A 122,991-nucleotide genomic window follows, 5' to 3' on the forward strand; every position below is an offset into this window, starting at 1 on the left:
GTGGCTAATTGGTGATGTGGCAATAAGCCATGTGGCCAATTGGCAACGTGGCCAATAAAACACGTGACTAAAATTTTAAATCTTAAAAAAAAAAAAAATTGAAAAAATTTCAATTCCTGAAAAAATTATAAAAAATATGAATATTTTAGCCACGAGGAATAATTACACGCGGCCATATGGCCACGTGTACAAATTACACGTGGCCAAATACTTACCTCGGCTTTTCTCCTACATATAGCAACGTGTTTTAGAAGACACGTTGCTATATGGCCACGTGGCTATAGTAACTGCTACTGTAGTAAAGTGGCGAATCCCCCTTTTTTTTTTGTAGTGATTGTATAAATTTCTTGATTGTAAAAGTCTACATTATAAAATTTATATAACCATGAATATGATGTTTGACAAGGTAATAAGTAAATATTGTTTAAGAATGACGGGAAGACACGTCTCACCAAGATGTTGATATAGTAATTTTATTCCATATTATAATCAACTTGTAACAATATTATCACTAATCATGTGAAAATTAGTCAAAATAAAGAAAAATAAAGAAATATAATGCTCAAGTCTTTACAATCGGTCATTATTTATTAAGATATTTATGATCGACAATGTAGTCCTATCGGCGGTGGGGTCCAACCACTCCTGAAAACACTACATAGATTGTCATATAGCTTTGATAAACGTCATATGAACTGTCACATAAAATATTTATCAGTAACTTAATTGTAATAAAAATTATAGTACTTCAAACATTTTCCCGGCCGCTATAACTTAATTAACAATTAGTCTCTTTCTATATACTTACTTTCAAAAAAAAAAAAAAAAGAGAACAGCTCATATTAGACAAAAGAAGCTACATTTTGTAGTTTCAAACTACATATGGTGTACGTGTTACAACGTATGCATGACATCATCCATGACATTAGTGGGCTTGTTTGTAACTAAGCTAATCTTATCCCGTATGCATATAGCTTTAAGAACGGCTTCGTAAATTCAAGGGAAAACTAACTTACAAGTATTTTCAACTTAGGAGAACCCTCAGCAAACATAATATATATGATTTATTTTCTTGCAAAAGTTGTATATATGTAATGAATAACGACCTTTGAATGATACAGTGAACCACACCATCGAGCCCAAGTCGAGGGGTCTGCAAAAAAGATGAAAAATAAGCGGGAATGTTTGTCGGGTGTGCCGGCAGAAGATGCCTCCGATCCCATGCCTAAGTTAACAAAGGATATTAAGATGGGAGTAATCTTAGAGCAGATACAGTGTAGAAGAATGGCGGCAATGGGTTATATATACCTAAAGAATTGTTGTTCTTGCCTTACAATTTACCATCTTGCCAGGACCCTATTTTGATGTAACTCTTGATTGATGTCTATGGCAAGATAGTAGCTCCATGTCCCTACCTTCCGCGCTCGTTATTAGATGTCAAGTAGTGCTACGTACTCCTTGACACCACGGTGGGCCGGTGGCCATTACCTTATTTCCTACTGGGGAGAATATAGGGACAATACCATAAGGTGGTAGATGTGAAGATGATCCTCTACTACGCTCTCTTTTGTTCATTTCGGCTTAGGGGTGGGCCAAGCCATCGGGCTAGGTAGGTCTTTTTTTTCTTTTTTTTTTTTGAACAATTACAAACAAAAGAAAAGAGTTATATAGGAGGATCATTCCCACTATTGATCTTAATGGGCTAGGTAGGTATGAATATTAATACATCGAACAAGCGTATAGTTATCCGCTACTATATCTTTGATAAATGCTTGTGTATACTAGCTAATTAAACTTATTTTAATTTGTAGTTTCGGTCACCAAGAGTCATGTCATACCAAATATCAAAAACCCCACTCAATTTGTCAGTCGGCCCAAAATTTCTAATTGTTCCTTACACTCCATTATGGATTTAATAATTAACAAAATAAAAAAGTCATTTTTTAAGCTATCTCTTTGTTGTTTTATGATCAAGTCATAAACATTGAGTAGGCGTCGTGTTTTCTTTCAAATTTTCTTCTTCCAAGTTGAGAAATAGGACATTGTAGATAGAATCTATCTGTATATATAAGACAATCTTAGAAGTATATTTAATGAAGGAATGATTATATAGTCTTCAGCAGTCAATCATTTTGATAATTAAATTATAAAATTCATGTCTCTTGCCTGATTGTTTAATTCTTTTGGAATTATGCATGTAACCTAGACCGAGATATATATATATATATGAGAGAGAGAGAGAGAGAGAGAGAGAGAGAGAGAGAGAGAATTTATGGTTGGCAAATTGGGTTAACGTGTCAAGTTCGGTTTGACATACCAACCCATTTAGGCCAACCCAAACTCGGCCAATACGATTAATTAAACGAGTTGAGGCAAAATTCGAACACGACACGTTTATAAGTTAGGTAACACATAGGCAAACGGCATGAGTTTTTGAGTTAAAAATGCCTACAATAAATTTGGGTCCTTCAATATTTTTTCAGCAAATATGTTGTAGTGAAGCCAAATTCGATCGGGCTAGACATTTCTTCACATACTCTAATATGAGTTTAGAGGGTTTCGACTGTATTAGGCCCTAATTCCCCTCCCCCCTCCCCTCTTTGCTCTTGGGTTGCCCCATTCTCCTCTAATTCTACACCTATACAACTAGAGTTCCAAAGTGTATCGAACGACCTATAGTATTGGAATGTAAAAAGTGCATGCAAATTAGCTCAATTACCCATCCGGCGTTGGAGTCATGGAGAGGAGAGTCCAGTCTGGACTGTCGACGGCGCCTGGAGCTGGAGTGAAAGAAAAGTGAGAAATGTGACAAAGTGAAAGTGAGCGGCTAGGGTTTCCGGTTTCTTCAATTTTGTTTTGTTTTGTGTTTTGTGTTTTGTGTTTTGTGTTCTGTGTTTTTTTTTTTTTTTTTCTAATAAATAAATAAACGGGTTGACCCATTTGACCCGTTTATAAACATGTCATAAATGGGTTAACCTTTTTAACCTAAACTTAAACTTTATAGCTTCGTATTGTATTCATGTCGAATTCGCGAATCGATTCAAAAATTGACAACCCTAATATATGTGTGTATGCGCAAGCATTCAAATTAATGCCTTTTGACCATCGATGAAAATGAATTCATGAATAAAGTGCGATCCAGAACAAAATTCAATAAAATGCTTCTGCCCAAAAAAAAAATTGAAATGCTTGAAAAGTTCTTATTTCGAAGTAGTGTAAAAAAAAATGAAAGCAGAAAATTTTGGTGAGTGATATGTATACCGTTAAATCGATACTATGAAATCTAATCTGGATCATCAATAATTCATTAGAGAGTATCCGGTTCCTCCCCACTAGCTTTCCTCCCTACTCGATCATGAAATGAACCCCAATAACTTTTCCTCATTAAAGGTGTGAAGAGTTATGACATAGCTACTATACATAGGCTTATGATAAGACAATTTTTGTTAATTCAAACTTATCATGTATATTAAGTCTTTTAAATTCTAACTATATTGCTTTCAAATTAAATGGTTAGATATCGAACTCTGCCATGTCAAAATTTACCGCTTTTAAAATGTAGTAAAACATGGTAAACACTCATGAATTGATCATAGAAGTAAGAAATGTTAATGTGACAAAATGTCAACCGGCCATTTAATTTGAAAATAATAGTTAAGATTTAAATAATTCTACCTGATAAAATGCCCTAAAAATTCTAAAGTATTCTGATCAGAATTATATATGTCCATTATCTCTATTTTAGCACAAGTTGGAACCTTCATTTCCTGAACTAGCTGTACACGGTCTGCAGGTTAATTTAATTCTGCACTTTATTTAATTATGTGGAATTGGACACGATCAGACATTGGCAATGGCACGTGAAGATCGAGAGTATTTGATACTTTTTTTCATGGCGTAGGAGATAATATTTAAGAATACATCAATGTTGTGGTGGGGCGTTTGCATGATCCAAGTGATTTTAGAAATGACAGAAATTTCTTACAAACCGATTTATAAGAAATTTCATACAAATTATATCTAAGATTGACATGTGTCCCTTCGCATATGAGAATCACAAATTGTTTTAATAGCATGTGCTTCTCACGTGTTTTTTTAATAGCATTAATAAAAAAATATGTTATACTTACATGCATGCTTAAAGAACATGTACATATCACTATTAAATGTAGATTGTAGAAAATTTTCTACATATCGGTTTGTAAAAAATTTCTGTCATTTTAGAAATTATTTTATATAGGTGGAAGGACAATTGGTTAAAAAAAACCTATGTCCAATTATTGTCTCTCTCTCTCTCTCTCTCTCTCTCTCTCTCTCTCTCTCTCTCTCTCTATATATATATATATATATATATATATATATATATATATATATATATATATATATATATATATATATATACACACACACACACTACACTATATCAAAAATGAAATAAACCCGAAAGAATATTTGATCGTGATAAAACAAAAATAAAGATAATTAATTCTTGAGAGAGAGAATGTGTTAAATACGTTATTTGACTTGTTAGGTACTAGACGTGATTTGGAAGGAAAATCCCAAAGATTCTGAGCACGACACATCCAGTAGTTTTGAAACGACCAAATCAAGGTTAAGCCCATCATGCATGCAACATGTTGTTTAATTATTTGTTTATTTTTTATTATTCAGGGGATATAATGATTAGAATCTTTGCAGTGAATTAAACGTACACCAATGGCACTTGAGAAAATTAGAGATTCGGGAAACGACAATCACCTAAACGAATTGTTATTACCGTAGCATTAGCTTATGCTACTCATGAGTCATGTAGTCTCAATCTTCAAAGATGCTTCTCTTTAATTTCTAATATAATTTTCAGGATAGTCTTCGTTCCCATTTATAAAAGCAAATTGCTTGGAATAATGCATTTTTTACTACAATTATTGTACAAGTTCATGTTAAGCAATAAAATTTGACAGATAAATTTAATTGTTTAATTAATGGCTGACATGATAAATACCACATAAATTGTCATGTTAATTTGTAAGAGAGTTATAATAAAAACTGCAGTCTTTCTAATAATACTATCTATAAAAAGAGAAATGTTATATATATACTACATTTTTATCCCAAAATAACTTATCGATGTGGCAATTAATCACAATCAATCGTTGAATATTTATATATTTTTTTAACAATGACTAATCTATTGGTTGGTGAATAATGCTATAAACCACATTTTTATCTCACAATACTAACATATATAGCCGTTTGAATCAATCCTTACATCATTCATTGCTAAAAAAAAAAAAAAAAAGAGTTTGTTAGAATTGACACATCAGCATTATGGGATAATTAATTGCGATATATATATATATATACACACACAGCATTACTTAATAGTTGGTTGAGAGACTGACACATCATAACTATGAAATAAAAATGTAGTTTCGATAAATTCTAACATTAATCTTATAAAATTGCCTATTGTGAGTTTAAAACAAAGTAGCTTTCAGCGTTGTCTTCTTGAGATAAAGAATTTGACAAAGTAGCTCTCTGTGTTATATATGCCTTCATGAAATAAAGAAATTATTTTAATAGCCTCCATGCACATGTGGTCCTCTTGTTGTTTTCATTATTGTCCTTTTTTTGGGAAGGGGTGGGGGCCGTGGGGGGTTTGAACAGGGAAGATAATCGAATTGATGGTTTTTATATGTTATTAGGAATTTAGGGTATAGTAGCATTAATGAATTGAAGCTTTCCACCATCCTAATCTTCGTGGGAGCTTCACAATTATTGTCACAAATATCATATCCTAATTATATGTTATCTCAAATCAATGACCGTTAGTCCTTTCACCCATGTGGATCAATCAAATGCATGACAGTTGCTTAAAGTAGGACCCCTGTACGTAGTAACAACGACTGTGTAGCAAACCTGCTAAAAACCAACAGAGTAGTTTCAGTGGAAGAGCCAAGGGAAAGCAAACCCAAAAATGCAAAGATAGTAACCAGACCTTTTCTCTTCCCCATAGATTCTCCAGTTACTTTCATGCATTCAATACATATAAACCTTATAATATCTCTCACCCTCGGAGAGAATTAAAACCCTATTCCCTTTCTTTTCTTTTCATTTTTTTTTTATATATATATATATGTCTTGGCTTAATTAATTCTTGGCTGGTGGAAGAAGAATGATGGAGGAAGCTCCGTATTGGATGTGGATGAAGAGGAAACAAGTCTTACAGTCGCATTCTTCAGTACCATCAAACAACTCATGGGAAGAGAAGGCGTTTGCGGAAGACGCGGCTGGGGATCTTGGGGGATGCGTATGGCCTCCAAGATCTTATTCTTGTAATTTTTGTAATAGAGAATTCAGGTCTGCCCAAGCCTTAGGTGGTCACATGAACGTCCATAGAAGGGATAGAGCGAGGCTCAAACAATCTCTAAGCCCCATCAATGAAGCCCTCGATCATCACAATCACTCTAGCCCTACTATTGTTGCATCAGGTACTCTACCACTTAATTCTAGGGTTTCAGGCTTATCCATTCCAGAAAATTTAAGTGAAAATGATACTACTTTTGCCTCTGCTTATTCATCTTCTTGTTCCGAGACTGTGGGGGTTAGACTTATGAGAATCTCAGAATCAAAAGTACCTCAAGGGGAAAAGACTCCTAGGGGAGATCATCACTCTATATCATGTCTAGGTTATAATGATGATTATGTTGAAACTGAGTTGTCTGTGGGCATGAATTCCTTTGTTAGCCAAAATCGACCAACTGGGTCTTGTAGCAAAAGACCTAAGACTGCTGTTTCTTCACTGTCGATTTTTCTGAAGGCATGTTCAGATGATACATACAATCTTCATGAGTCGCCGGAGGTAATTGGAATACTTAAGCCTAACAGTATCATGGAGGAGTTGGATCTTGAGCTCAGGCTTGGTGATCGATCCACCTAAAGTGAAGTAATTAAGGTGCAATCTTGTGGGCCTGATCGATCGAACAAGCTAGTAATTAATTACGTTTTGTTTGCTGTATGGAAGAGAGAATCGTTGATGTTAATTTGTTTCTCTCTTTCCTTTCCTACCTCTTATTGATCTTATAGCTAGCTAACAGGCAGAGGTTACTTCTGCTCTTATTAAATCTTGAATGAAATGATCAAAGGCTTGTTTTTCAACGATGTTGACTTAATTATCTCCAATGCATCTAATTTCCTTTCTACCTCTTCTGGAGCTAGCTGTCTAGTTTGATAATGATGATCAGTTGGCATGGGTTTGCACTATCCGCCCACTTCCTTGCTGTGATCATAAAATGACAAGGTGATCAAGGTGGTTGATTAAATTGATACACATGATGATTGATGAAGAATGAATAGCTTATATATATCAAACATGTTGTGCAATGATATTTTCCTTCCAATTATTCGTGTTCTAATGCATCCTTTCCCATTAATTCAATTGAAAACTGAAGTAATTTCTGAATTAATTACTTCGTGGATCGAGCATACTACTCATGTCACTTTAACAACAAGGTTTTTGACTTAGGAAAAAAAAAAAAAAGGTTTTAGAGATGTGATCCAGCTGTTAGTCCTTTTATCACTGTGTTACAGGCGGCTAGGTTTTTTCTGAAGTTGGCAATTGATCAGTCGTTTTTCTTTGGCACGGTTAACTTTTAATTGCAAGTTTGAACATGAGAGAGAGAGAGAGAGTCAGAGAGAGAGAGATGAATAATTTGACAGTGGGCTTTGTAAGGGGTGAAAAACTGGGAGTAACTGACACTTGAGAGTCACTTCAGCTACAATATCCCAAAGGACTAAAGTAAACTAAGAGACATACACACACAACATGAATTCCCTCCTTACCTGTATGATTACCAACAGCAAGAGAGATCTATTACCACCCACGTTTGATCCTCCCGATAAATTCCAAACGCTTGTGTTTTGTTCCACACTTTCTTTCCTCTATCTGTAGACCCTCCAAATAGTCCACCAACTCCATGGAATCAAATTGAATAAACAACAAATTTCAAAACCATTATTTTATACAGCCAGCGAGAGAAGATCACATCATTGGCACTATTTACGCTTTTTTTTGTTTTTACTTTTGGCACTACGCTATAGCTACTATTACAACCGAAGACCAACCCTAGCACCCTAGAACTATCCAAAATTTTCAATGTCAAAGAACCCTACACCCTGTCTGGTTATAGTAACATGGTACAGGGTATAGCCACCTTTTGACACCGACGGTTCCTCCATAATACACGGCGAGGTATCAGTGTTTGCTTTTCAACGTTTCTTAACAAGGAAATTTGATGAAACATCACTTTTGACTTAAGAATGGGTTATTCGGAGTGCCATGTGTAGTAGAGTAGAGGGAATATATGTTGCCCATTGCCCAACAAAAAATTTTCTTCCATTAAAGGAAAGCCTGTACAGTTGTACGTGATTCTAGAGGGGTGGGTCGATCTGGTGTTGAAGGGGGAAATTGAGGCTGGTTTCTTCGGTTACCATGAAGTGCCTGTTTTGTGTAAGAGAGATGTTTATTTTGTCTGGCTTGTGAGTTGAGTTGTGTGTTATATAAAGAGAACAGTTTGCGAGGTCTGAGTTTGGCTGTGCGTGGCTGAGTATTAACGTGCACAGGAAGGGCCAGAGGGCGCACATGGGCATGATGTGTATGATGTGTCTCCATCTGTTTCTTTCAAGGATTCATATGCAGTAATCCAATAGGAATGAGGACATATATATTCTCAGCTTTACGTAGGTTTCTTTTTTTGTGATGCTGCCTCACTGCTTTGGAAAATTGGACAGTGTCATCTTTAGTTTTCTTTTTCTTTTTTTTTTTTTCTTTTTTTTTCTTTTTTAACTTACCCTTTATTTATTTTCTATAATACCTTTGAAATTTTAAAATTGTTAATGTCAAGTTGTCATCTTTTAAAAGTTTGCAATATCACTCCTACCATCAGGATTTAGGGTTAAATCATTTGTCAAATTAACAAAATACGAACTACCCTTAATTAAAAATTAAAAAATAAAAATAAAAGAGGGGGAAAAAAAGAAAGAACAAGAAAAGGGAAGCATATTAAAAATTGGGCATTTTTGAAATTTTGACATTTTGTGTTATTATTTAACATAAAATCCTAACAGATAGGTGACATTGCAAACTTTTAAAAGATGGCGACCCGACAGCCACTTAAAACAAGGCATATCAAACAGTGTAACATAAGTTTGATAAATGGATTAAAAAAGTAGTATAACTTGATGAATGTAGCTAAATTCAAACTCTAGCTAGCTCCCTCGATAGAATAGTGTTACTCTTTACATCCATTTTATACCAGCTAATTGATATTGTGTGTTTTAAGTAGCTTCTCATATTAGTCGCTTAAAAAAAATGAAAGCCATTTAAAACAAGTCACATCAATCGGTGTACGTAAAAATAAGTTTAAAGAGTAACATTACTCATATATATTGTTGAGTCAGATTCAAATTATTTAAGACTTACATATTCTAGTACCATGTTAAATCATCTTAAACCTATAAGAAATAATCAATTTTAATAATCGAAAAAAAAAAAAAAAATCATTTTCCTCGGTAGGCCGGCTTTGGTGTTTTAGATTAGTTCTGAATCTTGTTGACTACTCGAGGCTAATGGATGACAATTTTCACTTTTCAGTGTACTGAATTAGTAGGGTAAAATTAAAGAATAATGGCTTGCCTAGGGATACATTTTCCTATCATTATTCAATGAATACTGAAACATAATTTAATACGTACCGCGTACCCTCCCCCTTCGACCCCTTTTTTCACATTCTCCCTGAGTTTTTACCCATTTTCTGGCACATCCCATGACCATCAAAAGAACTGAGATCTACCATAACCATATAAGGAACCCAAATGGCTTCCCATGTTTAATTTGTAATAATGTTTTTCTCATCATATGAGGAAGTACTGTTTAGTATAACGTTTAAGTCTAATCCTTTTGAATAAGCTTGCCTGTAAGTGTATGAACAGCAAAACTTCAAATCCAAAGTACTTTTTTAAATTGGGTTGGAAAAAATTTTAGTCCATTAAACTAATATATATTATTAAAATATGTGAAAAATAATTAAAAATACACTTGAGAATCCATGTCAGGGTAATAAACTTAACTAAAAACCAACAAAAAAATAGAAAAAAATTATCAAAACTTGGAATAGCTTCGCCATAAAGTTGTATCCCTCTTCGGCCCTTATTAAGGAACTAGATCCTCTCCTATTCAAATGAACCGGAGAGGAACCAATTCTTTATATTTGAGGGGTATTTTTATTATTTTACTTTTTGTAGACAAAAATGACCCTCAAGTATAAAGAATTAGCTCGTCTCCGATTTATCCGAACTTTATTAGTGGTGGCCATGGCCAAGTATAGAAGTATAAGTATTTTTGTGCAATTGCTTTTCTAGGCCAAAACAAATCATTCATTAAGCCCTAACTTGGACCGTTTATGGAATGAAAGTCCGTATGTTTGGGCCAACTTCGAGCATTTACAATGAACTCTTTTAAAAATTTCTAAATTCAACTCTGAAAAACTACTTTTTGTGATTTAACTAGTCACTTTTTAAAGCTATTAAATAACAAACTTTCTAAATGTTTCTCTACTTTAAATAAATACTATTTTTATTGATAAAGTTAATTACTAAAAGTATTCAGTACATTAAATTTAAGTCAAGCCAAACCTTTTAATACATTCAATGTAAAAAATAATCTTAAAAAAAATTAACATTCACTTTTTGGCTCTTTAAATTTAAATAGAGATTTCTAAATTTAACTTTTGATAAGAGAATTTGTTAAATGATAATTTTTGTGTATTTTTGTTAAAATTTTAGAAAAAATTCAAATTTAAAGCATCAACTGTGAGTGCTCTCAGGTTGAAAGTGACCTATTCACTTTTTCCCATGACACGACTTTGTGAGACTCCTATTCACACGCACACTAATTGATCCTTTTCACGGTTTATATTAAATTGGAAAAGTACATATATTTATCTCAAATTAATAATTAATTTAAAAAATACACTTCACGGCTCAACATTTTAAAAATTTGCTCTTATTATTTATTTATTTTATTTAAAATATTATTTCTTTATCTATTTTCACTATTTTAAAAGAGGAAAGAGAATTAGATTAATTGATTTTTTTTGTTAATTGAATTTATGCATTTATTGAGCTACAATTTATAGCAACTAGTCAAATCTTTAGCTAAGGTGACTAGGCCGATAATTTTCTTTTTTTTTAAAAAAAATAATTACACAAAGCTGACCAAAATAACATTTTAACTATTTCATAATGTGAGTTTTAGTTCGGCTAGTAAAAATAAAAGTAGACGGCTGAACGAATCCAAATAAGAAAGACTTGTATAGCATAAAATAAAATAATAATAAAAAGAATCCAAATAAGAAAAGGTATAGGGTTGGTCTATTCAGGTCGACACCATAGATTTTGAGATTTAAAACGACAAATTTAGATGTGACCTTTAATTTCTATAGTTAAATTTTTAATTTTTAATTATTCATCTTCCTTTTTTCCTTTGATTTTTTTCCAAACGATATGCGGAATTCATATCTGCCACTAGACATTTAATTTCAAGATGACATGTTGATTTTAAGTTCATGTGAAATTATGAGTTTAGTTACTGATTTAGGGATGCCATTAATGCCACTTTTTGTTTTTTTCTTTATTTTCCTCTAAAATCTTAATATCTTGAGATTCAGGTCTTTATAATTATTTTTATTATAATTTGTGATTTAATCAAATACGATAGACTAATTTTTTTTTTGGTCATAATTGGACTTTTAATAGTTTTTGAAAAAAAGGCTACATACTCCACTCAAACTACCACTCAATTGATAATGTCCTCTTAAACTATTAAAAAATTGTCAATGTCCTTAAGGCCAGCAAAAAAATAAAAATAATATTAAATTTTTTTCAATAAAACTAAAATACCCCTATAAATTTGAGCTTATTCGTCAAGAGTTGCAAACAAACCTCTCCTAATCTAACGTTAAGCTTAACGTTATGATTATTCTGTTTTTGTTAATTTTGTATTTTTCCTGTTAACAAACTGCTTATTACGTGGTAAGTTGTAAGCCATAGATCTTTTTTCAAAAGATCCCAGCCATGAAATGGCCTCTCTATTGAAATGCAGAGATCCTGTTCCATTCCTTGAATAGAGACGGACCCAAACAAGGAGAGAGAGAGAGAGAGAGAGAGAGAGTTGGAGATATTGATGGAGTGTAGTGGTAAAGGCCCGAGATGGTCCCTCAAGGGAATGACCGCTCTTGTCACCGGCGGTACCCGTGGCATTGGGTCTCTTCCTCTCACTCCCACTCTGTTTGGTTCCAAAGAAAATATCTACTTTCTTATTCCCAATTGGCATGTTTGTTCAATTCAGATAAACTCGTATCCGTTGCTTTTAATGTGTTTTTTGCTTTGTGGGTAGGCATGCCGTGGTGGAGGAGCTAGCTGGGTTTGGTGCGTCCGTGCACACGTGTTCCAGGAACGAAGCGGAGCTCAATAAGTGCTTGAAGGATTGGGAGGCAAAGGGCTTTGTGGTCTCTGGTTCGGTGTGCGACGCGTCGTCACGTGCCCACAGAGAGAGGCTCGTGGAGGAGGTGGCTTCTGTTTTCGGTGGCAGGCTCAACATTCTGGTGAGTAGGCCTCTCCTATGGCTATAATGAGCCCAATATTGAGCGTTCAAACTCTTGTTCGTGTAATTTTTTCTTCGCACAATAGTCAGTTAAATAATATGTTCTGTTTTGTTGATGCAATTTTTGGTCCCGTGACGTGGCATCATCAGGGACGTCTCTTCATCTGTGTCTTGGCCTGCAAAACAAGAAAGACCCGTCGGGGTTAACCAGCGAAGCCTCCTCCGACGATCAAATCAATCAAGTGTTTGTATGAAGATGAGAGAAAGAGAAAAAGAGAGAGAGAGAGAGCTCGAGAGAATAATCGATTTTTTCAAATAATCCTGACACTCCATTTTATACTCCTGCATGTTATATGTCTATTTTGTCCCTGTCAAGCACAAGGCTCAACGTAGACGTCTGATATTTTTTCTGACTTGATTTGACTGGTCTCATGAATACTGAAGGCCGCTAATGACCAAGGCTCAAGGTCTGGGAACTCATCTGGAGTCCGGAGTCCAAAATCCCACTTGAGGGGCAAACCTGGCCCCACTCCAAAGAGGGGACAAATATTTCCCTAACATATTTATTTATTTTTGGAACGAAGTCGAGCATGTTTATAAACTACTCAATTAATTTAGATGTCATGATTGTTTAATGTTTTTTGAAAAAAATTAATACTAATTATTAGTTATTTAATTATGGTTAAGATATATTCTTCAAATAATTAGAAAAATTAACTCAAATCTTAAATAGTTTAATCTCAATTTTATATATTTGTATTCACCAACAGAAAGCATCAATTTCAGAAGTTTTCTTATTCCATTGAATTCTGAGGCTTACTCTCTGTGATCGTCTGGGTCTAGATAAACAATGTCGGGACAAACATCAGGAAGCCAACCATTGACTACACTCCTGAAGATTTTTCTACCCTCATGACGACCAACTTTGAATCTACATTCCATCTCTGCCAACTTGCACATCCTCTTCTAAAAGCATCTGGAATGGGAAGCATTGTGTTCATTTCCTCTGTTGCAGGTGCGGTCAGTGTAGGTTCTGGATCCATCTATGCAGCAAGTAAAGGTGAGTTGCTCTCATGATATGATGTACTTTTGCTTAAGCATGATTGTTAAACTTGCTGCGTGTGAAAAAGCAAAAGAATTGTGTCTCCTGTCTGCTATACCCAGCGGCGATTAATCAGCTTACGAAAAATCTGGCTTGTGAATGGGCAGAAGACAATATCAGGACCAATTGTGTTGCACCCTGGTATACCAGAACCTCGCTTGTAGAGCAGGTAAGAGTCTCCTTTCCTTATGATTGTTTCAGATACGTTAATTTTTGTTTTATGGTTACTTATAATGGGAAATCTTCTTCCATATATTACTTCCAAAAAGTACATCAACGATTGTTTTTGAGCAAACATGCTGTACATATATTAATGTTTGATACACGAACCAATATCATGTTTGCTATTTTACCATCAGCACCATAATGACTCAGTCCTCATCCAACAGCATTAATGTATATCTTCCTGATGCAGTTTGTTAAGCTATTTTGTTGACCCCTTGTAGAATGATTATGAATCAAATAGTGGACTATTATGTAAGTCGGCTTCTGCATTTTTTGATAAAAGAATAAATAGTCATGACATGCGCAAATTTTTATGTTTTTATGTTATGGCGCGACTTTGTGCAATCTGAAATCAACTAGATTGTAAAGACCATTACCAATGTGTGGTTGAATCATGGGATGTACAAAATCCTTTCTTTGAAAATTGAAATCTTTCAAAAAGAACGCAGCCTAAACAAATTGTACAGACCCAGAATGTAGGTGACAGAACTGAAAGCGTTCAGATCTAGTTCAATTTTTTTTTGTTAAAAACTCTATCTGATACATTACTGGATAGACTTTTAAATTGCAGAAACTTCTCACTGCTTAACTGTTTCCCTTCCTTAAAGGTGATTGCTAACAAGAAGTATGTGGAAGAGGTAGCCTGTAAAACTCCTCTTGAGCGTGTTGCAGAACCAGAGGAAGTCTCATCCTTGGTGGCATTCCTTTGCCAAGGAAGTCTCATCCTTGGACAGACCATTTCTGTTGATGGAGGAATGACCGTGAATGCTTTTCAAGCCATTGCGATGCTAGATTGAGCAAATTTGCCATTTTTCCCTCCCCCAATTCACACAGCATGGAACCTACTAAACTGTTCATCATATAAAAATCATGTTCATTGCAGTTATGGACCCCAGTTGCCTGCGCAATTACTTGCTGATATCCTTTTCTTTTCTTTTTTCTTTCTTCTTTTTTTTTTTTTTTTTTTCTTTGTTCACTGATTTCCTTATGTTAATAAGCTACAATTATGCATCTAATGTGTTATTTGTTGTTGGCTGCTTCTATGATTATGGCTCTAAATCGTCCATAGACTATTGGCATATTGTTGGACAGTGTCATCTTTAGTTTTCTTTTTCCTTTTTTACTTGCCCTTTATTTTTTTTACAATCATACCTTCAAAATTTTACAATTGCTAATGTCAAGTGACCATCTTTCAAAAGTTTGCAATATCACTCTTATGGTTAGAGTTTAAGATTAAATCAAATGTCAAACGGTGAAATGTCTCTTTTTATACACTTGTAAAATTAATAAAAATACAGAACTACTCTTAATTAAAAATTGAAAAACAAAAACAAAATATGAAGAGAGAGAGAGAGAGAGAGAAGCATTTTAAAAAAAAATGGGTATTTTTGAAATTTTGACATCTTGCGTTATTATTTAACAGAAAATCTTAACGGATAGGTGACATTGCAAATTTTTGAAAGATGGTGACTCGACAACCACTTAAAATACGACATATCAGATAGTGTAGCATAAGTGTGATAAATGGATTTGAAAAGTAGTATTACTTGATGAATGTAGGTTCAAACTCTCCCTCGATAGAATAGTGTTACTCTTCACACCCATTTTATACCAACTGACGTTGTATGTTTTAAATAGCTTCCTATATCAGCCACTTAAAAATAAAAAAAAAAAATTAAAAATCATTTAAAACAAGTCACATTAGTCGGTGTAAAAATAAGTTTAAAGAGTAACATTACTCATAAGAATATATATATATATATATATATATATATATATATATATATATATATATAAAAGTTGGGTTCGAATAACTTAAGACCTATATTCTAGTATTTATGTTAAATCAACTAAAGTGGATAAGAAATAATCAATTTTAACCATTTACTCGATACTTTAATTAAAAAAAAAAAAATCATTTTTCCTTTGTAGGCTTTGGTGTTTTAGATTGGTTCTGGATCTTGTTGACTACTCAAGGCTAATGGATGACAATTTTCACTTTTCAGTGTACTGAATTAGTAGGGTAAAATTAAAGAATTGCCTAGGGATGCATTTTCCCATCATTATTCAATGAATACTGAAACATAATTTAATACGTACCCTCCCCCTTCGAGCCCTTTTTTCACATTCTCCTTGAGTTTTTACCCATTTTCTGGCACATCCATGACCATCAAAAGAACTGAGATCTACCATAACCATATAAGGAACCCAAATGGCTTCCCATGTATGTGATAATGTTTTTCTCTTCATATGAGGAAGTGCATAGGATAACGTTTAAGTCTAATCCTTTTGAGTTTTGAACCGGCTTGTAAGTGTATGAACAGAAAAACTTCAAATCCAAAGTACTTTTTTAAAATTGGGTTGGAGAAAATTTTAATCTATTAAACTAATATATATTATTAAAATATGTGAAAACTAAAAATACACTTGAGAATCCATGTCAGCGTAATAAACTTAAACTAAATGATTGAAAACCAAAAAAAAAAAAAAAAATTATCAAAACTTGGAATAGCTTCGCCAAAAAGTTGTATCCCTCTTCAGCCCTTATTAAGGAATCAGATCCGCTCCCGTTCAAATGAACTGGAGAGGAGCCAATTCCTTATATATATTTGAGGAGTATTTTTATCATTTTGCTTTTTGTTACACAAAAATAACCCTCAAGTATAAAGAACCGACTCATCTTCGTTTTATACGAATTTTATTAGTGGCAGCCAAGCATAGAAGTATAAGTATTTTTGTGCAATTGCTTTTCTAGGCCAAAACAAATCATTCATTAAGCCCTAACTTGGCTCGTTTGTGAAATGAAAGTACGTATGTTTGGACTAACTTCGAGCATTCACAATGAACTCTTTAAAAATTTTCTAAATTCAACTCTAATTTTTTTTTTTTTTTTTTTTTTGATTTAGCTAGTTACTTTTTAAAGCTATTAAATAACAAATTTTATAAATGTTTCTCTTCTTTAAATAAATACTATTTTTATCGATAAAGTTAGATACTACAAGTAGTTAATGCGTTAAATTTAAGTCAAGTCAAACCTAGCTTTTGAATCATTCAATGCAAAAAATAATCTTAAAAAAAAAAAATTAACACACTTTTTGCCTCTTTATATTTAAAGAGAGATTCTAACACATCGATATTAAATTTAACTTTTGATAAAGAGTTTATTAAATAGTAGTTTTTGTATGTTTTGTTAAAAATTTAGAGAAAAACCAGATTTAAAGTATTAATTACGAGTGCTCTCCGGTCACTACTAAAAAAACCACAATTGGCCGCATGTCTACAGTACAAGTCACTGTAGACACGCGTCCAACTAGCCACGTGTTATTATGACAACCTGGCTAGTAGTATACACGTCCCAATTGACCGCGTGTATTAACTACGCGCGGCCAATTGGACACGTGTATTAAATACACGCGTCTAGATGGACGCGTGTATTTAATACACGTGTCCATATGGACTCGTTTATTATTACACGTGTCTATATAGACGCGTGTATTAATCCACGCGTCCAATTGGACGCGTGTAAAAATACACGCGTCTAATTGGACACGTGTATTTCATACACGCATCAGGATTGACACATGTAATAATACACGTGTCCAATTGGATGCGTGTATTTTACACGTGTCCATATAGACGCGATTATGAAATACACGTGTCCATATTTTGCCAGGTGTATAAAGAACACGTGGCCAAATGTTTTTTTTTTCCCCCCAAATATTTATTAAATAAAAAAAAAAATTTGTTTTGTGTTCATTCTTTTTATTTTTTATTTTTAAAAAAAACTCCTTATTTTATTAAGTATATATCATAAGTACGTAAACCCTAACCTAATTTACATATTGTACTATATGCATAATTAAACCAAATAGTTCAAATTATGGTTTAGTTTTGTACACCATCAACGTTTAGAAAAAAAAAAAAAAAAATTCAAACATAACAAAGTTAAAAAACCTATAATTAATACTATATATATAGATATGCATGCATTTAAATGGTTTAGAAACTATATACATTTATAATGACTTGTATATATATACCCTAACCTTGCTATCTATGGCTTTATATAGTAAATGCAATTATTTTGAGGGTTACGTGCTACATAACAAATTAAATACTTATGGTTTAGTCTCTTATATAGTACATACACTTAGGGTTATGGCTATATATAGTGTATACACTTAGGGTTATGGTTTATAGCTATATATAGTATATATACTTAGGGCTAGGGTTTATAGCTATATATAGTATATATACTTAGGGTTAGTGTTTATCAATATATATATATAATATATATACACTTAGGATTAAGGTTTATAGCTATATATAGTATTTACACTATGGTTTATAGCTATATATATAGCTATATACACTTATGTCAATGGCTATATATAGTACATACACTTAGGGTTAGGGTTTATGGCTATATATAGTATATATACTTATGGTTAGGATTTATAACTATATATAGTATATATACTTAGGGTTAGGGTTTATTGATATATATAGTATTTACACTTAGGGTTAGAATTTATAGCTATATATAGTATATATACTTAAGGTTAGGGTTTATCGCTATATAGTATATACCCTTAGAATTAGGGGTTTTAGGGTTTATATGTATATATAATATATACACTTAGGGTTATGGGTTATAACCTATTTAATTTTACATTTTATGAATAATAATGTCAATATTTTTTCACGTGTCATTATTCTACACTTTTAAATATAACTTTAAATCCTAGATTTATTATAATTAGATTGTTCCGATATTATAGAAATTCGAATGAATTTGGCTTATATGCTGTTACAAAAAAGTACAGTATATTTACTCTAATTTTGTATTAGAAAGATTGTGATATTAAATCTAAACAGTTGAAAAATTGAAAAAAACTATAGCGTATATCTTATAGTTTTTTTACGGCATTTTAGTCGAAATTTTATTCAATCAAGTTAAAGAGAGAATCTCCTCAAACAATAAAAAAATTAAAAATTAAAAAGCTAAATATTGATTTTTCTCATTCTTTAAAGATAAATGTTTATGGCTATATATATATATATACTTATATTATATATAGTATATACACTTAGGGTTAGGGTTTATGGCTACATATAGTATATACGGTTAGGGTTTACAGATATATATAGTATATACATTTAGGGTTAGGGTTTATAGCTATATATCATATATACAGTTAGGTTTTATAGATATATATATTATATACATTTAGGGTTAGGGTTTATAGCTATATATAGTATATAGGGTTAGGGTTTATAGATATATATAGTATATACATTTATGGGTGTCGTTTATATGTATATATAGTACATACACTCAAGATATCCGTTAAGGTTATGGTTTATGGCTATATATAGTATATACACGATGAGATTAAGGGTTTTCGGGTTTAATTTTTTTGTTAGGGTTTAGTTTTAATTTAGGGTTTAGTATAGTATATATATATATATATATATATATATATATATATATATATATATATATATATACTTAGTATTAGGGTTTAAATTTATGGTTAGGATTTAGTTTTATTTATAGTTTACGGTTTAATTTTAGGGCTTAGGGTTTAGCAATGTATATATTACATACACTTAGGGTTGCATGGTTTTTTTTTTTTTTTTTTGATGAATAGGGTTGCATGGACTTGTATTTGTAGCACGTGAATAACTTATATATACATTTATATAAATAATAATTTATATATAATTATAATATATTTTACTTATTAAAAAACTAATACAATTGGGGACGTGTATTTTAAATACACGTCTCCAATTGAAGACGTGTTATAATAACAAGTCTTCGATTGGACACGTGTACGAATCGTTTGGCCAAGCACACTGCGCGGGAGTTCTCCTACGCGCCACCTGGCCATCCGTGCACTCGCTTTTTAAATTTATATTAATATAATATTTTATATATATATAATAGAAATGGGTAGCTTCCTCTAGAAGCTACCCATTTCTTACGAATTCTCTCTCTCTCTCTCTCCGTCGAGCTCAGCCCGTCCCAGTGCCTCCGGCCTTGTCTCCACCGTGGTGACCGTCCACCACCGATCACCTCTCTCTCTCACCGGCTGTTTCTCTCTCTCTCTCTCTCTCTCTCTCTCTCTCTCTAGCTCTCTCTCTCTACTAGGACTACTCTCCGGCAGTTGGGCACGGCCGTGCGTCGATTTGCTCCGGTAATGGTCATTTTGCTCTAGTTATCTGTCTACCGGTTTCTACATATATATTTTTCTCACTTTTTTTACTTCTTTTTCCTCCATATATGTAGGTATATATATATATAAGCAACCCTAAATCCATAAAACCTTGAAATTTATTGTGAGTATTTTGTGTCTCATTGTTTGTATTTATTTTTTCCTTCTACATGTATATCGGGCTGTGTTCATTTCCTTGTGATATATATATTATTGAGGATTGTATTTTTGTTGATTTGGAGTACTGGCCAGATAAATGCTAAGGTTGTAATATTTTTTTTATTATTCCCATTTTTTTTGCTCCAATGTTACTGACTTGTTGAAAGTTGTATACATATAATTTGGGTTTTTTTTTTTTGTTTTTATGGACCAGGTATTTCGGTCCATAAGTATTAATTTGATTATTTTATTTTATTTTATTTTTTTTAACAATGCTGCATGTATTGGTTATTACACATTTGATGAAATTCTTGTTGTACACCTTCGTATATATTTTTGTGTCATTTAGGGTTTTATTTTTTATTTTTTTTTAAGCCACAAATTTTTTCACTATGTTGTTGTGTTTTTAGTGTTTATAATTTGTTTTTTGTAATGGTTGATTTGAGAGGTTTATATACATATTCTAATGTGTTATTATGAATTCAGGAGTTTTTTTGTTAGTGGAAAAAATCAAACAATATCCGCCATTAGTTTCCCGTTATAAACCAACGATGACAGTTTTGAAAATGATAAATTAAAAAAAAAAAAAAAAAAAAACTTTTTTTTGAATAAGAATTAAAGAAAAAAAAAATTCGTCTACGTGTTAAGAAATAGCTAAACTCTAACCCTAAACTTTAAATACTTAAAGTTTAGAGTTAGAGTTTAATCCTAAAATCATAACTGTAAAACTGACACAAACCTTTCGGAAAAAAAAAAAAAAAAAAAAAAAACACCAATAAAAACCCTTAAAAAAATTCAAAAACTCTAAACCGTAAATCCACAACCCTAAACCCTTCAAAACAAACAAAAACCCTAACCATAAACCCTACACCATTAAAAAAAAACTAAAACCCTAACCCTAAACCCTACATCCTTAAAGGAAAAAAAACTAACATCCTAACCATAAACCTTAAACCCTTAAAAAAAAATAAAATAAAATAAAATAAAATAAAACCCTAACCCTTTTTTTTAAAAAAAAGAAGTAAAACCCGAACCCTAAACCCTAAACCCTTAAAAAAAAAAAGAACTAAAACCCTAACCCTTAACCCGAAATTCTTAAAGGAAAAAAACTAAAACCCTAACCCTTAACCCTTAAAAAAAAAAAAAAAAAAAAGAACTAAAACCCTAACCCTAAACCCTAAACCCTTAAAAAATAAATAAATAAATAAATAAATAAAAACCTAAAACCCTAACCCTTTTAAAAAAGAAAGAAGTAAAACCCGAACCCTAAACCCTTAAAAAAAAAAAAAAAAAAAAAAAAAAATTAAAACCCTAACCCTTAACCCGAAATTCTTAAAGGAAAAAAACTAAAACCCTAACCCTAAACCCTAAACCCTATTAAAGAAAAAAAAAAAAAAAAAAAAAAAAAAAAAGAACTAAAACCCTCAACCCTTAACACCATCGCCTATTACACCGTCCCTTACGCAGTAATCGCCGGGTGGCCAGTATACTCCTGCGACGGTACCGCAGAGACGCCCTTCCGAGTCGTAGATATTTTATGTAATTATTTTTGGTTTGTGAAGATATGTGTAGTTAACAAATACGTTATTAATTATTGATATGTGTAATTTCATTTTGTTCTATTTTGGGGTAAAATAGATTTCGCGATATTTTAGGCCGGCAATAACAAAATTACTGCAAAAAAAGAAATTACAAAATAAATTTCAAAAATAATTAGCCTAAATAAAAATACAATTAGGTACTTAAAAAATAATACAATTAAAAATTAAATGAAATAAAAATACAATTAAAAATTAAATGAAATAAAAATACAATTAGAAATTAAATAAAACAAAAATACAATTAAAAATTAAATAAAACAAAAATACAATTAAAAATTAAATAAAATAAATATACAATTAAAATTTGAAAAAGGAATAAAAATAAAAATTTAATTAATTCAAAAATTATATTAAATAATTATATTTAATATATGAAATAATTTTATTTAAATAAAAAATATAATTAAAAAAAGGCAAGCATTCTGGCCAAATATATTATGATACACGTGACTAGATTGCCACGAATATTTTAGCTGTCTGCCACGTGTATTAGTATTATAATACACGTGGCAGTCTGGCCACGTGTATCATAATACACGTGGCAGACAGCTTGCCACGAGTATTTTAATACTCGTGGCAGTCTGGCCACGTGTATTATAATACACGCGGTCAAATGTGTATTTAGCTACACCCGAATTTAATACGCGCAGAACATGTGGCCAATGACACGTGGTCATTTGTTAGCCACGTGTATAATATTTGTACACGTGGCTAACTAAACATGGCTAATTCCTTATTTTTTTTTTGTAGTGAGTTGAAAGTGCCCTTGTTTACTTTTTCCCATGGAATGACTTTGCGAGACTCCTATTCACACGCTAATTGATCCTTTAGTTTATATTAAATTGGAAAAGTACGTATATTTATCTCAAATTAATAATTAGTTTGAAAAATACACTCACGGCCGGATCAACATTTTAACTATTTGCCCTTATATATATATATATATATATATATATATATTATCTATTTTCAGTATTTTAAAAAAAGAAAGAGAATTAGATTAATTCATTTTTTTTATTAATTGAATTTATGCATTATTGAGCTACAATCTATAGCAACTAATCAAATCTTTAGCGAAGGTGACTAGCTAGTACTCCGATAAAATTATTTGTTTTTTAAAAGAAAAAAAATTGTACAAAGCTGACCAAAATAACATTTTAACTATTTCACAACGTGAGTTTTAGTTCGGCTAGTAAAAAGAAAGGTGGACAGCTGAACGAATCCAAATAAGAAAGACTTGTATAGACTAAAATAAAATAATAATAATAAAAAGAATCCAAATAAGAAAAGTTGTAGTGTTGGTCCTCATTTACTGGCTAAGGTTGATTAGATAGATTTTGAAGTTTAAAGTGAAAAGTTTATATGTGACTTTTAATTTTTAATTAGATGATTTTAATTTTAAATTATTCATCTTGCTTTTTTCTTTGATTTTTTCCACATGATGTGCAAAATTCATATATGCCACTAAACATTTAATTTCAACAATTAACATGATGATTTTAAGTTCATGCGAAATTATGAGTTTAGTTCCTCATTTAGGAATGCCATTAATGTCACTTTTTGTTTTTCTCTTTATTTTCCTCTAAAGTCTCAATATCTTGGTATTCAATTATTTATAATTATTTTTATTATAATTGGTGATTTAATCAAATACCATGGACTATTTTTTTTTTTTTTTTGTCATAAATTGGACTTAAAGTTTTTGAAAAAAGTCCACATACCCCACTAAAACTATCACTCAATTGAGTCATTGACGATGTCACCCCAAAACTACAAAAAAATTGTCATTGCCTTCAAGGCTAGCAAAAAGATTAAAACGGCCTAAAATTTTTTTTCAATAAAACAAAAATACTCGTATAAATTTTTAAAAAAAATTAAAAACAAAAAAAACAAAAATTTTTATTTTATAAAAAACGAAAACTTTAAATTTTTAAATTTGGCCACCCTTCGATTTTATATATTTGTTTTTTTATTTTATTTTTTAGTTTTAGTTTTTTTCTTTCTTCAATTTTTTTAGTTTTTTTTTAATTTTTATATTTTACTAAGGATATTTTTGTCATTGGAGGAACATTGACAATTTTTATTGTTTGGAACTTTGAAGAGAAAAACGTCCAAATTAAAAATTTAGAGGCGACATTGTCAATTAATTAATAGTTTAAAAGGATACGTGGACTTCACACAATATTTTTTTTTATAAAAAGAAACTTGAGAGCCCCTTCTATAAGGATGGGCTGTAAAAGTGATGTTTTACAGCTTCCAATAAGGAGTAAACATATCATCTAAGAAGAATAAATACAATCGATATAAAAGTACCTAATCTTATGAAAAAGAAAAAAAAAAAAAAGAGTAGTAGATGCAATACCCCCTCTAGTTCAGAATCAACCCACAATTCCTAAACCTGTGAATCACTACGAGAAAGAGATATAAAGAAAGCCTCATGCAGTACCAGCCATGTCCTTTGCTCCCACTCCCATTTCTTCTCTTTCTTCATGGATTGAAATTTCTGAATGTGATTAGTTGATTTTCACTTGCAGATTTGATGTTTATTTCTTGTTTTCTTTGTTATGTTGTTGTGGGTTTTATTGTTTTTCTTGATCTATGATTTTTTTGGGTCAAAATGACAGTTTTGAAAGATCTCTACGTTGTGGGTTTTCGATTTTAAGATCGAGATTGTGGATTTCCTTTGTGGCGTTGTGAGTAGATTGGTTGGTTTGTTGGGTTAGAATGTGAAAGTGTTCTTGAATTGGTAGTCTTCCATTTTCCTTTCATTGGTGTCTCAGTGCATGTGGATTTTGAAACTCAATGTGTGCATAAGCGTAGGGATTGAATACAACGATGTTTTTTCTAATAATTTGGGTTGGACATGCTTGGTGGCTCGATGAATTCATTCTGGCGGTTGATTTTCATTCGCTCTAGTTTTGGACCCATGTGTTTTAATTTATTGGTGATGCCATCCGATCCTCCCTCCGGATTCGGATGGTAGCTCCATGGATTTTGGCGTCAGCTTTGGCCAGCCTTGCTGGTTTTTTGGGCAAGGGTCCAGCGGAGGTTCCATGAGAGATTAGAGAAGAATATAGATGAGTAGGAAAAAAATCGGGTGTTTTCATGCTTATTTTATTTTTTAGTTTATTATGAATTGTCTCCTTATAATTAGATGCTATAAAATAGGGGTTTTACAGCTCATCCTTATTGAAGGTAAACTCAAGAAACTTAATTACACTATTAATATTTAAAGACTTATTTTATTAAGGCCTTATGTAGTAGACTAGTGGGTAGCCGCCCCGATTGACTGACTTGTCAAATAAAAGTAAGTAGCCGCCTTCAAATTATTACTTTTGTTCAGGAAGTCCATGTTACTAACGGCGACCAATGACTCTTGAGCTTATCCGTCAAGAGTTGCAAACAAACCTCTCCTAATCTAACGTTAAGCTTAACGTATGATTATTCTGTTTTTGTTAATTTTGTTTTTTTCCCGTTGACAAACTACTTTTTACGTGGCAAGTTGTAAGCCTTAGATCATTTTTCAAAAGATCCCGGCCATGAAATGGCTTCTCTACTGAAATGCAGAGATCCTTCTCCATTCCTTGAATAGAGACGGACCCAAACAAGGAGAGAGAGAGTTGGAGATATTGATGGAGTGTAGTGGTAAAGGCCCAAGATGGTCCCTCAAGGGAATGACCGCTCTTGTCACCGGCGGTACCCGTGGCATTGGGTCTCTTCCTCTCACTCCCACTCTGTTTGTTTCCCAAGAAAATATCTACTTTCTTGCTCCCAATTGACATGTTTGTTCAATTCAGAAAAACTCGTATCGGTTGCTTTTAATGTGTTTTTTGCTTTGTGGGTAGGCATGCCGTGGTGGAGGAGCTAGCTGGGTTTGGTGCGTCCGTGCACACGTGTTCCAGGAACGAAGCGGAGCTCAGTAAGTGCTTGAAGGATTGGGAGGCAAAGGGCTTTGTGGTCTCTGGTTCGGTGTGCGACGCGTCGTCACGTGCCCACAGAGAGAGGCTCGTGGAGGAGGTGGCTTCTGTTTTCGGTGGCAAGCTCAACATACTTGTGAGTACGCCTCTCCTATGGCTATAATAAGCCCAATATTGAATGTTTTGTTCGTTTAATTTTTTTCCCCCAGCTTATCACCTAGTTAGATAGATAATTCTCTCCCCCTCTCCTTTCCCCATTTTCTCCTACGTCCCACCTATCTGAGTCTCCTTCCCCAGGCATTTGGCAGGCGTGAACTTTTGGCAGGCCTATTGTTTCTGCTGTTTCTTTCCATTTTACCCTTACCATGAAAAGTGCACAGTTTTCTAAGTTGTGAAAAACAGGAGTAAAATAAGAATTTTTGCCAACATGAAATCCTTCTCCAACGTATTTGTGGCAGGCGGCGGTCTGCTATGCGGTATTATGCGGTACAAAAACTGATTGGGGAGGGAAGGAAATTACTAAACAGGCCAACTGTAAATTTATTTTTAAAATGAACTTGAAAATGTCCTCGAGTAGTGTTAGAATATATTATATTATATTATTTTATGTTTATTGTCTTTCCTATTAGGTTTCCTATTAGGTTTATTCCCTAAGACAACTGCTACAGGTACAAAGGCAAGCTTACAAAAAAGGCTTACAAACTGACATGGTATATGATGTGACATATTTTTAATTGAAAAACTTAATAAGCCTATTTGTAAACTTGACGTCAGAAAAAGAGAGATCCGGCGAGTTCACAAGGTGGTCAGCAACGTGGTGATCCGGCGCTCCCGACCTTGACCATCGACGAAAGAGAGAGATCCGGTGAAGGCAAGAGAGACCCGGCACTCCCGACCCAGTCCCCGACCACCGGCTACCGAGAGAGATCCGGCGCTCCCGACCCTGACCCAGACACCACCGGCGACAGAGAGAGATCCGGCCGGTGTGCGTGAGTTTCTAGTCGGATCTCTCTTCCTCTCTCTCTTTCTTTGTCGCCGAATTTTTTTTGTCACCGGTTTCCTATGGTTGCCAAATCTCTGTGATGTGGCTGGAGCAGTGCGGTTGAAGAAGATTTAATAAGTTTTTTAATTAATAAAATGTCACCTCATATTTCATGTCAGTTTATAAACTTCTCTTTGTAGAAGTTTGTAAAGTACCTCTAACTTTATTCATTCCCTAACTTATGTAGTCTTAGGTTTCTTACTCACTACTTATTTTCTCATTATAAATAGAGACCTATATAATATTGGAGTAGTGATAAGCAGGGGCAACACAGCCGGCCCCTGCCCGTCACTTTTCATTTAAAAAAATTATTTTTTTATTATAAAAGTCTGCTGGGGGACGGTAAAACGTCCCCCATTTATCAATGCTCATAATATTGTTATTATGAACACTACTTCAATACAATGTAGTCTATTATTCTCTTCCGCTCCTCTCTCTTCAATATATTTCACATAGTATCAAAGCTATTTAACATGGTATCAGAGTCACTTTCTTGTGGCCTTCAATAATCATCATTGACTTTTCTAGGTATCCTTCATGTGTTCTACGACTGTCTCATAATTCCAGTCGTCCACATGCTGTCTCTCGCTTTTAAAATTGCTATCAGTCTCTTCCATGCCTTCATCGCAGCCACATCTGGAAAAACAATCCTAGAATCAGGTCTGCAAGGTCCAGATCTTATGATCTAAGGAAGATCTGCTGCTGGCGATAGCTACATGTGCCTCCACGTGCCCCTCAAGCACATTGCCCGTGCTATCACGTGCCTCCATACTCAGCCAATGGCCTCAATGACAGCACCAATCGACATATTAGGAGACGCACATTCCAGAGCCGCCGAGATCACCATCATCAGACTTCTGACGCGCCGAGCACAACTTCAAGCCTTATGGCCCACGCGCCGCTATGTCTCAACCAATCACATCTGTGGCCCTGCCAATCGGTAGATCCAACGCCGCAGATTCCAGATCAGCCTCGATCTCTGCCATCGAACCTTCCACGCGCCTCAACCCAATGTACGAATTCTCTGGATCTTTGTTTCACCCGTCCATGCCCCCCCTCTTATCGCGAGTGTCTGCCACGCGCCTATTGTGATTTTGTGCCACGTTAGCCCTAGCCACGTCAGCGCTTCCGACTCGGTCCAAATTCGTCAACCCGGCCAACTGGGTTAGAATCAGGTCTCTTCATCCCAGATCGCCAAAGCAACTGGCCCACGTTTGTCAACTCGAACCAACGGGTTAGACCCAATTCCTCCACATTTTTCTAACCGGCCCACATTTGTCAACCCGAACCAGTGAGTTAGACCCGGTTCACTTAATTACGGGTCAAACCATATTCAATGGTCCATGGGTTTTGGCCTATTTTGGCCCAATTAAACCGGCCCAATTTAGCCTATTTTATAAGCTTCCAGTCTCAGGCCCAATTCAAGGCCAAAATAATTCACTGCCACCAGCAGCTACCTTCCTCCGCCTCTGGCCGCCACTTTCCAGCCAAACTCTGGCGACTTTTCCGGCAAAAAAAAATTCCCTTTCTTTTTCCCAAACACAAGGTTATACCTTGAGTTTGAGAGGGATGTTAGAACATGTTATATTATATTATTATATGTTTATTGTCTTTCCTATTAGGGTTTATTCCCTACCTTATGTAGTTTTAGGTTTCTTGCTCATTACTCATAGTCTCTCTATAAATAGAGACCTATGTAATATTGTTATTATGAACACTACTTCAATACATTGTATTATTCTCTTCTGCTCCTTCTCTCTTCCATATGTTTCTCCAATATATTTTATATATATTTAACAAGTAGCCTATATAAAGTAAATGTCGTAATTGTTTAATGTTTTTTTAAAAAATTAATACTAATTATTAGTTATTTAATTTTGATTAAGATTTATTGTTCAAGTAATTAAAAAAATTAACTCAAATCTTAAATAATCTAATCTCAACTTTATATATTTGTATTCACCAACTGAAAGCATCAATTTCAGAAGTTTTCTTATTCCATTGAATTCTGAGGCTTACTCTCTGTGATCGTCTGGGTCTAGATAAACAATGTCGGGACAAACTTCCGGAAGCCAACCATTGACTACACTCCTGAAGATTTTTCTACCCTCATGACGACCAACTTTGAATCTACCTTCCATCTCTGCCAACTTGCACATCCTCTTCTAAAAGCATCTGGAATGGGAAGCATTGTGTTCATTTCCTCTGTTGCAGGTGTGGTGAGTATAGGTTCTGGATCCATCTATGCAGCAAGTAAAGGTGAGTTGCTCTCATGATATGATGTACTTTTGCTTAAGCATGATTGTTAAACTTGCTGCGTGTGAAAAAGCAAAAGAATTGTGTCTCCTGTCTGCTATACCCAGCGGCGATGAATCAGCTTACGAAGAATCTGGCTTGTGAATGGGCAAAAGACAAAATCAGGACCAATTGTGTTGCACCCTGGTATACCAGAACCTCGCTTGTAGAGCATGTAAGAGTCTCCTTTCCTTGTGATTGTTTCAGATACGTTAACTTTTGTTTTAAGATTACTTATAATGGGAAATCTTCTTCCATATATTACTTCCAAAAAGTACATCAACTATTGTTTTTGAGCAAACATGCTGTACATTGTGCTATTCTCCTCATTTCCTGTTGGAAATGGGTTGGATGATACACGAACCAATATCATGTATTAATTACTTCAATGACAACATAATGTTTGCTATTTTGCCATCAGCACCATAATGACTCAGTCCTCATCCTCCAACACCATTAATGTATATATATCTTCCTGATGCAGTTTGTTAAGCTATTTTGTTGGCCCCTTGTAGAATGATTATGAATCAAATGGTGGACTATTATGTAAATCGGCTTCTGCATTTTGCGATAGTAAAAAAAAAAAGTCATGGCATGCACAAATTTTTATGTTTTTATGTTATGGCGCGACTTTGTGCAATCTGAAATCGACTAGATTGTAAAGACCACTACCAATGTGTGGTTGAATCATGGGATGTACAAAATGCTTTCCTTGAAAATTGAAATCATTCAAAAAGAACGCAGCCTAAACAAATTGTACAGATCCAGAATGCAGGTAACAGAACTGAATGCGTTCAGATCTAGTTCAATTTTTTTGTTCAAAACTCTATCTGATACATTACTGGATTAGTCTGGATAGACTTCTAAATTGCAGAAACTTCTCACTGCTTAACTGTTTTCCTTCCTTACAGCTGATTGCTAACAAGAAGTTTATGGAAGAGGCAGCCTGTAAAACTCCTCTTGAGCGTATTGGGGAACCAGAGGAAGTCTCATCCTTGGTGGCATTCCTTTGCCTACCTGCTGCTTCTTACATAACCGGACAGACCATTTCTGTTGATGGAGGAATGACCGTGAATGCTTTTCAGGCAATGGCGACACTAGATTGAGCAAATTTGCCATTTTTCCCTCCCCCAATTCACACAGCATGGAACCTGCTAAACTGTTCCTCAAATAAAAATCATGTTCATTGCAGTTATTTACCCCAGTTGACTACGCAATTATTTGCTGATTTCCATATGTTAATAAGCTACAATTATGCATCTAATGTGTTATTTGTTGTTGGCTGCTTCTATGATCATGGCTCTAAATCGTCTTCTGGCATATTGTTAGCACTTCGTGTTCTTGGATACAACGCTTAATGGTTGGTTTCTTGGATACTCACGTCACGTTGGACTTTATTGAGCCTACTTCAGGTAGGGGGGCCCGTTATATAGGGGGATTATTTTCTGGTACACCACAAATTTTCAAATTAATTTTTTTTTATTTTTTTTATTTTTTTTATTTTATTTTTTATTTTTATAAGTAAAGAAAATTTCATTAAAAAAGCGTAAGGCTCCCCAAATTAAATTGATATGGTACATTACAACATTTGCATCGCATCACAATATGCAGGGTTTAATTACTATTAAATTACCACTTATTTCAAAATGTTAATGATAAGAAATGGTAAATTTAATCACCTCAACACATGGATATTTAACTAAAATGTGGAATAACAGACAAAGTTTAAACTCGTGATTTTTGCTTAAATATCATGTTAAATTATCACTTATCTAAAAAATTCAAGCATATCTAAAAGAATAAATTTAATTATTCAATTAATATTCAACCGTTAATTCTTCGCTTTTTATGAAATGTTATTCTTATTTTGAAGTTAAGTTTCTATTTTGTTCTGAAAAAAATTCACAAATCACATACCCAAAACTGACCAGGCAAATAGAGTAGCAGCAGTTCCTACAATCTTTTGATTGTAATACATTTCCAACTTGAATTTTTTGGCTTTAAAACTTGCACATTTGTATTTATTTACATGTGCATGAAAGTAGAATGCTGATAAGAAATTTCAAATATCATGTCAAAGCTCTCAGATTACTTGTGAAATCAACTAAAAATTCTTAGATTGATTAATACTGAACAAGAAATCTAATGCCATTTTTGTTTTCATGTAAAGAGCGATAAGACTCATTACTCATAAGAGATCTTTTTTTCGTTTTTTTTTTTCTTCGTTAAACAAGAAATCTATTAATCTAATGTAAGCTTTCACCTTTTTTTTTTTTTTTTTTTTTTTATTTTTTTTATTTTTATTGATTCATGTAAGCTTTCACCTTAAGATTGTTTCATTGTGATGGAGAGGGCCGAGGGGCAATAATAACATTCTCCAAATCTCCTAGACACGGAGCCCGATATAGAAAGATCTGATTAGCCCAAACATTATTGCAAGTGAGGCCCAATAGGCCAAGCTGACGAAACCGAAATCAGCTTTTCGTCACCAAAATCAGCTTCGTGCAACAGAGCGTTGGCTTCTCGGGAAGAGTTCGTGGCAGCTAAAGGTCAAGCAACAAGCTCCAATCCCCTTACGAAGCAAGGAAATACTCGGTGGAGAAAGCCTCCAACGGAATTCATGAAATTCAATTGGGATGCTTCCGTGGATCATTCGGGTAAACGGATGGGAGTGGGGGTTAAAGGGGAGTTTTGTGCAGCTGTGGTTTCTTCCATGCCCTTCATTTGTGACCCGGAGGTAGCGGAGGCAATGGCAGCTTGGCGAGCTTTTGCGCTATGTGAAGAGATTGGTGTACACAGAGCAGTTTTGGAAGGGGATTCCCTTAATGTGGTGAAGGCTATCAATTCCTCTGAAGCTTGCTGGAGGCCTTGTGGAATGATGGTAGAAGCAATGCAGGATAGGCTAGCTCAGCATTCAGAGTGGTCAGTAAGCCATACTCGGAGGGAAGCTAACAAAGTGGCACATAGTTTAGCTAAGCATGCTTTGATGGTTCATCATGAAGTGGTCTGGAAGGAGGTGTGTCCACCATTCCTACAGACTTTCGTTCGTGAAGATACTATGTAATCTCTTTTGGCTTTATAACATGATCATACATGATCACCTTTTCCAAAAAAAAAAAAAAAAATGCACGACCGATCGAAGAGACAAGACACGAGCTATCACCCATGTAGCCCCATCCGCGCATCTTCTATCTTGTAACCAAAGCCCCATGGAAAGCAAGCCAAAGCACAAAGGAGCGCTTAGGGATGGCAGCAGGAAACCAAACGACCCTGTGCCAAGCAACAGTCGGGTATTTCTTCCTATTCCTTTCTCATGTCTCAGAACTACTAAAATTACCTCCTTTTGAGTCCCAGACCACTTGATCAATCTCCCCTAAGCGGCTCTGGATCTCCACCAGCGCCTCAGATATGGCACAAGGCTAGTACCAATTCCCTTGTCTAATTATAGAAGACAGTTTAGGTCCTATCGCAGAACCTGCGTCATAAACCGTCTATACCCATAATTCCTCGCACTCTTTCTAACATTTTCCAGTTGGATAATGGCCCAAAAAAAGTGTTTATTAGCAGCTATACCACAAACATATCTGCGGTCCTGCGGACCCAACCCAACCTCTAAAATAAATAAATAATAATAAATTCAGTAAAAGACTAAAATATTCTGTTTACCCATGAAAAAAAAAATTGCACAATGATTAATGCGGGAAATTAAGGTATTAAACTATGCCACGAAGTCCCTGAAAACCTAAAGTTTCGGACTTTCAAGCCTCTATGTGTCAATTGTAAAAGCATTAATATAAGAGTGTTAGAAAATATATTTTTATTTTATTATTATTATTTATTAATGTTAATTAATTTTTTTTATTAAGAATTAATTGACACCACCACATGAGTAAAATGAAATAATAATAAAAAATATAAAAATATATTTTCTAAAATTATCTAACATAATATTGCCACGTACCCATCTAGACTTCAACCTAGTAAAACAAAAAAGAGGTAATTTAGGTTTCAATGGACAAAATATCTCTTAGATTAGGTTGAAGAAATTTTTTCTATTTTAATTTATTATATTGATATTTGTTTTTGAATTGTGTAAATTTTAGATATATTTTAAATTTGGAAGAGAAATTTTATCTGTTTTTATAGTCAGATTTATAATCCTAAGAATTAATCACAATTAAAACGTTTTTATAATGATTTATTTAATTTAATTCAACCCAATAAAATTTTAAGATAAGGCCCAGTAATCAATATACATGTATGTGAATTGCATGAATGCATGCGTTATCACTACTTTCAAAAAAAGAGTATGCGTTATCACAAAAGCAATACTCCTACTTTGTGAAAATAACCAGACCATGGTCGTGACAAAAGTAAAAGTAACTCTGGTCAGGTTAGGGTTAGTTAGGTCAGGGACTGACTGGCTGACTCAGCCTCTGGTTTTTACGTCACCTCATCTAGGGAGTCTATTGCCTGACAGCCCAGACATACTACGTGGCAGATGAACAATGGCAAGGCATCGTTTGATATTTTATTGCTCGGTATTGAGGGTGGTATGCTAGAGTGACCCACGTGTCGAGATTGGTTGGTTTTGGTAGGTACTAACCTTAGAATATGGCTTTTATTTCAAGTGTTTTACTTTTACATAAGAGCTGTCATAGATTATTTTATATATATAATTTATTTATTTAAAAAATATAACATAAAAATAAAAAATGGGAGAATAGAAAAGTTTTGGAATGTTTTGAAATGTTTACCTAAATTTGAAATGTTCTCTGTTTTGAATTATTTGTTAATGTATTTTTTTTAAAAAAAAAAGTGAGCGAATAGAAAAGTTTATCACTTCAATCATTCAACAATTAAATTTATTATTTAATTTTTTTAACCATTAAATATTATCACATAAACTTATAACAAAATATGTATATATTATTTAGTAGACTGCCGCACAACTAATTAAGTTATGTAACGGTCAAAATCAATACTTGTAAAAAAAAAAATAATTAATTTTCATTACTATGTTATTTTATCTATTTAATAATATTATAGCAGTATATTAAATGACTTTTTCGTAAACAAAATTATAATAAAAAGTTGGTCCTCAAGCATTTTCCTTGGAACAAAGTAAAGCTGAAGACTTAAATTGGAAATTTGGACAATATTTAGAATTTGTAGATTTTGAGCCACGTAAACTGTTTCTTGCAGGAAGGCAACGGCATTTCTTTGCATTTGCATGTTGAGTCCATTCGATCGTTAATGGACGGTGGGACACTTGTAATTGACTAATGCTAAATTTTGCAAAACATACTGCCAAGGAAGAGCAAAGTTTCAGACTAGTTTTTTTTTTTTTTAAAAAAAATAATAATAATAAAATTAAGGGGACCCATTAGAACTATGAAAAATGTTTATACAATGACAGGCTGCATATCAAATGTCCGATAGAAGAATTCTATAAGGAAAACAAGAGTGATCAGGTAGGCTCACACGAACATACAAACGGAGCCACTTCTGATATTTAATTTAGTAATAGGACGAGAGGAAGAAACTGAAGAAAACTTATGCAAAATGACTAAGAAATGCGAGTGTACCTTAAGAGTGACTCATAAGATAAAAGTTTTAATTAAGGAAAAGACATAATGGTGTTGTTGCCCATTTTTGGTTACAACTCCCTCTTGAGAATATTGGAGTAGTTACTCGGAATGGTCCCAGTCGTTTTTATGAAGTGACACAGGGTAATTTGGTACGACACAAACTGTTAATATTTTATTTTTTTATTTAATGAAGAAAATGGAGAAGAGGAGGAGGCCCATGATGTTTTGGCGATGAGGCTTTTTAGAGAAGGGAGGAGAAAGAACCGAGCTGCATGTATTGAAAAAAAAAAATTAATATTATTTACTAATTTAAACACCAAATGCTCTTCGGATCTCCTAAGTTGGCAAATTTTGATGACTTCCTCTGCTCTATATGAACGCTATCACGGTATCACCAATCCAGCAGTCCCAAATGATGCATCAACAATTTCCAGCATTACCAAACTAAATTGACACATATCTAGATTTGCTTTTTCGAAGTTGGTAATCTCTCTTCTTGTTCCACGATATTACTTTCAATTTCTCAAACCTGAGGGGTGGAGTTTGCAATTTCCTACTTTTTCGATTGCTGTCGAGGACGGCAAAATTATGTTTATTGTCCAAGAAAGAATGCTAGAGCATTTTCTAGTATTCTTTTAATATTCTCCTAAAATAACATAAATATAATTTTTTAATTATATCTATATCATTTTAAGAAAACACTAAAAAATATTTTAACATTTCTCATTACGAGTGGGTAGTGCTCTGTTTCCGCGAGCAACAAGGCGCGAGCAACGAGGGGCGCGCCTTCAGCTCCACGTCAGTTATAGCCACGTGTCGTGCAAGCACAATTCAGATATTCCGCAAGCGTCAATCGACTTTGACATGTGGCCCCACACGTGTCCCAATCTGGCTCGTTACGTAGCCCCTTTCATTTTTTTTTTTTTTTTTTTTAAGAGCCCCTTTCATTTCACAACTGGAGCAAGCAGAATAAAGCGAGGACTCCGGTATGTCCATCCCACACACCACCACAGCACGTTAACCTCACGCTCTACAAAGTAGCACACGCGGGCGTTTTTTACTCGCGGTCATGGTTGTGGTGGAGGGGAATCTCAAACGTGAATCCCGCATTCCACGATCGCGCCACGTGGTGATATCCTCCGATACGATGTTTTTCAAAACAAAAAGAAAAGAAAAGAAAAATAAAATATTTGCTGGTGAGACTAATAAAAAAGCGAGAGAGAGAGAGGTGAGGAGGTACGTTAAGGACCACATGCGTGTCAGAAAAGTAAGGCCGTCTCGGCAATGCGTGTTGCAAATTGATTGGGCCACCTATCCAGGGCCGAAAAGGCAACCCACGTGGTGAAAGTCTAGGAAGAGAGAGAGAGATGGACGGTGGAGATGAGATATTTAGTATTCAGTTGTTCGACGTCATACCAACTGTACATGTCCGATCCCTGCCCGTGACGGTGAGGGCAGGCTGCCCGTGAGTAAATGTGGCCCCCAGGTGATATTGGGTTCTTCAGCTCCTCCTAGTAGAAAAGCTCAGAGTGGTAGCCATTTTAACGGGTCCTCGAGAACTTGCGTAAAGGTCTCTCTTTTAATCCCCCAGTTTTGTTCATAGAGGCTATTATTGCTATAAACTTCAATCGTACGGATTGAGATTGAGGCTCTGAGAACTGTGGTACCTCGTCGTTTGATTGGTAGCTTTGGTGAATTTGAATGGCTGGGATTTGCTGTGGAGTAGTTGGAGAAGGAGAAACACCGGCTGCAATCGAGTCGGGCTCAAGAAATTCAAGGCGCCGGAGAATGGATCTCCTGCCGTTGAAACTGATCGCCGATGTGGCCGTACAACCGGCGGCTCTGGAGAACGGAAGGAAACGCCAGAAGCTCGACTTCTGCCCTCCGTCATCGCCACTTCGCGAATGCGAGACCGCAGTGAAAAATTGCGTGTCCGGCGTAGAGGAAGGCAAAGAATCGAATCCGAAGAATGAGTTATTGCAATCGAATGGAGCGGTGGATTCGTGTGAGAGTTCCAAGTCCGCGGAGGCGAGGAATGAGTATCCTAAGTTCGGCATGACCTCTGTTTGTGGAAGGAGAAGAGACATGGAAGACGCCGTCTCGGTTCAACCTTCGTTCTGTCACCAAAAGAATGAGATTTCAAACGGATTTCATTTTTTCGGCGTGTTCGACGGCCACGGTTGCTCTCATGTAAGTGCACACACATCCTTTGCCTCTCTCTTTCTCTCGGCGAACCGTTTGATTTAGGCTCTGACGAGGTCCAATTCGCTTTTCTTTCTTTCTGTTTCTTTAGGTTGCTATGAAGTGTCGGGATTTGTCGCATGAGATAGTGAAGGAAGAGGTGGAAGGCGCAGTAGAGGCTGTGGATTGGAAGGCCACGATGGAGAGGAGCTTTGAGCGGATGGACAAGGAGGTCGGCCATTGGAGTGGTCCTCTCAAGAGCTCCTCGACCTGCAGGTGCGACATCCAGACTCAGCAGTGCGACGCCGTTGGATCCACTGCCGTCGTCGCTGTCGTGACGCCGGAGAAGATCATCGTCTCTAATTGCGGCGATTCTCGCGCAGTACTCTGCCGAAACGGCGTCGCTGTTCCGCTTTCCTCCGATCATAAGGTGAGAAAAATTATCGAGAAACGACCAGATTTATTTTGCGTTGATTTTGAAAATTTTCAAGATTTAGGGCCTATTTTTGTGAGATTTATCTGTTTTTGTGTTCGAGATTTGAATCGCCGGGGACTTGTTCTGCCCTTAGTTCATTGAACCGAAGCAGTTTCTTGTTAACGAGAGGTTTCGGCGCGTCCATTCACGTGCTAATCACTTGGGTCGAAAGTGATAGTGTTGGCTCCTCCGCCACTCCTAGGTCTAGGCGTGAGACATGTGGGTCTCCCTTTTTTTACTTTCGCTTTCTAAAACCGAACTTTGTGGTTGCGCGTGTTGTACACGTTCCGGATTTCCGCATCTAACATGCGCCTTGTTTTGTATATTTTGCAGCCAGACCGACCCGACGAATTGGAACGGATCGAGGCCGCTGGAGGGCGCGTGATTTACTGGGACGGTCCCAGAGTCCTTGGAGTCCTGGCCATGTCTAGGGCAATAGGTAAGGGATGCGCCCGTTAAAGAGTGTTTTTTTTTCTTTTTTGTTGCTATTTATTTACAATTATATTCCCCTGGCGCATAATAGCAGAGTAACTAATTTGTCCTAATTTTCTCAGGTGACAATTATCTAAAACCATACGTGATTCCGGAACCGGAGGTGACGATAACGGATCGGATGGCGGAGGACGAGTGTCTAATTATTGCGAGCGATGGCCTCTGGGACGTGGTGTCCAACGAAATCGCGTGCGGAGTGGCGCGCATGTGCCTGAGCTCGCGGAAGAAGCCGCCGTCGCCGCTGCCTGGGTCCCCGCAAAGCGACCTGGCGGCAGTGCCTCCCGCCGCCTCAAAGAGCTCGGACAAGGCGTGCTCCGACGCGTCCATGCTATTGACCAAGCTGGCCTTGGCTCGGCGTAGTACGGACAATATCAGCGTTGTTGTGGTCGATTTGAGAAGAAATCATCACCAATAGTCTTTAGGAACAGAAGGCTAATCTTGGCCAAAGAAAACAAAAATTATGATAGTAGCTTCCTGTTGGAATTGTAATTTTTAGGGTGATCTCCGAAATCGGGAAAAAAAAAAAAAAATTCGAAACAAGAAATATTTGTTTCTGATATATATGTATACATATGTTTCTTTATTCTTTTCTTTTCTTTTTTGGTTTGGAATGTGTGGGGAGATATTTAGAGGGCTGCAAAATTAGCAGCAAATTGGAGATGTAATCGGAGATGGGTGAGCTTCGGATTGTGAATGATGAACAGAACAGAACAGCAAAGCATCTTTTTAGTCCATAATCGGATTCGCTTGACGCTTGGGAAGAATAGTTTTCTTTTATTTATTTTGACTTAAATCTCGATGGCGTGCTCTGTTTTTGACCAAGTTTGGATAATCGATACTCGATAGGTTCATCAGTTCATCATGCATGTAAAATCAATCTCGTTTTACAAATTCGAATCAGATGCTTGTGACTCCTTCATCTAAAGTCATTAAGCCCAGTTCTTAGATAATTATGTCGGGATCGGGGAATTGAAGTCTTCTACAAATCCCGTTCATTGCAAATGAATTGTTTGAATTATGCCATATAAGCCTTAGAAAAAAGATTTTTTTTTTTATTATTATTTTGGATAAATAAAAACAAAAGAAGTTAAAGGGCTTTGAGAGGTAATCTGACCATCCTAATTTCCTAAAACAACTTTGAGTGTTCGGTCATCCCATAACAAAAATTAAAAGGTGATTGCACTATCAAAGATAAGGGTTTATTCGATTATCTCTAAGCTTATTACGAGGGGGATTGGGCTATTCCAACCATTCCCATGGCCCACAAGATGGTCAACCCCTTAAATGGCCCGGCCACTCCCAAACAAGTTAATGGCCACTCTTTTTATTTTATATTTTTTTTGGTTTTTTATATTTTTATTTTTTAAAATTTTCATAATATAATTCAGATAGTTCACTTACCATAACAATCTAAAAATTGAAGGAATTATAGATCCCTACGATTCTCTATAATTAAAATAAAATAAATAAAAAAATATAAATTCTAGGAAAGTGACCATAAGCTTGAATTGGAAGTCCTTGGTACATTGAAATTTGTTTGGTAGACTAGAAGATATGTGCTTGCATCCACTGGCGTCAAAGTTGAAGCAGGATGATAGACATCATTGCGTTAGGGACCTCATTTTGTCGTGGATGGATAAAGGTTAGCTGCCTTTCATAATTCATCCCATAAATAGATCGATAGACATAACACATTTACAGATTTTGAATGGTAGGGTTCCACCATTTTATTCGAATTCCTCGACATCTTATGGGGGGCTCCCAACACATATAACCAGTGGTTGACACGTATCATCTGGTCTCGGCTGTGGCATCAATCTCAATTCGCTGGACTAGATCTTGTTAGATTTGATGTTGACGCTACTGCACTGTCTTCGATCGGAATGCCTGAATTGTTATGGTTCAACGTATTCGGCCCGAGTCCAAATACTCCACGCAAGTCCAATATACTCAACAGAATGCTGATCCTTAGAGCCCGGCCCAAATTAGTTAGTCTTCTTCTGATTTTTTTTTTTTTTTTTGGAATAAAGTCTTCTTCTGATGATGGTGGATTCTTATATATAAGACATATATTCTTATAATATAGCCTGCCAACTTTCGAATAAAGTATATAGAATAATAGAAGATAATGTAACTTTTTATTTCGTGCAAGTTTTCAGATTCGCCCAACAACCAAAACAACCCCCCCATGGGGCGAATAATAAGTGTTTTCTAAATTGTATTTTAAAATAAACAATCACACACAAAATTACTAAAATTAACCAAAGTATTAAATCAAACAAACACAATAAATTTGATGACAACATAAAAACCTTTTAAAAAATAAAATTACTCTAGGGCAGCCGAACCTAAAAAATTCATCCAATATAGAAAAATGAAAGGTTAATTATCATTTCTCCATGAACTATCAGTCATTTATAAATTGTCCACATGAAAAAAAGAGGAAATCTCTTTAAATCAAACGAAACATGTTATTTTTAGATGTTAAATCTCATTAAAAAAAATTAAAAAGAAAATACCAAAATTAAAAATAATAATTAAAAACAAATTAAATAAACATAACATGGCATCAAGTGCGGTCATCAAGTCAAGCATAAAATATTACATAATCAAGTCTAAAACTTCCATATAAAACAAATCCAAACTAGTTTTCGCAATACGGTGGGTAGTAAACGTCATCGAAAGTCATATCACAGTCTTGGATAACTTTATATGTGGATGGCTCAATATTTGCAGAGCATTCCAACATGGCAAGGTTACACTAGAGAAGGTATACCAACAAGATAAACTCTATGAAATCACCCATTGTTCCCATCCTTCTAGACATCAAGAAGTTTGATAGATCATAGTCTATCTCTTCAAATATCAATCTTGCAAAATCCTCCAAAACTTTCGGTAATAAAGGCTTCGTCCTTCTCATACTCGACATCAAAAGATAAGCCAATTATAACGCAACATATGTTTTACATGTATAAAATATGCAAATGTAAGTTTGCGACTTAGTAAGTAAGGTATAAATAGATAACATGATATTATATGGTATTATGGTGAACTTAGTGGTTTCATAAAATATTGATAAATCACATGCAGTAATGTGCAATAGAGATTTTGTCAAATGACAAGGCAAAAAATCATTCTGATACAATATATATATATATATATATTATATAAGACTTTTTAAGTGAATATGTCATAATCAAACTCTTTATAATCTACTCAAAATCTTAACCGTTTCTTGAGATGGCTTTCAATGTCTCGTGGAACCTGTAGTACAACATCAATAAAAATAAATAAAAAAAGAAAAGAAAAGAAGCACGTATACCGTTATCATCTAGTAATTCGACCAAGTCCAACCCTGTGTGACTCACATTACTAGCAATACTGTCTATTGTGACCACCACCCGTACAATGTTGTGCGTGTCACCTATAAAACCCTCGAATCCAATGCCAAACAACATAACTATAATGGTAAGCCCATGACTACTATTCGTGCATAACATATAATATCATTTGATGCAATTTAATCATTGTCTTTTACATGCATGCATTTATAAGCAATATTCATTTATTCATCTCTCCTTTTACACAAAATGGATATCACTTTGTTCTCAAATACATTTCATGTGAGTAATAAGCATGTATATTTGATACATAAAATAAACATGACATAACGAATTATAAAAATGAGTATTCATATGAGTTTTACCCACCTTTGTCATATGGGTCCCTTTGATACACGTCTTCAAATTCTCCAACACCAAAATTTGCGTAAGGTTCTATCATTGGTCTATTGTCTAAGCTAAAACACTTTTAAACCTAATTTTAGACAAAAATGGGTCTTTTGTTCGATCATTGACCGTTCCATGAAGTCATCGATCGATCAATGGCCTATAGAAACTACGTTTTTCAAAAATGTCATAATTTAAGTCATTATAACACAATATAATGTCATATTTCGACTCTTAACATTGTTCTACGTATAAGCTAATCCTTAATACATGGTTAAAACTTCGAGGCTCCAACCTTTCCCATCAAACAACAAACCCAACTACAAATCTATCATAAAAACATATTAAAAACACATGGTCTACACTTAATCTCTTTAAACAGTCGGTTAACCTTAAAGAAACAACAAAACATCACATGCTTACTTAGAACTATTACTTACATACGCAATAATCATTATCAAACCTCCAAGATTCAACCTAGAAGCTTTAAACAACAAACTCACTTATAACTAGGAGAAAACATCTAAAACATTCAACATGAAATAATGCTTATAACATTGAAATAATCGAGATTAAAATAAAGGGTTATCTCTTTTGAAAGTATAATTTTTTATGATACCAGATTTATCGGGGCCTCTAAATAAAAACATTAACAAACAATAAAAAATACAAAAACAACTTTTACATTTATTTCACATCAGAATATTTTTTTCAAACAAAAAATAAAAGTACTTCCAAAGGACATAAACAAATATACTCAATTTTTATATTATTTTTTCATGTCTCGATACTTGTTAGATAAAACAGCCAATTTAGGAAAATATATCAACATTTCGATTTACTTAAAAAAAAAAGGAAAAATATATACCCCAAGAAAAGGGAATAATATAAATATATATTTTCTTATTTTTTTACTATGTTTTCTCTCATCAAATACGAACTAAATGAGTAAATGGTATTTCAATTTATTTCATCAATAGTTCAACTATAAATATACTTAGTTTAAATTTAGATTAAATATTATTTAACCCCTCAACTAATAGTCATTTTTTTTATAAAGTACAACGAATTAACAAGTATCATGCTTCGGCTATTCAAATTGCCAATTTGTTGGAACTAAGCCCCACTCATTAGTTTTGATTGTTATATTAGATGAAAAATCAAAATTGACTAAAACGTTTCGAAAATACCCTTATTTTTATTATTATTATTATTATTATTATTTTAAAAAAGAAAAAAGAAAAAAAAAGGGGTAGTCTTATTAGATTTTTTTTTAGCTTTTTGTTTTAAAAAATATTTTTCTACTAATTAATAGTTGTGTTACAAATAATTATTATTTAACCGTTCATTTAAAGAAGAGTAATGATATAAAATTAAAAAAAAAAAAAAAACAACCACATCCACATTACATGCCTTTTGCACACATCCACATTACACGCCTTTTACACACCCCCATTCATATGGGGTGGGGCACATGTGATGGTGGGTCCCACCTCATGTGAGGGGAGAGTGTAATTGGTGTGTAATGGGTATTTTTTGTATCATTCCTTTTAAATAAATGGTTGATCTCGAATGGCTATGGATCTTGTATTTGACTTTCTGGTATTTGTAACTCTTTGGGGTCTGCTTTTAGTAATGAATAAGGTTTTCGTTAAAAAAATAAAAAATAAAATGGTTGATCTTGAAAGTATATAAGAGAGAGAACCATTAGTTTGATTTTGTGTTTGGGGGAGGGAGGCTTCCACGCCTCCCTCCTCCCTGGTTTTGGCTAGTTGGTTTTTTGTTGAAGTTTTGAGTCTTCCAACCGTTTGGATTGTGGATGTTTAGTCTCCCTAGTGTGGATTCGGTGGAAGGTTAGTTTTATGTTGTTTAGTTTGTAAAGGCAGGAGAGTTCTCTGGTGAAGGTGCCGGCGGGAACTTGCCATCCATGGCGTGTTGATGGCGGAGATCGTGGTCGAGTTTGTTTATTGTCAGATTTTTGGAGGCCAGATCTACGAGTTTCTGTCATCTTCTGTTGGACACGCACCATTTATCCTTGTTCGCCGTCAGTCTTTGGTGCTCCAGCCGCTTCCCACGGTTGTGCGGTCTCTCTGCAGTCGGTGCGTGGTCTTCACGCGCCTATGTGGTTTTCGGATTGGGACTGCGCGTGATGGCCACAACCCGGGTTTTTCGCTGTGTTTGGTGGTTCTGGTGGTGATCGGAGGTTTTTGGCGTTTGAGGGTTGATGGGTTTGTTTCTGGTGGCGGCGCTTGTGCTACACGCGCCGTCACAAGTGGTGGCTTTTCCGGCAGACAGCTTCTATGTTGAGCTTTTCCTGTGTTGTTGTTGTTTGTGTTTCCTTGGACAATCTGCTTTGTGCGCATTTTAACTTAGTCTTTGGCAGTCGCCTAAAATGTGTGACCGACTCCCTGATCAAGTAAAGGTGTATGTCAACGTAGAAGCATCATTCTGTTGGCTGGGTTATTTTAATAGCAACTGTCAGTATTGTTTTAAGATGTATGTACACCTTTAGGGTGTCTGATTATGTTCACCTTCGTGGTGTTTGGTGTTGTACTATTTGATTGTTTTAATGAAAGATTACCTTTCCATAAAAAATAAAAAATAAAAAAGAGAGAGAGAGAGAGAAAGCAAGGATGGGTTGTACTGCAAGGGGTGGCTATTGTGATGGCCACAATTTGATTCAGCAGCTGCAAGTAAAAGTGATAATTCAGATCCGAATTGTTTAGAGGCATGCATACAAATCCATTTAGGCCAATTATAAATCAAGTTGTTTAATTAAACGGGTAAGATATCTGAACCCTAACTAACTAACCTCGTATTAAATTTACAGGTCGTATAAAAAATTGTCAGCTTTACCCGTAAGTCACGTACCGAATTTGGATTGTATCAAGATATATTTATAAGACTATTTAGGTAAATCATGATCCGAACAATTTAATTAAATAGGTTAGACCGATAAACTCTAATCTAATAATTTTGTATTGAGTTTGTATCAAATTCATAAATCGTATCAAAATTTCTCGACCTAACAGCAAGTCCCCCATTCTTTTTATTTTTTAATAAAGTGTCTCAATCTAAACCGTTCATTTAAAACGTACGAACTTGTTAATAGCAATTGCTTGCAGTCATAGCATCGGATCTCAATCACTATTAATGACCAAACATTTCCACTCCTCCAATCATCGTTTGGAAATCGATGAAAATCAGAGTCAATGTTGATCAAAAGACCAAAAACTCTCTCCTGCCTACTGTAGGTTTCTAAGACCGACTGAGGAGTCTGAAGAACCCAATCCTATGACAATTACCCAAAAAAGATTCATGCTTGTGTCCCAATCCCAACTTCTCTTTTTGCCCTTTTTTCTGCTTTCCGAACTTTCCGTACCTCGTCAAAAAGGTAACGAAAAAAAGCAGAGAAAACCCCATCCGCTAAGCAAATTTCAGTACGATATACACTATAACCACTCTATTATATTATACACTCGTGTATATATGTACGTAAATATTACTATTATAAAGTTCTCTACTTGGTTAGTCAACCTTGATAAAAGGCAATGTGAGTGGGGTGATTTGCTTGAGTTCGAACCCTAGAGAAAGTCGATGAAAAGGGTAATGCTTCCGGTAATGTTTTTTGGGTTGCTGGAAATTCTGATATGTGTTCCTCACTCTGGTGTTTAGAAAAGTCTCAGAAATTATATATTTATTTGTTTTGAGTTTGATGACTATATATATATGTATATTTATTCAAAATTTGATTTGGGTTTTCTTTAAAAGTTAATTTAAATTATTTGTTTACGGGTTTCTGATTAATGGGTTTTGTTGATGAATCGAGAATGAGGAAGTGAGGGTGTTTATGTGAAATTCTTGTTAGTTCTTTTGTCTTTATTACAGAAACTTCATTATATATGTTTTCTTCATAAGACTTGGTAAGCTCATCACTCGTATGGTTTGATGCCCCAAGCTTAAGTGGAACGTTATGTTTCATTCAATAGGGCTTTGAGGCTTTGATTTGATAAGTTCTTCCTATTTGCATAAGGCATTAGCTTTTTGAGGTGGGACTTAATGCGATCTACCATGTGTTGTGGCTGATTTTATCCGAATTTAATGCCATTTTTACACTTGAGTTTTGACACATTCAACTGCATCTCTAATGTTATCCAGAAATAAAAAATGAGTAACTATAGCACATTGGAGCATGTTCTCGAGGAAATACTTCGAGTGGTCAAACCCCTGCAGGAGGATTGGGAGACACGGACTCGAGTTATTGATGCACTACGAAGAGTAATCGGATCTGTGGAAAGTTTGAGAGGTGATTTGTGTTATTTTTCATGTTTTTATTAGAACATTGTCGCATATCTTGTTTGAAGTTGATAATTTGTACTTGACAAATACTTAGAATCAGTAAAACTTCCTTGATTTGCATTTAAGGGTATGAATTTATAATTTGATCAACGTCAACGGATCATGTTAAAAAAGGGAAACAAATTTATCTTAGGAAATCATGAAACTGGTCTACTTTCTAATCTGGAAGAACAGATATTTGACTACTAAAACTATGGTTCCCATTCTATGGGCTATTAGGTGGCCTTTAAGGTGTGCTACTGATTGCCATTAATTGATCTATGATACTCTAAATTATAATTAGTAACAAATCCAGCCAATTATTTTTTGACGAATAATAATTTATTAGAAAGAAAAGCTCACTTACAAGAAGAGTATACAAGAGAAGCAACCACCCTATTGGGGTCGAAAATTTAGAAAATGAACAAGATCTACAAGATTAGAGAAAAAGAAGTTTACGAAAGAGGAACGCTATTGTGTTGGAGTGGTGATGCATGTGTAAGAAATGTGGGGAGTCTATAGATCATCTACTCATTCATTGTGAGGTTGCAACAAAGTTGTGCAATGCACTTCTTCAGTTGTTTGAAGTTGCTTGGGTTATGCTTTGAAGGGTGAGCAGGTTGTTGGGAAGTTGGAGGGGACAATTGGGAAACCATATGCTTTGAAAATATGGAGCTTGCCTCCTTTATGTTTAATGTGGTGTATTTAGAGAGAACGGAGCGCAATGAGCTTTGAAGATGTGAGAATGGGTTGTTAGAGATGAAGAAAATAATATTATTATAGGAAAGGCAAGGTGCACATGGTGTAGGGTTGGGGTCTTCTGAAGGTCTTGAGTTTGAGGGCTTGGGTTTTTTAGGGTTGTTGGATTTTCTTTCTTGTTGTAGGCTGCTTTGGTAGTTCCTGTCTTTACTTCTTATGTACTTAGGGGCGCCTTACGTTTTCTTTTATAAAATCTTTATTACTTATAAAAAAAACAAAAGAAAAGAAAAGAAAATAATGTTATTATTATTATTATTATTATTATTTTCTATAATTTAGGGGTTTTATTGTATACTTCATGTGTACTAATGTTGCATCCTTCCGTGCTTTGAATAAACATACATTACTTACTAAAAATAAAAAAAAAAATAAAAAGAGGAAGAGAAATTAGGAACAAAAGTTACAACCCAATATAAGAGGGCACTCAAAAAGGAGGATTTTAGTTGAAGCACATTAGATTCATGGTCCTAGAAAAGACGTCGCTTCCTTTATCCAAATGCTTCACATTTGTAAAGTAGGGATGGCTTTCCATATGGCCTCTTTGGATTGTTCCCGCCCTTGTGTCTTCCAACATTGAAGTAACTCAACGATATTGCTAGGCATGACTCACGAGACTCCGAATAAGATGAGAATCAAATGCCATATCTCGCGAGTAAACTCAAAATGGATGAGAATGCGGTTTGTGGTCTCCTTGCGCTTCTTGCAAAGACAACACCGATTGACAAGGGGAAGACCCCGCCTCCTAAGGTTGTCAATAGTAAGAATTTTACCCAAAGCTGTCATCCAAGTGAAGAAAGTGATACAAGGAGGAGCCTTCACCTTCCAAACGCTCTTCCAAGGAAAAATGGAAGACTCACCAGATTGTAAAGTATAGTAATAGCTATTCACTTTGAACCTATGATTGCAGGCTGGGGATTACAACATTTTATATGTTTGTCTCAAAAGGGTTTTCGAAAGTATAAAAGATTTGAGGAAAGCCACTAGGGACTCAAGCTCCCAATCTTGGACCGCCCTAATAAAACTTAGGTTCCAATGGTCATAGGTGCTGGAATAGTCCATATAATATGAAACTAAAGCCTCCTTGTCCCGAGCTATAGAATAGAGTTCTGGAAATAAGGACTTGAGAATCACTTCTCCGCACCACACATCCTGCTAGAAATAAAGGCAAGAACCATCCCCTACTCTATAGGAGACTAAGTTCAAGAAACACCCCTAGCCATTCCTAATATTCCTCCAAAGACCCACCCAATATAGTGCTCGAGTTTCCTTAGAACACCGGCCTCCTCTTTGGATCCCATACTTTTCCACTATCACCTGTCTCCATAAGGAATTCTTTTAATGTGAAAATCTCCAAAGCCATTTACCCAACAAAGCTTTATTAAACAACATGAGGTTTTTCACGCCCAACCCTCCTCTAGAAATTGGGGAGCAAACCGTCTTTCATTTCACTAGATGAGGCATGCGCTCCCCATCAAAACCATTCCAAAGAAAGTCCCCTTGAATAAGCTCTAATATTCTTGCTATACCGGCTGGCAAATGAAAAGAGACAGAAAATATGTAGGTAAGATGGAAAGTGTGCTCTTGATAAGGGTTAGGCAGCCGCCTCGAGCCAAGTAGATCTTTTTCCAACTTGCCAATCTTTTTTCCATTTTCTCAACTACCCCATTCCAAATAGCTTTTGACTGGAAAGATTCAGTACTTGGCCCATCGTAATTGATTCTAACTTCCGAAGGTTGATCTTTAAACCCAACATAGCCTCAAAACACAACAGGATGTGATCCATATTATCATGGCCATTGGCCCGCTGTTCTCCCTTTTTTGGTCGGGCGCTATGTGAAGAGGGCACCGGGCGCGGGGTGGGGGGGGCAAGGGCAATTGGTAGACTTGAGCCTACAATATCTGGAGGCTATGGTTTTCTTTTAAGCTGTTGAAATGTTATGGTTATGAATCCACTAACTTTGTCATGGGAACATACCTTTTTTGTTCGATCCTAATTAGCTGGATCTTAGCAGCATGAAGAGTGAGCTGGCATGGGAGTTGTGCAGGTGGAGTGTTCAATTGGAGGTTCTCTTTTTTTTAGCATCATTGATTAGTTTTTGTACAAAGAATAATTAGATGAACTTTTTATTTTATTTGGAAAATTGAGTCATCCACTATTTCTTCAGATTCATAACCTCCCCTCCCACCAGTTAGGGGATCCATCTTTTCTGACTTGACGGGGTGGCTAGGCTGGTTATTGTAGTTTGGTCCCCCAGAAAAAAGAGAGGAATATTCATTCCACAAAGACTGAAAGTTTATGAGTTCTTTACTTTTTTAGCACCATACAAACCTTTGTCTTCACTGTTTTTTCTTCTTTGTGTTTCCTCTAGCAGAAAGAGAAAAGTAACCTAAAATAAAGATACACCACATTAAGGGAACTTTTAGTTCTTGTTTTTTTTTCCCTGCATTTATTTGTTGAGTCATCATGATTTTTTACGTCTTATTTCCACGAGGCATAATGGGTTGCCATTGTGTAAAGAGTTTAATGGTTAACAACATAGTTTCATGATTTGGCGCAATCAGGTGCACGAGTGGAGCCGTTTGGTTCATTTGCGTCCAATCTGTTCACAAGATGGGCTGACTTGGATATATCTATCGACTTACTCAATAGTTCATGTATTTCATCAGCTGGAAAAAGGCGTAAAAAACATTTATTAGGAGACATACAAAAGGCTTTGAGAACGATAGGTAAATTTCTTTGGGTTCAAGTGTTTTATTTTTGCCTCTCTCTTGAATGCTTGTTTTCTATCTTGCCTCATTACTGACAATCTCCCCCACGCATATTAACTTCAATTGTTGCATTATTGTAATTGTTTGTCTCTGATGAATGTCTTGAAACACATTTTCTCACACTCAAGGCATTTTATGACAATGGGAAGAAAGCATACATGAAGCCTTGGACTGTAATTTATATGAACTGAAAAGTAGAGAACTTCAGTCATTGTACCAATCTTCACCTGTTGTTGCAATTCTTTGTTCTCCATAATTTAGCAAACTTTATTTAGCGAGCAGGCCACTTGTGAAAGTTTAATGTCTTATGTAGTATGTGATTATGTCTTACAGAAGACAATCATGGCCATTTTTCCATCTTGTACTAGAAAATGTGTAAGATTTCCATAAGTGGCCTTTATACCTGACATCAAAGAGCATCATTTTAATTTTATTGTTCATTGCATCTGTAAAGAGTAAACTGATTGCCTCTATAGGATCAATGTTGGGGAGTTGGGACTTAAAAAATGATGTTTATTACTTTTTTATCATTTTGGTTTTTATTCCTCATCAATGTGTTTATGTTTTTACTGAATCCATCTTAAAAAAAAAAAAAAGCTTTTGAAACCTTTGAAGGCAAAATGGAGTCATGTAATCTCTTGATAGTATCATAGTGACTCTATGATATTTGCAAATTTAGAACATAGGGTTCCAATGCTTATTAAAGGTGGCCTTTTAATAATCTTTTTGTCTTTAAAGGGTTCGACATTTCTGTTCTTTATTGGCTTGATTATTCTTCACTACAATGCTTTTATCTTCATTTCATAACATTGTTGATATGCAGGTGGATGGCACGGGTTGCAATGTATCCCCAATGCAAGAGTTCCAATTCTAAAATTTGAGAGTAGCCTCCAGGGAATCTCTTGTGATCTATCAATTGATAACCTGCAGGGCCAAATTAAATCCAAAATCTTGCTTTGGATCAGTGTGATAGATGCACGGTTTCGCGATATGGTTTTACTGGTACATTCTTGTAGCAAACTGATACTCGCTTTTGTGGGAGAAGTGCTAGAAATTTGATGGATTTTTACTAGCTTTTATAGGTCAAGGAGTGGGCAAAAGCACATGATATAAATAATCCAAAAACTGGGACTTTCAACTCATACTCTCTCAGTTTGCTTGTGATCTTCCATTTTCAGGTAATCTTTAGTCATTATTCCTGGTGTAGTGTAAAAAAAGTGGTTAAGTTTGGAGGATATTTCCTTGATGCTCCATGAAATTCGTCCAAGATGGTTGCTTTGGACCTGGTTTGCTGAATTTTATAAAAAATTACCTACTTTTGTGATTTTTTTACTGTTGCATCAGTCTCGTTCTGTTTATTTCATTTAAATATGTTGTCATGTTTCAAGACACCAGGACATAATCTTCTTCTGACTTACATATTTTGATTTATGTATATATCTTCTTGAGTTGGTCTGTCTTCCTGTCTTTGCTTCCGAGCATGTTGAAATTTACTGACTCGGTTCTAACAAGTGATGGAGGATTTAATTTTTCTTTCAGACATGTGTGCCTGCAATTTTACCACCTCTTAAAGATATATACTCAGGAAATATTGCTGATGATCTTCAAGGTACTTTTCATCTTTAATCTTACGTCCCTTTCTCTTTGGATTCTTCCTTAGACTGGTGGAGACATTAGCTGAGTTGTACTTTTCTTTGAAAATAGTAACTTGTTTCCTATTATATGTTGTTGTATTTTTATTTTTATTTTTTATTTTTTTACAATTTATTTTGGTGCTTTAGAGTCCAAATGCCCTACTAAAAAATGAAAATAAAAATAAAAATTGATTTAAGACATTATCTGTTGGTCTCACACTTATGAAAGCAGTGTCTTAACAGTTTAATCATTTTTTAAGGAACATATTGCTGTGTCCAGGCTTCATATGCTCTTGTTCTTTCTCTCTTTGCTTTAGGTTTGGTGTTTCTAAATGTTATACTGCTACATTATTCTTGGCAGTGTGGTCAGAAAGGTCACGGAACTGGGATTTTTGTTTCCTCTTCTGTTATCGAAGACATATGATTGGATTGGTGGAGTACTGGGGTGATTGAGGCATAGATAGTAAGCCTAAAGTTAGTATTCTTGAAAGAGAGGTAGATGGTAATTTAAAGGTGCAGTTTACTCAGAAGAGGAGCCATCAAGCATCTCTTGTTAGCAGACATATCTAACTTATCTTAATCATCATTTAGGTATATTGAAGCAGAAATCTAGTCTTCAGTTTATTTGAATTTTTATTTAAATTTAATGTTCTTTGGTAACAGTTGTAGTCCTAAAGATTGTTAAGCATATGATCGATGTGACAGTTGTTCGGTGTACAAATGGCACCATCTCATGAGGAATTAGGAAGAATAAATTAGAGCAAATATGGGTGGTATAATAAAAATATGGTCTTAAAAAATTTAGTCGTTATTTTAATGTATGATTTTTCAACTAGCAGTTTTTTTTTTTGGTGCCTTATCAACAAATACCAGAGAACACTGTATATTCTTGGTTTTGGCTCAAAATTTGAGGAAAAATTACTGGTATTTTCAAGAGTTCATGCTGATTTTTTACCAACATGTCTGCTGAAATCGAAGCTTGCAGGAACAATATAATTTAATAACAAATTAGTGTGGTCCTGGAATTAAAAATTCTGAAATTTCTGGATGAGGACTTAGACCTTTACTTAGAGCATTCAAGTTATGTTCGTGCCTTTTTAACTTTTATATCCTATTCTTTCCATACTATTAATGTTCGTGCCTTTTACCAACCTTTTTTTATTAGTTATTTTTATTTATAAAACTGTAGATGTGTTTACAATGAGAAATGATTCATTTCCTCTCCTGGTCCTTTTTCCGTCCTCTCACTTTTTAAAATTACCATTGGATCTGTGGGGTCCATGTATGGGTCCAGATCTAATAGGATTTTGAAAAGTGGAAGGATAGGAGAAGATCAGAGGAAGATATATAGCATGTCTCGTTTGCTATACTGCAAATACGAAGAGTACCTTGAAATGATTTGTGGAATTGAAACACAAGTTGACTACTTTAGAAGACACAGAGAGTCATGGGGCCTTTCTTTCAACATGCTTCGTGCAGGTGTGAGGGCTACTGCAGAGAGACATATCGCAGAAACATGTGCTGCGAACATAACAAGGTTCAGGCAACAGAAATACAGACCAGTTAATCGAAGTTCTTTGTCTGAGCTTTTCATTTCATTCCTTGAAAAGGTGATCGTTTCCATCATGATTTTCTACCTTAATAGATAATGGAGAATCTTGGTATTAGAGATTTGTGTTATGTGTTCATTAAATTTCAAGATATATTTAACTTGTTTATTCTACCATTAACCCAATATATCTGGATTATATATCCATTTTTTTTTTCAATCAGATGAAAATGTTTTATTATGTACCGGAAATTTATATAAATTGGTAAAATGCCCTTTTCTATAATAGGTTGGCGAAGTTTGCCTAGCATCTTCCCCATATCTTTGGAATGAGATGCCTGCTACGTCAATAAACTTGCTCTCATATGGTATTGAACAGGGCCCTTTGTATGTTTTGCAGTTTTCTAACATAAGTTTGAGAGCCCCAGAGCAAGGAATTTCTTCCTATACGGGACAGTGGGAGTTCGTAAGGATGAGATTGTTGCCCAAAACTTATGCATTATTTGTAACTCTCTCTCTCTCTCTCTCTCTCTTATATAAAACATACACTGATACACACACAAAAACACTTTATTTTGTCGTAGTGATAAAATTATAACTGCTGCTTATTGGCTCTGCTGATGGCTGTTTAGATTGAGGATCCTTTTGAGCAGCAAGAAAATTCCGCTAGGGCTGTTAGCAGGAGTAATTTGACAAGGATATCTGAAGCATTCCAGACGACCCACCGTAGGCTTATTACAGCCAATCAGAGTCAGGGTTTTCTCCTCCTTGACGAACTAGTCCGACCACAAATATCACGATATATTCCCAGAGCACCTGCTCGGAACCCAACTGACAATGGCAGGTACTACCACCAGTACCAGTACCAGCAACACCCAACTCGTTCTCAGGTGGAGAGGACTTTACTGTCAACAACTTCACAGCAATTTCGGAACTTGAGGTTGGAAAGCCGGTCCAGCAGTTCAACTCTGCAAAATCACAATCAAGGACAGCATATGTGGAGAGCGAGATCGGATCGATAGGTGCCATCAGTTTTCGTTTAACCAAACAGCTTTTTACTGCAAAAGTTTGTTGTTTCTTGTGAAAAGTTGTTATATTGAACACCAAGGTGTTTTACTGCATACAATTGTTTTGACATTATATGCTGCCCCCCTGCCAAATCAATTGAGAAACAGATTCTCTTGTGTGATTTATTTTGCGGTTTCTTTCTTAAAAATCAAAGTTGCATCCGATGCTGTTAAATCTCTGATCGTTAATATGCCAAGGTTGTTAGGGAGTCGAGTAGTCCTAAAAGTAGCATGGTTTCACCTTACAAAAAATCATGCATTGGGTTGACTAGAACAAGTTGAGTTGAGAGGCCTCGAGGAAAATGCATCTATACCAGGTATAGCTGCATTTAGTAGCTAAAGATCAAATCAAGTTTGGCTGTATATTCCAATCATATAACCAGACGTGTAATTGACAGGCGTGCATTTTGTTTGTAATTGAGTTGCATGTGCTGTAAATGGGCTGAGATGAATAATAGGCTGTGACCCATATTAGAAGTAGAATGGAGGGGATGTCCGAAACCTTGATCAAAGTTGTGTTCTCTCTCTCTTGGAGGCTAGGTTGTCCTTGAAACAACCCTAATTGTTTTTCCCCAATTTCCTTAAATTTTCATTTCAATTCAACCAATCATCATCCATAATTTCCACTTTCATTCAGAAAATTACATCAGAAATATTCGGTCCATTGCTAATAGGTGTGCATTTGTACTATCATCCCCTCCATTCTACTCGTGAGCCCTTTTAGACTAATATGCTACAATCAGTCCAACTAATATGGGTGACAACCCATTATTCCTCTCCAGCTCATTTACAACACAACTCAATTACAAAATGCACACCTATTATAAGACCCATTACAACATGATCCCACTCAACTCCAAATCCATCCCCACAATTACAAAGATATCCTGTTCATGAACTTTTCGCATTTTCAAAGGATCGGGAAAGATTACAACAATGGTAGGATTGGTAGCAATGAAAAAAGATGGAAGTGAAACAAAGCAAGATATTAGAACCTGTGTACACAATAATCAACAAATTGAACATATATAAATGAACATTAGAAGGTTTGCGTGTATCCCATTCATCTGGGTAAACAATATAACAAATGTTGTAGCTTAAAAAACTTAAATGTACCATGATATGGTGTTTTCCAGGTAAGCGAAATGCCGCGCTGCAGTTTATTGGACCAATATTTAGTACTAAATGTCGAAGTGCCTGCCAAAATATTGCTTCCAGCATCTGTGCCCGACACATGGTTAGTCTCATAAATCCCAATGTGATCTGTGTACCTGATGTCAATAATCAGATTACTACACAATAAAAGCAATTCTCTGTCTCTCTCTAGTTAACATTCAGTCAGGGATCATCTTCTTTCCAATGCTTCTAAGACCATCATGTTAGAGAAACAATAGCCCGGGTTGCCTGTCCTCCTGTCAGAGGGATCAGCAGGAAAAGAAACAATACGGTTGGTGATCTCCACCACTTCAACCACGCAAGAGGTGTTTATCAGCAGTCAAGATCCTATAATTCGCATAAGGACCTTCAGATGTATCTCGCAATGAGATCTGCCAGCCGATTGCCTTTGCAATCTCTTGAAGTTCATCCATGATGGCAAGGGTGTCACGGATGTATACACGTCCACCAGGCCTCAGTATCCGATCCATCTCAAGCATGATTGACGAGAGATTGCATCTGATACAAGGAAATAAAACAAATTAAGAAAAACCACCATCTTACCCCAAGGAATCCCAGCACTCATCACACCCAAAGACCTGGTCAAGGTTTATAAACCCACATAATCCAACATAATTCTGCATTTCCCATTTTATCAGGTAAATTTAAATATTATTTACATAATTTTTCTAGCAATAATATAGCTCCTCCAGATTAGGTCTTTAGTGGTGTCAAGTTGTTGTTTATAATCAAGAACTACTGAAATTCTTAGCCAGACACAACAATTTGTGAACCCTACATGCAACTGTACTTCCTGGTCAGTTTTCTCTATGGAACAAAATAAAAGGCAAATCAAAAGCCAAAAGCACTGACCAACAGGAATATGAAAATCATCTAGCTGGAAAAACAAGGAGAAGATTTGGGCGTACCTTTTTTTCTCAATAGACAAAAGGCCAGCTGCATGCAAAAGATCATAGGTTCTTGGGTATGTATCAAATGGCTCACACCTGGATAATAATATGCAATAATATTTCAGCCACGGAAACTCTGTTCAAGCAACAGTAACACATATGTGATATTTGTATATATATATATATGTCAGATCTTCATAGTCAGAACCATCAGTTACAGGAATCTGATCAATTAAATAACTTCAAAACTGTACATATTTGAGGAGTATGACCAATCTGATCAACTAGAGTATCCATATATGCCCATATTAGAGGTAAGTAGGATAGAAAACAGTTTTTGAAAGTACCAATCATGCATAACCCCAATAAGTCCTCGGTCATATATAACTGGCAAGGTGTTGGGCCCGCTGACAGGAACAACATTCATAACCCAGGAATCAAAATTTTGTTCCGTTAATGCCGCCGCAAATCTGTCAAAGCCAGTTTATAGACCATTAATGATGAGAAATGTGTAGCACATATTCTAATACAAGAGTGGGGCATGAGATAAAGACGATACCCTCCAAAGCCTGCTCTCATGTCCATTACATTTCTTAATTGAATCTTCTTCCAGTGTAAAGAACGAACATAGCTTTCTATTATCTCATTCCAGTATTTCGATTCTGCATTGAAGTGCTCCTTTCTTGAAATAAAGGAATCAATTTGTATGCTCTGAAGCCTATCTGGTGGAGTTTGCAAACGTATTGGCCATGTGGTAACATTTGCTCCATACCCATTCTCTGGAAGTCGAGTGATGCACGCCTTCAGATCAACATACCTAACATAATTATGCAAAGAATACTATTACTGACAACTAAATGACCTCATAAGTCCTGACAACAAGAAGCAAGTTCACTGTAGATGCCTAAAAAGCTTTCACAAATCGTTACATCAAATTGTTCAAGTTATCAGCACATATATCTTAACTGTCTGGAGAAAAAGCAATTAGAATATCATCAACATCTTTCAAGCATGTGTTCCCAGAATCTTCCCATAGACAGAAGAAAACCCAGCGAATAACCTGCTCAGCTTTTATGCAGGGGCAAGTGGAAAGATCTAAGACGTTAATTGCAATGCAAAACTCTATTATCATGGTAAGGGAAAAATCCCTAGAGGAAAAGAGAACCAAAGTATGTTGAATTGTTTGTTCTGAAAGAAGAAGAATCAAAGGAAGGCTGAAAGACAATGAGTGAAAGAAATGACTGATTTCTTATTCTTAATCCAAAACCCTTGTAAATTAACCACACTGAGAAGTTTGTTATAACATAACATCGAACCAACCTGTCCACTTTTTATACATGAGAAAGCTCTAGAGCATCAGATAAGAGACTCAAATATTTAATAAAAGGGAAAACTTCACTTTTAATCCATTATGAACTTCCATCACTTTTGAATTATCTCCCCAAAATATAAAAACTCTCAATTTAGTATAAAAATTTCAATTTTTTGCAATCTCACCCCTCCGGTTAGGGTTTGGGGTTAAATCAAACAGTCAAAGGGTAAAATGACCCTTATATCCCCGTAAACTTTATAAAATTACAAAATTACACTCAAATCAGACCCTTCCCTTTGTTCGTTTTTTTTTAATTTTTTTTAAAATAAGGGTATTTTAGGAATTTCAATGGCCTCCGTTAGGATTTTGAGGTGAGATTGAATTTTTTTTAAAGTTCAATATACTAAATTAAGAGTTTTTGAATTTTGGAGGGGTAATTGAAAAAGTGAAAGAAGTTTAGGAGGATTAAGTGGAGTCTTTCCTTAATAATATTAAATCTTAGGTTTGATCAAATTATCAAATCAGGCGCAGAAAATTAGAAAAGCACAATACCAAACGTTGTCAGGATCATCATCTTGATCACACAGTGGAGGACTTGTTCCAGCCTCACGGTTTAAATAACAGCTGTTGTTGAAAGGTTTCTGCCATATTGCTACATATCCATCCTTTTTTACAAACTCCCAGCAGAGACGAGTTGTAAGATTAAGCATATCTGAAAATAAGGCAAATAAATATACAGCATGGTGATTAACACAGACAAACACCAACTCGAATAAATGTTCATGTCAGAATTAGTCAGAAAGACCAGCAGGATCTGTAAAATTAATTATGCTGGCAAATAATAAATAGGCATGTGACTCACTATAGCACCTTCTACGAACTTGTCTTCCAATATCCTAACTCTCTTAAGCGCTAATATTAGAACTGACCACAGCCACTTTCAAAAAGGTTAGCATAAAGGAAAACTGTTGCTAGTAATACCTTTCCACTGTTCTTCCAGGATTTCTTCATGCTTATAAACAGGCTGAGCTGCCCAAACAAAGTATCCTCCAGCACGGAGCATCCTATTGACCTCAAGAAGTAATATTCCATCTTCATCACAAAGTAATGAATGGATAAGATTAAAAAATAGAAAGGCAAACAAAATCAAAAGATTTCAAGATATTCTGTGAGTAAGGAGGGATAAAACATCAAGTTTGGAAAAAAAAAAAAAAAAAAAAGAACAAAGAAAAAGAAAAAAAAAAAAGGGACGTTAATGTGTGAATAGGCACCCTGTGCACATTTGCATCATAAGTTTGCCACCAGCAGTTTTACAAACTTCTAAAAACATGGAATCAATTAGTCCCTTTTACTGTCTTTCTTTTTTTCTGATAAGTAATTAGTCCTTTTTACTACCAAGAAAGAAAGAGAGATATTGAGCATGAAAAATAGCAAAAAAAATTACACACTAATGTTTGCTCAGTTTTCCTTTTTCATAGCTACCAATAAACCCAAATAATGAGACCCCAAAAGACATACCATCACGAGTCCAATTGATTCTACATCGTGAACAATGTATCATGTCAAAAGCTTGACTTGGATACAACAAGCGGTGAGTTGCAAACGCTGCCACCATTGCTGGCACACCACGCTCAAGAGCAAATTGAATCTGGTTTTCATGAACGTCTTTGGGAGCAATGGACATGGTGATGACATTCCGTGATAGCAAATAGGCACCGAAACTAGCTACACCACACCCAACATCTAAAGCAACCCGGGTATGATGACCAAATGCAATTTCGGGGATCATCTACACATATACAGATGAGAAATGGAAGATCAGAACAACAAGATACACTAACCAAGCTTATTCCCAAGTAAACTTTTAAAGCGTAAGAACCTTAGATATATGATCCAAGTACTCATTTGCCCCGTGTATAAACTGTGTACCGCCACCCGGAAACCTAAACTTATCCTTCTCTCGGGTAATCCAGTTTTGTCCGCCTTTATCTTCAACTAGACGAGTATGAGGAACATTGTAGAACCACACCTACAAGGCACCACCATCTCCGTTAACAAAGTCTTCTTTCTTTTTTTTTTAAGTGTTAACAAACTTGTTTAAGTTGCTAGTAAATCAGCTACTCAAGCAACGAAACACTTGGCAGCAAAGCACCTTTCACAATAAACTTTCAGTGTTTGCCTATTAAATTGAATCAGCATATATATCAAAGTAAAATGCCAAAAGGTCACCACATTCTAGCAAATCCTCCACAGATTATACCTAAAAGATTGAATTCACAGATTTTCAGTACAGAGTGGAATTGAACCTAGCACGACCAATCATAACGGCCATACCTCGCCCTGGCTTTTCGGCCATGGAATCGGGGTTCGGTACTTACTCGGTGCCGGAACCAAGCAATTCAATCCCCTACCTTCCTCCGGACAATGCCGCTCGAAGTGCTCCCCTTTCGCCGTCGATTTCAGCCTTCGAATCGCCTCCTTGTTATCCAAACAAGGAATGTACTCGCCCATACTCTTCGGACATAGCTCAAACTTCGTAACCCTAACCCTAGACGACGAACCACCATCACCATCACTGCCATCCGTCTTCGTCTCGTTCCTCCAATCCTCCACCAAACCCTCATCGAACTCCCCGACCTCGAAGTCGTCCGACATCGTTCCATTTTCATCGACGATCCCGAACCGCTGCAACGGCGGAGGAGGCGGGGGCGGACTCGGAGGTGGGGGTGCTAGGGCTAGGGTTTGGTTCTGATCGACGAGGGCGGAGAGGTTAAACGGCTTGTCGTGGTTGGGTGAGATCGCGACCGAAGGGGCTTGGAGCGTGGTGGTGAAGAAGATGAGCTGCGGGTACCCATCGGACCAGTGCTTGCCCAAGTAGAAGAACGTGGCCATAAGGACGAAGAAGGCTGAGATCTTGAGGATCGCTGAGGTTTTGAGGAATTCCCCATTTCCGAGGGGCTTCATTTTCAAAATTATCAAGCCTGTGGATCTCAGATTTATAATTCAAGAATCACATTGCCATTGGAGTGAGAGTGGAGATTTTGCTTTGGGCTACAGTGATAAGTTTATTAGGATTTTGATGATGAGAGACAGAGCTGGCAAAAGAGAGACGATCGGGATTTGTTGAACTCACTGCCCGGTGAATGCGGTATTAAGGTAAGCTTATGCGTCAGGGGTACACGTGGGCCTCTCTTGTGGGATCATGTATTTTTATTCCGGCTGTTTGTCGGTGATGCCCAAACTGGCGTTTCTCGACGTTGTGCGTTTATACACGTGGTGCAGTTCGGGATGGGGAACAGGGAGGTTTAGTGATACCTGAATCTCAGGGGTGCTCTTGACGGTGCGAATTGCAGCAGTTACGCTCCAATTTGCGGGAAGTTACCATTCAATTCACTTAACGTTCCCGGCCATTTGCTTTTGGAGTAATTCTACTCGGGAGGTGATTGGGGTACAACCCCTTTGTACAACTCTCACTCACAATAAGGTGGACTAAAGTTGTGATGGGGTTGTATATTTATCATTTCCCTTCTACTTAACACAGAAATCTCGGAAATATATCACAAGTGGGAAGGTATAATAATTATTTGATTTTTTTATAATAATGACTAATCTTATGACTATTGAGTAATAATAAAAACTAATATTTATTCTACGACCATGATTTTTTTATAATAATGACTAATCTCATGACTATTGAGTAATAATAAAAACTAATATTTATTCTACTACCATCTCACAATATTAACGTGACAATTTCAATCAAACTTTGTACCGGTAATTAAAAATTAAAAAAATAAGAGTTAGTTGAGACTTTACATAAGCATTGTGTGATAAAAAATTTGATTTCTAACATTACTCATTGCCTATTAAACACTGTCACATCAACTTTTTAAATTTTTTATAAAATATTTATATGGTATGTAGTATTATTCTTATTTATTTATTTATTTATTTATATTAGGCCTCGGAGAGACGATCATCTCATGCAATGTTGTGTAAAATACTTAATCGAAAAAGTACAATTTTTTATTAGTTACCTTTTGCTTTTTTATACTGACTTGAATAGATTCTCTATTATCTATTTTACTATTTTTAAAAAAACAAAAAATATCATTAATATTCTTTTTTTTTTATAATATTCCTGCCAACACTCGTATTTTCAAACATTCGTTTTTTCTAACGGTCAAATGTCAAATATCAATTTTAACTTCTCTTTATTGAGCGTATTTTATTAAGCAATTATGTACTCAAAAAATATCTTAAACAATGACTATATTTTAAAATATTTTTTAAGAATAAAATATATCCAATATATTATAAATGTCCGTCATAATATATTGGATCGTAAGAAATTTGTCTAACTTAATTTAGAAGAAAACTATCATTTATGTTATTTACAAGGTAAAATGTATATGGGTATAACTTTTATTAGGTATCGGCAAAAACCACTTGATTTTTGCCCTCCAATAAGAAATTGACACATCAGCATCAAATAACAAAAGTAAGGGGTAGAAAAACACTAACCCTTTTTCACTCTTAAAAAAACAAAACAAAAAAAAAAAAAAAAACCATCCCAGCCACCGCCCACTGAGACACTGCCGCCACTGCCCCACACCGAACACCGCTGCTAGTTCCATCGCTCCTTCACCGGATACATGTAGACGTTGTCGCAATCACCACAAACTTGTCAGGAACACAAAAGGCTGTCGGCTTCAACCTCCGAAGGGCAAACGACAAGCACCCACGCCACAAACGTTGTAGATCTAGAAATCAGAAATGATCTAGAGGTGGCCGTCGATCCGTAGGAGGAGCAACGTTTGGTGGCGTGTTCTGACTCGGGAGTTGGCGGCGTGTTCCAACCTGGGCGGTGCTGGCAGCATCTAGACCCACAGCATCCAGACCCACGTCTGAGGAGCAACATTCGGTGCTGTTGGGTTTGGGCTGGCTGTGACGGCGTCTTCCGAACCGGACAGTGGTGGTTTCCAACCTGGGCGGTGTGGTCTGGCACGGGCGTTGGTGGCGTTTTCCGACCTGGGCTGTGCCGAAAGTGTCCAGACCCACATCGGAAGGAGTTGGGGTTGGCCTGGCTGTGGCGGCGTGTTCCAACCCGGTCAGTGGTAGCGTGGTCCAGTACGTGCATTGGCGGCGTGGTCTGGCCTAGGTAGTGCTGGCAGCGTCCGGCCTGCCTGTGGTGGTGCGGATTTGGGTAGGGGCGGTCTTTTTGTTATCAACTTCTTTGATAGGGAAATGGGACAAAAGATCCGGTGTTTTAACAACACTTGAGTTTTTTTGTTATGAGATGACGTGTCAATATGTTATTGGTGGGCTGAAAACCCTTGTTTTATGCTGTGACCTAATAGAAGGGGCTCTCAATGTATATACTTCATATAATTATAGATTGATCATGAAACTTATCTGATTAATTTGGTATATAATTTAGGGTAAATGTATAATAAATTCATGAGTTGACGAGTAATTTAAAAATGCTCCCTAACTTTTAAATTTTTAACATTGACTTATTAACTTTTTTGCGTTTTTGAATTGGACCCTTCCGTTACTTTTTTTTTTTTTTTTTTTTTTTTTTTATCTAATTTTGCAAATTCTGTTAGTGCCACGTGTCCATTTTCGCCATATTACCTTAAAATATTATCATTTTTAATAATTTTTTAAAATTATTTTTAAAACAATAGTTATAATAATAATAATAATAAAGTGCTGTCCCGAAAGCCACCCCAAAGGCCAGAGGGTGGCCAGAGATAGCCGCGTGCCACCCCGACTACCCTGGGGTGGCTTGCAAGCCCAATGTTGAGGGTGGCTCCCAGGGCAATGGGGGTAGCCTGAAAGCCACCACAAAGGTCAGGGAGTGGCCAGAGGTAGCCGCATGCCACCCCCACTATCTTGGGGTGACTCGCAAGCCACTCCCAATATTTTTTTAATTTTTTGTTAAAAAAATAATATTTTAAGGTGATGTGGCGAAAATAGACGCGTGACGTTAACATGATTTGCAAAACTAGATGAAAAAGTGACGGAACGGCCAAATTCAAAAACGTGAAAAAGTTAAAGAGTCAATGTTGAAAATTAAAAAGTTAGGAGGCATTTCCAAATGGCGTAGACTCATAAATTTATTATAAATTTACCCTATAATTTAAGTGATTGAAATTTAGTTTAAAAGATTTTATACACTTAAACAGCCAAACAGGTAAAAAAAAGAGCCTAAAAATTAGTCCAGAGTACACAAGTAACAGAACCCTGCCTTTCAAAAAAAAAAAAACTAACAGAACCCTGCGACCCACCAGTAACGAGTCCACTGAACAGAACCATCTCTCAGACCCGTACCAGAATCCGAGGCTTGTAGACCGTCTACAACAGGCCCGTTAAATATAAAAGCCCCTCAACACCTTTAGCTTTTGCATCCCCTCTCACATCACATTTTGCTGCATTTCGCTCCTCTCCGGCGAAACCCTAATACCCTACGGTTGGCACATTTCTTCGTTCCCGGGCGTCGATTTTGCTGCAGAAGAATCCCTTCAATTCAAGTGATTCCGAAATTTCCCTTGTATATGTTGCAAATCACGCGGTGATGGCTTCGATCGAGAATTCCAAGCCCAGGGTAGACACGGGCTCGTGCTCGACGTTCGTAAGCGAGACGGTGAACGGGTCGCACCGGTTCACGGTGCAGGGGTACTCTCTGGCCAAGGGGATGGGAATAGGGAAGTACATGATGAGCGACACGTTCACGGTGGGCGGGTACGACTGGGCGATCTACTTTTACCCGGACGGTAAAAACCTTGAGGACAACTCGATGTACGTTTCGGTCTTCATTGCGCTGGCGAGCGAGGGCACGGACGTGAGGGCCTTGTTCGAGTTGTCGATGCTGGACCAGAGTGGGAACGGGAACAACAAGGTGCATAGTCATTTTCAACGTGCGCTGGAGAGCGGGCCGTACACACTCAAGTATAGGGGCAGCATGTGGTAATGGGCATTTTTTGATTTGGCTGATTGGTTATTGTTGTTTTTGGTGCCTTGTGGTTGGGGAATTGAGTTTTAGAGGGAGGGGATGTGGGATTTGTGAAGGATTAGGGTTCAGGGGCTGAAATTGATTTGTAGAAGAGGGTTTTATGTTAGTTCGAGAGATTAGTGAACGTGGTCTCATGTGTGTGAAAAATATTTTGGTTATTAATTGAATAAGCTTTTGAGGTGGATTATGATATGGCCGTATGGGAAGGGAATTCAGTGTGAGGAATGTGTTTGATGTGGAAGAAGTGTGATTCAGTATCTCAGTGAGTATATATGTTGTGTTGGTGTAGTTGGGAAAATGATGATAACTTTTTGGTATTGAATCTATATTTTCTGCCACAATTGTGTGTTAAACCTTTGCGAGCGTTCTATTTTGGTTTAGGGTGTTTACAATGGAAGAAACACTTATTTAAGCATGTAATTATTGTCATTCCGGTTAGGAGAATCAAATCAATTTGGATGGTCTCAAATTGAGAGACTGGTCCTTCCCTCCAAATTTGGTTTAGGATCTTGATATATAATCAATAAGATCAATTAGGACATCATATTAATTAGAATATTGATGCGAGTGTGAGACCCTAGAAAAAAAAAACTTTATGGGTCTGAAGCAACCAGTAAGGCTGTCTTTCGTGTTGCTTATATTTTACTAGTTTATAATCAACGCACATAACAATCTTTTTATCCATTTTATATCCATTTAGTAAATTCTGTCATTTAATGTAATTCTGTGTTTTTAATTTTTGGTGTATTTTGCTCTGGTGAAAATTTTGAAATGTGGAAATTTTAAGAAAGAAAATCAAAGAACAGTGAAGAGGAGGAAGAGTCATAGACTTTGGTTGATGGAATTGCTAAAGTTAAAATGCCTTGCGACAAAAGTAGAAAGAGATAGCAATGAACCACGATTGGAGTTTTGAAGACCGTGAATGGACAATGGAGGAATTTAAGGATTTTTTCTTCAAGACTTTTTACCATTGGACATATGCCTTTGAGCTAATGGTGGATATTATCATTTATAGAAATTCTCATGATGTGGTTTTGGTTTACAACTGAATGCTCTTGTGTGACTAGAGGTGGAATTAAGATTTTTAAGCCTTCATTGGGTGCATTTATAAAAGATTTAGTCATTCAATTGATGTTACATTACTAATTTTCATTTAGTGTCATACTATATCGGTTTATGGATCACTTAATTGTCTAGCTATAAATTGAGGTTATAGTAGACCTTTTTTTAAAAAAATAAAAAATAAAAAATAAAATTGGGATGATGTTATTGATCTGCATGTTTTGGGTTACTCATTATTAATTTCTGAGGTTTGTGCATGTTTAGATATTATTTCTACACATTGTCCATCATTTCAGATGTTCTAATTTTATTTTTATTTTTTTGGGGGTCAGGGGTTGGAAAGTAGTGTTGTTTTTTCTCATATGGCTGTTGCACATGCATTTCAGGGGTTACAAGCGATTTTTTAGAAGAAATCTTTTAGAAGCTTCCGATTATTTAAAGGATGATTGCCTTGTCATGTACTGCAAGGTTGGAGTTGTCAGAAATCATCTTGAGTGCCCAAAACTACGTTCTATTTCTGTACCACCGTCAGACATGGGTCAAGGTTTTAAGGACTTGCTAGAATCTGAAGTGGGTTGTGACGTAGTTTTTCAGGTCGGCAATGAAATGTTCAAAGCTCATAAGTTGATACTTGCTGCTCGTTCTCCTGTATTTAGAGCCCAGTTTTTTGGACTCGTTGGAAATCCTAACGTAGACAAAGTTGTAGTAAAGGATATTGACCCCTTCATCTTCAAGGTAATGCTTCTTGATTGTATTGCTTCTTTCTATCACAAGGCCAAGGAAGAAAACTGATTTGATCATGTGCACATTTATAAATTGGAATTGTGTTCTTTATTGCCATTGTTTTACCTTTTCTCATAATTCTCATATGTAGGTTAATAGATGCATTATTGTTAATTGAGTAGCCACAAGACTGTCTGATATGATTTTCTGAACGAAATGAAGATTTTGTGACCCGGGTTGAATTAGCCTAATGCAGAAGTGTGGAGACAAATAAGAGAATATGGAGTGGATATAAGAGAATATTTCTTCGTCTATACGTGTTTAATGGCTAAATGTTAGAGACTTAGCATTCACAAATTCTAGAAATTTTCGTTTACACAAAACAAATATAATTTAAGATTGACTCTCCATATGCTCTTATATTAGAAAGAATTCTTAGTTTTATAGTGTTACCATAAAACCGGGGTGGATGATTCCCCTAATCCCCCATTCTTGGGGAAAACTTGGCCTTAAGAAATTTTTTGTTTGAATTTGGATGTCTTCTCTATAATGTTCTTGATTATCATATTGATGCTATCTTTGTATGTTAGCCTCTGGTACGTGCATTAATATACTTAAGAAAAACCAAATGAAAATAGTATGAAGACCCCTAATCCCAAAACTTAATATAAAACCCTGGAATCTATATAAAATAAGAAAAAGACCAAACAAACTCTTGGTAATTTCTGTCTGAAAATAGTTCTTAAGAACAAAAAAAATGTGTTTGGTTTTGTATTGACTTTATTTATTTTTAATTTTTTTCCTTATATAAGTGAATTACCATTAATATCCACATGTTTTTTTTTTGTCAACTAAAAGAGGCATAAATGTATTTTTGTGTTTTAGGGTTTTAAATTCTCATATATAAATTAACCCCAAGGGTTGGCTTAAGTGGTAAGGGTCTTAGTTTTGGTAGTATCCCCATCAGGTCTAAGATTCAAATCCTCTTGGGTGCAAACAATTCTTTGGGGCTATGCCTGTTGGCGAAGCTAGAGTCTTACCCGATCTATGTGGAGGGGACGCTCAATACAGGTCCAAGGTTTGCCTGACATGGGTGGGTACACAAAGTGGCCATGGCTTGGAGGGATTCCTAGTCAAAAAAAGGTTCTCATATATAAATCATTTTACCCTCATAGCCTTCCCACTCTCTTCGGTTACCGCCTCTCTCTCTCTCTCTCTCTCTCTCTCTCTCTCTCTCTCTCTCTCTCTCTCTCTCCCTTCACCTTCAACCACCATCGCACCTCCATCAACCACTGGCAAGCGGCGGCAAACCATCATTGGATCCCCCGCCACAGCACTTTTAGCCACCTCTTTCCTCATATCCCTTGCTCTTTTTTTTTCCTTGGTCATCCTTAGCCTGAAAATATTTGACCAAAAGGGTGGCCACAGCACTTCCAGCCATCCTTCCGATTCGGTGGTTGATCTAGCTGTTTGGTAACTGGCAGTGAGAAGAGAGGAAGAAAAGAAGGGAAAAAAAGGATAGATATCGACCCAAACATGGTGTCCGCAGGATTTGAAGTTCGGATGAAGCAATGTGCACTTAAAAGTGGTTTCACCCATGCTTTCTGCCCTCTACGATTTCTGTTTCTGAAAACATTTTTTTTTTAAATAATTGTTTTTGGTTTTTGCTACGGCAATGAATTTTGTTTTTGCTACTGTAATGGCATTTGTTTGTTAAAAATTGTTTTCAGAAACAGTAAGTCAAATGCCTGCACCATCAGCAAAAACAGTCTTTTGGTTTCTGAAAACCGGTGCCATACACCATGGCACTCGATATTAGTATGGATTTTTTTTTTTAATTATTATTTTTTTCTTTTCTTTTCTAAGCAATAAGGAGAAAAGGAATAACCGGGGGGGGGGGGATCTTTCCCACTGTTGATGCTCATAGAAGAGAGACAAGGGGTGGAGTTGGGAATGCTTCCAAAAATTCTATTAGAAGCGGCCCACTTAGCAATTTGATTTGCTCGGTGCACTCCGGTAAATTTTGATGGCAATCCAATTTTCCTGATTAGATAGGGGCAAGCTTCCACAAAGGTTAATCGAATCAAATCAAAAGTAGGATCCGGGCGGTCCAGGGTTGACCTCCACGGCTCCTCTCTTCTTCCATCTCGCAAATAAGGCATATCTTGTCTAGGCAAAGTGTAGAAGTCGGAGCTGCTGGTGGATGTCTTCTATGATAGGAGCAAAAGACCAATCAGCGAAGCGTTCAGCTTTGTTGATGGCAAGAGAGATGATGAGAGAGTCCCCTTCAAGTATGAGTGAATGTCAGCCATAAGAAATAGCATATTTCACGGCTAAGAGAGCAGCTTGTGCTGCTCCCGCATTAATATCCAGCGGAGATCAAATCAAAAGTAGGATCCGGGCGGTCCAGGGTTGACCACCACGGCTCCTCTCTTCTTCCATCTTGCAAAAAAGGCATATCTTGTCTGGGCAAAGTGTAGAAGTTGGAGCTGCTGGTGGATGTCTTCTAAGATAGGAGCAAAAGACCAATCAGCGAAGCGTTCAGCTTTGTTGATGGCGAGAGAGATGATGAGAAGTCCCCTTCAAGTATGAGTGAATGTCAGCCATAAGAAATAGCATATTTCACAGCTAAGAGAGCAGCTTGTGCTGCTCCAGCATTAATATCCAGCGGAGGAAGCCTTCTGGTTGCTGCTGGGATGATATGGCCATAATATACATTCTCTGATTTCACATAAGCGCACTACAACCCTTGGTTCACGTTTACGGTAATGTGGGGAACAAATAGAAAACTACTTGGGACTTGGACCTGTTAGAAATAATAGGATCTTTTGCTTATGTACTTGATCTGATTGGCATTAAACAAGAAAAGGTGGATAAAAAGGAAGTTAAAGAATGTTAAAAGGGGTAGAAGAAAATTAAGGAATGAAATGGTAGTCTGTGTGGTGTTTTGACATTTACTAATAGTTAGAAAATGGTGAAGTAGCTCTGTAATATGAAGCTGCGCTGCTGTTATTTTGTTACGTGGCTTAGGTCAACTTTAGACTGGTTTCTTTAGATTCGTCATGTAGCATATGCTTTCCAGAAAATATCAAAACATGTATCCATATATGCAATGCTTTTGTTTTGAGCAGGTATATTGAGTCAAATGGACCTTTATCTGTTTTTCCAGGCAATGCTTCTGTTTATCTACACAGACAAACTTCCTGATGTGGACGAAGTTGAGAGCACAGTAACTATGTGCTCATCCACTGTTATGGTTCAGCATCTGTTGGCTGCTGCTGACCTATACAATCTGGATCGACTGAAATTGTTATGTGAATCAGATTTGTGTAAGGCAATCAGTATTGACACAGTGGCAACAATCCTTGCCCTAGCTGAGCAACATCACTGTCCACAGCTCAAGGCCATCTGTTTAAAGTTCACAGCAAATCCAGAAAACTTGGGAGGTGCGTATTACTCGTAGGAATGCTGTGCAAAGTCCCGGGTTATTTCGTTCAAGTATGGTTCTGCTTAATCAGAGTATTCTCCATGCTTCTTCATGCATACCCGACTTGTCTAACATTTTACAATGGTTTCTTTCTCGAAGAGTGAGTACTAAAGAATTACACATATTGTATCATGAGTAATATTAGAAACCACACTTTTATCTCACTACTATTTCACTATGCTGACGTGGCAATGTTAATCCACCCTTGGATCAGCCCTTGTTAATAGAAAACATAAAGGTGGATTGGCACTGTCACGTCAACTAGTCGGATAATAGTGAAGTAAAGGTGTGGTTCAAGCATTACTCTTTTATTATGGTTAAATGCCAGTATATGTCTGAAGCAATTAAAATGCAGTTTTCAGAGCCAACTTTTCTTGAAAGAAGTTTGTGCTTTAAATAACTGACTTGCCTTCTCTTGCAGTGAGTTTGTATCATGTGTACTAGGGCATTGCCTTCGTCTCTTTCTTTGAATAATTTATTTGAAGCCCTTGGATGCCTTTGAGCACTCTTTTTTTTTTTTAAGCCCTTCCATGGAGCTCTTTAGTTGGAAAATATTTATTTATTTATTTATTGTACTTTATTTGTTGAGCAATGATAGACAAATAAAGCTTACAAATTGGTTGCATGTGCGTCATTTTGGATTACAGTTTTGTAAATTTGTTTATATGAAAGGAATGTTCCTTATTTAGATGCATGATTTGATGTTATATTAAATATATTGTTGCAGTGGGCATCCCTTTCTTGCCGGTTTCATCAAAATTTTAAGATTTCAGTATACATAATCTTTGCTGAAAGCGCACATGTTTCACATTGTTTTGTGAAGGGAAATTCCCTTGTTTTGCTATTTTCCTTGTGCTGTATGTTGATGTATTTAACAAATAAAATTCTTTATTATTTGCAGCGGTAATGAAGTCAGAAGCATTCAGGCATTTGGAGGAGAGCTGCCCCTCATTGTTGTCGGAGTTGCTCGCAACATTTGCATTGATGGATGAGAACTCAAATTCTCTGTTGAGTAGGAAGAGGAGCAGCAGCAGTTTACTCGGTCTAGATCTAGCAGCAGATGGGGCTGAAGCAGAATCGGCAAATCCTAACGGCAGGCGCATGAGGAGGCGATTGTAGTCCGTTTAGGTGTCTTTAGGTGCCTTTAGAACCAGTAAACCTTGAAGTTGTCACATAAACGGAACCCTAGTTATGCATAACATTCTAGTCACTCATCATGTTCCTTTGAGTTAGTCAGCCCCTGTATAAAGTTTGTCCGTTCATTCTGAAAGGTGAAATTGGTCTTCAACTTCCCCATTTTCAAGTAAATTAGTTTGGATGCCTTTGGAATTACATGTAAATCAAATGGCTTCCACGTGTTTTCATGTAGAATGTGAAGGTGTAAAGTTTTAACTAATGAAAATGAACCTATAAAACAGGATAGATATCCATTCTCTTTTTCTTTTCTGTTCCTTTTTTATTTTTATTTTTTGGGATCAGCCTGCCTAAGAGAGCCTGGGCTCTTCGGTTTCAAAAATGCTTCTTTTGTTCCTCTTAGTGCTTGTGTTGCTGGACCAGAAGACACAAGACGTTGAACTGTTATAACTATTTCCGTTTTTCCCTAGATTTATTTTCCTTTCTCGCCATCAGTTCTATTTATTTTTATTTTTTTTCTTTCTTATTTCTGGGTAAGAGAGGTTATCCACAATTAATGCTATTGGTTCCACATATATCGAAAGTAAGAATTTAGATCCTCAGACAGGAGATTGTATAAGGCTGTGAGAAGCCTCCGATAGCCTTGTTGTCACGCACGACTGGAAGCATTCCTATGTAATGGTCTTCTTGAATTTTGATGGTACTTAACGTAAATGGTAATTTTTATGGGTGTACTTTGGATATAGGTGGTAATGAAATAGATGTAATATGGTAATTGAATGCTTTGAATTGAAATGAGATATACGAACGGTGAATTAAATAAGGTAGGGTTAACTGTTTCGATAGGGTCACTCTCCAAGAAGAAGAATTAGAGAAAAATGAACTCTAATTAGTTTTTTTTTTGGATGATTGTATACATCATTCCTCGGCCCTTTTTTATACAAGAATTATAACAACCCTTCTAATAACTTCTAACAAAATAACCAGCCCATGCAACTTAGTACAAATGGCTATCAATGATCCGAGTTCCCCCTCTTTTCTTCAAAAAAAAAAAAAAAAAGAAAAGAAAAGAAAGAAAGAGAAAAAGACAGAACACAAACTCAGTGACTCAAAGGTTAAGGCCCACAAATTGGCCCATTTTGGGCTTAAATGGATATTGCAGCCCGAACTATGATTTGGTGGGCATGGGTCTTTCGTGCTTTAGTTTAGTAGGGTGCTGTCCCAAGTCTATTGCAATTGGATATGAAAAGCTCTGCACAGTTTTAATGATGAGGGCCACAACTGATCATTTCGTCGCAAATAATCGGAAGATGACATTGCAAAAACCAAATAATATTGTTTACACAGTTTTTCCTTGCACAGAAAAATGTTATAAATTCATTTCTCACCCACCTCATTTTTTAATTTACTATTGGATTTGTGAACCTAATAATAAAATTGAAACTTAATTATACGGAGGTAGGTAAGAAATGTCCTCATATTTCTTTGTTACGTCTTGTCCTCTCGACCGCTATTGAACTACTAGCTACTCAAAGGCACGTAGGAATTCTTAAACTGGGATACAAGGACGGCCAGATAGTTATATCCGTAAGACCCAAACACCGCCTATTTTGTTATTGAAAACCTACCTACGGCCGGGTCCTCAGGCGGAGACTGACCTACGAATGCTAGGTGCGCTCGCAGACAGATTCTAGTAACTATTAAATCGGGCATTCATCACAACAGGCAAGAAAATTAAACCGCCTTGAAGAGCTTGATACCCAGGACTTTGAAATGGGGCGCAGGGGAAGGGCCCTGCCTTTGCTCGAAGGCATGCAAGGCTATATTTCCTTATTTATTGGCCAAGAACAAGGGGCCCGACTATTAGCAGATGAATGTCTAACATGTCCTTTACACATAACCAGCAAGCACATTACATTCTTTTTCCTTTCTATATAAAAAGAAAACTTCGAGTCATTTTTTTTTTAAGAGAAATTATTCATTTTCTTCTCAAGTTCTCTCATTGGTGATTTTGAAAAGTGAGGATGAGAGAAGGACCGTGAGAGAATGTATAGCACGTCTCTTTCTCAAGAGAAATGATTCATTTTCTCTCCAAGTCCTTCTCCCATTCTCACACTTTTCAAAATTACCATTAAATATGCAGGGTCCATATGTAAGAGTATGTCACACGTTAATTTCTCAAACGACCCAAGATCTGAAAATCCAGTACTACGTCTTCGATCAATGTTGGTTCCTTGGTAATATTAATATACATCCAAGAGCAGAGTCGTGCACGCAACAGAAATCTACAAATGGACATTGCATGAGAAGGATCGAAGAGATGCAAGAGGGCACGATAACTTGTACAATAGAATGAATAATTAATAAAACTTGTACAATAGAGTGATATATATATATATATATATATATATATATATATATATATATATGGTTAATTAATTATATTCCGAAGCAATTGTGATGGTACATAGACGGAATTCTAAAATATTTTAACTTTACAGGATTACTCGAACTGCAATGAACCTTTTTTAGGAGGAAAAAAAAAATTAACAAATTTGAAGGTTGAAATATCTTTGTTTAACTTTACCTCTTCTTTTTTTTTTTTTTTTTTTTTTGGGTGTGTGTGTGTGTGTTTGGGAAAAAACAAAGAGAAATCTTGAAAGAGGAGCACAAGAGTTGCAAATCCCCTTCTTCTTCTTCTTCTTCTTTTTTTTTTTCCTGTTTTTTCAGCTAATTACTCTTAACATTAATGTTAAGCTAGTCATTGGAGTTACATTAATGTATTTTAAATTATTTATTTAAGAGATCCTCACTATATATGAAATGGCTCCTCTCTCTCTCTCTCTCTCTCTCTCTCTCTCTCTCTCTCTCTCTCTCTCTCTCTTTTTCAGGTTATTCGATCCTGACGGGTAAGTACGTAAAAGGTGTGAGTAATCCTTTATAATGAACATATTGGTAATCAATAAATTAAGGTGATACATGTTACAGAAAAGAAACGACTAGTACGTACTATTTCCAGGCTTTTTTTTGGCAAGGAAAAGTAACCCATTCTAACGTACACTAGCTAGAACTGAAACATAATAAACATACTAATTAAGGTCACTATTCGATCTGCACGACGAAACAATTAAGCTAGCAGATCGATCGAAGACTTGGGTTTTGAGAGGCCGGAGATGATCACAAGATCAGGAGGGCAATTAAGGAGAAAGATATCATAGAGCTAGCTAGCTACTTAACTTAATTATATAACTTTCTTGCTGGGAAGTAGTACTGAAGAAGCATCTTTAAAGCTATCGTAAGGAGAAGGCTTTGAATCAGGCCAGAGAAAGGCTCCCATCGCGAACTCCCGCTTGTAAGCCAAATCACCATGCGTAGACAACCCATATTCCGCAAGAAGCCGGTCCAGCTTCCACTCCGGCATGTCCGCGTATTCCTTCTTGCTGTACCTTGGGTAGTGAAGGGGCATCTGAAAGAAGCCAAAACCACTCTTCTTTTTTCGGCTTTCCATCTTTAATTTACAGATTGTTAATTTCCTCGATCGGGGATCGATGAGTTTATATATATATATATATATAGCCTCAAGAGTAGTGGTGGGGGCGGGGTCCCTGAAGCCTGAAGGCACGCTCCAGAGGCATGCCTGGGGTCACATGGATGGGTTGGTTTACCTTCTCTTGGAAAAAGTTAATTAGCTGTACGTTCTTTTAGTGCATGTGTGCCAGTGAGAGCAAGAAAGATCCTGGCCGGACGCACGTATGAACCAAGGCCTAGCTAATTTGTTGTGTACGTGCTTACTGCTTTGCTAACTGATCGTACTTCGTTGCAGTACGTTGCAGCTCATCCTTATCTTTGAGTTGAAATTACAGGGATACATTAATTATAAGACCGAGAGCACATGCATGTGAGCTAGATTCAGTTGCTAAAATAAATTTTGATCTAATTGGTATTAAATTATTATTTACCTTAAAAGTTTAAATCGACTAAAAATAATTAATTTAATAATTTTATTTATATTCTAACGCTATTTTCCTTTACGTGTAGACTTAAACTCTCTTTTATAATATTCTAGAAAATGATTATTAAATTAATTATTTTTAATAAATAATTATTTATATTCTAATGCTTGTGACAATGAGCATTGACTGCTATGAATATTTTGATGTCATACCCATCATTTTTATTTTTTTTTTTCGATTCTACATATTTTCGATGTTACATTATATTTTCCATACAAGCCTAAAAGACTAAAACCATGTCAAATTTATTTTTAAAAGCGTTTAAAATAGACTCATTATCTATTTACGAATATCGGATAATAACCACACAGATGCAAATAGTAAAAAATAATGCGGATGCGAATATCTAAAAGTAATATCCGTATTTTACGGATGCGAATATTACAAATAATCGTATTTGCATTCGCATGTACACCCTTAATGAATATATACAAATTTGATATTTGGTTGATAAGAATTGGATATTGAGTGTTTTGTTTGATCATATTTCAAACAAAAACAAAAACAAACTCGAAGTCGATTTCTACGCAGTTGGTGCAAGCTAGCCTAAACCTAACTTTTAAAATTTTCTATAGCCTAAACCTAACTATAGAAACAATATTGAAGCTCGTAATTAATTACTAAAAACAAAAAATTGGAAGATGAGGATCACATTTTGCTAAACAAGTAGTACCTCTATCAGCCAGGGAAACCACCATTGAACTTGACCTACACAACCAAGGGGGCAAGGGACCCATCAAATGATTTCAATCAGTCAGGCAGTACCCTGTACCCCCCGTGCAATGCCATGGAAATGAAGGGATCCCATCAAATGATTGATGATCGTAGCCCAGATAAAAATCATGAGGGGGTGTACATGAGCAACATGTGCTACTAGAAACCGTACGCATGGGTTCGACACAAACATTTTACGTACGCCATAGGATGTTCCAAATACAAGATCAACCACTCGATTGTAGGGCCCCTTGCGTATAAATCATTGGACCCTTTTTTTCTAACCACACGATCCCGGCCCATCAAATGATTAAGGAGAAGAATTCGTTACATTATTATTAGAGAGGAGTCCGGCCAATTTGATAGGTTTGGGGTACCATTAATTGTTTGACAGTACATGACCAAAAATTATAATATATGATTGAGGTCGACCGTTGAAATAACAAGACCAAATTATTTGATCATGGGGTTGTTTACAGACAATCATTGGGGAATGCGTTCCTAGGCACACGATTGCTTATCAGAAACAAGTGACCCCGTCCATAGATTGAGGAGAGAGACAACAATGGGTTCAGTTTATGGTGCATGCCGCCCAAACGTAGTGGTTTGTGAAGTGCCGGATAGACCACTTAAAATTAGTGGCTCGCAGTTTATGAGTTTATCCAATTATTTGAGCCGTAGAGCTTATCGATTTTCTGTTTGGGCTGGGCCTGTGGGCCAGCTGTGGCACAATGATCTGGTCAGAGTCCAATTGGATTCTGAGCCAGTAACTTCTAATGAATGAATCGCGATTTCGTGAGGCTGAGATTTCATGCCACTTCTTGTTAGTTTTTTTTTTAAAAATAAAAAGACAAAATTCTCCCTGTCTCTCTCTCTCTCTCTTCCCTTATGGAGGTTTTCATTTTTCAATGCATGGCACTTCTTTTTGTCATAACATGCCGTTGTTATTGTTAGTCCTATTGTTTGTAAGCACCCAGTTGATTGTAGCTGTCGGTCAGTGACTCTCCTAGAGGAAAGGGTACTAACGTGCTCTTTCTCTCTCTCTCCTTATGGAGGTTTTCATTTTTCAATGCATGCCTTTTTTTTTTTGTCATAAGATGCCGTTGTTACTTGTCAATCCTACTGTTTATAAGCACCTTGTTGATCGTGGCTGCCTGTCAATGACTCTCCTAGAGGAGAGGGGACTAACTTGGCTCTCTCTCTCTCTCTTTCCCTCTCTCCTTATGGAATGGAGGTTTTCATTTTTCAATGCATGGCTTCTTTTTGTTATAAGATGCCGATGTTACCTATTGTTTGTAAGCATTTGGTTAACTGTAGCTGCCTGTTAGCGACTCTCCTAGAGGAGAGGGGAATAACCTGGTGGCACTAGTCTTAGAGTTGGCAATTCGGGTCGGCTGGTCGAGTTCGTGTCAACCCGGTTGACCAGAAAATACAATCGGATTCGACACGAACCCGACCCGATATTGAACCGGTTTACACGACACAAACCCATGGACACGTTTAGTTAACGCATGCTCACTAAGTCACTGGGTCACTGCACTTCTCACTGGCACCGCCTCACTCCACAAGCCACCGCCGAGACCCTCGCGAAGGGTGGGGTCAAGACCTACCTGATCGACCTCCCACTGGACATCATAGACTGTCGGGTCACGAGGATGAAGATGATATCGCCGTTGAATGGGGCCGTGGACATCGGTCAGACCCTGAAGCCCCACAAGTACTTCGGCATGGTGCGGCACGAGATCCTGGACGCGTACCTTCAGGATCGGGCCAAAGCGAGCGGCGCCGAGGTCATCAACGGGCTGTTTCTCAAAATGGACAAACCCAGCGACGAGGTGTCTCCGTACATGCTGCATTATACTGGGTAAGACGGAAAGCCCGGTTCGGTTGGGGAGAAGCGGACCTTGGCGCTCAGATCTCCGGCGCAAGATAAATCGTGAAGTGAAGGAGCGGTGCCGGTGCGGCGTGAAGAAGCCAGAAGGTGCAGTGAAGAAGATGAATGAAAAGTGATGCGGTGCGGACTGTGCGGCTAGAGTTTTCTGACTTTTGCTTTTGCAATTTTGCTGAAGCCTGAATTGCCGTTGACGTTTTTTAGACTTCAAAAAATAAATAAAAAATAAACGTGTTTAATCGGGTCTGGCGGCGGGTTGACCCACCAAACATGATTATAATCGTGTTGACCCGAACCTGATTATCCCAAACCTAAACCCTATATTTTCGTGTCGTGTTCGTGTCGGGTTCACGGGTCGTGTCAAAAATTGCTAACCTTATCTAGTCTTTGCCCGATAGACACAACCAATCCCTAGGAGTAAATAGGTCTCGTTGGGCCCACTGAAGTTTTCTCCCAAAAAAAAAAAAAAAAAAAAACAACAAAAAAGCTAGTCAAGCCAGTGTTTATTGTAGGAGGAGTAAAGGTTAAATCCACTACCTTAAGGAAGCTTACTTCTCACATTTGGATATTTTGAAAAGCCAGATGTCAGCTCATGCATTTTTTTCCTTTTTTTGGATACCAACTTATCATACATTCAACTGAATAGTTTTTTGCAGTTAAATTTTTATGTAGAGGAAAAAAAAAAGAAAAAGAGAGGTTAAGTTAACCCTTTTTCTTATTTATTATTATTGTTATTATCATTTTGGCCAATAACCCATGGAATGAGAAGGCATGCATTTCTCTTGGATGCAAGTAGAAAACATTTTCTACTTGCTACAGTATTTGCTTTTTTTCAAAAATAAATAATATTTTATTCAATTTTTTTTTTTTAAATTTTATCTTATAAAGTGAAATCTCGAAATTCGAGCACCAAATAAAAATTGAATTATAATTTCAAAAATTGAACACCCAAAAACACCATAGCAACTAGACATGCAACCCTCACATAATATTTTTTTTTTTTTGAACGTTCGCAAAGAACGACCCTTTTTTATCCCATGTGTTAGACAATGCAATGGGTTTGAAGTTTGAACTCTTCCCTAAACCGTACGGTTTATACTGTCTTTATAAATTATCATAAATACCGGGAAAAAAGCTTTTTTCGTTGGACAATCATAATTATTATTACATCGGTGTTGTTAAGGGTACAATAACTTTTATTATAAATTTGTTTATAATTTGACATAGTCATTTATGTGGTACTACTACATATGACTGACGTAACACTTATTATATTAACCATTAAACAATAAATTTGATTATAACTAATATAATAATATCTCATGATAAAAAAGAAATTATAATAAAAGTTTTTATGTCCAAACATCTTCGTTGTTACGTCACAAATAAAGAATGCTATTATATGAGTCATATGACTAACAGGAGACGTGCGATATTTTTAATACAAAATGAGATGTGACATGTTAAATAACACAGAATCTTAATTATTATTATTATCATATTTTTTTGGTAAGTAAAGAACAATCTCGATCATGCCAATAACGACCCTTGATGACAATCGTAATGATCATTAAGTGAATACCAAACATGCTGGAATAGTTTTACAAGAAATTTGATTTGACACAAATACTCCGTGGGATCCACGTTCTTTTCGCCCATTGGTTCACAATCTTCCAAAAATGTTTCAATTTGCACTAAAGAAATATCCTTCGTCTGTGAATCAGGGGGCCCCACAATGACATTCACCGTACACGTGTCTGCTATCAATGATTGGAGTTGGCGTCCGAAGCCAACACGTGGCACGCGAGCGGGCACGCCGGCTCCGCTCACGGCCTCTGAAGTTTGGGCAGGGCCTAACCTTCCAGAAGCTTCCGGGCAACTCCTGGCTAGCAATGGCCGGGGCGTCTGCGGGTCAGATCTTGCCACGTGTAACTAACACCACGTGAGCGTCCTACGTGGCATCCCCATGTCCCTGAAAATGATACTACCTCTTTTTATGCACCAAGCAGAGCGTTAGGGCACTTTCAAAAGACTCCCCGAAGTCCACCAATGACCAAACTCCAAACTCTCTCTCTCTCCAAACAGACACCGCAGGAAAATACAACCAGAGATCAACAATCACTAGCATTGCCGAGCATTACTTTCGTGTCGTTTTGTTTCTTTGGTTTTTCTGAGAAGAGGCAATGAATGGAGAGGGAAAAGGAGACGACGGGGCAGTGAAAATGGAGGCGGAAATTGAGAAATTGGTGTACATGTGGGGTTACCTTCCGGGAGCTTTGCCGCAGAGATCGCCGCTGGTGTCTCCGATGGTTGTTAGGGTTCCGGCGACGATTGTTTCAGTCGGGGACTCGTGGAAGGATGTTTGCGGCGGGGGTTGCGGATTCGCCATGGCCATTTCTGGTGCTTTCTTCAATCTTTGATGCCAAGCGTTTTCATTTTTTATTTTTTTTGGTTCTGAAGATTTTTGCTTTATTTTTTTACACTGGATTTGGGAATGTCGTTGGTTTGGTATGGCAGGAGAGGTAGTTTATTAGTGCATTTGCCTCTGTTTGATTGCCGAGAAAATGTGTCAAAAGGAAAGAAAAGGGATTTGAGCACTGCGATCTATGTGTTTTGGTTTTGGGATGTTGAAATGTTCGGTTTTCTCTTTCCAATCTCTAATCTCTCTTTCACCGCATTATTCTCTTTCATATATAAAGTTTTCCCTCACTAAATTAAATTTTCTTCTGTACTTGATTCGAAGTGGGATTTTTTTTTTCCTGTTTTGATTTTTGATGAAAAACCATCTCTTTGGAATACTAAACTATGAAAATGTAAGTTTTATTGGATGCGAGTACTATCTTTTCCTCTAAATTAGCTTTGGAGCACCATTTTTGCTCCCTTTGGAATTCTTCTTGCAGGAATCGCGCACAGAGATGAAGTTCTCCTTAATTCTAATATTTAAATAATTTAACTTGCAAATTCAGAGATAATCTTCCTCATAATACAGTCTTTAAATCGTTGCTTACATTTTTTTTTTAGTTTAGTTAAACCTCACTTTTATGTGTAATTTTTGTTACATTGAGCTGGTCTTCTCTGATGCTTCTTTTTCAATCAGAGTCCGGAAAGCTCATTACATGGGGTTCAACAGATGATCTAGGGCAAAGCTATGTGACATCTGGGAAGCATGGGGTACTGCTTGAGCTTCATTGAGTTCTTATTTACTATTATCTTTTAGTTCTTTTTGTTAAAGTAATTCAAATGTTTCTACTTGTTAAGGAAACTCCGGAGCCTTTCCCTCTTCCAACCGAAGTTTCTATAGTGAAAGCTGCAGCAGGTTGGGCACACTGTGTTGCAGTTACAGGTAATTTTGATTAGAATTAAGTAAATGAATGAAGGGCGTAGAAAAAAAACGTAGAAATAATTTTTTTCTGCTTGTCACTTCAGGCTGTCAAAAGCAAAGACAGCTAGGGGGTGCACCCTTGTTTGCTTATATAAGAGAAAACCAACTTTTACAAGCTATTGGTAACTGATTGAAATATAGAAGCAAGTGAATTCACCAATGTCTTATAGTTCTAAATGTGTAATTTACTCTGTGTTGAGTCATTTAGTGAGTTTACGTGTTTAAATTCAGGGACTGGAGAAGTTTATACTTGGGGGTGGAAGGAGTGTGTTCCCTCTGGGAAGGTTTTTGGAGACCCAAGTTTGGGAGGGAGCTTTGAAAAGGATGTGTTTGAAAGGCAGAATTCATTTTTGACAGAGCAAGGTACTTTCAGTTTGGCATCATTGTCATGAATTGTGACAACGAAGAGAGTCTTGTATTCCTTGTTGCTGACTAGTAGAGGTGGTTCTCTGACAGTTAGCCCTACCTCTCAAGGCTCACGATCAACTGGTGGAACCGTATCCAGTGCTGATGCTAGAGGAGGTGGAGAAGAAAGTACAAAACGAAGAAGAATATCGTCAGCAAAGCAAACAGCTGAAAGTTCATCATCTGGTGATGAATCTCTCTCAGCATTGCCATGCCTTGTGACGCTGAACCCTGGAATAAGGATAGCCTCTGTTGCTGCTGGGGGGCGCCATACTTTAGTATTGTCAGGTAATTCAACTGTGTTCTGAATAATTGCTGCCTCTATGCCACAGTTTTGATGCATTGTTTTTTGTATTCTGGTCATGGTACGTAGGTTGGTATGCAGTATGAAATTTGACGCTATGGAAGATCAATTTTCTAAAGCAAGACATATGATACTGATTTCCCAAAGTTTCAGATATAGGACAGGTGTGGGGTTGGGGCTATGGAGGCGAAGGGCAGCTTGGTTTAGGCTCCCGGATACGTATGGTGTCCTCTCCTCATCCTGTGCCTTGTATAGAGCCCTCTTCTTATGGAAAAGATAGAGCTGCAGCACTCTCTAGAGGAAGCATGATTTCCGAGGGACAGGCTTTTAGAGTTCCTGGAAGTTATGTGAAGGGGATTGCTTGTGGAGGGCGACATAGTGCAGTAATCACAGGTATGCCTATGAAGTAGTTCTACCATTAAGTATGAAGTCATGAGCATTCGTGCTGGATCCTCTCTAATGTTGTAACTCTGAAGTTTTTAACTCATTTGATTATCTGATCATGTATGCATCCCAGCTGATATAAAGGTTGTTGAATTCTAAACTCTAGAAAAGATGGACAGATTCTTTTCAGATTTGAACAGGGAATTGTAAGATTTATTGAAATAACTATGATATCATTACAAATTTAAAACAATTTAAAACTTGTGAAAATGTTGTTTTAATATGAAAATTGAAAAGAGAACTTTTAAATTTAAGGGAGAGAACAGAAAGATTTGAAAATTGTGCGTGCTTTGTATTAATATGTAGTAGCATATGAAAAAATGTGAACAATTGCAAGAATAATTACTAAAACTCACGAAATCCATTTGAAATGCGAGGCTCATTTAATGTTATTTTAGATAGAAAAAATGATACTTACGAATCCTAACTAACATGAAGGGTATCTATCCTTATTAAGAAATATTATTCATCAAAAAAAAAAATCCTTATTAAGAAACTTTTTTGAACCTTAATATTCACCATGAATTCATTTGTACTGGAATTAACTAGAGTAAATATGGAAATAAAATAATTGTTTTTTATCTGAAAAAACATAAATGTGGAATTTATTTGTTTCTACTTGGCCATGTTTATGTGGTTAACATGGCATGTACTCACATTTTCCATATATCATTTCTTTCATATAGATGCTGGAGCGTTACTTACTTTTGGTTGGGGACTGTATGGACAGGTGAGTTTTTCTGGACAAGTGAATTTCTTTGTGTTGTGTGCTTTTGTGCCTCGTGCTTTTCTCTTCTTGAAATTATTAGTTAACCGATATATGTCATCTAGTAGTATGGTTCACCGTTTTGATCTAATGCTAATCTGACTTTGGATGTTGATCAATACTACTTTGGAAATGAAATCTAAAGAAGCATCAACACACAAAACCTTATCTTTTTGTTTTTTTTTTTTTTTTTTCTTAAATGTAAAACCTGATTGTTTAAAAACCAACAGAACTTCATGTACTTATTTATCAGTATGATCCATTATTTATTCTAGGGCAATTTAGCTAAAGGGGTTCATTTTTTCACTTATTGAAACATAGATAAAATAAAGGGAAAAATGCATCGTCAATCCCTGTGGTTGGTCTAATTTACAAATAGCTCATTGTGGTATCAAAGTGAATTTAGAGGTCCCTATGGTTGGCTAAATTACAAATCGCTCCCTGGAGTCAAATTCCGTTAAAAAATTTGACATATTCCGCTAGGTGCCACATCAGCACCAATAAGATGGTGACATGTGTCACTCTTAATAAAAATAATAAAAATATTAAATATATAAAACTAAAAATATATATATATTTTTTTAAAAAAAATAGAAAAATAGAAAAAAAAGGAAGGGGTGCCCAACTAAGGGTGGTTTGCGAGCTGGGGGAAGCCACCCTCAGCCTAATCTAGGGGCAACCACCCCTTTCCTTTCTTCTTTTTTCTTTTTTCTTTTTTTTTTTTTTAAAAAAATAGTTTTAGTTTTATATATTTATATTTATTTATTAAGAGTGACACGTGTCACCATTTTATTGGCACTAGTATGACACCTAACGGTATCTGTCAATTTTTTTAATGAAATTTGACTCCAGTGAGTGATTTGTAAATTAAGCCAACCACAGATACTGATGATGCATTTTTCCCTAAAATAAATATATAAAGGGATTCAATGTGTTATAAAGTCCAAGCTTTATGATCTAGCACAAGCGCTCTTAATCCCAACTCCCTGCGGGCAGCAGGAATCTTTAGTTTATAATATGAGTTTTAACTTTAATTTGATATTGCAATATTCTCTACATCTGTGGATTTTAGGAGATATTATTTATCCATTTCCTTGAGATGTAACCTGACTTTTGTGTGCTTCCCACTTTATGTACTGTTATCTGACCTAACCGCAACAAGTCCATTGCAACATTCTATTAGCATTAGTTCATAGATAGAATGTAGTCTTTTCTAGTTGCTGATAAAAGTTGTGTATATGAGCAACCCTAAACCCTAAACACCAAATAGAACTCACCCAAAAGCCCTGAAGCCCTAAAACCTGAAACCCATAGAACACTTGCCGCTAAAAAACACAAACCTTGCCTTTCCCGCGCCTGTATTATCATTATTTATGGAGCATTCTAAGTTCAAAAGCTCCATTTTGCCTTTGGACTTAGAGTAGGCACCCTTTTCCTCTCGAGGATGATCCCCATCCCTATAATCACCTCCCTTAACCCCTCACCACCAACGCCGAAGACGAACCAAAACCAACCGGCACAACGAAAGCAGACCCCTCATACCGGAAAAAAAGCCTTAACCTCCGCCGACGTCGCCTCCGGAGAGACGAGAGGATTCAGGCAGCCCCCCATACCCGGGCCTGCATCAGAACCCGCAAACGGTCAAATACCCGCTTCAAGATCCGTTAAAAGCCGAGGGCCCATGTCTTCAAAGCCCACAACATGCCCAAGGCCCGTAACCGAGCCCACCAATGTTGCCCTCTTAGCATTGGGCTTAAACACCAAACGGTTAGACCCAGCCTGCATCCGAAAACCTTTAGAAACAACTGCAGTTTTTATGAAGCAGAATGCACTGGATTGAAACATGTCTACTGCTTTATCTGATATGGGGGTACCATTTCTTTCATGTTTCTGTGCCATTGATTTCTTTACTGTTAAGTTTATTGGAATTCAGCTTCAAAATTATGCAACCAAACTACCCAAAGTATATGCTTTTCTACTCAGCTGTCATGTTTAACATTTAATCCTTATATCAATCCCTGATACTGGTTGAGTCCCAACTTTTGGTTATTCTTCTGGATTAACCTGTGTGGGTAAAGTATAAAATTGTAAAGAAAAAGCACTATAGATTTTTAAGATAAATGAAAAAGGGTTGATCTATTATGTTCCTTTTACTGTTCTCTTTTCAACTCTCTTTGTTGCTGCATGTTTTGGTTAACCATGATAAAGAAGTAAAACTGTTTGCTTTGTCATGTTGTTTTTGTCAAGTGTGGGCAAGGAAGTACAGATGATGAGTTAAACCCAACTTGTGTGTCTTCCTTACTTGGTATCCAAATAGAGAGTGTTGCTGTGGGACTGTGGCACACAATCTGCATATCAGCAGATGGTGATGTGTATGCATTTGGTGGGAATCAGTTTGGGCAGTTGGGAACTGGTGCTGATCAAGCTGAGGTATACTCATTTGTTGTTTCCTTCATTAAAATAGTGAGGCAATGATAATCTCTCATCCTATAACACGGTTGTGCCAGTGGTATGTTGATTCCTAGCTTGAAAATTCTAAGCAACAACCTAGCTATGTCAGTCGTACCAATGATATAATGGCTTAGATTGATAAACTAGTCAATGACCCAACCAGTTTTTTATAATTCTTAGCCTTACCTTTATCTTATAATGTTGGAATGTGGATGACTTCTAAGTTACGAAAAAGTATTTTATTCTTCTACTTCTGATCTAACTTTACTTCGTCGTTACCACTGTCTCAATGTTCTATTCATGTTGAGAAATTCTCTCCCTTGAATGGTATTTTTGCAATTAACTTTGGTACTTGAATTTTTATACCAGACTCTGCCAAGGCTATTGGATGCTTCAAGCTTGGAAAATATGCATGCAAAAAGTGTGTCATGTGGGGCACGTCACAGTGCCTTAATAACTGGTATGCCACCATGGATTTGTATGGCATCTATAATTCGTTTTTGCTAAGTGATAACGGGAAACCACCCTAAGACCCATGAACATGTCATGTTTATGCAAATTTGAACACTGCCATACTTTAGTTTTGCACTCCGTACACCTTCACCTTTCCATACCAACAGGGGAAAAGATAAATATAGAAGTAAAACAGAAAAAAGGGAAGAAACAGTGGGTGTGTTCCTTGGACACATATATCAGTACTCAATCCAGGTGTGGTAGTTCAATGAAACTTCCACAGTTTATAGTTATTTCTTTGCATATAAATAGTTATATCTATGTTATATAGTTATTTGTTAAAAACTATATTCAATTTTTTCAGCCACTAAATTAAGCATAAATGTTTTGTTTGGTCTCAAATATAAGTTCAAATGGGATAGTCATGTCCAAGTTGTAATGATTAATAGTTTCCTTTAGTAAATTTCTGCTAATTAAAAAATTTCTTATTAATGGGATAACTGAGTGGAGAGAAAGCCCAATAAATATAACCTCATAGGCAAAGACTTTACTTTTGTGAAGGCAAATAGTGGTACTGATATTATTAAAGACTAATTAAGGGATCATACCGGGAAAGGCTTTAGAATGATGAATTAAGCTTGAATTACTACTAACATCTTGGACTAATCGAACATAACTATAATTTGAAATGGTGAAACATAAAAGGTATTACTTCAGTAGGTAGTCATATTCCTTTTTCTAACTTTTTCATATTGAGTCATATGCAACAAAGCTACTCACTCACCTCGTACACATATTCTATTACATTTTAATCATGTATATGAGAATTTTAACTTTATATGAATTAATGCTTACAAATATATTGTCATTGACAACCTGCTGACTTACTCGGTTGTCTCTGTTTCTTGAAGAGGATAGGAAAGTGTTCTGCTGGGGATGGAACAAATACGGCCAGGTATTATTCTTGGACTGATCAGTCATCAAGCCACTGTTACCACGGCACCGCACTGCGTTTATATAATTTCATCGTTTTGTATTTTGTATCACATGAAATGTGTTTTGAAGTGTTTTGTTAGCACTTAAAGGACCAACTTACGCTAGGGAATCTAATTTTGCATTATTCGGTTTCCATATCCATACCATGGAACTAATTTAAAGTCACCGTTCGCTCTTGGCAGCTTGGTTTGGGCGATGTGATCGACCGCAACATTCCTTCTCAAGTCACTATTGATGGTTGTGTCCCTAAAAGTGTTGCTTGTGGCTGGTGGCATACCCTTCTTCTTGCCGAGTCACCCACTTGAATTCTTCACTTGCTAGAGGCCTTCCCACAATTTTGTAGTTAGCAGTTTTCTAGATCGGTAACTGAGTAATATGTATATGTACATACAGTAGCTTGTATACATATACATATATGTATGTACTCAATTCTTTCTTGGCTCATGTTCACCATGACTGGCCCTATCTATAACACCGTTGCAAGAACCAAGCATCGGTTCCAAGATGTGTAACATTGTTGTTCATCCATTGTGTATGTCCCTCTTTATGCAATTTGAACCCTCTAATGCAGTAGTTGGCGAGGGATAAATAACTTTCTGATGTAATGATATGCCTTGTAATTGTTATGTACAGGAGTGTTTTTGTATTCTATCAATTACGTTGTGGATGTCTCCTCAACCAAAAAAAAAAAAAAAAATTACGTTGTGGATGATGTTTTTATGGACAAAATTTTCTTTCAAATCAGGTTAGAGGAAATTTTTTTAGTTCATTTTATTAAATTGGTATGTTCAAAATCTGTGATTGTCACATAAATTCGTAAGAATGCACGTTAGAATTACATGTTTTATTAAAAGTGCTTTTCACATGGATTTTGAGCACATGCCACTGTAATAAATCAAATTTGAGAAAAAAAAAATCAATCTAATTTCAAGTACACTATGGAAATCTGCCTTTGTCTTATTTAATGATCCAATGGAATGAGGTTGAGTAGAGTCCATAGTCTCCTTTATTTTTAGTGCATGCCCTTTAATTAGGATATAGATTCTCAATAATTTTAATGTTTGGATCATTAGCAATTCGGTTAATAAATATAAAAGAATTTTTATGATGTAAAAACTCTTTAGCAATATGGGTAAGAAATGGCCGGATCCCTCAAATTCTGTCTATAGGCGTATATGATGATTCAGTTTCGAGGCTAAGGCTGTAGGGTTCTACGCGAGTTTCGAGAACTTGGACTCGCATTTGCTGGTGGACTCATGGCCCGAACTAGGGTAGGAAATACAATGGGCGTTGCCGCAGGAACCGGCGGGTTTTAATTGTAGGGATATGTATGAATAATATCGTTGACAAATGAAGTCAATGAAATGAATTGGGTATTTTTTTTTTTTTTCAAGTTTATCCGCGTGTTCATTTTTATATAGAATTGCTGAAAGTGATTTCATTCAAACAAGTCATTGACCTGTCGGAGTAGAAGGTTCTCTTTTAAACTGTTGAAAGAAGACTACATTATTGATTAGACCATTTTTATTTTATATTGCCACCATGTATCCCACTTAACCTTTATTATTTTTCCATATCCAAAGTATTTGAACCTAACAGTGAACCACAAAAACCCAACGAAGTTAGTTTTATTTTAGGATTTTACCTAAAAATTTAATATCTTTTCCAATTAAATACATCATCAAATCCTTCACATTCTAATATACAAAAGAATTTCTAAATTTAAGATTTAAAGTATAGAGATGTTCACAACCCGTAATTTAAAATTATTTAGGTTAATTAATTTTTTTTTTAAATGAGTAATGTTATATTTTACATTTATATTTCATAATGCTGACACAATTTTAACAAATTTTTGTATTTGTCATTTTAACAAATAAATATTAAAAGTTGATTAAGATTAACACATCAGTATTATAATATAATTGTAGAATAAAAATTTAGTATAAAATATTACTCTTTTTAGTTTTTATACCAACCAAAAAAAAAAAAAAAAAACCTGAGCAGAATTTATGATTTTTCAGATAAAATCCTAAACAAGCACTAAAATGGATAAAACTAACTATCTAGACGATTTTTTTTTTTTTTTTTTTTTTTTTTTTTTTTTTTTTTTAAAAAAAAAAAAAGGTGGATGCCACTACTGAAGCTAGAGTCAAAATTAATAAAGATTGTCAACCGATTTTGACAGGCAGAAGTTGCTTTACGAATCTTCCATTTTTCCGGCCAAATACATATCACCAGCTTTGACTAATAAGGCCTCTGCACATTCATTTCAAGAACCAATACGTCAAAGCCCCCATCCACTACCCTCTCTCTCTCGCTCTCTCTGTCAATGGAGGCGACCACTAAGCTGCTCATATTCACGGCGGCGCTGCTAATGTGCGCCGGGTGCGCAACCTCCGCTGTACGCTGTCCCAACTGCGGCAACATCACAATCCCTTACCCGCTAAGCACGGGCCCCACGTGCGGAGACCAGTCGTACAAGATCCTGTGCGACGGGGGCTCTCTCAAGTTGGACACGCTCAACAACACCTACCCGATCGCGTCCATCAACCCCTCCGCCCAACGGTTTGTGATTACCCCCTCCAACTTCCTCCCAAACACCTGCATCACCTCGGATATCGCCCACCAGGGCGTCCAGCTGAACAGCAGCCTCCCCTTCAACGTCACCAGCAGCAACACCATCATCTACCTCAACTGTACCAGCGACCTCCTCAGATCACCGTTGAATTGCTCGTCAACGAGTCTCTGCCACGTGTACGTCAACAACAGCGGGGCCGTGGGTCCATGCGAGGACGCACCGCTGTGTTGTACGTTCAGGGCGGGCGGGTCGTCCACCTCGTACATGATCCGGGTCCGGCAGTCCGGGTGTAGCGCTTACACGAGCTTTGTGAACTTGGATCCGACCTTGCCCGTGAACCGGTGGCCCCAGCCGGGTCTGGAGATCCAGTGGGTGTTGCCTCCGGAACCGGTGTGCGGGTCTCAGGCGGACTGTAATGATGGGTCCAACTCTAACTCTAACTCTAACTCCACTTGTGGGCCCGACCCAGCTGAGGCTGGGGTCCGTCGGTGTTTCTGTAACTCGCCGCTTGTGTGGAACCCTGTTGAAGGGGTGTGTGTTGAGAGTAAGTTGGATTTTTTTTTTTTTTGACAGATATTTCACAGGTGGAGTGCAGTGGCTAACATAACACATCGCTTTGTTTTATTTTTGTGCAGATTGTCAAATTACTGGCAGTTGCGGCGATTCAGACCGGACTGCACTCATAGCAGGTACTTTCTTAAGGACATAAATTTCTACAATTTTTCTTTCTTTTTTCTTTCTTTTTTTTTTTTTTTTCTATTATTATTTTTGGTATATGTCCTTTTAAATATATATAAAAAAAAAAAACATGTTTTTTTATTTATTAATGCTATTAAAAAAAACATGTCACCTACCAAGGGACATGTCACTTTTTTAAAGATTAGGTTGTAAAACTCAATTTGTAATAACTTTATGTCCATTTGTAAATTAGAGGAAAGATTAATTATGCACTTCAGACCATTTACCATACTTATTTTATATTGATTACGGTTGTGTCTTGTAAATTTTTTTTAAAGTAATTTACTCTTGAAGTTACTTAAAACACGTTATGTTAGCCAATATAAAATAGGTATAAAGAATAGTATTACTCATGGTAATGCCTAGCCGACGTAGTTGTAGTATAATTTTTTTACAAGTTGATATGTTAATTCACTTGGACATGTGTTGGCCGCTAAATAATTAGAATTTTTTTATGTTTAATTTTCATTATATTGTATCCGGTGAACTAACACATAAATTTATAAGAAAGTTGTTGTACCCTAATTAAGCATCTTTCTTTTGCTTCCGCTTTCTTATATTTAATTTATTTTAATATTTTTTGCAAAAACCTTTTTGAGACCATCCTCTCGCAATGGAAGTGCACGGAGGATGCGAATTAGAACCTTGTAGCTCTATTACGTGTAACAAAAATGAGAAAGTGTTTTTGTAGGCTTAACTAGTGGTCTTGCTGCAACGCTGGTTGTGGCCATCGTTGCAATTCTACTCTACAAACGCCACAGGCGCATCAAAGAAGCACAAGAGCGGCTGGCCAGAGAGCGTGAAGAAATCCTAAATGCCAACGGCGGAGGCAGAGCTGCAAAGCTATTCACTGGCAAACAGATCAAGAAAGCAACACACGACTTCTCCAGAGACCGCCTCCTTGGTTCCGGAGGGTATGGTGACGTCTACAAAGGCATTCTACAAGATGGCACTGAAGTTGCTGTCAAGTGCGCCAAGCTTGGAAACACCAAAGGCACTGACCAGGTCCTCAACGAGGTCCGGATTCTCTGCCAAGTCAACCACCGAAGCCTCGTGCGCCTGCTTGGCTGCTGTGTTGAGTTAGAGCAGCCTATTTTGGTCTACGAGTATATTGAAAATGGAACTCTTTTAGAACATTTTCAGGGTCAGAAATCCGGCGGGCGAAGTAGCCTTGCTTGGAGCGATCGTCTCCGCGTCGCCCACGATGCTGCTGAAGGTCTTGCATACCTCCATTCCTCTGCAGTTCCTCCAATATATCACCGAGATGTCAAGTCCAGTAACATTCTGCTGGATGAGAAATTGAATGCCAAGGTTTCGGATTTCGGGTTGTCTAGGTTGGCTCATACCGACTTGAGCCACGTCTCAACGTGTGCTCAGGGGACTCTTGGATACCTTGATCCTGAATATTATAGAAATTATCAGTTGACGGATAAAAGCGATGTTTATAGCTTTGGAGTTGTGCTGTTGGAGCTGTTGACGTCTCAGAAGGCTATTGATTTTAACAGGGACCCAGATGATGTGAACTTGGCAGTTTATGTGCAGAGATTGGTGGAGGAAGAGAGGTTGATGGATGCCATTGATCCGATACTTAAAGAGGGAGCAAGCACTTTGGAGATGGAGACTATGAAGGCTTTGGGGTTTCTTGCTGTGGGTTGCTTGGAGGAACGTCGACAGAATCGGCCTTCCATGAAAGAAGTCACTGAGGAGATTGAGTACATCATGAGTATTTCTAAGGCAAAGGAGGTGCAGAATTAGTTACTAACCAAGTTTCGAGGGAGACGGATCAGCAGTTGGTTCTAGAATATGTAATGCTATCGGTGTTAGTGTTTCAGTGTTTGAACATCATTATTTCCCACGCGAGTTTGTTTGATGCTTATAATGTGTATGGATGAATATCACCTTGATCTTGCTTGCACCCGAAGTTTCTATCCACTGTCTGTCTTCGCATTCAGGAAGACCACCGCAGTGACCATACTACTGGCAAAATTTAAAGTACACCTATTCTTATGGCAAGCAATATTTTGCATTTTTTTTAAATTAAACTCGGACAACAAAAACTCGCTGAGAAACCCACCTCCTCCTTGTGAGGATTACCCTCCACCTCTTTCAGAGGTTTACTCTCTGCTTTTCGTGGCCTTCCACCTCCTAGCGAGGCTGAACAACCATCTTCCAGATTTCACCCAATATATCAGTTTTCTTTGTTCTCTCTTCCCTCTTCAATTTTCCTGCAACCCTAAAAAGGAAAAAAATTTCTTCTAGCTGTTTCTCTCTTTTGTGAGGATTTCCCATCTTCTCAATCCGTTTTCTTCCAAAATTACCACGAGCTATCCTTCAGTTTTGTCCGCCTTCCTCAATTTCAAATCCAATTTCTGTCCTGTTCCCACAGATTTTTCTGGCGGTGGCTGCTTCTGAGCTCAGTCGGTGGTGCAGTGCTGGAATTTTCGAGTCCCTGGGCTGCGAAATTGATTGTTGGTCGTGATCAGTACAGCGTTTCCTTCTCCCAGGTTTTTGATCTGTGGAGAGCTTTTTCGGTATTCTCTGGTTTCTTCTTGGTGTTTTGCCTTTGCCTGGTGTTTTTCGGTTTTCTGCCAGATTTTGGGGTTTCCTTTGTTTGCTATTTTGGATTGTTTGTTTTTGGCAGTTCTGTGTTTTAGGGCCATTGGATTTCTTGTTAAGTTTTCTGTACAACATGAAAATTTTATCTTGGAATTGTAGAGGTTTGGCTCAATCCTCTACAATTCGTCGTTTACGGGCTTTGATAAGGAAGAACAATCCTGATATTATATTTCTGTCTGAAACAAAGACTGCATCTTCTACAGCTAGTTCTTTATTGCTTCAGCTTGGTTACAGTATGAATGTTCAGGCTCCCCTACTGTCAAATGGTTGATTTCGTTTGTTTATGGACCCCCTTATCAGAAATCCAATTCTGATTTCTGGACCACTCTAGCTGTTTTCGGAGATAACTGTGATTTTCCCTGGCTTTGTATGGGTGATTTTAATGCTATAACTGCTCAACATGACAAATTGGTCGGTAGACCTTTCCCAATGTTCTGCAGGAATACTTTTAGCTCTTTTATGAATCAGTTTGGTATGATTGATCTGGGTTTTTCTGGTAACCCCTATACGTGGTCTAACCACCGGCAAGGTCATTGTTTGATTAAAAAACGTCTTGATCAGGGCATCACTACAAATCAATGGATTCAACACTTCCCCTCTTTCTCTGTTACTCATTTGCCAGCTCATAATTCTGATCACAACCCTCTGCTCTTAGATACATCATCTAGATCCCCTACTCTCCCTCGCCCTTTTCGCTATGAAGAATTTTGGACAAGAGATCCCACTTGTGGAGTAGTTATTAATGAAGCCTGGTCGATTCTTGTGTCTGGCTCTCCAGCTTTCTGCTTGATGAAAAAAATTAAAGAATACAAAGCAGGCTATCAAACAATGGAATAAGCACTACTTTGGAGAAATTAAAAGGAAATTGGATTCTATTTATCAACTACTCGACATTACTCAACAAGCCCCTCCTTCAGATTCCAACTTAGCCTTAGAGCTTCACCTCAAATCCCTCTTAGATGAATATCTAATTCAGGAAGAATCCCTCTGGAAACATAAATCTAGAGAACTTTGGTTGACTTGTAAGGATCTTAACACTCGATTTTTTCATACTAGCACCCTTATTCGGCGGAGAAGAAATGCTATTGATCTTCTAAAATCCTCAAATGATGGATGGATTTCAGATAGGAATTCTATTGGTGATTGTTTTGTTTCCAATTCCAAGCATCTATTTGCCTCCACAAATCCTACTGCTAACACTGAGTTATTTGATCTTTTTCACTGCTCTGTCTCTGCTGAAGAAAATAGTATATTATGTGCTATTCCAACTGAAACAAAAATTCATGCTGCTCTTGCCAGCCTAGGTGCCTCTAAGGCCCCTAGCCCTGATGGTTTTATAGCTCTTTTTTACATGAAATATTGGGATAGTATTAAACTGACTGTCCTTCAAGTTGTCTGGAATTTTTTCAGGAATAACCATCTGCTTAAGGAATAGTATCACTCTTTCATAGCATTAATTCCAAAGAAGATGGGTGCCTCCTCTGTGCATCACTACCGCCCCATCAGCCTTTGTAATATTATTTACAAGATCATCTCAAAGCTGCTTGCAAATAGGCTGAAGCCTCTCCTCAACAATATTATCTCTCCATTTCAGACAACCTTTGTTCCTAATTGCCATATTCAGGATAATTCGATACTGGCTCATGAGATGTTCCACACTCTCAAATCCAAAAGGGGTAGAGGGGGCCTAATGGCTGTTAACATTTATATGGAAAAAGCTTTTGACAAGATGGAATGGTCTTTTCTGCTAGCTATTCTTACAAAACTTGGATTTCATCCCACCTGGATCAACTGGATCCGGCTCTGCATTTTGACCTCTTCCTTTTCGGTTCTCCTGAATGGCTGCCCTTTTGGTTTGTTTTCCCCATCTAGGGGTCTTTGTCAAGGTGATCCCCCATCCCCATTTCTCTTTATTATTGGCATTGAAGTTCTCTCCCGACTGTTTCATCAACGTCTTCGTGGTTTCAAAATAGCTAGATCTTGTTCTCCCTTAAACCATCTTTTATTTGCTGACGATCTTGTTATTTTCACCACTGCCACCTCTAGCGAAGCAATTATTATTAAGGAGTGCCTCAACAAATATAGCTTTTGGTCGGGACAAACTGTCAATGCTAGTAAATCCAATATCCTTTTTAGCAAGAACACAGCTACTTCCACTATTTTAGCTATCAGAAACTTTCTCCCCTACCAAACCACCCCAGCTACTGCTAAACACCTTTGCCTCCCAATCCTGTATGGAAAATCTAAAAAAGCAGTTTTCTCCGATATCTTAGATAAGGTAAATGGGAAAATCGAAGGTTGGAGATCCAAAACTTTGTCACAAGTTGGTAAAACTACTCTGATTAAAACAGTGGTCTCTGCTCTTCCTTCCTATGCCATGAGTTCTTTTCTGTTCCCGGATGGTCTCTGTAAACAATTGGACAGGGCCTTTAAAAATTTCTGGTGGGGTTTCCCAAAGGACAAAACCTGCAATCTTTCACTCAAATCTTGGGCTTCTTTATGTTTGCCAAAAGATCAGGGTGGCCTTGGATTCAGACTTATGAAAGATGTGAATTTGTCTCTGATATCGAAACTGGGTTGGAAATTGCTCTCAAACCACAACAACTTATGGGTTTCTCTTTTTCAGAATAAGTACATCAGGTATGGTAATTTCTTATCCTCTCCTCTTACATCTGGTTCCTGGATTTGGAATGGCATCAAGGCTACTCTCCCTATCATTTCTGTTGGAGCTTGTTTTATTCATCATAATCACTCAAGCCTCCCTATATGGTCCACACCATGGATTCCAACATCACCTTCTTTTAAACCTATACCAAGATTGGCTTCTATCCCTTCTAATCACCCTTTAGCCATTTCTGATCTTATTCATTCTCCTACCTTGTCCTGGAAGCAAAATCTCTTGCATTTCTTGTTCGACCCCACTACCACCTCTGAAATTTTAAAAATTCAGATTCGTCCCCACTCTGACTCCCTTCTCTGGACCCCTTCAACCACTAGTGTTTTTTCAACCAAATCCACACATCACCTCATTAGCTCTTTCTCCCCTTCCACTCCCTCACCTCTCCCCTTATTTCGATGAATCATTTCTTCGGACAGAAGAAGATTATGTAAACACTTACTCGAAATCTCACTTATCAGATTCCATTGTGGAAGACACAATTTTTTCTGAAGAATTCGCTATGATATATCTGATCCATACATAATATCATGAAAAATGGATACAAATTTTTGATTGCTACTTAGTTTCACTTGTCCCATTGCTCGTGTGGTTTGGCGCTAATCTTTTTGGCATTTGGATACAATTGCTTTAAATGTTACTAACATGACAGATTGGCTCCTTATTATTCTTCATCCACACCGTATGCTTGGAGTCCCTCCAGCAGAGACTCATAGGTTTCAAATATTTGCTGTTGTTGCTTGTGACTACCTTTGGTTTACCAGGAATAAAGCTTATCATGATGGCATTATCCCGAATGCTCTTCTTATATCAACTACTATCAACAAGACAGCACAAGAACACTTTTCAGCGTGGAAAACCAAATATGATAAAACTCTTGAAGTCTGGAAGAGTCCATCTCCTCCATTTTTCAAGATAAACTATGATACTGCTATCAGACCTACTTTTTCTGCCCAAGCTGCAGTCTGTAGAGACTCTACTGGTTCTATAATCAAGTGTTCCTCCATTATTATCCCATCTTGCTCTGCTCTTTTTGGTGAGGCTACTGCTGCTCTTCTGGCTGCTCGTTTGACAGTTTCGTTAGGGTTATCCTCTTTTATCTTAAAGGGTGATTCTCTTAATGTTACAATGGCGCTTCAACAACCAGCAATTACTATTGATTGGCGCATTGCTTCTACCATTTCCATCATTCACTCCATCATCCCACCAACAGCTAGCTGGAGAGCTAGTCATGTAAACTGAAGTGCAAACTTCTGTGCCCATCATGTGGCAAATTGGGCCGCAACCAGAATTCATTCTGGCTGCATTCCCATTCTTTCCCCTCTATCCACATCTTTTCCTCCATGTTTTGGAAAAGACTCCCCCTCCACTTTCTTTAAAATTAAAAAATTTAACTCATTTAATTAAATGAATCGAATTAAGCTAAGCATATATAATCTTATACTCATACTTCAATGTAACTTGAATCCAACCCGCGCGACTTTTAGAGTTAACAATTAACACGTTTTGCAAATTCAATATAAATTAACGGGTTAAAATTGAAGAGTTTAAATCATTTAATTAAATATATTAAATTAAAATTAATCTATATAATTTTATATTCTTCCCTTCCACGACCGGAACCCACTAGCTAACACAAATTTCTACTTCTATCTATCACCATCAATCTACAGGCCAAATTTCAGTCACATTTGACCAATTATTCTCAATCTCTCAAATCTACACCATAAGACAGGAATCCCGTTTTCTACAGGCTGACAAGGATCAAAATTTGCTCTGCATCACGAGTAATGTATACAAGAATGAAAAACCTTCAAAGAAAAAGTATCATTTCGAACTTGCATTTATGAATTTGAACTCAAAAAAAAAAAAGGGAGAAAAAAGAAAAACTCCCATAACAAAAAGGCTAATAAAAATACAATATGATAAAAGTATAATAATGGCAACAGAATCCATTTTAACTCTCCAATAACTCTTGAATAGTCTAGTTTGCTCTGGGTGTAGCCCATTCAACTCGAAGGATGAGGCTGTCATAACCATATCCATTGAGCTTGTTGATAGCTCTCTCAGCTTCGTCCCTGTTTACAAAGTTGACGAAACCAAAGCCTCTACTCATGCCAGTCTTTTGATCAATAGCAACATAAACACGAGTAACAGAGCCAAATGGGCGGAATAGTTCAAGCAAGTCGGGCTCCCGAGTATCCTCGGACAAATTAGTGACCCGAACTGAATTTTCATCATTCCTGCGCCTCATATCTGATCCACTGGCTCTTTCTGCACCTGGTCTCATGCTTGGAGGCACATAAGCTGCCTTCCCAGCACCAGGTGCAACCACAGAGGTGTCTGATGTAGGAGGCTTATCAACGAAGGCATCGGTCTGTGGGGCAAGATCCTTGTAAGGGCACCTAGATGTCCAGTGGTCACCTTTCTTACCACAAGTCCTGCACACCATGAGAACAGCACCTGCTTTACCAAGCTGAGCCAAGTTGTCTCCTGCTACCTTGCTTTCTTCCGCTTTGGTACCTGTTGGCAAGTCCATATTAGAATAGAAACAAGTACTAGAATACCAAGATCCAAGCTAGATGACGGGAAACTAATACACTATAAAGAGCCTAAAGAAACTTTAGCCAACCAACAAACATTGCTGGATATTGCACCATTCTTCACAATCAGAAACTTAAAGCAACAGTTCCCCAATGAAGAAAATTATCAAATGAAAGAACATACAAAGCCCATTTTTCTAAAAAATTACATTTTCTATGCTACACAAGGAGGCTCGAGATTTATAGAAGTAGAGGCCTATGATTGTTTCCAGGACCACCATGTCAAGGCAAATATTGGTATAGAAAATCTTTATTCCTTATTGAATTGTGAAATAACAATGCCATACGTCAATACTAGATATCCCTTGGGACATAATTGTTTCTTTACATGTAAATGCAATACTATGGTGCCTGTTATGACTAGGGTTCGGACTTCATGCAGACAACAATTAGCTAAGAACGTACTAATTTAAGTTCATGAGAACAAAAAATTAGCTTCCACATACAACTTCAGGAACGTGATCTTTATGTCTATCCATAAGTAGTGAGAGCGAGATTGGTTCTCTAGCGCCTGGCTATTTCCAGCTAGTCTAATGTAGACTGAAGGATAAAGGTTTATAGACACAAAAGAAAAAATGAAAGGCAGGTCATTGTTTCAATACACACCCGAGACAAATGAAAAATGCGAGCGCGTGTCAAAAGAAAATAATATCAAATCCACAAGTCATGAACCCAAAGCCTCAACTCTCAAGGTCCAGTGGCGGAGCCCGGAATTCACTTTGGTGGGGAGGAACTAAAATAATAAAAAATGAAAAGATAATTTTTTTGTTCTCTTTATATACTATGTTTTCATTATATATAAAAATATGATAAACACAATTCAAAATAAAAATGAAATATTTTATAACACAATATGTGTATAACAAAAATTATATCTATCAAACTCCATAAATATGTTTCAAGATTGATACATCAATAAGGTAACATGCAGGCACTAGTACAGAAAGAAACAAAATAACAAAAACAAAGTGTCTAAAATTGCCACCTACACTCTTTCATTTCATTAGACATCGAATTTATGTCTTGTATATAATATAAAGCCTAGATACATGGGCAGTCATCTCAATAAATTTTGCAAAACAAGTTTTTTTGGAACAAGAAAAAACCCATAAATATTTTTTTTATAAGTAAAAATATTATTGAAAAAAGCGTAAGGAGCCCCTAAATACACAGGAAGTATACAAATGAGAAACCAAAGCTAACCCGAGAAAACCCAACAAAAACCACAAAAAAAAACCCAAGAACCCGAACAAACACCCTAAAACAACCCACAAAAGAACCCAAACAAAAGCATCCGCCAAAGAACCCAAACAAGAACAAAAGGAAAAACACCAAGGACCCAAGGTACAACCCACAAAAAACCATCAAGGCAAACAACCCTACAACAAGTTAAAAATGCATTTCTCATTTCTTTCAAATCACATAGATGTCAAACAAATATTCAAATTTGAACACATTGAAATGGATTTTTGAATACATACAAATAAATCTTTAATTTCTATAATTTTAAATTACAATCATATCTATGTAGTATTAACTGCAATTGAACTCATCTAAAAAAAAAAAAAAAAACTGCAATTGAACTAAATTTGTTATTCATTGGAAAAATAAAAATTATGGTAATTCTTTGCTCTCTCAGCAAATAGAGAAGTACTAGACAACTTCAAAAGGCAGGTGCACCATGGGCTAAAATCGTGCAATGTTTAAATGGTATATTTGGGCTTCAACTCATTATAAGACCCACAATTAAAGTACAACAATTGCAGATACAAAGGACAAAGAGTCATTTGTCAAAATAACAAAACAAACAGTGATTACATAAAAACTAAGAGAAATGTTTGGTTTTTCCACCTTTTGCCCATCTCTTGTCAATCTCTAAAAGAGATTGACAAATCCACCATTAAATCTGTGGGACCCACATGTAGGTTCCACATATTCAATGGTAGATTTGCACAAGAGATGGGCAAGAGATAGATATGTAACCACTCTCAAAAACTAAATATTCGTATTCCATAAATAAGCAAAAAAAAAAAAAAAACACAAGCAAAAACAATGACAAAAAATAGCTTAGGTCCTTCAACTTCATTCAGTTTGAAATATAGACAAAACAGCTCAGGTCCTTCACCTGCATTCAGCTTCCTTCTTTTTCTTTCTACAGTTCTACCAACAGGGCGGTGCTGGAGGAGGAGGGGGGGGACCTTAAACATTCTTAAAAGTTACTTTTTAAAAAAATCGAAATTTTTGGAGTGGTGGCCACAGCATTGACTAATAAGATCCACCAACCATAGAGAAAGAGAAGCCATCTGGTTTCTTAGTTTTGCTTAATTCTAACCACCAATAGTTAAATTTTCATAGCCACAGATATACAAGTTTTTGAGGCTAGCAACAGCAGATATTTCTCAGTCTACAACAAATACAAGGAATCAATTATGTTCAGCACAGTGTAGAGTTTGTCTTAAAATGTCATAAATTTCTTTCCAGAAGATTGTCCTTTCATAATAAGCGAATATAGGATCCTAAATTATCCAAAAACTTAGAAACAGAGAAACCAAGAGAATCCTAAATTTTGTAAATTTTCCAATGCTTAGATTTTTAATCAATTGCGACCAATGGAAACCAAAGCTCCATGAGCTATTCTAATCCAACCAATTTTCTCAGTATAGATGAATTCTTACAATTTATTCAAAAGAGAGAAAAAAAAACGAATTTTTACGTTTCTAAAAACCCAAAACACCCTTGAAAAAAAATATTTTCAGATCTCAATTTCATTCATATTCCTCAGCAGTCAGCAACCAAACAGAAACTCATATTAAGCAAATCAAAACCACAAATATCAATACATGAACACACACGTAACGAGAGAGAGAGAGAGAGAGAGAGAGAGAGAGAGAACCAGGAGCCCTGGGGCGCTCAAGAAGGATCTCCTCGGTGGAGACCATGGTGAGGCGGCTACCAACGTCCTCACGAACCGCGTCGCCGAACTTGGGCCAGGACCGGCGCTCCACGGCCCGTTTGCTCAGCTGGGCCTTGGCAAGCTTCCGGACCCGGGTCGTGGTCGTGATCTTGACCTTGTTTCCGTCTTCGTCGAACTTGTACTCGATCACCTTCTTGATTCCGTTCTCGTTTGGCCCGATTATTTGGCGAGGCGGGAGCAGGAAGTCCAAGTCCTCACCGTCGTCCTCCTCGAGCTCTCCCCATCGGAGCTTGCTCGGTTGATTCGTCGCGTTCGAGCCCGCAGCTGAACCGAATTTGTCGAGCGCCATCGCCGCCATGGGTTGGGGATGTGAGTGTGTGTACGGTGGCTTTGGAGACGCGACGAGGGTTTGGTTTTATGCACGAAAACGCAAAGGATATGAGAAGAACTACGGTGTCGTTTTATTCATAAAAATAATAATAATAATAATAATAAAACTACGGTGTCGTTTTGGTCTTAGCTTTGGGCATTCGGCTTGTAATACAAATGGGCACCGAAAAAGACTAGACTTTTTAGATTACGAGAGAATAGGCATTTTCAGGCTTGAGATTAATTTTTTGCTTATTTTTATTAATGAATTCATCTTTTCAAATAGAAGAACATAATCTGCGCAGAGTTAAGTTTCACAACTCGAAAAACAATTTCTATCGTGACTTGACTAAATAGATATATATCTATCCACTAGATCTAAACGTCTATAAATGATAACATAGATATAAAGATAACTCCTATATGGAAATAAATTCCTAATGATATATCAACTCTCAGATTGTACCCCTAATACAATAAATTACTTGGAAATAACTATTACAAAAAACAATAAAAATCTACTACTAAATAACTTCTACACAAATAATTAAAAGATTGTTTTAAATAGATAACTATAACTATTTTTATTTAATTAAATTACTCATACTCTTGTAAGAAATTACATATGTGTCCCTCATACACATTTAATTTGTTGTAACGGTTAAAATTAAATAATTATCATAACGGTAATTATTTAATATAAATATTTAATATGATTTATTCCACATTAATTTACATGAAATCAAAACGGTTTTTATAGTAATATTTTTGATTTATTTCCTTTATGGGAGGAATAAAATCAGCTAATCATTAAAGATGAGGGTCCATGGCCTACCTATATAAAGAGTCTTGTGTATCCATCTATTGGTACCTGTAGACATAGGTCAGAAGATCTTCGGTCTAAATTTTCTTTTACAGAATTTATGTTTATCTTTAAGACTTCTTCATATGTTTGAGCAAAAATAGCTAGAGGTATTTATATTTAATTAGCATTTTATCTAATATTATGCTTACATGTGGTATCAGAGCCTGCCTCTATGTCAATTTGCTCAGCATTCAGTTTTGATTAAATTTCTGTTGGTTTAATCGAATAGATTTTCTGTAAATAGTTTATATCTGTTTATTGTTCCGGTTTATGTAGTGTTTTCACATTTGTGCCTTTATGATTTGTAATAACTGCAAATCATAAGTTTTTGAAACTGTAAAAGTTTTACTGTAAAAATCACGAGTTCAAATCACGGATCTACCGAGAGACCCATGAACGAACACTGCTGGCCGATTCTGGATTAAGTTTTGGTTAATTCTTCTTTGGTTGAATCGAGGAGATTTTTCTTGAATAAAGTTTTGACCCGAAACTTGTTACACTGCAAACACACTGTGAAACAACAATGAAGAATTAGCTTTAGATATAAGTGTAAGTGTACAGGTTTCATGCTTTACTGCTAAAGCATTTAAAAAAAAAAAAAAAAAAACTTACAGTTATTTCAAAAGCTATTTCATGAAACCAAAAAACTTGCAGTGTTTTGCTGTGAAACCCATCTAGTCACCAGCATGATCGGCATGTGGGAAAATCAGCCATGAAACCCATCTTCAACGCCGGCCATTCGCTAGCGAAAACCCGCATAAAGCTAAGCGGGTTTCCGCCGCATAAAGTAGGCCGGTGCCATTTCTGTTTGAAGATAGGCCACTTCCAGCGGTTTCTTCCCAACGTCGGTACTGGCAACCCTTGTGGGCTGCCTGGATCCTGGACAAATGGAGACGTGGGTCGCCGTGTCTGCTGAACAGTGGCCCTCCATGGCCGCTGCATGAGGTAGCAGAGTGGAAGGGAAGGGCGGCCAGCGCAAGAGGAAAAAGAAAAGGAAAACAGAAGGAAGAAGGAGTGTAACGGCGCAGGGGTTAAATTTTTCGGGTTAATGGGTTTTGGGAATCCGGGTAGGGTTTTAACCCATCTAGTGAATACGGGTTGGGCTTGTATTTTTAATGAGGGCCGGGTTGACTATTGGATATGGTCTGACCCGAATAGATCAGCCCAAATTGTAGTTTAAAAAAAAAAAAAATTGGATCATTGGGTCATAAGTTTAATATCAAAAACCCAAGTGGCACATCCGAATTTTACTATCCAATAGCCCAATTTCTAGCAGCCCATCCAGAATTAAAAATAAAAGAAAATTGCTTATGCAGTGTGGGGTTTAGAACTTGGACTCTTTAAAGGGTCTAAGACTACTAAGGCCATTGGGTCATAAGATTTATTTTGTTTTTATTACAATTTTATTTGTCTTATATTTTCATTATTCAGTATTAAAATTATTGTTTCTTTAATACTTGAACTTAGGAATATAATTTGTTTGATGCCTAGACCTAAAAATAATTAACAATACCATACATGCTGACGTGTTTACAGTAACATCCAAGAATGCAATGTCTAAAAAAGTTCTGGCTAAGGAAAGTCTTGGGATTTAAGTGTGTTCATTGTGACCTCCCTCACTTTCCTGGGAACTCACCTGGTTGCACCTTGGAAGATGCTGTTTACCCCATTTAGGTTTTGGTTTGTTATATTTCTGTAATCATTTGTGGGCATCTATAAAGTTGTTAGATGCTAATGAAGTCGCAATAATTATAATAATTTTGGGAGAGCCACAGCATTCTATTTTTATTGATAATTATATCAGGATTACACGTATGAACATCGTAAAGAATTTAGATATTCATAAATTGCAGCGTAATTATTATGATTTTGGGAGAACCACAACATCCTAATTTTATAACAATTACATAAAGATCATACACATTTGAACTTCATATAGAAAAATTAATATCATGTTGTAATTAATTCATAAATTTAATTGTTTATCCCCACAGTGACGTTTTTATTTTTATGACTTAATTAGAATAAGATAACAAATTTAATATTAAAAATAAAATTTCTCTTAGGCCCACAGGTACGGAAAATTTTATTTATTAATATTTAAATTTATTAGTCTCATTAATAAAGGGTAAATTTTATGCGTGATGCAACTTTTGCCTACATGTAAGTTGAAATTTACTATTTACTATTAAATTGGCATTGGCTAATTTAAAATAAAGTTACTTCAAAGCATTAAAGTATTATTTTGTTTGTTTTTTGGTTATTGCAGCTATTCCTATCACTCTACTTTTAGTAGTTGTATATTCCAATAAGTTGTATGTTCCAATTTTTTATGCTAATAATTTTTCTGATTGAAAAAATGTTTTTATAGTCTCAAAAGTGTTTTTAATCCCATTATTGGAATGAAGGATATGATAGGTTAGCTTAATTCCCTAAAGGTTGAGATTATTTAAGTCATTCTTGGTATATTTCATTTTGAATTATCTCTTCTGATTATGTTATTTTATCTTGTGGTACACATAAGGATAATTGGTTAGTTAAATGAACTTCAAATCATGTGTGTTCAAGAAGATGAGAGAATCCATAAAGTCTTCACATGGTTACTCATGTTAAGGAAAATATCAATAAAGGCAATCATGCCCAACATTTAAAGCATGAGAATAAGGTGTCAATAAAGTATTTTGGCAAATAAGACACTTATTTCCCTTGCAATAATGAAAATTAAGGGCAAATAAAGAAAGATTGCATGAAGTATGAGAAATTACTTAAAATAAAGATAATCGCATATATCTAGTATGTTGTGAATCTCTTTTAGTGACTCATTCAAATATGTTGTGGATTGATTATGGTTTAACAATCCACATTGTCAACAAATGCAGAACGCATGTTTACAATTGAAGGTTATTGGGATTTATAGATTAATTTTAAAATTCAGTTTTTTTTTTTTTTACCTCAATAATGTTTTAAATATTCCAAAATTTTCAAAAAGAATTTAATTTATATTTTAGCTTGTTAAATAAAATTTCAATTTTTAACTTGAAATTTTTATTTAGGGTGGAATATTAGTTGATGGTTTATTAAAATTTATCTATACCCCAACTTTGAAGCAATTTTATTATTTGTTTCTGCATATTGATGTTAACGTCAAGTGGAGTCTTGTGAATGAAAAATGCTCTTATTATGGTATTGGAGATTGAAATATATTTTCATAAAGAAAATAAAAGTCAATAAATAATAATTTATTGATTTTTGTACTTGTGTGAACTGCATAAGGGAAAACATACCAACAAGACCACTAAATATGCCAAATAGAGCCTTTTGAAATTCTTGAGATGATGCACATTGATAGGTGTTGACCTTTTCATACTCATCGCCTAAATGGTCAGAGATATTTTTTTTCTCTTTTAGTAATGACCATATAAGATTTATGTATCTCTATCTTATAAAATAATAAGGCTAAGGTATTGAATGCTTTCAATACTTATAACGTAGAAGAAGAGAAACAGCGTGAAGATTATAAAATCTGATATAGGCAAAGAGTATTATGGTAAGTACACACAAAAGTGGAATTGATTAGTAATACTAATCTTCTATTACCCTTATAGAGTAAGCCTTAAAGACTGTTGTGTATATGTTAAATAGGATTCCATCTAAGGTTGTTCTTAAGACACCTTTTTAAAATATAAAATAGATGGAAGCCAAGTTTAAATTTACACATAAGGGGTTGCCTTACTAAAGAGGGGATTTATAATCCTTGCCTAAGAAAATTAAATTTAAGGACAACCATCGGATCTTTTATAAGCTATACAGTAAACTCTAAGGGGTTTTTATGTTTTATTGTCCTTCATATAAACCTAGAGTTGTTGATTGTAAAATTTCTAGAGGATGTTGAACCTAGTGGGAGTGTTTACCTCAAAAGTTTTACTTAGAGGAAACACGAGAGTTGACTGAGACTCCTTCATATGAAGGATGCTTGATTGAACTTATGGAAAATCAAAATGATTACCTTGAGCTACAATCAATTTTAGAATTGTCAACTCAATTTGAATCTATTTAAACTTTGCAAAATGCAGAGAAAGTAGAATTAAGAAAATCCTATAGAATAAGGAGATCAACAATCTCTAGTAATTATGTTCTATATCTCAAGAGTCTGGTTTTGATGTCGGACCTAAGGATGATCTAAATTGTTTTCACAAGCCATGAGTGGAGAGAATTTCACATTATGATACAGTAGCTCATTTTGATTTAGAGCTCCATCAAATAGATGTGAAAACAACTTTATTGAATTGGGATCTTAAAGATGAGGTTTACATGACACAACCTAAAGTTTTTATAAATAATAGTCAGAATGCTTGCAAATCAAATAATTCTATTTATGGGTTGTTATAGATATCTTATCGGTAATATGCTTTTTACAAGGTTATTGCTTCATTATTGAAAATCTTGTTAATTAGTATATATACCTTACGGTCAGTAGGAGTAAAGTAATTTTTCTAGTCCTATATGTAGATATTATTTTGTAAGTAGTGATTTAAGTTTCGCTATATAAAGTTCATCTCACAAAACTTTGAAATGAAGGATTTTGGTGAAGCCTCTTATGTCTTTTGACATAGAGATTCACAGAGATATAAAGATTATTAACATTGTCTCATAAAGCCTACATTGAATAAGTTTTGGAAAGATTTAGAATGAAGGATTTTGCACCTTCAGTAGCAACTAAGAGGGATAAATTTAATACATATTAAATGTTCCAAAATTGTATTGGAATAAAGGGCAGATGAAATGTCTTTTGTAAGCATCTGCATTATGCAACCTAATGCAAGTATAGGCTTGCACTAGACTTAACCATTGGACTGACAGTAAGATTACTGGGTGAATAAAGTGTTGCAAATAAAGTTTTGCGGTATACGCAAGAAACAAGAAAAACAACTTAACCTAAAGATACACTACCATTTGGTGGTGGTTGGTTATTCAGATTTTGAATTTTGCTGATTGTGTAGATAGTAGAAAGTCTTATTTATGGTATATATTTTCTTATTGAGGGATATATCATGGAGATGCAGAAAGCAGACTATAATTACTATGTCTACCAAGAAAGTTTAAATTTTTGCATGCTATGAATTTTACTACACATGCATGATGGATGCGACATTTTGTTACAAGTCTCAAGATTGTCGATTTACAGTTAGACCGTAAAGATATTCTGTGATAATTCTACTGTAATATTCTTTTATAAGTAGAAGTAGAAATAAATATATCGACATCAAGTATCTCAGTACGAGAGAACATTAAAGAGACATAAAATGTTTATTGAGTATATAAATACTGAATTAATGATTGCGGTTCCCATGACTAAAAGTTTACCGGTAAAGAAAGTATAAAGTCATGCAGAGTATATGAAATTCATTAATTCATTTTTGCTTAGTTTCTCTCTATTTGGTCTATAGACATCAAGTTATTGTTAATAAAGTTTTATGCACATTTGTTATATTATCCATGAGGATAAAATTAAAGTAGGACCCGAATAACTTATGAGAAGTTTATTTATAAAATTTGATTGCCCATATAGTGCTCATTTAGAGAATATTTTATATGTAATACATGGAAGGGACGACTTATTATATAAAGTTTTACCGCCATGATTCATGTGTAGTATTCCTTATGTGAATGAGAGGATTTCATGAATTGTTGGAATAAATAAAGTGATAATCATATTGAAGAACCGGACATCATAAAGAATTATATGTGTCATAAGGGCCAAGTGGGAGAATGTAAGAAATTACATATGTGTCCCTCAGACACATTTAATTTGTTGTAACGATTAAAATTAAATAATTATTATAACGGTAATTATTTAATTTGTTGTAACGGTTGAAATTTAAATAAATATCATAACGGTAATTATTTAATATAAAGATTTAATATGATTTATTTCACATTAAGTTACATGAAATCAAAACGGTTTTTATATTAATATTTCTGATTTAATTCCTTGATGGGATGAATAAAATCAGCTAATCATTAAAGACGATGGTCCCTGGCCTACTTATATAAAGAGCCATGTGTATCCATCTATTGACACTTGTAAGCATAGGTCAGAAGATCTTCAGTCTAAATTTTCTTTTACAGAATTTTTGTTTATCGTTAAGACTTCTTCATATGTTTGAACAAAAATGGCTGGAGGTATTTATATTTAATTCCGCTGCTTATTTTATTTAATTAGCATTTTATTTAATATTATGCTTACAACTCTAAGATGAGTTAGGGTTAGAATAACTTCTGAAAATTCATGAGATATTGAGCATTGCAGTGTCTTGATGGAGTCCTCTAACATGCAAATTCTAATACCATAAGAGAAACACGCCCTAATGGATAAACTCAAAATTTCGATATCCCACGAGGGCTTTCAACATTGTTGGTGGTCAAAGCACATGATTAAGAAAAGATAGTTCGGATATATGATTAATCAAGTGGTTGCTCGATTACAATCCGTGAAAAAGGCACAGAATTAGGGGAAAAGAAAAATAATACTACTTTGGGAAAAATATATATTAGCCCCTTAAACTACCACTCTTTTGTTAGATGGCTTCCAAACTACCAATGCTTAGATTTTGGCCTCCCAAACTACCACTTTTTGATTTTTTGGCCACATCTGTCCATTTATGCCGTCAATTTTAAATAGAATTCCGAAAATACCTCTGCTACACTTTAAAATTCTCACAGTTAAGGGAGGGGTATTTTCCCCTTTTTGGACAAATTCTGTTAGAATTAACAGTATAAATAGACGGATGGGCCCAAAAAATCAGAAAGTGGTAGTTTGGGGGGTCTGAGTGCAAGTGTTGGAAGTTCAGGGTGCCATCTAGAGAAAAGCTGGTAGTTTGGGGGGCTAATATATATTTTTCCCTACTATTTAAGAGACCGTTATATGATTGTCACACGTACAATTTGATGATATGCTAAATAAAAACCAGTCATTAAATCAACACTTATAAAATAAATTAAAAATTAAACATTAATTTACATTTTCACGTCGTCATCTTTTTTTTTTTTTGACATGTCTACACAAGATGGGGAGGTGAGATTCAAACTAGTGATATCCACTTCATGAGGCGTGGTCTCCAGTCGATTGAGCTACCCCTTAGACCTTTCACGTCGTCATCTGAGTATTAATAATCTAATCTATGTATCTATATATATATATATATATATAGAAAGGTAGCTTGTCCAGTAGTCCTTATTTTGATACTCGATAAAAATTAAATGAAAAAACCAAAGGTAGGTAATGATGGAAAGTAAAGCCTAGAAGTCTTGTTGTTCAACGGATCTCTGCCCACAGAGTGGCCTCCCACTGCATGTAGACCCCTTGTTTGATCCACATTTCCGGTTTCAAAAACTTGAGCAGGAAGCACAGCTGACCAATTTATCAAACACAACACGGTTTGTCATTATGCTAAAGTTGACGGTGCTAATCAGTTTTTATTTTTATTTTTTTTTTTAAATAAAGGCTAATTTAAGAGTTAATAGACACTACTACATCAACAAAATAAGTTAGTGATAAGATAAGAGTATAATTTCTAATTTTGTTCTTTATAAATTAAGCTTCGAATACTAGTTTAATTTAATGGTGCTTTCTATATGGTAATACTAGTTAGATCTATAAACGAATCAACAAAATATTCTTATTTACTTTTATTATTAATAGGTCTCTATTTTTTGTCAGTCTTCCGAGACCCAAGAGCCTTCTGACGATCTCTACTTTCTTTAATTTGTAGATGAAACTCCTTGGGCAACTTAAAGTCACTATAGTGCTCCATGCACCCTAAACATAGTCTCTTTTTAAGGCTCTTGCTTGTGTTGACGTGTACATCCCACCTCAATGTGTTTTGAAATTGTGTACTAGTTATACACTAGTTGTATTTTTAGCATTTTTCTTTTGCTTTTGTTGAGTTTTTTTTCATAAATTTCTTACTTACCAAAAAAAAAAAAAAAAAAAAAAAAAAAAACGACCACTTACTGTGGACCACAACCACATAATGAATTGGTCAGAGTTGCCTTTGCTGTTTCGTCAAGCATCCTAACGAGAGTTGAGTCAGTTGACAGCTTTGCACATCACATGAAGATAGGGATACGTTTATAAATTACTTCGAATTGTATACTAAAGGTGACACTTTTTTTTAAAAAAATAATAAATACTATTTTTCATAAGGAGTATGAATATCAAATTGTATTTCAGAATCTAAGCTTGTTAATTTATTATTATCTCGCTTTTTCATTTTTTCATTTTTTTACTGTTAGAAGTAGGCGTTCAAGACAAAAGGCATTAAATCTAGTAATTTTGGGAAGAACAAAGTTTTATTTCAAGTTGGGTTGGATGAAATTTATTTAACTTAGTTTATTAAATTGACTTATGCTCTTAAAACATGTGATTAATTATTAGAAGTACATGAAAAAAAAATTAAAAATGCATATAAAAATCACACTCTTTAAGGACATATGTCAGTTTAATAAACTGAATTATAAATTCCTTCATCCAATTTGGAGGAATATTTTGCCATTTCAAGAATGATCATATCATAAACAAGCCATATACTGTAAAATTTCAACTAAACATGACGACCATATTCAAGTTGTCATAAACGTCCAACCAGGAGAAAAAAAAAAAGAGTCATGCCAAGTATCAAAAGGAGGCTGAAAGAAGAAGAAATGTTATAGAGGTTCATTTATGATCTGACATAACCACGTTTGATGCTTAAGTTAGTAAAAATGGGAAAGAAAACAAACTGATAGAGTATAAGGCTTTTATGAATGTGTATCTAATGAAGGGTCCTCCCCTTCTTATATAAACTAGCTGTTCCTGCCTCTTCTTGGTAGGGTTTGGAGTGTGCTGCTCAAATGTTGTTGAAGGCATGAGTAATGGTGTGAGAAAGTCGTTACCCACAAATATTGGATGAGGTTTCTAGCAAGAGATGTCGTTATCTAACTTGGTGAGAGAGACAGATGTGGCTCATCCTATATATTGGTGCAACTTGGTTCTAGAATAGGCTTCTTCATGGTCCGTTGGTCCTTGTCTATGTGATAGGTTGTTGGTCGAACCCCATATAGAAACATCATATGGTGCTAGTGCTTTTGGCTCCTCTACGATTTGCAAATTAGGAGAGAAACTAAGCGTTCCTTTTGATCCTTATATAGAGCATCTCCAGCAATGATTTTCATCTTAGCTATTCAAAATACCATTTTTTCTATTTTAGCTACTAACTTTTCACTAAAAGTAGAGAGTGAAATCGGGAGAATACCAAAGCGACCCGTGAGCCCCAGAGGATGATCAGAGGTCCGATCACTGGAGGATGGAACTGGGTTGATGTCGGCGAAGCTGGGGGCGCGATTCTGAAGGCCGAAGAAACGTGTGATGAGGGAGAGAAAACATCGGTTGGTTGCGGTGATAATTTTGGTTGTTCTATAATATGCATTTCGGTTGATTTCAGTTTGGGCAATAGCCATGCCCTCGTTGCTAGCCCCAATGACGGAGATCTTGGTATGGCGCTTGGTTGGGGATGGAGGAGCAGCGCTGTGGAGTGACAGAGAGGGAGAGGGAGACGGAGAAAAAGTATTTGTTTTATTATTTTATTCCTTAACCAATCAACAGTGAATATGCAATATTGTCTATTTAGTGTTTATGTGTTAAGAAAAAAAGTTAAAATGTCTATTCTGCTTGAGAGAAGAAAATGCTAAAAATAGTTAAATTTTATTATTTTAAAGGTTTTAACCACTCTGCTGGAGATGCTATTGTTCCGCCAAATAGAAAATAAGAAAAGGTTGTCCAGATTGCTTTGACCCCCTACCTTTTGATAAGGTTCGAAAAGTGCTTATCTTTACTTCAAATGATTGGATTGCGTCCCGCTACGCCGTATGGCCGCATAATCACACTCGTAATGTAAGGTTTCTAATTTTGGGCCGCCTAATGTCTTAGAGGAGGAGCAAACCAAGATGCACATGACTTGCTATGTTGTCAAAGGGGGCGTCCAAAGGTCAACATGTATTGTTAGGCTATTTCCAATTGAACCAAGTTTTTTTTTTTTTTTTCAATCAAATTGGATGGTAGGATTTTTGTTTTTAACTCTACAATAGGATTTTTTATTTTTTTTTAATCTATTGTGATCTTCTTCGCAATGAGGAGTGTTAAAATACATTGTTGTCTTTTCTATTATGATTTATTTTCTACCTTAATTAGTCTTATTTTTTTTATCTTAAATACTATAGGGTTTCTTGGTCACTACTCATAGCCTTTCTATATATAAATGTCTCTTTTATTATGTTATAAATATACTACTCAATACAATGCAGTCCTTAATATATTTTTCGCTCTCTCTTTTGCTCTTTCACATATATTCGTTATTTCGTATATTTATTTAACATGGTATTAGAGCTATAGACTTGTGGCCTGTATAAGCTTTTCTGGCGTTCTTCCAGCAATTTTTCGGGCGCCTCTTTCTTGTGACGGTAGCCGCTGTTTGGAGTTCTTTTCAACATTTTTGCAGTCCAATTTGGAACAATAAGTCCAGAAACAGATTCGCAAGGTACGTGACTTCCCTCAGTGAAAGAAACTCCAACGTTCTATGCCTCACACGCCGAGCACATCTTCAAGCCTTCTGGCACACTTTTTTTTTTTTTTTTTTTTTTTTTTTTTTTTTTTTTTTTGTGATCTGCGGCTCAATTCATTGGCGAAATTTGGCACAATATGGTTAGGCCCTTTACAAGATTAACGGCTAATTTCTATTTCCGACCATCATTGTAAGTTGCGGTTTGGCCCCTCATAGAATTAACTTATATTCTCCGTTCTCCGGCTGTCTTCTTCAGCCTTTTGGCACAATGTGGTTTGGTTCTTCACAGGATTGACAGCTAGTTTCTGTTCTCCGACCATTATTGTCAGTTGCGGCTTGGCCCCTCACGGGATTAACTACTAGTCTCCATTCTCCGGCCATCACTTTCAGCCTTTCTCGCGAGCACCGTTTTGATCAAACCATTGACTTCGGCTGCATTTAAATCCAACTTCTAATTTCAAACTCAAGATTTCAGAATCTTCTACCTTGAGTTTGAGGAGAGATGTTAAAATATATTATTGTCTTTCTTATTATGATTTATTTCCTACTTTAATTAGTTTTCTTTCATACCTTAAATACTCTAGGGTTTTTTGGTCACTACTCATAGCTTCTCTATATATAGAGGTCTCTTGTAATATGTTATTAATATACTACTCAATACAATGTAGTCCTTAATATATTTCACCTCTCTCTTCTGCTCCTTCTCTCTTTCACATATATTCGCTATTTCTTATATTTATTTAACAAGCTAAGGAGTATAGCATCTTGTTATGGTGAACATGATAAAGGTATTTGATAATTTTGATTCATATTGATCAGGCCCTTCAAATCAGCCTTACATCTCTTCGAAGCCCCTTCTAGTTTCTCGCGTTTACCTCAAACATCCCTACCCCCCTGCTACTCACATACTCCTAGTCCAATTTCTTTTTTCTTTTTTTTCCTAATAACTTATCCGAATGTTGTTCCTAAGTCTGAAATTAAGGATCAACCTCACCTCCCAAAATGCCACTATGGACCCCGAATGTCGTGGGTTCTCAATGCAAGTTGGTTTTAATTTTGTCATAAAAAAAAAAAAGAAAAAAAAAGAAAAAGAAAAAAAGGAAGCCCAAAGAGGCATATGTTTGGCACATATGACCTATTTACGGCATATAATTGGCCAAATTCCAGTAACAAATGCCGCCAAACAATTGTCAATGTTCAAGCAAGTCATAGAAGTCATTTTTCAGCCCTTTGAATTCTTAACCGGCACATGGTCATCCATTAAGAAACCTCAACGTATGTGATTTATAGTTGGAACAAAATGATTTTTGTAAATTAAATTTATTGTTGTTAATGTAAAAATAGAAGAGACGTATAACATTCAGACACTTTCTTTATAACTAAAGTATTGTATACAATCAAATAATCAAGGAAATATGAAACAAAAAAAAAAAAAAAAAAAAATTGACGTGTAAACGTAGATCATAAGCCGAACTACCTTAATTATGTGTCTTTCTTTCATGTCTCATCTTTTTTTTTTTAGATTTTATGTTCTTACAGCTATATGGTAAATATGTTGTTATATCGTTTAAAATTTTAAATGATGTGATATTATATACTATCATTAAATATAACAAAACAAAATCTACTGATTCAAAAAAAAAAAAAAAATGGTTTAATGTAATTCCACGTATAAATACATATGAACAATTCTTGCTCTGTCCTAGACCACGTCAAATGTTTGACGATGCGTTTAGTGGTTCTTCTCTTCTCTTTTCAGCCAAGAAACATACCATTCAACGGTGAATTTTCTAGCAAAAAAAAAAAAAAAAAAAAAGGGGTAAAATTAGTTCTAATTCGCGTTACTATACTTGAACTTGACCTGGATGGCTGGATTGGATTTTTATTTTTATTTTTTATGGATATCCCATTAAAACAAAAATTATGGTATTTACAAGCGGAATATCTATGTGGAATATTCTGCTATGCAGGCATATTTGGTACAACTTGCTACTTTCAGTATTATGTGCCTTTGCATCTTTTACCTTTTTTTTCTAGTTTCACGTTTTCCTCGCCCACAACTTCATTAAAAAATAATAAACATATTTTTATAAAAATAATTCAAAACCACCTTTTTTTAAAAAAAAAAATTAAAAAAAGTCAAGTACATAAAAAATAATAATTTCTTTCCCAATTCACAGCCAATATTTCGCCCCGTCCCTTTCTAGAGTCCGTCCAATTTTGGCCAAAAACACGATCCATAGTGCTAATTTATCCTCAAAGCGAAGCAGCCAAATTCCGAAACAACCCCGAAACTACGCTCGCCAAACAAAGCCTTATGCGAAGCCAACGTGACCGGTTTCTTTAGCCACTCAAAAGCCAAATCCAATAAACTCTTTATTTGAAATCCGCCAAACACCACGTTAGTTTCTTATTTTAATATTTGTCTGAAATCGCAATGCGTCGGTTGAAGCGCGCGTATTATATATACCCATCAAACCTGACCTCAACCAACACCCTTCACAGCTCAGAGTCTCAGAACATTCACCGACGGTAAAGACCGTTGGTGTGTTATAAAAACTAAGAGCGCGAGCAACTCACTTTGTCGACTCAGTTCTGACTCGTCCGGATCTCGAGCTTAGAATCGGTTCAGGGTCGCGATCCGGTGAAATCAAAGGTAAATTGCACGTTGACTCTGTCGTTTCCGTGCTTTGGTTGATTTCAATGGTGCTTTGAGATCTGTTATACGGCGTCGTTTGGTTGGTTTTGCGTGGTTTTCTTGTGGATACGAAGGTTAATTTTAACAATGTGGTTCGAATTTGATTTCCCGTTGAGTTGTAAATTACTGGCGTTGATTGTTTTGATTTCGCATTTTGTTGTTTTTTGGTGCAGAATTTGAGTTCATTTTCATTTGCCCAATGAGTTATTTGAATTGAGTTTGCTTATTTTGTCAGATCTGGTTATCATATAGCTACTGTGAGTCTTTTGGTTGATTGATTTATGGTTTTTGTAATTAGAGCATTCTCAATTGTGCGTGCAAGAAATAATTCTGTCAAAGTTCCTGTCTGTCTCATCAGAATGTGAAGTTTTAGTTGATCTCTGTTTATTTGTTACCTGATTGAAGTTAGTTTTCACACTTCAAATCATGCTCTGAACATGGCGTTGATCTTAATTTTTCTCGATGTCTAAGAGAATCAGAAGAAGCTGATTGAACCTTTTGTTCTTTTGTTGCAATTATAACTTTAACCATTATCTTTTGCCTTGTCGTTTTCTTGAGAAATTCAAACTGTTGTTTATTGGGTCAAATGATATTTTCAGGAGTAAGCAAAATGATGAAACAAGAATCAATTCGTGTTTAGCAATTAGAATGTTGTAGAATTCAATTGTTTTTGGCTATGAAATTGCTGCATTGTTTTTGGCCATTTCAAACCCTCTGATCCATAAAAGATATTTAAAATATGTCAAACCATCTGTCATTTACTTGATGCAATAGTTATTTTCCAACTATATTCTGTTCAGATTCCATGTCCTGTATTGTGATCACAAAATTAAAATGCATTTTCCTTCTCATTAAAAGCTCTAGCATGTGGCCTAGCTGGAATTTGTCTGGGTTTCATAATACCACCACATCATTTGGATTTATTTTCAACTACTGTTTGCAGTGAAATGATTTATTATTGTATGGCGCATGTTTGAATCTTTTGGTTGTTCTGCAATGACCTGCTTTAAAACTTTTGGGTCTTCTATTTCTAAATTTTGCAATAAACCAGTGTTCCATCTCCTTTCCTCTACCCTACATTTGGTGTATTCATGTTAAGCTCAATTTAAAACCGTATGCTCAGGTTCAAGAACTTTTCCTATGAGATTACAGTGACTTCTTTTTTTGTTATTTTAGATCTACATGTGTCAGTGCAGAGTTCGGTATGAGTGCATTTGTTTTGGGAATGAATATAAATATAGGAGACTATGGGGATTTATCTACTATCCAAAAACCCTTATTTGCATTCTTTACTAGTCTGTATCAGATTGTTGTAAGATTCTGACCATGTAATCAACAGGAAAAGCAAGGAGCATATCACAATGAAGGCACTTATTCTCGTTGGAGGGTTTGGGACAAGGCTGAGGCCATTGACGCTCAGTGTCCCTAAGCCACTTGTTGATTTTGCTAACAAACCGATGATCCTTCATCAGGTATAACTTTGAGAGAATGCTCTTTCTTCTATAAAGTAATTTGTCTTCTTCTGTATTCATATATTGGAAAGGTGCTTATCCGTCAGTTGGCTTTTTCTTTAGTATAAATAGTTGATTGCATGCATTCTTTGTGAAGTCTCTTCTGATTTTCATGTTTGAGATTTACAAAAGAGAAGCAACTTATTTATGTTAAATTTGTAAATGCAAAGTGCTATGATGTTGAATTGTTTCCACCATGCTCCTTTGTCATCCTCTCCCCACTTTCCCTCTTCCCTTGGGTTATTTGTCTGTTAACTGTAGGTTGACATGTCTTTTGAATTTTTCCCCAGATTGAGGCTCTGAAGGCTATTGGAGTCAGTGAAGTGGTTTTGGCTATCAATTATCAACCAGAGGTAAAGAAACGAGGACTTTCTTCCTACTATAACCCTACAATGCTTGTTTAATGCTCGAGAGATTGTGCAGCTAAAGTTTGGAGAACTACTAATAGTCTTACTCCTTGTTTCCGCAGGTGATGTTGAACTTCTTGAAGGATTTTGAAACAAATCTTGGGATCAAGATCACTTGCTCACAAGAGACTGAACCGCTTGGCACGGCTGGTCCTCTGGCTCTTGCTAGGGACAAACTAATAGATGATTCTGGTGAGCCCTTTTTTGTCCTCAACAGTGATGTTATCAGTGAATACCCCCTCAAGGAAATGATTGCATTTCACAAAGCTCATGGAGGAGAAGCTTCCATAATGGTCACCAAGGTAGCACTCAAATATAACATTGCTCTTTCTTGAAGACATTGTGAAACATGTAGGTGAAGATGTCTGAAAATCATTTCTTCTTATTATGTAGGTGGATGAGCCATCAAAATATGGTGTGGTGGTGATGGAAGAATCTACCGGGAAAGTTGAGAAATTTGTAGAAAAACCAAAATTATTTGTTGGTAACAAAATCAATGCTGGAATTTACCTGTTGAATCCCTCAGTTCTGGATAGAATTGAACTGAGGCCCACCTCAATTGAGAAAGAGGTCTTTCCAAAGATTTCATCAGAGAACAAGCTGTTTGCTATGGTGCTACCGGGATTTTGGATGGACATTGGACAACCTAGGGATTACATCACAGGGCTGAGACTCTACCTAGAGTCTTTGAGAAAGAACTCTCCATCAAAGTTGGCCACTGGCCCCCACATTGTGGGAAATGTTATAGTGGATGAGTCTGCCAAAATCGGCGAGGGATGTCTGATTGGGCCTGATGTTGCAATCGGTCCCGGTTGTGTTGTTGAGTCGGGAGTTAGACTCTCTCGCTGCACGGTTATGCGGGGAGTACGTGTCAAGAAGCACGCTTGCATTTCCAGCAGTATCATTGGATGGCACTCAACTGTTGGACAATGGGCCCGAGTCGAGAACATGACCATTCTTGGAGAGGATGTACATGTATGTGATGAAATTTACAGTAATGGTGGTGTGGTTTTGCCCCACAAGGAGATCAAATCCAGCATTTTGAAGCCAGAGATAGTTATGTAGTCCTTTGTGTTCAGTAAGTTGTAAGTTATTGCTTCTGAAATGTGTTTGTTCCTTTCTCCCCCCCCCCCCCCCCCCCCCCCCCCCCCTTTCCCTTCTCCACAATTTTTAAAAGTCAGTTATTTTCAAGTTTGAGTGATGTGAGTTAAAAAGTTGAAGGGTCAGCAACTTTTATGAAGGGCATAAATTTGCACATTTGTGTGACGTGTAATCTTTAGTGTATATATAGGAATAAATTATTTGTTGGTTTATCCAGCTTTGTGTAACTTATCAAGATGAATATTATTTGTGACATTTTTAATCAGATGATCGGTACAATGTATTCTATGATATGCTCTTGAAGACCCTTGTGTCGGCAGCATAGTTTCTGAATTCTTCTTTTGGCGAGTCCAAAACTATAACAAACATTTTCCTGGATGGACCTTTACTCTTTCTTTATAGCATCTTTACTTGCTGATAAAGCAAAACTCCAAGTATGGGAAAAAGAAAAGGCTTCATGCTTGTGAATGGTGATGCTTTCGTGACATGCAAGGACATAAAGTAGTGACGAACAGCTATGCGTTTGGGCATGGCATTTTGTAACTCTCTGTTGTGCGAGTTTGGCTGGCCCCCGGTGAAAAAATTATTGAAGAGCTCTTTTGCAAAAAAGATCTCTTGTGCAAACAAAAGATCATTGGGGATCCTCATGTGCAAAAGGTGGAGATTGCAAGATTGGGCTAAACCTCCATTTATTTTTTTACTGGAAGTGATCTCTACCGTTTATTTTTACACATGACGATCCCCAATGATTTTTTTACTGGAGGCAACCCAAACTCATGTTACACTATATATCAAGGACAGTTTTTTTTTTTTTTTACTGGATATTTCTTATTACTCAGTTTATTAAATCATATATGTCCATATATAGAATATGTAATTCTTATGAGTAATACTATAATTCCAATTTTAGCCAAAGTAAAAATATAATAAAAGATGGCAGAAACTTTTGGGCCGTTTTTCCTGCATCCATATATACTTCACAAAATGGCACCGACAGTTTAAATGGTTTCTATTTTCTAAATGCAGCAAATCAGCAAATGTGTGGCGTGAGTTGATCAGGCTGATCAGCTGTCTGAATCTCCCAAGATTTGATGGCAAAGAAAGCTTTTAATCACTGATTACTACATTCTTTCTTGAAAAGAACAATTGAGTATAAGAGGACCCTTCAATACTTTCATTATTTTAGTAACAAGTGGCAGGAAAAAAAACAAAAAATATAAAAAAATAAAAAAATAAAGAGAAAAAAGATGCCCAAGCAAAATATTGCAGAAGAAACGGAGAAGAGAATGCGTGGCCTACCATGTGAAGTGGAACCTGCTCCGCAATATAAAAATATTTTTATTAGGAAATATAGAAGAAAGCAGTTGAAAATTTGAAAGCGTAGAGATTGCAAATTTGCAATCAGTGGACCTTCTTTTGAAAATAAAAACTAAAACACGTGCAATTCGGGGAAGACCCATGCAGCATTGCAGCGCAACTCAAAATTAATTAATTAATTAATAATTAACTTAAAGTATTACCATTACTCTTTAAACAATATTAAAGCAGCAGAATTTGGAGTTATTGTATTATTATTATTTAATTATTGTCATTCAGTATGATACAGGCTGGGCTTATTTGGCAAAGAACAAAACAGAACATAGTAGTGGGTTGTTAGTTTTAGAATTAGTAAAAAGTGATGATGTGATACAAAATAAAAGTAATTTGTATAAAAAAGTGAGAAAATTTTGTATTGTAGTGAATTTTTTTATTTGAATAATAATAAAAAATTATTTATGTGATATAAAAAGTGAAAAAAGTGTGAATGTTTTGATGTTGATTGTTATTGAAAATTTGAAAAAGTAAAGAAAAAAAAGTACATGTACAGTAGTGACCACTACTTTGTTATGTTCCGACACTTAACAAACAAGTCCACAAATTTTAGATACAACTCACGTTTGAAAACTGGTTTACAAGAATAAGGTGTTCAAGAACTTTTATATATATATATAGTTAGGACTGCATTTAAGCCGTTTGGTATATTTAGAATCGTAACATACTATCTCGTTCCACAGTCGACATCTACGACGGTCAGGGGCGGAGTCAGCTTTTAGGCTTTGGGGGGGTCAAATTGAAAAAAAATAATTTGGGGGGCCAAAGCTACAAATTTTTTAAAGAATAGGGGTAAAAATTATATTTTTTCTTTTTTTTTTTTAGATTTTTTTTTTTTTTGGGGGGGAGCCCTTTGGCTTGGGGGGGCCCAGGCTCCGCCCCTGACGACGGTCCTCTCTATCTCATAAGTCACTTCTTCCGTGACTCGAACTTGTAACGTAGTACTTGGCTATAATATTAAATGATACAAATATTAAGTAGAACTCTCTTGAAAATCGACTTGCAATGATCAGGGTTTCCAAAAATTTATATACACATAATTAAAATTGCACTTAAACCATGTAGTATATTTAGGATGGTAGCATATCAGGAACGTAACTAGAATTTTATGGAAGGAGGGATGAAAAAAAAAAAAAAAAAGTGGGCCGGGGGGTGGGGGGCTTTTAAGGGGACTATAAAACTAGTTTTACAGAATTAAATCCAAAAAAAAAAATATACATATAATTTTGGGAGAATTTTTAAAATTTGGAGGCTACTGTCCCCACCCCTAGCATTTTCTTTTGGGGAAGAAGTAGATTGGTGAGCTGTGAGCATATAACATAGTAGCCATTGTAGGAAGGTGGGCGTTGGTATGGGTTTCTAACTTTTAAGGTCCCGTTTGGTTCTTGAAATTAGCACAAATTGGCAAAGCGACTTCTTAACCATTCCTCGGCGTATGTAACCTTTGTTTGTTCCATTTTCTCTCGTAATTATTAAAAAAAAAAAAAAAAAAAAAAAAAAAAAAAAAAAAAAAGTACAAAAGCGATCTTTTTTTTTTTAAAAAAAAAAAAAACCAAAGAGATGACAGGAGCCTGATTGGAGCTTACCCTTGTCCTTTTTTTTTTTATTATTTTTTATTTAAAAAAAAGTGAAAAATATTTAAGGTATTATAATTTTTACTATAATTTTATTACAAATTCACGTGATAATTTACATATTATAAAAATGAGTGTTATATAGAATTTACATGATAATCCACATTTTAATAACTGATATAGTAAGTAATACGTGGACTATTAGATCAATTTGTAAACGTGGTAAGTACGTACCATGTGAACTGTCACGTGACAGTTCATATTTTAGTAATTGATGTGATAAGTGTTATATGGATTGTCACGTCAATTTATAAGAAACTTTAATATCACTCTTTGTATATTAATTTTTAATGGAAATTAATTTTTGGCACATCAACTAGGAATTAAGATTTCAACAATCACTTGTGCGAAATGATAGTTGCTTAAAATCTGGATCTATCACGTACCTAGTTGAGGCTTTATTTTCAGAAGTGAGGAACTTTCATTGACCAGCTGAAATGTTGTTTTCAGAACCAGGACAAATTTTGTGGTAGTAGTGACTGTTCCAGTCTAATGCTCCTTCCGAGCCATACATTAAAATGAGGTTCCATCTTGTAGAAAGGTGGTGTCCTTGAAAGCACAACCTATTTGGATTTTGGACAAGTAAATTAACGGAGGTTGTTGACGAATGGGATTTTGGGAGTACGATGTTGACCGAGAATTAAGAAATTGGTGCGGATCCATATAAATTGATACTTAAAAGTGAAACTTTAAAGGAGATATTTTTAATTTTAAAATAATAGTATAATAACTTTTATATATATATATATAAATTGCGTATGTGTTTTAGTTGTGTATGGCATTCGACTTATGTCTTGCAGTAAGGTCTCCGGCCACGTGTCATCTATCGGCTGAATCTTAGGAGAGAAATACAAATGCATCCTTACCTCCTATCATACTACAACTGTCATCTGATTCTCTGTCGAAAACAGAAACGAATCTTCTCCATTTTTGAAATAGAAAGGAGCCGGTTAGTTGATTTAAGAGGGATAAAATGGTTTCTCTCTTTTTTTTTTTTTTTTTTTTTTTACTATTTTATTCTTTTAAATCAACTAACTCACTCCTCTCCAATTCATTTGAAATGGAGAGGATCCTTCTTCGTTGAAAACATGGTAGACATTTATTGTGGTGTGGCAATGCAATGATTCCGTGCAACACACCTCTCTTTAGTGTCGAGATGGTCAATGGGATGATCCACCTAGCTCACAAGGCTTGTGGTTTTGGGCCCAATTGTTTGGCCCGACGAGTCTCTTTAGGCCCGGTGTATCAGATTTATACATAATAGTCTTTCTTGTACTTGGATCTTGGTATTTTATTTTCATGTTAGATTCATTATTAAATCCTTGTCTTCTTGTGTCATTAACATTAAGTTCAATTTTAGTTGCAATAATAAATTCATTAAAAATATATTTTTCAGAGGAGCAAAGTCCTTTACAAACAGACGTGATTATCCAAAATTGATGACATAATTAAGCAAAAAATATGGTTAATCATACACTTTTAATTATTTCACTAATTATAAATTGTCATATCAGTTTATAAATGACTTTGTAGTAAAAGTTGTAGTACCCCAAGCATTTTTTTTTTTTTTTTTTTTTTTCAAAGATGTTGTCTACTTTAAAATTTCTAAAAACATATTCTTTGATTTTGATTGGACTTATTTTATTTAATTTGATTGGACTTGTTCAAGTATCTATACATCTTAGTAGGAGCTCATTTGTTCTGAGATGGCTTGTATTAGCAGAACAATCAAGTATTCTTTGATTTTTAAACATTTTTACTTCTTAATTTTTTTAATAATTATATAAATTTCAAATGTTAGCATCTTTATCAATTCATTTTGTATAATAGATCCTAGATAATGATTATGAATTATATCATGTTAAATATTTCAAATATCTT

At 35.9% G+C, this 122,991-nt stretch overlaps 11 protein-coding genes across 19 annotated transcripts; 9 read left to right on the forward strand and 2 right to left on the reverse strand.

The window, feature by feature from the left end:
- The first annotated feature begins 5,901 nt into the window (after positions 1 to 5,901).
- On the forward strand, positions 5,902 to 7,158 carry LOC133864324 (probable transcriptional regulator RABBIT EARS). The gene has a single exon (XM_062300618.1). The coding sequence runs from the start codon at positions 6,176 to 6,178 to the stop codon at positions 6,938 to 6,940; it is 765 nt and encodes a 254-aa protein (XP_062156602.1). The 5' UTR covers positions 5,902 to 6,175; the 3' UTR covers positions 6,941 to 7,158.
- A 5,005-nt stretch (positions 7,159 to 12,163) lies between these two features.
- On the forward strand, positions 12,164 to 14,870 carry LOC133862844 (tropinone reductase homolog At5g06060-like). 4 transcript variants are annotated; one of them, XM_062298724.1, is made up of 5 exons: positions 12,164 to 12,321; positions 12,455 to 12,662; positions 13,505 to 13,721; positions 13,826 to 13,932; positions 14,597 to 14,870. In XM_062298724.1, the coding sequence occupies exons 1-5, from the start codon at positions 12,242 to 12,244 to the stop codon at positions 14,783 to 14,785; spliced, it is 801 nt and encodes a 266-aa protein (XP_062154708.1). In that variant the 5' UTR covers positions 12,164 to 12,241; the 3' UTR covers positions 14,786 to 14,870. The 4 variants fall into 4 exon arrangements, with proteins under 4 accessions (XP_062154708.1, XP_062154709.1, XP_062154711.1 ...); XM_062298725.1 differs by having other exon boundaries at positions 13,871 to 13,932; XM_062298727.1 differs by having other exon boundaries at positions 13,871 to 13,932; positions 14,625 to 14,669.
- A 10,635-nt stretch (positions 14,871 to 25,505) lies between these two features.
- LOC133862842 (tropinone reductase homolog At5g06060-like) lies at positions 25,506 to 30,514 on the forward strand. Its single transcript, XM_062298723.1, has 5 exons — positions 25,506 to 25,681; positions 25,815 to 26,022; positions 28,971 to 29,187; positions 29,292 to 29,398; positions 30,135 to 30,514. The coding sequence occupies exons 1-5, from the start codon at positions 25,602 to 25,604 to the stop codon at positions 30,327 to 30,329; spliced, it is 807 nt and encodes a 268-aa protein (XP_062154707.1). The 5' UTR covers positions 25,506 to 25,601; the 3' UTR covers positions 30,330 to 30,514.
- Positions 30,515 to 36,339: 5,825 nt separating this feature from the next.
- Positions 36,340 to 38,699, forward strand: LOC133863704 (protein phosphatase 2C 37-like). Its single transcript, XM_062299759.1, has 4 exons — positions 36,340 to 37,004; positions 37,108 to 37,425; positions 37,804 to 37,909; positions 38,025 to 38,699. The coding sequence occupies exons 1-4, from the start codon at positions 36,516 to 36,518 to the stop codon at positions 38,375 to 38,377; spliced, it is 1,266 nt and encodes a 421-aa protein (XP_062155743.1). The 5' UTR covers positions 36,340 to 36,515; the 3' UTR covers positions 38,378 to 38,699.
- A 6,149-nt stretch (positions 38,700 to 44,848) lies between these two features.
- Positions 44,849 to 53,981, forward strand: LOC133862629 (protein HESO1). 4 transcript variants are annotated; one of them, XM_062298474.1, is made up of 9 exons: positions 44,849 to 45,084; positions 45,849 to 45,996; positions 49,350 to 49,514; positions 50,380 to 50,558; positions 50,639 to 50,734; positions 51,096 to 51,165; positions 52,670 to 52,800; positions 53,140 to 53,244; positions 53,372 to 53,981. In XM_062298474.1, the coding sequence occupies exons 2-9, from the start codon at positions 45,858 to 45,860 to the stop codon at positions 53,759 to 53,761; spliced, it is 1,275 nt and encodes a 424-aa protein (XP_062154458.1). In that variant the 5' UTR covers positions 44,849 to 45,084; positions 45,849 to 45,857; the 3' UTR covers positions 53,762 to 53,981. The 4 variants fall into 4 exon arrangements, with proteins under 4 accessions (XP_062154458.1, XP_062154459.1, XP_062154457.1 ...); XM_062298473.1 differs by lacking the exon at positions 44,849 to 45,084 and adding an exon at positions 45,096 to 45,308; XM_062298472.1 differs by lacking the exon at positions 44,849 to 45,084 and adding an exon at positions 45,096 to 45,296.
- Positions 53,982 to 54,813: 832 nt separating this feature from the next.
- On the reverse strand, positions 54,814 to 60,503 carry LOC133862628 (probable methyltransferase PMT11). Its single transcript, XM_062298471.1, has 9 exons — positions 59,519 to 60,503; positions 59,064 to 59,213; positions 58,703 to 58,973; positions 58,166 to 58,276; positions 57,737 to 57,896; positions 56,432 to 56,689; positions 56,220 to 56,342; positions 55,891 to 55,968; positions 54,814 to 55,480 (listed from the first exon to the last, which is right to left on the reverse strand). Exons 1-9 carry the CDS (start codon positions 60,146 to 60,148, stop codon positions 55,273 to 55,275), a joined length of 1,989 nt encoding a protein of 662 aa, XP_062154455.1. The 5' UTR covers positions 60,149 to 60,503; the 3' UTR covers positions 54,814 to 55,272.
- A 3,080-nt stretch (positions 60,504 to 63,583) lies between these two features.
- On the forward strand, positions 63,584 to 70,915 carry LOC133862630 (BTB/POZ and MATH domain-containing protein 3). Of its 2 annotated transcripts, none has more exons than XM_062298477.1 (4): positions 63,584 to 64,156; positions 65,651 to 65,999; positions 69,157 to 69,485; positions 70,376 to 70,516. In XM_062298477.1, the coding sequence occupies exons 1-3, from the start codon at positions 63,765 to 63,767 to the stop codon at positions 69,448 to 69,450; spliced, it is 1,035 nt and encodes a 344-aa protein (XP_062154461.1). In that variant the 5' UTR covers positions 63,584 to 63,764; the 3' UTR covers positions 69,451 to 69,485; positions 70,376 to 70,516. The 2 variants fall into 2 exon arrangements, with proteins under 2 accessions (XP_062154461.1, XP_062154460.1); XM_062298476.1 differs by having other exon boundaries at positions 63,585 to 64,156; positions 69,157 to 69,433; positions 70,376 to 70,915.
- Positions 70,916 to 79,155: 8,240 nt separating this feature from the next.
- LOC133864619 (ultraviolet-B receptor UVR8-like) lies at positions 79,156 to 87,082 on the forward strand. 2 transcript variants are annotated; one of them, XM_062301006.1, is made up of 11 exons: positions 79,156 to 79,626; positions 80,324 to 80,397; positions 80,485 to 80,569; positions 80,840 to 80,971; positions 81,065 to 81,301; positions 81,465 to 81,710; positions 82,448 to 82,491; positions 84,775 to 84,957; positions 85,348 to 85,438; positions 86,343 to 86,386; positions 86,610 to 87,082. In XM_062301006.1, exons 1-11 carry the CDS (start codon positions 79,410 to 79,412, stop codon positions 86,730 to 86,732), a joined length of 1,476 nt encoding a protein of 491 aa, XP_062156990.1. In that variant the 5' UTR covers positions 79,156 to 79,409; the 3' UTR covers positions 86,733 to 87,082. The 2 variants fall into 2 exon arrangements, with proteins under 2 accessions (XP_062156990.1, XP_062156991.1); XM_062301007.1 differs by having other exon boundaries at positions 79,158 to 79,626; positions 81,471 to 81,710.
- Positions 87,083 to 88,674: 1,592 nt separating this feature from the next.
- LOC133863457 (wall-associated receptor kinase-like 20) lies at positions 88,675 to 91,667 on the forward strand. The gene is made up of 3 exons (XM_062299386.1): positions 88,675 to 89,552; positions 89,644 to 89,697; positions 90,438 to 91,667. Exons 1-3 carry the CDS (start codon positions 88,760 to 88,762, stop codon positions 91,499 to 91,501), a joined length of 1,911 nt encoding a protein of 636 aa, XP_062155370.1. The 5' UTR covers positions 88,675 to 88,759; the 3' UTR covers positions 91,502 to 91,667.
- Positions 91,668 to 96,859: 5,192 nt separating this feature from the next.
- On the reverse strand, positions 96,860 to 100,970 carry LOC133864478 (uncharacterized). Its single transcript, XM_062300822.1, has 2 exons — positions 100,536 to 100,970; positions 96,860 to 97,562 (listed from the first exon to the last, which is right to left on the reverse strand). The coding sequence occupies exons 1-2, from the start codon at positions 100,912 to 100,914 to the stop codon at positions 97,024 to 97,026; spliced, it is 918 nt and encodes a 305-aa protein (XP_062156806.1). The 5' UTR covers positions 100,915 to 100,970; the 3' UTR covers positions 96,860 to 97,023.
- A 13,895-nt stretch (positions 100,971 to 114,865) lies between these two features.
- LOC133864062 (mannose-1-phosphate guanylyltransferase 1) lies at positions 114,866 to 118,408 on the forward strand. The gene is made up of 5 exons (XM_062300259.1): positions 114,866 to 115,044; positions 116,426 to 116,558; positions 116,888 to 116,950; positions 117,067 to 117,306; positions 117,398 to 118,408. The coding sequence occupies exons 2-5, from the start codon at positions 116,448 to 116,450 to the stop codon at positions 118,067 to 118,069; spliced, it is 1,086 nt and encodes a 361-aa protein (XP_062156243.1). The 5' UTR covers positions 114,866 to 115,044; positions 116,426 to 116,447; the 3' UTR covers positions 118,070 to 118,408.
- The last annotated feature ends 4,583 nt before the right edge of the window (positions 118,409 to 122,991 follow it).

The sequence above is a fragment of the Alnus glutinosa genome, chromosome 3 (genome assembly GCF_958979055.1).
Source record: "Alnus glutinosa chromosome 3, dhAlnGlut1.1, whole genome shotgun sequence".
Classification (NCBI taxonomy): domain Eukaryota; kingdom Viridiplantae; phylum Streptophyta; class Magnoliopsida; order Fagales; family Betulaceae; genus Alnus; species Alnus glutinosa.

Coding starts and splice junctions, on each gene's coding strand:
- LOC133864619 (XM_062301006.1), top strand. CDS start 79,410: ATGAATGGAGAGGGAAAAGGAGACGACGGGGCAGTGAAAATGGAGGCG. Junction 80,398..80,484: donor TGACATCTGGGAAGCATGGG/GTACTGCTTGAG, acceptor CTACTTGTTAAG/GAAACTCCGGAGCCTTTCCC. Junction 81,302..81,464: donor CCATACTTTAGTATTGTCAG/GTAATTCAACTG, acceptor GATTTCCCAAAG/TTTCAGATATAGGACAGGTG.
- LOC133864478 (XM_062300822.1), bottom strand. CDS start 100,914: ATGGCGGCGATGGCGCTCGACAAATTCGGTTCAGCTGCGGGCTCGAAC. Junction 97,563..100,535: donor TGAGCGCCCCAGGGCTCCTG/GTTCTCTCTCTC, acceptor ACTTGCCAACAG/GTACCAAAGCGGAAGAAAGC.
- LOC133864324 (XM_062300618.1), top strand. CDS start 6,176: ATGATGGAGGAAGCTCCGTATTGGATGTGGATGAAGAGGAAACAAGTC.
- LOC133862844 (XM_062298724.1), top strand. CDS start 12,242: ATGGAGTGTAGTGGTAAAGGCCCGAGATGGTCCCTCAAGGGAATGACC. Junction 12,322..12,454: donor GGCGGTACCCGTGGCATTGG/GTCTCTTCCTCT, acceptor CTTTGTGGGTAG/GCATGCCGTGGTGGAGGAGC. Junction 12,663..13,504: donor GTGGCAGGCTCAACATTCTG/GTGAGTAGGCCT, acceptor GTCTGGGTCTAG/ATAAACAATGTCGGGACAAA.
- LOC133863457 (XM_062299386.1), top strand. CDS start 88,760: ATGGAGGCGACCACTAAGCTGCTCATATTCACGGCGGCGCTGCTAATG. Junction 89,553..89,643: donor TGAAGGGGTGTGTGTTGAGA/GTAAGTTGGATT, acceptor ATTTTTGTGCAG/ATTGTCAAATTACTGGCAGT. Junction 89,698..90,437: donor CCGGACTGCACTCATAGCAG/GTACTTTCTTAA, acceptor GTGTTTTTGTAG/GCTTAACTAGTGGTCTTGCT.
- LOC133862842 (XM_062298723.1), top strand. CDS start 25,602: ATGGAGTGTAGTGGTAAAGGCCCAAGATGGTCCCTCAAGGGAATGACC. Junction 29,188..29,291: donor CATCTATGCAGCAAGTAAAG/GTGAGTTGCTCT, acceptor TGCTATACCCAG/CGGCGATGAATCAGCTTACG. Junction 29,399..30,134: donor GAACCTCGCTTGTAGAGCAT/GTAAGAGTCTCC, acceptor CCTTCCTTACAG/CTGATTGCTAACAAGAAGTT.
- LOC133862629 (XM_062298474.1), top strand. CDS start 45,858: ATGAGTAACTATAGCACATTGGAGCATGTTCTCGAGGAAATACTTCGA. Junction 45,997..49,349: donor ATCTGTGGAAAGTTTGAGAG/GTGATTTGTGTT, acceptor TGGCGCAATCAG/GTGCACGAGTGGAGCCGTTT. Junction 51,166..52,669: donor TATTGCTGATGATCTTCAAG/GTACTTTTCATC, acceptor TGCTTCGTGCAG/GTGTGAGGGCTACTGCAGAG.
- LOC133862628 (XM_062298471.1), bottom strand. CDS start 60,148: ATGAAGCCCCTCGGAAATGGGGAATTCCTCAAAACCTCAGCGATCCTC. Junction 56,690..57,736: donor GATGATCCTGACAACGTTTG/GTATTGTGCTTT, acceptor TAATTATGTTAG/GTATGTTGATCTGAAGGCGT. Junction 55,481..55,890: donor TTGTCTATTGAGAAAAAAAG/GTACGCCCAAAT, acceptor TCCTTGTATCAG/ATGCAATCTCTCGTCAATCA.
- LOC133864062 (XM_062300259.1), top strand. CDS start 116,448: ATGAAGGCACTTATTCTCGTTGGAGGGTTTGGGACAAGGCTGAGGCCA. Junction 116,559..116,887: donor AACCGATGATCCTTCATCAG/GTATAACTTTGA, acceptor ATTTTTCCCCAG/ATTGAGGCTCTGAAGGCTAT. Junction 117,307..117,397: donor CTTCCATAATGGTCACCAAG/GTAGCACTCAAA, acceptor CTTATTATGTAG/GTGGATGAGCCATCAAAATA.
- LOC133863704 (XM_062299759.1), top strand. CDS start 36,516: ATGGCTGGGATTTGCTGTGGAGTAGTTGGAGAAGGAGAAACACCGGCT. Junction 37,005..37,107: donor ACGGCCACGGTTGCTCTCAT/GTAAGTGCACAC, acceptor CTGTTTCTTTAG/GTTGCTATGAAGTGTCGGGA. Junction 37,426..37,803: donor CGCTTTCCTCCGATCATAAG/GTGAGAAAAATT, acceptor TATATTTTGCAG/CCAGACCGACCCGACGAATT.
- LOC133862630 (XM_062298476.1), top strand. CDS start 63,765: ATGGCTTCGATCGAGAATTCCAAGCCCAGGGTAGACACGGGCTCGTGC. Junction 66,000..69,156: donor TTGACCCCTTCATCTTCAAG/GTAATGCTTCTT, acceptor CTGTTTTTCCAG/GCAATGCTTCTGTTTATCTA. Junction 69,434..70,375: donor AAATCCAGAAAACTTGGGAG/GTGCGTATTACT, acceptor TATTATTTGCAG/CGGTAATGAAGTCAGAAGCA.